The sequence below is a fragment of the Leuresthes tenuis genome, unplaced genomic scaffold, assembly GCF_036924035.1.
Source record: "Leuresthes tenuis unplaced genomic scaffold, fLeuTen1.0.hap1 SCAF_6, whole genome shotgun sequence".
NCBI classification, from domain to species: domain Eukaryota; kingdom Metazoa; phylum Chordata; class Actinopteri; order Atheriniformes; family Atherinopsidae; genus Leuresthes; species Leuresthes tenuis.
Genome location: NW_027325360.1, coordinates 24448244 through 24573517, shown reverse-complemented (window position 1 = coordinate 24573517; position 125274 = coordinate 24448244). Strand labels below are relative to the sequence as shown.

General features: G+C 42.6%; 2 protein-coding genes across 6 annotated transcripts; one reads left to right on the top strand and one right to left on the bottom strand.

Annotated features, from left to right (window-relative positions):
* The first annotated feature begins 31647 nt into the window (after nt 1–31647).
* On the top strand, nt 31648–39259 carry rflna (refilin A). The gene is made up of 4 exons (XM_072388373.1): nt 31648–31906; nt 32035–32406; nt 36449–36558; nt 36705–39259. Exons 2-4 carry the CDS (start codon nt 32188–32190, stop codon nt 37036–37038), a joined length of 663 nt encoding a protein of 220 aa, XP_072244474.1. The 5' UTR covers nt 31648–31906; nt 32035–32187; the 3' UTR covers nt 37039–39259.
* Nucleotides 39260–41248: 1989 nt separating this feature from the next.
* Nucleotides 41249–124436, bottom strand: ncor2 (nuclear receptor corepressor 2). 5 transcript variants are annotated; one of them, XM_072388378.1, is made up of 46 exons: nt 124190–124436; nt 104527–104722; nt 103645–103760; nt 99943–100120; nt 92928–93110; nt 89063–89176; nt 85605–85661; nt 85195–85247; nt 81804–81870; nt 80673–80845; nt 80394–80487; nt 79545–79723; nt 78958–79012; nt 78768–78866; nt 75277–75437; nt 72747–72907; nt 71480–71542; nt 66473–66615; nt 66183–66321; nt 64401–64830; nt 62155–62275; nt 61438–61690; nt 60267–60431; nt 59980–60116; nt 59745–59841; nt 59483–59593; nt 58919–59022; nt 55934–56084; nt 55610–55753; nt 55398–55490; nt 55112–55314; nt 54697–55039; nt 54282–54485; nt 53747–53995; nt 51420–51572; nt 51082–51309; nt 50797–50974; nt 50254–50636; nt 47672–47790; nt 47335–47507; nt 47068–47202; nt 45507–45649; nt 45365–45418; nt 45025–45216; nt 44414–44593; nt 41249–44305 (listed from the first exon to the last, which is right to left on the bottom strand). In XM_072388378.1, the coding sequence occupies exons 2-46, from the start codon at nt 104629–104631 to the stop codon at nt 44109–44111; spliced, it is 7080 nt and encodes a 2359-aa protein (XP_072244479.1). In that variant the 5' UTR covers nt 104632–104722; nt 124190–124436; the 3' UTR covers nt 41249–44108. The 5 variants fall into 5 exon arrangements, with proteins under 5 accessions (XP_072244479.1, XP_072244476.1, XP_072244481.1 ...); XM_072388375.1 differs by having other exon boundaries at nt 53747–53998; nt 124190–124435; XM_072388380.1 differs by having other exon boundaries at nt 53747–53998; nt 61552–61690; nt 124190–124435.
* Nucleotides 124437–125274: the final 838 nt, after the last annotated feature.

Sequence of the window (125274 nt, the reverse complement as noted above, 5' to 3'; positions counted from 1 at the left end):
ATATTGTTAGCTGTGATGGCAAAGGATCACTCAGGAGGATGTTCAAATTTGTGTGGGTCTATAGCTTTTACTCAGTACTCTCAAATCTCTGTGAATTTTGGCCTTCGAGTGGAAGAATTGGAATGCTTTTATCTTGCTGGTTAGGAACTGGAATGGAAGTATTAAAGCAATTCAAAACATGACCCTAATTTATTATAAGTCATCTGTTTCCTATAAGAGAGTGCTAATGAATGACTGTAGCTGGGGGGAAATGAGAGGCTGCTCAGATGGGAGGCAGAAAAAGAGGGATAGACAGAAACCTTAGTGTGGTTTTGGGAATTAGAAGACAGAGAGTAGTGATACGTTACCTACTGTCACGTGTTGCAAATGGGATTACCGCTCAAGTTAGACAAGACGGCTGCTTTCAAAAATCATTTGCCCTTTCACGTGTTTTGAGAAAGATTAATTTGCTGTACTTGTTTGGTGACTGGAAAAGTAGAGTAAACAGAAAAGAGGGTGAATTTCCTCTTTGTTTACTTTAACATGGAGCGAACAGCATATGTTTGTGAACCACTTATGACAGTAATTTTCTCAAACCCGGTGAGATGCATGGAAATGATTAAAGGAAAAATGTGCTCAGTGGTGGTCACAGTTGTTCTGGCAATCAGCAGGAGGAAAAAGCCTTGACTTTTTTTTCTGACATTTTTCTTGCACCTGGGCTTGTCCTGATGAATTTACAAACATCAGAGACACATCCCATGAAACAAAGTACAACATGCTTTCCCCTTCTCCTTATCTTTTCTAGATATCTAATTAATCAAATGAAACAGACTTGCACTGGAATTGTCGAAATCATGTGCTGCTTGGTCAAGCACACAAACCCTGGCGATATCCTTTTAGGACAATCATCAGTTTGCTTTTATCCAATGGCAGGACATAGTCTTTGTCTTCATGGTCAAACATATATATTAAACTAGCATCTAAAGTCTGGGGGAGCTCAGAATCAGCAGACTGCAGATCATCAGGTAGCAAAGAATAAGCCTCTATCCCTTGTCCACATCTCTCTAACCACTCAAGCTTGAGACTAAAATCCCTGTTTTCACAGCTGCTACTTTGTCAGTCTCTCACCACAGCGCAAACCATTTCCTTCTCTTCTACTACAAGGGAATAACATTACAGGAGCCCCCAGGTACTGTACCACAGCTGAGGACAAGTAACCGAGCTCCTGGATGACCACAGCCTGACCGACCCACCGAACATCCGCTCTCACGGTTGCACCAGTTGCAAGTTTGTGTTGACAAAGGAATACGAGGATGTCCTCACTGGAAGCATACTTTAGTTTTTTTTTGCAGTCAATCTAATATAGCTCAGATTCCCAGAAAAGCACTAACTCTTGGTTGACTACACGTGGCTGTCAGCAGCACTTGATTTCTTACTGCTCAAAAGATCAGGCAGTCCATCTTTACAGCACACTAACTGAACCTCTGCTGATAGACTACTGACCGTAGAAGGGTTTTTATGCGCCACCGTGCAGAGTGTTGGTTGCAACGTTCAATGTGAGATACATGAAGCGGTTTCCAGTTGGGTGGTGAAACTTTTCCTAAATGAGCAAACAGAGATCTCCTTGCACTACCTTATCTCTTTCATTACTGGCTGTGTGGTACCATGAGGATAAAAAAGATTTTATTCTGATCAGCACACAATTCTTCACCACTAAATACAACATAAATTACTGACAGTGAAATAAACACTCTGCCCTCAGTTACAAATAGTGTGTTTACAATGAGTAGAAAACTATTAAGCAGGGCCTGTAAATAGCATTAGGGCATTAATAAAATCCCATTCTGTGAGTAAATTTAATTTGATGGTAAGCGCTCATTACTGTTTGCTGTTTGTCCTGAGCTTCCCAAAGATACCCATTGACTCACTGTTATTGTGTGTCTATGTTTTGTCTCTTTGGTTGAGACTGCTAGTTTAAATCACTGTGCCATTTGCCAAATTCAGAGTTCACCAAATTATGATGCGACCCTGTAATGCACCAGAAAAGCAGTAAAAAAAAACAAACAAGAAAAACAGGTAATCAAGTACAAGTAGTGTTTTGGTAAAACATTATTTATTCTTGGGTAAAAAAAAAAAAAAAAAAGGTTTGAATGAATGAATGAATTCATAAATGTATGACATTTCCTCTTGTGTCACAGTGACAAAAAACCTTTAGATTTTGAGCGAAGTATCTTAAACCTCTTATCTTAAAAAAAATGTATAGATTAAAATGTTCTATGGTATTCATTGTCTCCAGAGGATGAATGTATGATCTCAGTAATTACGTTCCTATATAACTCTCAAGTGCATTGAAGCTAAGGTTAAAAATGTTGCTGAAAAGGAAAAAAATAACTTTTGTTTCATGGATTAAATCAACTAGGCTACATGCACAACCTCCTATACAGGGGGTAGTAAAAAACTTCAATGGCAGTCAGAGTTTATTTTGGAGTATTTTATTGGAAAATTGTTTGAAATACGAAAACCTTGGAAAAGTATTTATACTGGCTTGAGGGGGTTTTGGCATCTTTTAAATACGGGGTTGATGGTCACGAAGACCTTTTGCGAATAAGTTTAGACTTAGTAAACACTTAACTCGTGACTGATCACTTGACAGCTGTTTCCGTTTCAAGAGTAGAAACATCAACATTATTTGACATTAAAACATAATCATCACATGCCCAGTTGAAATAAAAATCTGTTTTTGTGGCCCCTTTTTTGTCTCAACTACAAGAGGCCACTGGTTGCGTTTGTCCTTCATCAAGCTTTTGACTCCAATTAGTAAACAATACAACTTTCAATCAGTTTATTCTGCTTAAGAGAAGCTTTCACAATCCGCTGATAGCACCACAGAGAATAATTAATTCCCCACAAACCAGATATTGGAAACGTCCTGAATTTGTATTTTCTTTTAAGGGATGTTTCAAAAGCTGGCTCCAAGACATTTCAAGGTAAAGTTGCTTAAAGGCAGTGGTTTAGAAGTAGATTTAATCTTCACCTTTCCACTTGTCAGTTGGGAGTGTGTTTCCATCCTCCAAGCCAATGTGAAAGTATATGAGTCTGTTACAAAATGCTGTAATACTATGTTACTCTGTGGGGTTATTTTAAGAGTGCTGAAGCTTAATAATGGAAAAAAAAGAAGAAAAAAAACGAAAAAGAAATGTGTTTGTGGACATGAATCGGTAGATATAATTTACTCATCTCTTCCATGTATTACCATATGAATGGACTGACAACCACACAGTAAAATTGTCAGTTAAACACCAAAAACATGCTAGAGATGGATGATAGTCGTCTGGAAAGATCAGAAATGAGTTGAACAAAGAGTTTGTTGGAACACTGCATCTCTCTCCTCTACCAAAGATAAGAAATGTTGACAGAAATGGTGCCAACTCTGCATTGAGGAGGTGTGTCTGTGTGTGTGTGTTGGATAAGTGCTCTTTTTAGCAGGGCTTTCACATACAGGTTCAAGGTCAGAGTGAGATTAGGTTTCCTCTCAGTTGACACTGTTGATAAGAAGTATGGGATATGCAAACATAGTTTCACTTTAACCCTCACATATTTTTTACACGTACACACCTTCAGAAAGGGAATCGTGTTGTTCCTCATGTTTTGATGGGTTGTTGAAATTTTATCAGGCTAGATTTAACTTCTGTGTAAGTGGTAGATTTCTATGTTTGCTCAGTACAAACAAGAAGTCCAGAGTGGATTTATGGAACTTGCTTTCATACAATAGCGGAAATCATTTCCTGCAATCCAAACACTCAGCCACACACAGCAGCCTGCTCTCTACTATACATGTAATATATTTTTGGAAACTGCCTCTGGTCCTACAGTAGTTGCAGTTTTAGGATATTTTTAGATGGATTCTCTTTCAGCATTTTGTTTCTGTCTCATGTGTGACTAGTATGTGCAAGTCCTATTTTCTGTACTTGCCTGAGCAGCAGTCAAATCTAGTCTCTCTGGTGACTGTTGCTTTGGTTTGGCTGCACGCACAGAAAGGCATATGGGTGTGGTAATAAAAGTCCTCAATTCACGGTAGGCTGGGAGTTAATTTTAGCTCACTTGAACTGGCAGCTACAAGAGAGGCCCAGCAACAAACATATAGAGGGAAATGAATGTGATACAGACAGCCAGAAAATGTCCCTTGTGTTAGAGACACCTTGTGTTTGGAGTGTTGTGCCATGGTACCATGTCTCTGTCTGTTTCTCTTTGCATTTTACAAATGACATGTGACGAACTGATGCTGTCCAGGTACAGCTCTCACGTAGATCCAATGATACCAGTGCAGAAAAAAAAAAATCAGTGTTTTTGTCCAGTCATATGTTTCACCTCGTATGTCACCAAGTAAAAAATCTACCCTGAAGCCTTTTGAAGATCAAGTGAACTCCCTCTGCTGTTGAAACAAATGAAGATGACGTTGTTGTAGTCCAGATGTATTCAAACCAGTCAGATATTGAATTTGTCATGTTAGGTGTATTCTTTGACATCCCAAAGCCGTGTAGCTGGTATTGCTGGTATTTTACGTTGGTATTGTGTAGTAGTTCAGCTAATCTGCTGTGCATGTAAAGGGTTTGGTTTGGACCCAATAGCAGCACAAAGACAGGCAGGTATAGTTGGTAACAAACTTCATTAGCACAGTCCAGGAAACAATGTCAGCAGGCAAAACAGTCTGTCTTCTGGCCGCTGGCCTTTAACAGTCTTTAGTGAGGATTGGAGGTTAGGCCCAGCCGACCCAGACCAGGACACTGGTGAGTAATGTCTGTGAAACCAAGGGAGCAGACAGACAGAATCCAGAAAGGGACAGACGAGGATCGTGGTATCGGGGAGGATCAGGGACGGAAGGCTGAGGTTATTTCCAGGATATCCCTGGGGCAGGGTAGTCGGAGGCAAGCAAGGTTGAAACCGGGAGATAATATTATAATAATATTCGTCCGAGATGTCCATCTCCATCCCCTCATCCCCGACAGTAGGGAATGCGTCGTCCGCGTCAGAGAGGGGGTTATCGCTGCACCCATCAGCCAAACCTTTTGACCTCGCTGATATTCTGGAGCCTGGGAGCGGTGGCAGTTGGAGGCATAGCGACCAGCAGCTTTGAGGAGGGCTGCTCGAGCTCGGGTCCAGGTCCTGCGGTAGCGGCAGATGAAGGCCTGGACGGATGGACAGGAAGTCTCTCTCTCTAGGGTCGGGAACAGAGCTGGCTGGTAGCCATAGACGCAATGGAAGGGAGAGAGGCCTGTGGCGGAACTGGTCAGGGTGTTGTGGGAATATTCCACCCACAGGAGCTGTTCGGACCAAGACGATGGGGATTGTGATATCATGCAGCAGAGTGCCGTCTCCATCTCCTGATTCTTGCGCTCCGTCTGACCGTTAGACTGGGGATGGTATCCCGATGAGAGACTGACAGTGGCCCCCAGGAGCTAGCAGAATTCTCTCCAGAAAACAGAGGCGGACTGGGGACCCCGATCAGAAACCATATCCACTTGGATACCATGGAGACAGACCACATGCTTCAGCAACAGTTTAGCAGTCCCCTTGGCTGAAGGGAGCTTGGGCAGGGGCACGAATCTTGCTAAACCGGTCCACCACCGTCAGAATGATGGTGTTGCCGCTTGACGGTGGTAGACCGGTAACAAAGTCCAGGGAGATGTGTGACCATGGACGATGAGGTACAGGTAGCGGGTGCAGCAGACCAGCAGGAGCTTGGAGTGTTGGTTTATGTTGGTTGCAGGTGGGGAAGGCGTTGACGAAGCTCCGAGTATCCTCAGCCAGAGTGGACCACCAGAAGCGACGCTGCACAACCTCCTTAGTCCGCTGACAGAATGGCCCCAACACCCACATCGGAGGCATCCACTTCAATCATGAACTGTCGTTCTGTGTCAGGCATTACGAGGATGGGGGCCGCCGTAAAATGTGTCTTCAGGGACTGGAAAGCCTCGTTGGCGGCCGAAGACCACTGGAAGGGCACCTTGGAGGAGGTGAGGGCAGTGAGGGGGGGTGGCACTGTGCTGTACCCTCTGATGAACCTCTGGTAAAAGTTGGCAAAGCCCAGAAAACGTTGAAGCTGCTTACGGGAGTCCGGCGTGGGCCAGGAGGTGACAGCGGAGACCTTAGCAGAGTTCACCTGGACAGTCCCCCTCCCTATGACGTACCCCAGGAAGGAGACGGACGGAACATGGAATTCACACTTTTCAGCCTTGACGAAGAGTGAATTCTCCAGGAGGCGTTGGAGAACTCTCTGGATCTGATGAATGTGTTCGTCCTTGGATTGGGAGAAGATCAGGATGTCGTAGAGGTAGACGAAAACAAACTTGTTAAGCATGTCCCCGAGTACATCATTAACAAAGGCCTGGAAGACGGCAGGAGCATTGGTGAGGTCAGAAGGCATCACCAGGTACTCATAGTGGCCTGTGGGGATGTTAAACGCCGTCTTCCATTCGTCTTCCTCTCGGATCCGGACCAGGTGGTAGGCGTTGTGTAGATCGAGTTTGGTGAAGACTGTGGCTCCCTCCAGGAGCTCGAATGAGGAGGTGATGAGGGGCAGGGGATAACGGTTCTTCATCATAATGTCATTCAGTCCTCGATAGTCGATACAAGGGCGGAGCGTCTTGTCTTTCTTTGCCACAAAGAAGAAGCCCGCCCCTGCCGGAGATGACGAGGGTCGTATGATGCCTGCGGCCAAAGAGTCGTTAGTGTAGGTGTACATGGACTCTCTCTCAAAGGAGGAAATGGAGTACAGGCGGCCTCTGGGTGGAGCAGAACCGGGCTAGAGATTGATGGCGCAGTCGCAGGATCTATGCGGGGGAAGAGAGGTTGCTTTGGCTTTGCTGAAGACCTCTTGGAAGTCTAGGTATTCCGGGACCCCCAACATATCTGGAGCAGAACTGGAACAGGCAGATGACTGGGAAATGGTGGTTTCCTTAAGACAGACCTGATGACAAGTTGGACTCCAGCCCAGGATTGCCCCCATGGTCCAGTCTATGTGTGGGTTATGACGTCAGAGCCAGGGGAATTGCAGGAGGAATGGGTGACGAGGAGAGGGCAGGATGTGAAACTGGATAGCCTCGTGGTGGTTGCCAGACAGGAGTATGTGGATGGGCACCGTCTGGTGGGTGACAGTCCCCAGGAGATGACCGTCCAGGGCATTGGCGGGAACAGGAACTGGCAGGCGAATCCGAGAATCTGGCAACTGAATGTGGAGCCGGGGCTTAAATACAGTCAGAGCAGAGCAGAGAACATAGGTGAGTGGAGTTGGCTTGATGAAAGGGGTGTATCTGATTGGCTGATTGAAGCAGGCAGATGCAAAGTGGTGAGGCAGAGATGAACTGTGACAGTGCAAAGCACCTATTATTCTACATGTGCTAGATGTAATATAAGTATACAGAGATATATAATCCTTTACACTAGTCATGTGTCCATGTCTCTTCAGTTAGTAACTGTTACTGTCTCTGTGTAAAAGAGGTGGTTACATCAAATGACAATAGAGAACAAGAAGCAGAAGTTGCCACACGTTGATCTGTTTATTAGTCAAATTATGAGCCTGATTCTATCTCAGTCCATTTCTAGGTTTCATAACCAAATGATGTGACATATTTGGAAGTATTATAATTTGTTTACTCAAATGAAGTGGCCAAAACCAGGTTTTGCAGGGAATCAAAAGTTGGCACAATATGAGCTTATTAAATTGGGCAATTTAGTATTTAGCAGCATGATTCATTTAGTACCGGTAAGGTCTATTTTCTTTGTCCTTATTTCTTTCTCCATCTCTTTACTTTGCCAATAGACTTGACCATTTTTAGCTCAACAAAACAAAAAGTAACAAGGCAACAATGCCAATTGGCAGAGGTTACGGGAAAGCATTCTTTACAAGATGGCGCTCCCACCCCCAGCATGCAAAATAGCATGACATACCCTTGCGTTCTCAATAGCAAATAGCCCCAGTGTCATAGTTAGATTATTCAAGTCCATTTGGAGGAGTACACTGAAAGCTTGTGTGAAAAATAAATGACCCATCCCTGCATGAATCCAAGCATAGGTATTAGTAGTAGAGTCTAACATTAGCAGTGTTTAGCTAGTTGAACTGGTTAGTTTTCAGATGAATGGCTTGTCTGCTCAGTGACAGTCAATCAACCACTCAGATTCAGACTTAAACAGGGAATGTATTTTCTTTTAATTATATGTGTGAATGTTTATGATGGCTACCCTGCATATCCTGCATTTGGTTTGAGTGCCAGTTGTGCACATTCTCAGTAATGACCACCACACCCATTTTTGATGCCACATGGAGGTGACTTGTAAACGTATTGTAGAGCCCAATGTGAATATTTTTAATTCCTTGATTTAGTGGCCAAATACACCATCCACAATGCCACAACTCTCACTTTTTCTGTTGTCATCTTAACTTAAATCAAATACTAACCTCCTTAATTGTGTCCAAGTTTTTTGTTTATATCCTGAAACTCCTGAAGTTCTATTCCTTCTCGGTTGAATCCCCTGGTTAGAGAAGTAGTACAAACTCAAGCATGGGAACAAATGCAGAAGATGGTGACAGCAAGGTCAAAAAGAAAGTATATTCTCTGCTTTGCCATGTCAATTTTCATGTCAGTGCTGTTTCATATAGGATTGCTGTTTCCAGAGGATTAATTGTTGTGATTTGAGTAGTCACCTGACTTTTTTTTCTTTTCCATTTTAAATATACTGTAAGTCTTGATAACATTTGGAGGAATTGCTTTGACAGTTTTGACAGTTATTATGATAGGCAGAGAATTTCCCGGTTTTTCCACTTATAACTATTTACCAGTGGCGTTTACTCCAAATTTACTACACTTTATAGGTCAAGCAATGTCCTGTGGTGCCTCGCTAAAATGTGATTGGTGATCCTCTGACATACTGTTTTATCTGACAATAGAAAATGTGAACGACAAGTATTTGAATTAAGTTGTTAGGGATCAGATAAATTATTCTCAAATACCTTAGGGCAGAATTACAAGTTTACGTTGAAGTTAATTTAAGCTGGCAGGAAATCTTAGTTACTAACTTATCTGTCTTCCATTAAAAGTGTCTGTTATCTGATCATTTTTGCCAAAAAATAAATAAATAAATAAACCACATACATAACTTACCGAGGCGCCAGTTGTACAGCCACGTGCAAATTGTTAAGACTTCATCCCTACATCAACCTAACCGAAGCTTGTGTGGTGAAAAATGTTTGCTCAGAGCCAATGTTTAATAACAAGTTATATACCAAGATGAAATCAATAAAATCTCAGAATATAGTGCTAAAAACCATCATGGTACCAAAGATGAAGCGTTCCCTCAGTGTTTGGGTTTGTGGGTTGTCAGTGGTGGTGAGGACTCAACCTCTTATATGAAACACATTCATGCCCATCACGCACAGCAGTGGTGGGGGTGTTTATGAAGCTGGTGTTTTGTCTTTCTTTACCTCTTCTCCTTTCAATCTCTCTCTGTCACTCTCTTTTTCTCCTTTTTACTCAGTCCTTTTTACTCACTCTCCGACCTGACAGCGGCAGTTGAGGTCTCTGATTCTCACTTTGTAGGTCGAGTATGAAACCCAACACTGGCACCAGGAGTCACCTTCCACATGGCTCAAATGCCCACCACCATCTTTGTGTCCTACAGTCACAGGACTGAGTTGGGACAAGAGGTCAGGACTGAAGGCGGAGTTGTTGCAATGAGGCCAGGAGATGGACCCCCACTTGTGATGCTTAGATAACTTCAGACACTGTAGGAGGGCTTTGGACAGGGAAGCACCTCAAGGCACAGGATCAAAGGCTGTCTGTTAAATCAGTGTAGGAGTTCAACTGTCAGGTGGACTCTACTGTGACCTTCCATAAACCTACATAACCTCCCCCTAAGCTCACTCTCTGACTCCTATTCCGAGGATTTGGTTTCAGAGGAGCCATGCTGTCGATTCCTGTTATACACACAGCGGCACATTAGAGAAGCAGTGAGTGAGAGAAGAGGAATGGTTGCAATGGGGGAGTGAGTGTGGAAAGAGGAGGTAAAAAAGAGGAATGAGGTGGCAGTGAGGACAGCACACAAGCAGACCGGTTGGTGCATGATGATACAGATGGGAGTGTATGTAGGTAAAGTGATGTCTGTGGTGTGTGTGACAGTAGACAGAGGAAGCTTGCTGACTTTGCAAGAGGACGTTGACAGTAAAGAACCTGATCCTTTGCAGACCACCCACACTGCTTTCACCTTGTCAAAATGGTGCCCCTTGAGCTGCTAAAGAACAATTTGTACCCTTATCGGTGCTAGATGCACCCTTAAGTGCAACTTTGGGTATATGAGTGCATACAGAGGAAATTGTTTACACAGCCACAACCAAGTCCAACCAGGTGAGGAACCCAAAAAGTCAGATGACAAGACAAGTTGAAAACTTATCTGCAGCCTAATTAGACTGTTTGCTTTCGAAGGAAACAATTGAATATGCTCCTGAAAACAGAATAAGGGAGGCTTTCTGTAAAGTTTACAACTGATAGTTGTGGTAATAATTTCACATCTTCTGCTTACTTTTGTGTTTTTTTGTGTTACACTGAACCATTTGGATAGTCACCATTAGAAACTGTTTGGAAAAGGGCAGAAGTTTTCACAAAATTTTAAACTGAACCATTAACACCAAGCAATTTAAGATTAATGTGTCCATTGTTTCAAGTATCATTCAAGAGGGAGAACAAAAAAAACGTTCTTTTGATCAAGAAAACCCTTCAATGGTGTTCTTAGCTGTTCTTTCAGTGAGTTTCATTCTTACTGATGCAATCTGTGCTAAAGGGAGCGTCCACTGCTGACTGTTACACTTAAACCCATCTTTTGCAGACTCCTTTCCTTACCTTGAATTGTCTATAAATAGCTGGTACGAGCTGTTGAAAAAAAAATATGCACATCTGACAGTTTAGCATTGTTTAGTTTTACCAACTAGCACCCAGTGGTAGCCGTTGTCTGTGAAAGTGTGATGTTTACAAGTGCTGACGCATGTTCTGTTGTCCCAACACTATAACTTTGCATCAGAGCATCAGAGGGCAAACATTTCAACGACTGAAGTCGAGAGTTGTGAAAATATTACGTACATTATGTTGGTCTTCTCCGTTAACCAGGTCGTGGCAATCATAAGTGCTGGATAAGAATTGGACTTCAGGGAATGCACACAAAAATATGTATTCTCATTCTGTAAGGTAGACATTAAATGTTTAGGGACCAGGGCGACATTAGCACAAGTTTTAGTGGCCAGCCCTTATTATGACAAACCCTGAAGTGTCACCTATTTTTAGCTTTCTCCTCAGCTACGCTGAGCCTTTAAACATCTTTCATTGTTGCTCATTGTTAGGTTTCGCAATCTTACAGCCCAAACTTCACCTAACTTGACTTAATTTTCACCACTCTCGTCTGACGTGTTTCCAGCAGCAGCAAGCAGTTATGTTCAGTGAGAACTATCTGACAGGTCTGATAGGTAAGTTTACTGTTTACAGCTTGCTGTGACACACAAGCCAGTACAGCACACTGTGAACCTGCAACTTTACACGGGCAACACTTCTGTCATACACAAAATTAATCTGGTAGCAGCAGACTACATAACTGCTTTTATGTATGCACCCTAAAAATGTGTCCAATAAAGGTGACACATGCTATCACAACATCACATCACACTCAGTCGTATTCTTGCAGCCAGCGGCCCTCGATGTAATCTTGCACACATAAGATTCTTTTTGTTAACCAAATGCCATGGGCAGCCATGCAGGAGCCAGCCTCCGTGAAGCCGCAGAGAGTTATAAAAAGAGCAGAGTCCAAGCAACAGGGAGCTCTCCCTCTGGTTCCTTGCCTTTGTCTCTTTCCTGGCCATAATTATTTCTATGACCCATCACACATGATATATCTTCCAGTCGTGTCATTCAGTTATGTGAGTTATAATGAATATAAACACACAACAAACTGTTTAACAAGCGCTAACATTCTGTTACTTAAGCTGCCTGATCCTTGTGCTGTCATGTCATGCATTTATGGAAAATCCCCTTCACTCTATGATCCATCCACAATATAACTGGCAGTACTGAGGAATTTTGACTGATGGCTGTGTCTTTGGGCTATGGGATTAACACTTCGCTATGGCAATCCTGAGTTAATTGTTATATTTTTTATCACTATTTTGAAGATGGAAAATGTTGACTGAATAGCAAAAATAAAGACTTTCTCAATTTTTGGAAAATATTTTTTCTTACGCTGCTTGAGGTGGTTGTGACAATTCTGAAACAAAAAGTTCTTTATTCTTCATTATTACTCTGATATCTGATGTTCTTAGATATATGAATCTAATGTTGTAATAAAGAAAAAAATTCAGATTTTCTTCTTCCCCCTTTTTCGTCTTTCGAAGCTGCTGTATTAATATGTACATTTATGACTCTGTTTTGGTTTCCACTCTTTAAGAGAAGTATCTTACGCTTAACCTCCTACACACTTCACCATTTACTTGCTTGCTTTCTACGCTATCTGTCTTTGTCTGTCTGCTGATTGGTGCTGGTTTTGTGAGGTTCTATAGCTGCAAACAGTTAGAAAGACAAAAAAACTCCCCCGATAAGAGCAGTGAAAAGGAACCACAATAAAATGGCGTGGACATAAACCAAAACAATCTGATGAAAAATATAAAAACACTGTGGAAGGCTGAAACAGAGGGAATGCATACCTAATATCAGTATCTTGCATGTTCTTTGTCATGAAAACTATTTTTTTGTTACACAAATTAAAAAAAAACACTTCATGCTCTTTTTGCCCCACACATGATTTGAACATTGCATGTTCGTGGTTAACTTGACTCACTCCTGCCGAGCCAAGGATAATTTCCCGGTGTTTAACCCAACAGGATAAAAGACAACTGCACTTCAAAATAATGGGTGAAATAATACAAAGAGGGAAAAGCATATTTGTATGTCTAGACAGTGAAAAAAAGAAATGCTGCTTTGCCTACAGTCCTGGAGTGCAGAGGTGTTGAAACAGCCCATTGAGCCAGAATGTCAGTAATATAGAGCAGATAGCACAGAGCACCAGTCTGTCCACAGCTTGGAGCTGCTGCACTGCTCTCCACTGCTTCCCACCCACCGACAGCTTAGGGCCAGTGGAAAACTTCCCACTGCACACACAGAATCCATGCACATGCAAAACTTCTGCACTGGGGAGGGAAGCAGGCAAGTGCCTATGTGCTGAAATGCAGCTAAGCAATATTACAGTATAAATGTACATTTTTAGCAAGTGTGGTTTTTCTTCAAAATTGCAACTCTGATACGGAATCCCACTTTGCCCACACTTTGACAGACAAAAATTGGGTTTTGACCAATTCAGTGAAATCAGTTTCTCTCAAATGCCACTTCCTGAACAAAAAAAAAAATGCACAGAAAGCCCTCACAAGGCCAACATTGTTCCCCATGCCTGTTAATATGCACATGGAGACATTGTTGGGGGAGGAAAGCACTATGGGTAACTTTGGAAGTGGGAGAACAAAAAGCCCTCTATATTCATAAGGTGTGATTTAGCAGCTTTTTTAAAAAAAAAACAAAAAAACATTATGATTGTTGTAGTTGTTTTTTCTTTCAGTTTTGTGAGAAAGAGCAAATTTTTCACGTGGATCATAATGAAAACTGTAAAATAATGTCTCGGACCAGAAGTATAAGCAGTAGGATTACTTAAGAAGACAAGAACACAAAGTGAGCTGCTTGCAACATATTACTCAACTCATGGGGTTGTGTAACTTGCACAACAACCTAGAGTTAAGAATCTAAAGTCAGCTATCAATGATCTGTTTAACATTAACTCCTCATAGATTGTAATGTTTTCTGGGGGAACAAAGATGATTGACTGCTCTTATGCCACTGCATCAATCTGTCATACCAGGCAGTGAAGGCACTTCACGTGAACGATAAAAGATTTAATATAATTTATCTTTTGACCATCCAGTCTCTTAAGTGGAGAGCAGCGCTGCAGGCTTAATGAGAGAGTAACAGCAATGTGCTGAACTCACCATGTTGATGACTGAGCTCCCACTAAACAGCCAGCTAATTAAAAGCCACAACAGCGTGACAGCTCAGAGCCAATGTAGCATTCAGATCCAGCTGCTTGATGAAGTCAAACATAGCTCTACTGTTCTTACTTAGAAGAAGAAAGCTATTTTCTCAGAAACACTTTGAGTGAAACCCATGGGAAAGGGGAGTTTATTTTGATGAAATTGTAAAAAGAGGATTTTCTTTCACATAACTCATCTAGAGTTTAGGCCGGCCATTTTACTTATTCTGTCTTTCAAGATATTGACATATAAGCTCATTTTTGACCAAACCATATCAGCCCATCACAGCAGGACAGAGAGTGAGCTGCCCCCTTGCAGAGTGGTAACATCGATCAGTCTCAATTTAAGAGTTGTTGCTATAGGTGTCAGAACCTCCATGTGAGATGGCCAGTCTGTAAACATGGAGAAATAGCAAGCTGTTCCCACTCTTACAGCCATGAGTGCAGCAGCACCAACAAAACTTTGCATGTACACCAGGGTGCTATGTTGATGCAGGCCTGAATGCTTTTTTGACACTTTCCCATTGCACTCAAAAGCCTTATGCAAGTGGGTATTAGCAGGCTTTTTGACCGATTTGAAAAAGGTGGAGAACACAGCAGCTAGCAAGAAACAACTTAGCAACCAGCTAAAGCAGAGTAAAACTGGCTGTGTATATTATTGTAAATTTAAATTATGCTACATGACTGTTGCTTAAAGATTGCCGTGTGGACATCATTGGTTGTTTTTCAACTTTGCAGGGCTGCATGCTATTTGTTTTACTTGACTTGATGATCTGAATTCATCTCTTACTGGTGATTAAAGGTGATCTAGGAGGACTAAAGCTGGCAACCTTTTTTTTTTAAATTATTGTTTTGCAGGTGCATCATTTAGTCAGTAGACATATGACTAAGTTGAAAGAGAATTTTATGTCCGGAGGTTCATTCGAGACAAGAGGGAGAGTCAGCAGTAGGGTATGACATGTGCTATTAAAACTATGGATGAGGGCCAGGTCCTCTGAGTAGGTACGTGTAACCAATGTTTCAGAAAGGCGATAACAGTTCCCTCCATGCTGCTGCACAGAAAGACCCCTTCCCCCAGGTAGGACGTGTGACACCCCCTTACCACAAGCATGTCAGCAGAGTTCACCTCTACTCACCTCCAAACACAGGAACCACATTAAAGCAGCTGAGCCAGGCCACTCTGCCCTTGTGTACTGGTTTGTTATTCTCCTACAATGGTTAATTACAGTGGAGGCCGACGGGATCCAAAGCGATAGCTGGCCATCTGCAAGGAATTTGAAAGCCGAAGTCTGAAATTCTTGTCAGGTCAAAAGAAAAAATAAACAGACCAATCAATCTGCACATTGCTCAATTGCACACCCCTGCGTTGCGGTTTGCAGCGGGTAATGGTAAGTTAATGTCTTACTTAGAAAATAGCTTATGACCATCAGGGAGAGACTTGACACCCCTATAATCCAACCAAACGCATGGCCCAAGTAACAAGATAATATGAGGCCATTTTACTGTATGTCCTAACAAGCAGCAGAAAAACATAATGCAGCTTACATCGCTGTCAAAAAATGACAAATTCCTCCATTTTGAGTTTGTAGCACTGATGGATGGAGAAAAGGTTTATTTGGGGGTGAAGCAGTGGGTGGAGAGAAAAACAGAATGAGAAAGAGGAGTGTTCCTTTTTGTAAGAAAGAAAAGAACTGAATGAAAAGGAGTAACAAAGACAATACAAAGAAAAGAGGGGTTATACAGGAATGCCTTTACATACCCAGACATGGTTTCTACCTTGAGCCGTGCCATAACTTTACAAGTGGCGACAGTGCATTTCAAGGCCTGCTGCCGTCTCTGGCAGCTCTCATTAGTGCTATGAATAGACAGCTATTTGTATTTGTGCAACTGAATCCTGGGCTTTTTATGACTGTTTACCATGGGGGAGACTCTTGCTAGGAGCTCTTTGCACTGTTGAATGTCACAAATAAATTATATCCACATCCAGGGCTGGGTCAAACAGTAGCGCCTGCAAGCATTTGTTTACCTCTCTTCCCCGTCTCCCTCAAGAAAGCACATTTTGAATAAAGAGTATAGTTCATCATATAAGAGAAACCCACATTGAAAAAATACACCTCTCTTAACTTAGTCACACTGATTGCATCTCTCTATATGACACACTCATAGTGTATAAACCCCCTCTGTGGTTTGGTTAAACAAACCGCATGAAATAGATGTGATGAATACTGCTCAAACTTGTAGGACTGGTTGCCACTCGTCAACTTTCCCAAACCTCCAGACCATTTCTGTTTATTCTAATAAGGCACAGAGGGCTGAAAGAGAGGCATTAACAAGGTATAGCACTGCAATACCCCTCAGTCTGTATTTATCATTCCAATATGGAGAACAGGCGTGTCTAATTGCTTGAACAGTGTGTGTTTGTGTGTGTGTGTGTCCCTGTCTTGGGCTTTGAGTACACAGGCTGAATTGAAAAGTGAGTCCCTTGCAGAGCGGCAAAACCAGCCTCACATGGTTTTAATGCTTCCTGCTTGTTGTTTTATGTGTCTGCATTAAACAGAGCCACATGCTATCAATAAACTAATACACATGTGGGGGAAAAATCCATCCCTGATTAAGCTGGGCCCATTTAGATCAACTCATGATGAGGGAAATCAATAAAAGAATCGATTGGAAACATAGGCATCAGACACGTTTGAAAATCTCTGAAAGCTCTTCCAGTGCCTTCAGGGGTTGACAGGCAGGACTCATTTCCAGTTTTGACGTCAGAAGCAGATATTTTGCGCAAGCAGGGTGTGCCTTGGTGACATGTGATGGCCTGGCCAGTGCAGGTGTCACGTTCATGGTGTGAGTCACAGTCTGCGTCCCTTTCCCCACAGCCACCCTAACCTAGCGTCTCAGGGGTGTGTGTGTGAGAGTGTGTGTGTGTATGTGTCAAACACCCATCAAAAACATTAGACCTGCTCAGTCGCCACACTCCCTCTGTGCCTGTGCTGACATGCACGCACTGACACACCATCAAATTTGTGCATAGCAGAGAGAAAAACATCCAACAGCACCAAGATTACTGTGACACAAGGCATCTTGACTCTTTCAATAACTGTGGTCAAGTTTTTTGGGGGAGAAAAAACAAATGCTAATCCACAGCATATAATTTCCCACTTCTAATTTTTACATCTTGGGCAAACTTAACTTTTTTTATTTCCATCTGTTCTGATTTTGAAATGATGAAAAAAAGAAGAAAAAACCTGAAGCAAACGTTTGAGCATGTTGGACATGGTTATCGGTAAGAAACACCCCCTTTGGCAAAGTATCACAGCTTGTAAACACTTTTTGTTGCCAGCTAAAGATCTTTTAAATCTAGTTTGAGGTATTTTTATCCATTTCTCTCTTCATAACATTTTTAGTTCTGAGAGATTTTGGAGTAGTCTTGCATCTACTGCATCTACTGCTTTGTTGGTGGAAGCAACTTTCATCTTGTCTCTTAACATGGACCACTGTGGACAGAGCAGAACAGTATTCTGTTGTAGAAGTCACCCTGCTACATTTTTTAACCCCTTTTTCACAAATGATGTGAATTCTTTCTTTCCTGACGGTATTTTGTTAAGTCTGAAGCTGCAGCACAAGTCCTAATTATGATCGATCCGTTCCTATGCTTAGCAGTTGGATAGGTGCCCTTTAAGTAAAGTTCTCTACCCTTTTTTCTCCAAACATATCATTGCTCATTGCAGACAGAAAAACTTATTTTTAACCTCATCAGTCTGCGTGACTAGTTTCCAAAATGCATTAGTCGTGTTTTGCAAACTTTTACAGCTGAATTTTGTGGTGAGCAGCAGGAAAGTTATTTTTACAGGTGGGGCTGTGCAGTAGGACAGTGAGTCATCCATCTAAAGTCTATTAAATCTTCTTGAAGATCTTTAGCAGACAAACTGGGGTTTTGATTAGCCTTCCAAACAACTCCCTCAGAAAGTTTTCTTGGTCTTTTAGACCTTAACTTGGGCCCCATTCTTGTTAACATCTCATTCTTAATAACATTAAAACTTGAGGAAAAACTCATAGCCTTCTGGATATTTAAAGTATCTTAAAGCTACTTAAAGGAGCCAACAGCCTCTGAAAGTTTTTAGGACTCAAATTATTTCTAATAGCAATTTTGTACAGTTCATTGCCCAAAGAAGTCAACAATGGTCCGAGGTCTTTACAAAAAAAATTCATCAACAAACTTTGTACCTGATGTTTTGATGTAGGTTAATATTCCAATGCATGCATATGCACTGTGTTGAAAAAGGTACGGAAGAAAACCTCTGAAAGACAGGATTTCTGCACTCTGTGGACTTAATGTCAGTCATCACACTGTTATCTCAGTTCAGATATATCACAGAACAACATTTAGCTATCACCTCATTCAGCTTGCACTCCAAGGAGGAGACTTCAGTGACTTGGCTATGGAAGAGTGATGGCTTTAAATATATCCATGAGCAGCATCAGCAGTAAATCTTCATCGTGTTTATGGCCTCCCAGTGCTGAGGGAAAAGAGGGGCAAGAATGTGTCTTTCAAAATCCCTCAACTCACCAGTTTCCCACTATGTCTCTTTCAGTCTCTTGAAGTCTTCCACAGACTATCCTATAACCACAAATATCAACAAATATACTGTAAAAGTAAAATGTGAGTAAGTTCATTGCTACACATCCTAACTGGATAAAAACATGGAAGTTCATTAACATGGATGCAGTTTCTGAGGCAATGTGTTTAGGTTTTCAAAACTTTACAACTCGTGAAGTCTGGAATTGAGGTGGGACCACCGCTGGAGATAAGTGCCACCACTTCCTTTACTCCTGTCCACAAAAATGTTCATAAGGACTTTAAATTACACAGAGGATGCAAATGAACCATCTTATGTTCAAACAACAGGCTTCAGTGGACCTGGCAACAAATGTTACACAGTAGCCTGTCAAGAAAAACATTAATTTTGCAAATCGTGCAGATAGGGTTTAAACATGTTCAAGAACAGATACACAAGGAAATAAAGAACAGCATCATATCTGTAAAAAATTCAGTTTAAATCTTGCCCTTTAACTTTCCTCATGTCTGGCTCTCTTTCCTCTTGATTTACTTCCCCATGAAGTGGAGTCCACTAAAACTGAATGCCTTATAGACCATTCTTTTTGAAAGCTAAAGAATATTTCTCTGGAAGAAAAATGCTGAGTAGTCACATTAGACATCAGTAAAGCAACATGATGACTACAGAAACCTCTGCCATGATAACTCTCAGTCTGTTACTCAGCAGCCTGCAGGGCTTCAGTTCTGCTCGTTTCAAGTTACAGTTGAAAGTAGTATTTCATTAACAGCACTATACATTCAGCAAAGTGGTAAATGCAGTTTGATGCAGTCGGGACGCAGATGAGGAGAAATCATAATAAGATGCCCGCATAACAAAACAACCCAGACTCATATTGCAGCCATAATTCACTTGTAATTTTTAATCAGCCATAGAGAAGAAATGAATATCCCATGCCAAAAAGGGCACATTAAATTCATTAGCTGAGTTCTTACAGTAGGGCAGCGCATACAGAGTGGTATTTAAAAAGCCATTTCTAATTCCACTGAACATAAAACTTTTGAGCTGTCATTTGAACTCCGCCCGTCCCATTTTCTTTGCGGTATTTGGGCTTTGTGAAGGATAAAAGCAGCCTGTGAAAGTGGATCAGGGAAAATGGACCAGTTGGCTCACAGCTCAGAGCAGCAAATAGTAACACTGAACTAAAAATCTCTCCTCTCCAACTCAAATAGGGCCTCCAGTCCAACGGCAGAACTGCACTTGCCATAACATGCAAAGCTCTTTATAGCTTACATATGGAAAAATCTTTGTTCCCTGTTTGGATGTTCTTAAGTTCATTTCTACAGTCAATGTGAAAATGCTGGCATTATTTAAGAGATATTATCCTCGATGATTTGACTGGAAAAGCCTCTCAATTCTGTCTGACCTGCTGTACCTGTCTGGCATTCTTGATGTGGCCGACATAGGCAGGAGCTGTTTGCTCTGCTGCTGTGGGCTGCGTATTAAAGCTGGCCACAGGTCAGTTAGGGTCAACATTGACTAGTGGGACAGTGGTTTGAATGTAACCTAAGTCCAGCCTCACGCAGCTGAACATACCTGCCGCAAAAACCAGGCTGAAGCTTAAGTTTGAACCTTCATATACTGTGTAAAAATGGGTCATTTACAAAATGAGTAGCATCTTTTACTCACTTAGTAACAGCTGGATGAATTTTAGGAAACAAATTTGCAGCAGTTTTTTTTCAAAGGGACACAAATGGGTGGAGTTCCAACTAGGTTAAATAATATTTCCAGAGTTTTGGCTCTTCTGGTATTGTTCTACCACTGGATTGTTTGCTACTGTGTGTATGAAGTCACACATTAACAGCAGTAAGCATACTTGTCAAACGCCCTGAAAGCTCTTGTAGTTTCTGATGCACACAGAAGATAAAAGATTAAAGATAACAAATGCTTGCTTCAACAGTATGTCAGAGTATGTTCTGTACGTAGATTAAATCATAAATTGAGACACACTGGACAGGTTGGTATGCTTTTGGGAAATAACATCCAGGAACACAAATTCTCTACTGAATGAGTTTCATTACACCACGGGTTGGCAACTTTTAACCAGCACCACTGACAGCTATAAATTAGTTCCTGGAACAATAGGATAGGATTTTAGAGTAGATACGGTGGTACAGAAACTGATACTGACTGGTGGCATTTTGTGGCATTTTGTGTCACCATTTATTGATCTTTAACATCTTAAAAACTTGAGCCATATCACATCAGTGTATATAACTAAAAGGGTTTGTCGCTTTGACACAAATCGTCAAAAGGATTTATTTCTTTGCAACCGACAGCATCCGCACCAACAGTGAGACAGGTTCATTAAATGAGACGGTGGGCAGTGAAATACTTTCTTACTTAACTTTAATTCCAACAGATTGTTGCTTTAGTTCCCTCTCTTTCGTTTTTGTGTTGACGTGTATCAATCTTACAATTTTTCGTAGTTCCACTTCAGCAAAGGCAAAATGAGACACTGACATTAGTAATAAGAGAGGAACATTATTTGTACACTGACTGTGACTTATCATGCATCCTCATCAAACTGAAATCAAGCAGAAAATCTCTCTGCAGCAGGTGAGTCAATGTCTTGCTTTGCTTTCTTAATCATACTTTGGTGATTAGATTTTATGCAATGCAGTTAATATACTTGTTTCTTCTCATACTGACACACACATCAACATGTCTGAGCTCTGAGCTGAAGAGGTGCCTGCATGCTATTACACTGAATGGGTCTGCAAGAGCTCAGTTTTATTCAACCTAACAAGTTGTGGCAAGAGGCTTTGGTGTGGCACCACAAATACACCCACTCCATGCATCTTGGTTTGTTTATCTGTGTGTGTGCGTGTGTGTGTGTACAGGTTGAGACATGGGCATCTAAACACAGCCTGTTTACCCACAGATGTGTTGAGCAACAGCTCAGAGATGTATCCTCCATGAGGCCTGAGGCCAGACAGCCGCTGCAGAAAACAAGAGCTTCTGTCAGTATGTGTCACTGCAGGTAAGTCTGGTTCATAAGTCTCCATCAGTAACAACATTCTTAAGGCTCTGTCATCACTCTTCGATATTCTGATAATTTTACAGTCTGTGTCTGACTTTTCAAAAGATACCCATCACAAGCATGAAGAGGTTTTGGGTGAGATTGTAAAGTGAGTTATCCCAACACTGAGAGCAAAAGGTCTCCAAATTCTTCCGATATCGGTTGACATTGGAAAGGTATGAGGTTTAAAGTGTGCAGGAGATCACAGTCAGACATATGGAAGTTGATTGAGTATTTCCTGATGAGACATGAGTGGACCAGGAGATCAGAGAGGGAAAGTGTCCAGCAGGGAGAGGGATCCACCTCTGAGTGTTCAAAGGTCAGCACTTTGTTGACATGGTACTGTCCGGCTCAGCAAGACAGGTGGGAGCAAGACAGAACAAAAGTGTGTGAGCAAATGAGTAAGTGATTGACTGAATGTGTGAAACTGAGACAAGTGACACATCCACTAAATAACAAACTCTTGTTTGAATATGGCTCAGAGACAGAGGTAAATTGATGTATGTATATTCCAGTGGTCTGAGTTTTATATTGGACTACATTTAACAGTGATCGAAGGGTTACAATATGTTGAAGGTGTTTTTCTCATTGCATTTAATTTCCTCCTGTTGACCACATTCTACACGTGTGATGTCCAAAAACTGTAAAACATCATTCAGAACCAAGAAGCTCGTAGTATTTGCAACAGTTTTGTTCATTTACAGGAATTACAGTACTGTTTCTACTGCCATAATTACTCTATTTTTATTTGTAATCAATCTGAGAACACATCTGCTACCATTTGCTGACATGTGGTGCATTCAGTTTATTTGTTCCCAATGGATATTTTCAACTGGAATGCCTTCCCAAGTTGTGTCTCCAATTGTAAAATCAGGGAAACCACTTCAGCGTGACCACAAAATTCAACATGGCTGCTCTGCATTTAAATGTAAGTTGTTGTAAGATGCTGTTTATTGGTACTTTTTCTATTCAGGCTGCATAAAGTCATCTGCAGACACACTACTGACCAACATTTGAACATATTGCTACTGTGTTTTTAAGGGGAAAATAACCGTGCGATGCATTATTGCTAACAATCAGCCAGGCGTCAGGATAAAAAGCACAAAACCAAGATAATTTTCTTTCTGAAGATAGAAGAAAAAAAATATATATACATTTTATTTTATTGTCACCCAGCACAACTTTCAGAATTAAAGAGGGCTTGTTTAGTCTTTGTACCACATTTGATATGGTGGGACTTTACATCCAAGAGGCTAGTAAAAGGAGATAGGTAAGAGAATCTATTTCAAACTAGGCCAAGATATTTTCCAAACACCAACCACCTAAACCTAACCAGGTAGTTTTGGTGACTAAACCTAACAAACCGTATGTGAAATTGTTAAAAAAAAGCTTTAAATAGAAAGAAATGTGGAACATTCCAGATAGTATGATAGCACAATTCTTTAGCTGGCCATGAGTCAAACTCATGCTTGTTTCAGGTCAAATATTACAGGTGTAAATAAAAAGCACTGTTAATCTGTGGGTGAAATTATTTTGACCAATGTTTTGGGGCTCCTGATGTAGTTGGAGAATATCTTAATGACTGCTATCCAGACCAAGGCTTCCTGTTCCATGCAGGAGTCTTTGTTTAGCTTGCAGATGAATTTTGAAAAGCTGATTGGCCGTCAAACGACAATAGTATTTTCAAGGTTGTCCTGCATTTGTCTTACCTTCCACACAAGGTTTACATGCAAATGAGTAAAGTCCACTTAAATGTGACTGGTTTGAACAAAAAACGTTGCTATGTGGTTTTTGGTACAAATGAGCTGAGTGAACAGTAACTCCACACTTCCCAAGAAATGAATGTTTGATTTATACAGTTGAGTAAATAATGAATAAATTATAAAATATTCCTTCAAAATACTCAACCCACATTGCATTTTTATACATCGACATCCCCCCCATTTATTAATCATTTAATAATATCCAAATGAAAAGCTGTCTAACCACCTCATCCAGCTAGCTTTGGGTGTTGGAAACACATGTAAGACACTATGAAGAAACACATATGGACAGAAGTTTGTACAACTGAAGTGGAGCTGATTTAAAATGTGGTTTGTCACTAGAGTGCAGCAAATTGTCCCCCTCTGCAGATCCTCTGACCTCTGGGGAATGGGCAGCTCATGAATAACTCTCCACCTGAATTTTACAGCCTGCTGCTCTACCAGGACCTCCTGTGCCTCATGCATATGTTTGTCTTCCTTTCAGGCTCAGAGAAAATGAGAGCAAAGGAGGCTGTGATAATGCTTATTGCTTTTGACAGAGGCACTGAGACTGATTACAGATCTTGGGTACAGCATGTAACATTGTACCCAATAAGTGAAAATATTTTGGCACAACCCTGTCTAAATGCACATATCATACGGTTTTAGTTATTCTGCTGCAAACTGGTGACTTACTTAAGATCCAAACAAGTAAGTGATTGTTACACTGAACAGTGCCAATTCACTGAACCAGGCTGTTTGAAAAGATTAAAAGTAAATCAAAAGAGCTAAAAAAGATTGTTTGCCTCTAACTTTCCCAGAACCACAAAAATGGCTGCATCTTTTAAATAAATGTTTATCTTGTGTGATGAAAAAGAAAATAATCGATTATCACTTATTATATTGTGAGACTTTTTGTCATCTGTTCAAAATGAGGGCTCATCACTCTGGCTTAAGTGCAAACATGCAAACATAAACTGGAGCTTGTGTTTTCACACACACTCTGAAGCTGGGGAGGGGGGATTTCTCCAACACCAGTTAGGCCTAAGCAGACATGGGTGGTCCATGCTTGTCATTATATCCCCACAGGCAAGAAAGCAAACACAGAGTGCTATGGGAAATGAATCCCTCCATGATGGCAAAGCACAAGAGGTGCTGTCAGTCTGGCAGGAGACAAGTTGTGAACTCTGAGTGAAGCACAAATCACTTGGAAGTGGGAGTTCAAACTGTCCCAAAGGCAGCGAAGGAGAGGAAGCGCTACAGTGAAAATATACTGTGAAGAATAAATCTCTGTGTCACTGAAGAAGAAGAGACAGTGTGTTTGATCTTTCTATAACCTTGGCTGAATCACTTTGTTCTAATCACAGGGTGATAAATATTATGTTTCTGCGGTGAGCTGCTGTCGTGTTGACGTCAGAAATTGTCACATCTGATTTGGTGCCTTTATGCTGCCTCAACACTCAAGTCCAAACTACAGGCCTCGGCAAACACACTGAGCAAACAGGCAGGGCTGTTGTCCGGACCCGAGAGTTGCGGCTTGTTTATATCACAGTACAATAGCACAGAGAGCAGGGCAAAAGGCAGAATGTGGAGATGAATGCATGCGAATGAAGATGAATGTGACAAGAAACATAAACAGCTGTTATCTCTGTGTCCTCTATCCCAGCTGTGACCTTTCCTGTCTTATGTGGTTTTGTCACTTGGTTGTGTTTGCTCCCCCTGTGCCTGGCTCTCCCTGTGACCACTGCACACCTTGATTGGTCAATAAATAACACAGAGAAACCAACACACCGACAAAGCATTGATTATATCTCTGCCCATATTTCTTTTTTCTAAGGATGGTTACTGCTGACACTCCTGCTCCCTGGTATTTGTCTGACGGAGCTGTGACTCATGTACAACAGGCATATCTGAACCAGAGACAGACTATTGACTGTCTGTGCACAAAGTTGATTTCTGTTGTCGTCTCATGTGTTCCAGTCATCATTGTAGGATATTTACTTTGGTAGAATATAGATCCACCTATGAATAGATAAAAAGCTTCACACTAGGACTAGTATCTTGGAGCATGTTGGTCACACAGTCGTATATCTCACTGTTACACATTAAACAAAAGCAATTCTCTTGTTTACCTATTGACTATTCATACAAAATTGCACGGAAGCGTAAATGTCAGAGGAAGCAGCATGCAGGTGAATCACTGATTACATCTGAGAGTGAACAATCTGCTAGCATGCAAAGCCAGCAGCTGTGGAGCCTCAGGGTTGTCCCAGTTAAGAAGTCACAGAGTGTGCAAACTGTATTTAGCAACACAAGTGATCAGCTCATTCCAAGGCCACATTTCTACAAAAACTCTCCTGTAAAACAAGAAAAAGAAAAAGTTTCCAATAAGCAGAACTCAATGGATTGTTTTCATTACTCATAGTTAGTGTCTTTGGAGGTGATTTTAGGATGAAAAGTAAAAACCATCTAATTCCCTAATGAGCAACAAAATCCTCCCATACATTAAAAAAATGTATACAATCTATGTTGATCCATGCTGAAAGGCATATTAGTTTCACATCAAAGGCTGAAATGTTATGAACGAGCTAAGTATTTTTGGTCATATTCTTGAGATGGAAATTCTCACCAAGGCAACCATAACAAAGAGAAATTGAGCTTTCATACATGAGTGAGCATTGAGACAGGGTTGCTGCTAGACTAGATGTGGTGATCGACCCAGCCCCTCCACCTGCTTAGCTGAATTTTCCATGGTTTTTGTGATCTAAAAATAAAAAGATAAATGGCAGTTACATGATACAAACAAACTGTCTCAGACCCACAGTAACAATCCCAACATGAAAAATTGGGGTGATATCTTTGGTCGTGACTCCCAACGGATGAACCTATAAATAAAGAGGTAGCACGTGAGAAGTAAATGCCTGCTCGCAGGGTTCTCAAAAAAAAGTACAATTACATTTCAACAGTGCCTTAAGTGAATCTCATAGATAGGTTAGGAACTTTTTCACAGCTACATAGATCTGGAGATATTATGATCAGTGAGCCCATTAGAGCTTCTATCGCTAGAGTGAAGGAGCAATTAGAGATGAAAGGAGGAAGGGAGGCTTGCTGCTGACAGAGAGAGTTGCAGTGTGAGGACTGTCTTCTCCATCCAGGCAGCATCTCACATTAAAACCAGATGTGACTAGGCTCCAAAGAAGTGAGGTACCTTATGACTTGAACTTTGAGGTCTGGATGGCATATAGAAATCTGCCAGGCTCATCCATCATCTGGCCAAAGGCTCTTCTTATCTTGACAGAGAGGGCGACGGAGCAGAGATGGCGGCTCACGTGAGCTACGCTGAACAAGCAGCTTGTGTTTATCTGTACAATGTGTGAAAAGCAAACTGGAGAATGGTCACCTATCTGCGAGATGGAGAAGATTCATGGCTGGGAGACTGAAGAGAAGCGTTGTGTGTGGAAACCGCAGTGACGCTCCAGCCAGCTCCAAACAACTACCCTGCCAGGACCGGCCTCTCTGTGGTTTGTTTACATTGAAAGATATTCCAGACAGCAGGTGTACACGCCAACGTGCACAGTGAACTGCTCGCCTCAAAAAAGCATGTGTAGCTCAACAGTTGAAAAATTGGAGGGCAGAATGAATAAACACACACAGACACACCTGCGTTACCTCCCCTTCTCTTTTCCTGACCCAATTCGTACAGCTGGCTTGGCGAGGTTATGTGAATGAGGGGAGAATGAGCCAGAGGTTACAGCAGATCGCAAATGTTCGGTGAGTTTCTGTGTCCATGCACACTAACATGTTTGTGCTCTCGTGCTTTTTTTGTCTGTGTGTGTATGCGTGGCAGGATGTGAGGAAGGATTGCTCTACGAGGGGAAGGATGATGGAGCACTAAAAAATGAATCATCAGTAGACAGCTTGGCTGCCCCCCCCCCTTTCTGTGTCTGTCTGCACGTCTCTCGGGATCTTCAAGTTCTCAGTCGCAGAACTCTGATTGCAGAACTCTTCAATCAACTCCCACAAATGATAAAAAGTGTCTGTTCAATAATGTCCTGGGTCTACAATCCATAATAAAAAGGTCAAAGGTTTGATATACAGTGTCTAAGTAACTTTACTGAATGAATGAGAAGTATAAAACAGATATACAGGCAGCCATCCCCCAAAATAATAATCACAGCCTTTGAAAGAATAATCCATCTCCCTGAGCCAGTGACGAATGAGAGCACATGGAGAAAGCATTGAGCAGGCTTGGTCAAAAAGAAAGTTTTTTTGTCTAATTTTCACCAGCTCAGAGCAAAAGAGACTCCATCCTGATAGAAAACTCACAAGTTCAGTATAAATTCTGTCAAAATCTGTTGAACAGGCTTTTCTTCTTTTTGTCTCTTAAAGAGACAGGACTTGAAACAAAGCGTTTCAAACAGAGAGGAGAGAAGCGTACATTGACAGAAAAATTATATCTTTTGAGTACTTGTGCATCTAAACCTGTTCTAGTGCATCCCCCAAATAGAATTAGGAGTCAGTAAATTAGCTTATAACACCTCTTTAATGTTTACTCCAACATGCCAGCATGAGGGCAGTGATTTAGCATGATAACATGCTAATATCAGAATCTAAATTAAATTAAAAGAAACAAAATGATCCTTGCATATGTTTGTGCAAAGCAGTGAAAGGAGACAAACCTACATTTAATATTTCATGTAAATAAAACTTTCAGAGCTCTGCAATGTTCACAGAGGCTGCAACAGAGCAACTCTCCCCTTTTGTGGACTCACAAACATGCTCATCATCCCAGTGTGTTATAGCTAATCTGTACCAGATCTCAACACTAATCCCTTGAATGCCTGAGGATCAACATGATGGGCTGTTTAAGACGGACATGATGACACAGAAACACACCTGATGCAGGGAATGGCAGTAAAACTTTGCTCCGCGGCTTCCTGCTGTGGCTTCCAAACAATAACACAGCGGTGGGGGGGGGGCATTCAAACATGAATACAGCTGCACACCTTAAAAAGGGATGTCATTAGGTATAGCTTCCAGACAACAAAAGCACATCCAGAGTTATCTTAGTTTGTATGAGAACTGAAAAAAACATCAGGCATGATCTTCTGACAGTCTGTGGTAATCACCGCGGAGAGCTGGTGGACCATCAAAGGTACAATCAGCCAGCTCTGTGTAGCTCTGCACTGGCCCTGATTTATGCTCTGATTTCCCTTTTGGCAGAGCGGCTGTTGGCGAGTGTAACAGTAAGAACAGCGAGTACAGGCATCATGTGGACGGAACCAGTAACAAGGAATTGATTCTTTCTCCTGTAGCTGTTGTGATGCCTGCTGTCTGCTCATTTCTTCACTCAGGTCTGCTTAGTCTGTTCTGCCTGTGTGTGATTATGTGTGAGCTGTGCTCACACAACCCACTTGGTCGATGGTGGATAGTGTTCCCACCCATCTCCACCCAGTCCTGAAATATACCAGGCAGGATAGTTACAGACGCACACATACAGAACTCGTGAAAAATAACCATAGCCATCCTTTAATCATCCTCTTACTAACTAAATCTAAATAAAAGCAATTTTCTTAACAAAAGCAGCCAATTCGTCAATCAATGACTTTTGGTCTGACAGAATTGGACTGCCTCTGAATGACATCAGATGGTAGCTTTTCATATTAGACGAGGTTCTTTATTTTGATTTGAGCAGCTTGGTGATAATGTTGTGATGATATCAGCTTCAGGTTTGGGTAAAAACAGGTCAACATCAATTTTTAAATATGAATGCACATGTTTGTAGTATTCAGTGTTATGCAGATGATATTGTGTTTTCATTGCACTGGAGCTTCTCTTAGATGCACTTAATAGACAAAGCGTCTATACAGCCGAATCTCAAAAGAAAACAGATGACAAATACATTTTTCCACATGTCCAAAACATGGCGTGTCACAAGCCCTGCTAAGAAAAATCACAGTATTATGCCAGTGTGTACATAGCCTGTTGTTTCGAGAGGGGCAGCTACATGATGGGAGCCATGAACCACAAATAATAAAATGTGTAACCATTGACAATGTGTACATTTCTAACCACGTCTAAATCTAAACATGTATTTTAAATCTAACCTGAACAATACATATATGTTATCCATTTGTGGGTGAGAGAGAAGTAAAAAAGTAAGAGCACAGTGGAAAATGGTTTCTTTGAACCAGTCTCAAGATTGTGTGCTTTTTGTAGCATCCCCATCCTACCTCTTTATAAACATCTGTGATCAAATCAACCGTGGTGAATGTCTCAATCACCCTGCAGGCAAAAATGGATGCGAGACATCTATGACATTACACAGCAACACTTAATGAGACAAGCCACACATCATCCAATAGCAAGAAGTTGAAAGTCACGTGTTTTCACAAAATTAGACGTTTGCTGCATCTCCATCTTTGTAAAGGTAAAATACTTAATCGAAAACGTAATCATTGTATAATTTCTTATCCCTTATTATGAAGCAGGGCTTGTCCCAGTGGAGCAACATAGCTATTATATGTTCTGGTTTAGCGATGGGTTGACCTTTAATGTTCCACAGTCTCAGCTCACCTACTTTGAGCTCTACATAACAGCTGAACAGAGACACACTGACGCCTCTTTATTACCTCGTGATTACAATGATTTGTTTTCTGCCCCAGTCTCTTCTCCACTGTCTAACATTGTGTCTGTTTTTCATCTGTTTTTCTATGCTGCAGTCAAATCCAGGCCTTGATATGTACCAATGAGAACAGCATGTCACTCAAACGTCTGAAAGGGGAGCAGTTTGTCGTGGAGGTGGTACCATGGAGACAGTCATAAGGTCACTAAAAATGAAAAACAAAATGTTGATCTACGTTTTACTTTAGCATTTATGTCCTGGAAAAACAAACTAGATTATGAGGGAGAATGGCAACAATATGGAAAAGAAAAATAAATCCTAAATAGCATCTATTAACATGCTGACAAAATTAGTTATGTGCAGGTTTTTTAAAAGTGGGTTTACTTACTAAAGCAGCGCAAGTGATTGTTTGCCCACCATCCAAAGAAGCTCCCAGGGACCCCATGCAGTCTGTTACAACAGGAAGTGATGCCATTTGACTCTAGTGGACCACAGCTTCTGATAAATATCACAACTGGGCAGCAGGAGTGACTCCTGGACAGCAGAACACAGAGAGAGCTGCCTGTTGCTAACCAGACTAATATAATGAATCTGCAGGTTACTGTCACTTTTGGAGCTTCTTTGTGAGAAGCATTTGGGTGGGTTGAGTCGGTTAGATTTAGGCATGTGGTTAAGGGAACTAATCTAACACTAATGCTTTCTCCTTCATGTCAAGCAACTGTAGATATGACTGTACCTTTGGGTCAACTATAAGTCAGAGCAGTCTTTCATATTGCTGTCTTTAAGACTAAGTGTTTATTGTTTGTCAGTAGAGACTGTACCAGCCTCCTCAGGCACCACCATCCCACTGAGTAAGCATGTGTGTGTAAAATTGGAGCTGATAGATAAAAAGCCCAATGTTAGTGAGTGTAAGTGTTGAGGCTTAATGTGACTACTGCTATTCTTATATAATAGTAATAATAACTAAATAACAAATTATCAATAGAAACACATAACATGTTCATTCAATAATGACACTCTAATAATAACACAACTAATAATTTATTACTGGGATGATATTACCTCCTAATTACTATTTAATCATGAGTGCAAAATATTGATTTTGATGATTAAGTTATTAGTAACTACCTGATAATTACCCCAGTATTATTAACTGAAAATGACCAAGTAGTGTCATTTGAAATCCTTCCAACTGAATGGTTGATATTAAACTCTCAAGTGGGATGTTTCCTTTCTAAGTTGATTCTAGGTGTATTGCCAGCTGGTCATTGCCTCCTCAATTTCGACGCCTTCTATCAAGCAGATTAAATTAAAGATGTTCTCACTGATAAATGTCCAGCTGCTAATTATGACTTGGAGAATTAACTGCGGCAGATAGGACCCTGTCTAATTAGCTCGAAGGCGCAACAATGGGGTCGCTTTACACACTCGGCAAAGCTGCAGTGCACAGCAGGAGTGAAGGGACGTGCTCGCCCCTGTCGGTTGTGCATGGAAGTGGTCCAGATCATGAGGGCTGGACGAGATCCAGGTGCGGAAAAAAGAGAGAAAAAAAAGCCTGGCAGGATCATCAAGAGAGAGCTCTCCAGTGGAGCGCACACACATAGTGCGCACACTCAAACACAGAGCAAAGCAGAGGAGAGGAGTCCTCATCCAGATCGGTGCCAGACCCACTGTAAACTTTCTGTTTTGTGAGGATTTTACTGCGTTTTTGTTTGTTTGTTTAATTTTGAAGACACACAGAGTCTTTTTCAGGTTTCTTTCCGATTTCTTCACACGTTTTGTATAAAGTTTCGGAATAAATACGATCCTTTCCGACGCGCAGGTACAGTATGGTTTGAAGATAAATAGCTGAATGTTGAGTCGGTGTCACTTTGTGCAGTTTTGCCCACATCGAGTCGCTAAATGGTTGAATATCATTTCTCGATCTTCTCTCCTCTTCTCCACTTGCAGAAATCCAAAGTTAGAAGTCCAAAAAAACTTCTCCCAGGATTGTTTCTCGAAAACACCGCAACGCGCAGCAGCTCAGAGCGCTTCGGGGAAAAAAGAAAAACTTGTCAGAGCGACTTTGTCTTGAGGTGTTTTTTCACCCGAGTCGTCCCAGAAATGGTGGGGCACCTACATTTACAAGCAATGGATGACAGCCTTAAAGGAAAGAACCGGGAAGGGCTACTCGACAGTCCGGATTCGGGGTTGCCCCCCAGTCCCAGCCCGCCCTTCTGCTCACTTTCCCCGGCTCTGATCGAGTCGCGCTCCGGCAGCTGCACGACGCCTGTCGAGAGCCAGCATGGATATTATAAAAAGGAATGCAGAGAGGGCAAACTGGTAAGAAACCTGCTGCTGTATTTAGTTCAATTTTTAATATGCAGGTCTGTTTTATTTTCAGAATAATTTGGCAGCCAGTACTTTACTGACTCAAATTAATCGGGTATAGGCAATGGGTAGATGGATGCTTTATAGACACTGCCGTGAATTATTTTCAATGATTAAAATAAATTTTAAAAAACCAATAAATGACAAATAGAGACGCTGCCCTGAGACAAATTGAAAGTCTGAGAGCATTTTTGTGTTTGGCCAGAAACTGATTTCAGTCTCTCTCACACAACATCTGGAAGCTCTCTTTCTCAGGACGGAATTCCTTAGTTGCAAACTTCTGATGTTGCACTCATGCAGAGGATGCCACTGGCCCTCATTAAGCGGCTGCAGAAATGTGTGTTCTTTCTCACTGCGGGGCATCAACCAGGTCCTGAATGCACAGATGTCGCAAAGCCTAGTGAGTTAGTACTGTAGGCCCAGTTGTGTCTCCAAACTGGGGTCCAGGGACTCCCAGAGGTCCAGTGGGTTTCAGCAGGATGATTATTGATGCTTCAGTACCATGTATGTGAGCAAAGGTGTGAGTAACAAAAAGATAACTGGTGCCACCAAATTTCAGTCCCTCTTCTTACAGCTTGCCCGATAAGAACAGTCAACATCTGTCATGTTGACAAAAAGGATAGAGAGTTTTGATTAGAATCAAATCTGTAAACTTTGTGATTTCAGTAGGCCAGACTTTCAGATGCTAAAACCTTTAACAAGGTTTAAATAAACAAATAATCAGGAGGCCTGCGTTGTCCCCCTTCTCCTGAAATCGGTTTAAATGGGAAAATTTGTTGTAAACCAGGCCTGTACTTGTCCAACCTGTTTGGATTGGAACCTTTCAAAGTGTAGCCTACTCTCTGTCATACACTGCCTTTTTCTATGACTTATGGGCCATTTAACCAAAGAATGACTATTTTCTACTCTCAGATTTTCAAGTTGAGCTACTAGAGGAAGGTCAAACAGTAGAATGTAGTTTTTCTACATTGTAGACCAATTCTGAAGACATTCAAACACATGGAGTTGAGTGGTTAACAAAAAGAACACAGCATGCTTTAAGCTTTAGATTAATTAGGAGACCGGTTTAATCTATATTACATGTACATCCTGTTGTATCCTGCTCAGTCTGTTAAGATTTATTTACTAAAAGCTGAGAATCTGGAAGTTGAGAAGTGAAAGGGTTTCACAGAATGGCACAGTGAATGAGGATCTGTTTGTACTGTACTTGAAATGTATATCAGAATCTGGAAACCAATGTGCAGGTTGTAAAGCCTGTGCTTGTGGATACGTAGGGTCAGTAATTATTGAAGACCCAGTGTGTTATTTGCTATTAACAGCTTCAAACAGTCCCTGCTTGGATATCCCTAAAAGCAGCAGCATGACTTATGTTTTTTGCTTAATAAAGAGCACTCTCCTCTCAGGGATTTAGTTCTTGCTCACAAATCTAAAAAATGTTCAGCAATGTGTGCAACATTTCCATGATAAATCATCTTTCCAGACCGTTGGTGCACCTTAAGGCAATAGTAGCACCTATTTATCTGAGGAGCCATCACAGAAAAATAAGATGATTTGAATATTTTCCAATGGAACAAAGTTTTGTGGCGCTTTGCCACAGTTTTTATTTTTCTTTCAAAGGGTAAATGCATTTCAATGCCACATCCTGCTGTGACCTGTGTGTCAAACAAGACGAGGCTGATTTAAGTGAAAATCATTTCCAGGTCACTCCCAGTTTCCAGACCCATCAGAACATGTCTGTGCAGGTCGTGTTTGCTTTGAAAGTGTTTGAGGGAGGACTCAGAAAAGCAGCACCATGTCCCGGGAGCTGTATTGTTCTGCTGAAGCCTCTCTCTCTCTCTCACACACACACACACACACACACACACATAAAACTATTAGTATGACTTCTCTGATTTTCAGTATCTCTTATTAAAGATCTGTCTGTTTAGGTGCTGCTCCTATTTGCTCTTGGCTGGCTTGTGAGCTCGGTTTTTCTTCTTTCCAACTCTATTTTTGTGTTGTTTTTGTGTGCCACCTTAGAACAATCCTCAAGCTCTATTTTGGGGTGCAGAGGCCTGTTTGAGCGGCAGCAGGCTGTTGCATAAGTGTTTGATGACCTCTCACTTCTAAATTAAACAGGGATAAATACTCAGACAGCCTGTCTGTTTTCAAACTTCAAATTCAAAACGTCAAATTCATGCTGATGCAGGATAATAATCTTTATACCTCAATCTCTTTTCTGTCTTTTTTTTTACATGTGAAGAAATTTACAAAAGGGATCAGATGCATGTAAATATATGTATGTGGTCATGTAAGGTTGTGTTCAGTTCACGGAGGTGGCTCAACTGTTGGTGGATTAGACAGAGACAGGCAGGAGGCAGGCCTCATGACCTTTTCTAAATCTGCCTTGCGGTGTGATACAGATGCACTCCCATCAACAACATCCATGCAAACACAGGATGTAAAGTCTGAGGCTTTGATTTAACAAACAGCCAGCAGCTGGAAATCTGTGTTTGGGTTGGCGTTTCTCTCAGTTGCTCTGCATTGTGCATTGTACATTGTGTGGGCTGCTCAGCTGCAGACTATTTCTTCTGGGCAGCAATGTGCTTCCAGGCAGGTTTAGGCTTTGTGTGTGCTTGTTGGGGGATCTGTTGACCCTCTGTTCGCATTTGCTCTGCATACATTGCCAGAACTCTCTGTGCCGAAGTACCTAGAATATCCTCCTTGCTGAAGCAGTGGAGGAAAGACATTCACATACCTGCACAGTGTGCCCGGGTCATGAACTAACAGCGGCTGATAACTGACAGCCTGCAGATTCAGTTCACTTTGTCCCGCGTTGCAAAACTAACAGAGTTGCAAGTTCAGCGCCACCGTTCTGATAGTGTGTGTGGATGATGGTGGGCAGGAGGTAAGACGAGCTTCACGAAGTGATCTGTTGCGCCCTTGGCCTGTTCTTGCTCGTCTCCTCTAGCGGCATGTGCAGTCAGACCACAGCATGTGACAGCCTCCCCTGTGTAATGTGAGAGGTGCCACAGTTGTGTTTGAGGTGTTGTTTAATTCAGACCGATAGTGTTTGGAAACACATCTGTGAGGAAAACAGTCAGTTGTAGTCTGTGGTATCTGAACTCTGGGGGCTGCTCTTTGTGTCCCCTTCAGGCTCCAGTGTCGATTAACTGCGCTGTTGACTGAAAATCTTAAGTTTTGTCACTTCATTCGGATAAAACAGGTCATTTAAAGATATGTGCTTGGGATACTCTGATGGACATTTTTGATGACTTGATTGTAAAAATAACAGTAAATTAATTTGTGGTTGAAATATTAGACGTACCCTGAGCACCTATTATAGGGGTCAAACTAAAGATACTTAAACATTAGTCTCCTAATGAGCCAGTAAGTGACACGGAGCAACACACTGCATCTGAACCAGTGAAGGAGTTGTTGTTTTGAACTTGACCACTGACCTCTCCTGCATATCCTGGCTTTGTCACCTGACTGTCACCTTGTTAACATTTTCAAACAGTGCTATCTTCACTCAGCCGGGCCACCAGCAGCTCCACAGACTTGCCTTTTTCCTTTTCTTCAACATCTGTTAGCTTATTTTCCTAACACATTCAGGCGGTGTCTGGCTCACACGTCTCTATCCAGCCTGAACTGCAGTGGAATGTTGTGAGAAAGAGATTTTCCACCAACAACTTACTTGGCTGGGCCCACGCTATGTAATTATTTCAATTAAAACAGAAGTGTTGCCCTGACTGCTGTGATTCTTGTCTGACTGCTGTCGCAGTAACAGTCTTGCCATCGATAAGGCAAGTTCTCATGTGGGAGGTTTAAGGCGTGTTTTCCTGGAGAGGGTGGGAAGTGCAATGTTTTTAATTTGGGTCGCTGGCTCTGTTGAAACTCCTCAACAATGCTGGTATTTTTCAATGGAGTTCCTTGAAAGGACGCATTCAAAGTTTACGGTTCAGCATGTCATGCATGTTGGTGTTAGATTGTAACTCGTGTTTCCTTTGTGCAGCTGCCCTACCTGTTGCTGAACTCGACAGGAACAGACCCAAAAACTCGAATGCACCCTGTGTTCTTTGGAGAGAGCATCGAAGTCAACCCCAAACCAGAGCAGGAAATCAAGTAAGAGATCCCCGATATTATTGGAAGTAGCAGTGTCTGCAGTGTGGTGGTTTGTTTCTTATTTCAAACAATGCTGTCATGTTAACACTGACACCTAGTGATTAGGTTCAGATGAGTTTCTGAACAGCTGGCTTCTCATTTTCCAGGTGCAGCTCAGAGGTCAAGTACGACTCCGACAAGCATTACAGAGACCGGGTGTTGTGCGCCCCAGTTCCCACGCCCACCTCCTTCAGCGAGACAGTGGTGGCAGTGCGGAACTGCACATGGAGGAGCTACAAGACCCAGGTGTACCTGGAGCCTCGGCAGAGGCCTATCAGCTACCAGAGCACCACCATCATCTACCCAAAGCACGCCAAGAACACTTATCGTACCACACTCAACTACAGCGCCACAGGCTCTCGCCGCTGGTTCGTCTCCACAGTGCAGCTGGAGTCCAGTGAGGATACGAGCCCCTGTATCATCTACACAGAGGACCTGTAGAGCCCAGATTGTTAGAGGGCTACACAGTGTTCTTCTCTCTTTTTCTCTCTTTCTTTGTGTTTCATTTGGGAGGACTTGGAACTTGGAAAGGCCCACACTGAAAGGGAAATACCTGGATCCCCTGAAAAACCCCACTCTGAAACTCTGGGAACCAGTTTGTGACATCACACCTGAGTGTATTAAGATTTCCTTCTGTTGCAGTCTTTAAAAGGGCCGCTGACAGTTTAAAGCTGCACTACAATGGTTTAATGTCTTATTTAATACAAAAGCTGATAAACTGGGAGCCTCTGCTCTATTTCAGGTTGGATTGTAACCTTAGTGAAGGTAACAATCAGATCACAGATATCTGCGTGTACAGGGAAAAGCAAAGATGACACGTGTTGCGGATTTTAGCCAAGCCTGCGCAAACCCGGTCACACGAATGCAAAGCTTACTAAATATAGCTTTATTGCACTTGTTTTCTATATGTCACAGTTCTCTCAGAGGACTTTGGCAGTGCAGTGGGGAATTTCTGTGCCGCATCTGAAAACTTGGACCAAAGACAGTTTGAACAGTTTATTTCCTTCTAGTAACTCCACACACTTAGACAGAAAGCTTGCAGAATGCCACTTAGCTGCAGCTTGCTTCGTTTGATCGAGAGGTGAGACTGAAGAGGGATCCCAACATGGTGATTAAAGCTGTCTGAATAGGCCTCTGGGAACTCTCCAACATTATATTCAGCAATGTCAGATAACAACAGTTGTTAGCTTGCTGTTAATACTGCAGTGAAGGTGTTTTTTTTATATATATATAAACAGCTTCTTGTCTGGTCTTTAAGAGTTGCTGAAGATCTGCAGAGCAAAAACCAAAGATAATGTTTGGGTGGTTCAAAAACAAACCGTAGTTGTTATTTATTAAAACTAAAAAAAACATAATTCATCAGAGCTGTGTGGGTGTCGGACCACAGGACCTGTAGTTAGAAGATGGTGGAGAGCAGGGCCTTTCAGAAAGGTGGAAGTCCTTGTATGATAAGCCTGTTTTCAATCGACTCACTTCTAACCTGCCTTGGTGCCAAATGTTGGAGTTTGCCACAAAAAAACAAACTATAGATAATCAGAGGGAAACAATTAACCCTCTCTGACACAAATCTCAGTACAGAGAAAACTGTACTCAGCTGCCACGAAGCAAGTCAAAAGTAGGAACCATTTCCAGCTGCGGTTTGTTTAGTGGTTAGGTTAGTCTGTTTCAGCTGCGCCTCAAAAATATGACAAAAACGGTTTTGGACTGGGAGAAACCAGCCATTTGGAAAGTCTAAGCCGGTTAAAATGTCACTAATGTAATATTAGAACAGATGTCAACTTGTACCATGACAGGAATGCAGTTAACTTGGCCATTGGAGCTAACGCTGTTAGCAAATCTAACTTGTGTTTGATCACATGAGCTGTATATCTGGAGTAATTCATGCCCATTTCAGATTTAAGCAGCATCTCATCAAAAGTATATCAAACATGTTGAAGAGTGAAACCATGACACTACATCAGATTTCCCTGTTGAAGATGTATTTTTTTCTGTGCTGTATGTGTATGTCTCATATATCTATTGAAATTTAAATATATATATATATAGATTGCTGAACATGGCAAATATTGATACTTCTGACTTTACCTCAAATTTTCTTGGGTATCAGATTTATTTCTTTGCAAAAATGTATTCCTGATTCTCAGTCGAGGTCTTGCGCTCGTTTCATTTCATGGTTTGAAGGGTAGGAGAGCGCGGAGCTGAGGCAGTGCATCTGCACTGTAAGAGGGGTGTTAAAGAGAAAAGAACAGTAAGTAGTCAGAGAAAGAGTGAGACAGGAGGACCCGCTCCTTCAAAAAAAAAAAGAAAAGGAAAATTACAGACGAGATGGCTCAGGAGAAGGCTTTTTATATAAAACAGTGAAGATCCTGGGAGGAGTTTAGCGATGTGTTGAAGGTCTGTGAAATGTCAGAGAAAGATGAGAGAACGTTGATGGGTGTCAGCTTAAGTACCTTGGTGATTTCATGTGTGATTCTTTTGTTTTCCAACACTTGATTTTGTTACTGTAAAATATTTTCCTATTGTATATGTTGCATCAAGGCACTTCATAATTCTCTTTATATTTTTGTACGTCAATCATTGTTTTCTGTCCTGATCAAAGAAAAAATTATTTAAAAAGATGTATATCCTGAATGAATAAATGGAAAGACGACTCCCAAATGCTTACACGGCTTTATGAGGATTTGTTGCTTTGTTTCCATCGGAGGTCATCTGCTGTTCCTGCTTATCACATTTTCAGTTTTTCAGAATGTGAATACAGGCCTATAAGCGTCATCAGTCTGGTATTATTTAAAGAATGACAGAAAACACATTTTCCTCTACCATCTTCCCTTCTATGTGCAGAAGAACACAGACTGTAAATTAAGGTGCCAACTGTTCTGTATGTACAGGCGTTAAATATCAGACTGCAACTAAAATAACAGCAGCTCCTGCAGCCGGTGTTGGCGCAGAGTTTAGGATCGGTGCCTCAGGGTCTCTCCACAGCAGCTCACATTATTCAGAGCCTCGCCGGTCTCTGAGCTGTGGATAAGACCAAGGTGCCCCCTGATGGTGAGACTGCTAACAGGCCTGAACACAGTTTTGTATTTAATAAGGTCTCGCTCGTCTAAGGTGGTTCATTTTCAATGAAATAACTAGAACTGTTCAAATGTTTGAACTGACATCAGGTGTAAAAATCAGCTGACTGCACCACTTTCTTATTATGCATTTAAAACGTAACGGGTGCAAAAGCTTCAGCTCGATCGGTACACAGACACGCTGCAGGAGTGAAGCAGAACAGCTTTTTAGCACTAAATCAAAGACTGCAAACCGGCGATTTAAGGTACTGATGGGTTTAATGAAAACTGTGTCCCTCCACTCCAGATATATGAATAAAATTTCCTTTTTGGTCCTTAGAAATGTTTTACTTTCAAACATTTACCTTATCAGTCATTTAAAGATACTACGTGGAGCTTTAGCTATTAGTAATGCTTTTGAGGGATGTTTTTTAACTGCTTGCTTGGAGAAACTACAGGAGTCACATGGGGGTTTACCACCAAACCATATCATCTTGAAGCAGTTACACAGGAATGATAAATATCAAACAAACTGAATGTTTGCATGTTAAGTCTGACCTTTAGAAGTTAGATATTTAGATTTATGATCATCTCAATCTGATTGTCCACATGGAACAATGGATTATAGTCCAGTCCGGAGTAAGAACATCTCTACTTTTGGGTTTGTTCGCTTTACTTTTATCAGGCATTATATATAATATATTGTGAACGAGACATGAACATGAACGAGAATTCAATTTCAACTCTAAAAACTTATAAAGGGAACTTTTTTTTTTCTTTCCTCTAGTTCCCTTTAGATGGATATTTCACATCGTAGCAAATCATGTCGCACTGTTCACAGCATGAAATATGACCCAAGCTGCAAATCTCAGTCATTTCCCCAAACAAGGCAGTGCAAACACATAAAGCTGTCATCACCCCAGAAATCATGTTCACCCAAGGTATCAATGCTCCCACATTTAAGATAAAGCCTTTTCAAGCATACCTCGACGCGCGGACTCTGGATGCTGTATCCTTCATGACAGTGAGCATCAACCCATTAATTACAGATTACTTGCCTTCACTGAACAAATCGCAGGCTAAAAATTCCAGAGTAGCTATCAACATGCTGTGAATATTCAAGAATTCATCAACTCTGTAAGTGGAGTTAAGACATACTCCTTTAAAGCCACTCAATTAACACCAACATACAAGTATCCCTGAACACAGAATAAACTTAAAAATGGCACTTTTTTCTTTGGTGTGCATGTTATGAGTTGAGGAAGGATAATTAATGAAAAATCACAACATGTTACTTCACTGTTTGAAAAGCAGAACTCATGAAAGTCGCATAAACAACGATATCGCGCCGTTTGACCTCAACGAGCTGCTGATCTCCAGCAGATCAAAAACAGCAACTTTATGAGACGTCGGTCACCACAGGAAGATGACAGCTGGCAACATACTCAGATGGATCTCCTTCAGACTTCAGTCTGAAGTTTAACCTGCAACTGAAAAATGTGTGTGTACTGCCCCCTGCTGGACCCGAATTTACTGCATTACCTGCTTTAACGATAATTCAATACAGATGCCAACAAATGGGACTCTGACACAATGAGTGGCAATAAGCTTTTTATTTAAACATTAAGGCAGTGTCTCTTTTTTTGTTTGTTTTTCATTTTTACACTGCTATCCACAAAGCTTGCTGGTGGGCATGTAGAATTTAACCATGTGAATATTTCTTTTTCTTTTTGTAATACCAACCTTGAAGCAAGCCACATAAATATTTACATCTCTTCAGTTGTATATACAATCCTTGCTATTATACAGTGGGTTATAATAAAAAAAAAAAAAAAAAAATGCACAAAATGGTTGAACAATGTCTGTTTTTGCCGATCCCCCACCCACCATCCAGGGAACATGTGATCAACTTTGTCCTTTTTCGGTCTGAATGATTCATACGATTTATGATGACAAAGGTGTGCATTTAACAAACTTATAAGAGCAAAAAGAAAACTGGATGCATGTTAAAAACTAATTTCAGTGTACTTTTAAAAACAACATGTTAGTCATCGGTTAAGGGACAGCTGGATATGGCTTAGTCTGTTTAGCGTCACATTCTTACATTTCAGCAGAGGAACAATGATACACATATAGAGTGACCAACGTACAGCCTGGCTGTTATTTTTGAGTTTTTTGCCTTGAACGATGAAATTACGAACCTTCCATTGGTTTTGATTGATTGAGAACAAAGGACTAAAACACAGCTGAGATGAGCTGTCTGCAGGTGAGGCATGCTGGACACTTCACCATCGGACGCGAAGGATGAAGGAGGAGAGGAGGTAGTCCTATAACAGTCATGTCTGTATTGTTACAATTCACCGTGACAAAATGAGTGAGAGATGGAGGAGAGTCTTCACCAGCTTACTTGTATTTCTTCAGAGTGTTCAGCCAGAGGTGGGGGGGTGCCGACTATTCCCTGCTTGTATGATGTCACAAGCCAGAAATTTCTCACATCAATTTGCACAAAGAGCAGCCTCTAAATACTGCGCGAAAGTGGGAGAACGTGTCAACTAATGTTAAAAAATGCCATCAGAACGCCTCGTCCTCGACTTCCTCCAACCCACACACACACACACGCGCAGACACACACACACAGACACACACAGGAGGTGCGATGAAGTACACTTAAAGTGTCAAAGGTCAAATAGTGTCTGAGGCGAGCCCCGGTAAGCATGGCAGGGATGTTGTTTCGGGTTTCAAGGATGATGAGTGAAGCAGTTAAAAGCTAAGGCGGTGACCGATTTGGGGGGGGGGGGGGGGGGCGGGGGGCTGGGCGCACACACACACACAAAAGAAAAAAAAAAAAAGAAAAATTTTAATCAAGAAGTTTCATTTCATTTTTGTTTTAGATTTCCCTGTGTGGAAAGTAGAAACCCTGGCATGCGGGGCCAAAATAAAACTTGTGCGTCACTTGGTAACTTCAGTACTGTATATGTAAAATAAATGGCACTTAACACTAAGAATATCTCATAACTGTACAAAATCTGCCGGTATGAGGAGTCTCTGTGCCTCCTCGGGGCAGTAAAAGGTCAGAGGTCAGACTGTCACAACAGCTCCAAGAAAGGGTTTTAGCAGTACAGCTAGAGCTGACATTGCTAAAGACCAAGGGTCATAGAAAGATGGCTTTTTTTGTCACCACTGAAATGCAAAGAAACTCAGAGTGATGCTGCGGAATTTAGCCTTTGAGCAGCTTTAAAGGTTGGTCTGCAACCTGCTCGTAGCGGCTTAGTCATCATTTATTTCAATGTGATTGTCCCTTCGAGTGTGGGAGCGATAGAGAATACAGGCAGCAAGACCAAAAATCAAAGACTGGTGTTCAAGGATACCTCCACAACTGGATTTCTGAGCTGTTCTCGAGTCCACTTTCGGCAGCCCCTAGAAAAACAGATTCTTAAAAATGCCTTTGTGAACAGACTGACAACTAAGTGCTTAATATCCAAAAACTTTTTCAACAAACACAGACATGGTTAATATAAAAACAGTGAGAAAGTGTCACTTGTCTCAGTGCCATCCATCTGGCAAATCAACCCCTTCCCACACCGATTCCTAAAGGCTTTGCCTTTCTCCAGGGCCCTCCCTCTAACATATGACATCAGCAATGAACTACAAGTTTACCCTGTAAACCAATGATATGACCCCTCCCCCACATAACCTCTGCCCCTCAATCCCAACCCAAAAAAAGATACATAATTGCAGATAAGAGACAACAAATGACACCATCAAAAGTTCACCATCAAAATGTACTAAAGGTCTCAGCTCACAAAACACAGGACTGGACTGACATAATTCAAAAAGAGAAAAATAAAGAACCAAAACAAGAAAAACAAGATGTTGATTCCCCTCCTGTTTCGTTGCATGTATTCTTGTAGTGGTAGCAGGTACCTGCACCTGGAGTTCACTGTGAAGAAACAAATGGGTCCTCGCTGCGTGGGCCGCTGCTCTCAGGTCAAATCTGCGGTCCAATTATCTGTCACTAGAGCAGCAGTCATCGCGCGAGTGCAAGTAGATTTGACCAGTACGCCCAAAAGATACGGTCAGTTTGTCTGTATTTATAAGGCCAGTGAGGAATAGTAGTAAAGTTTAGGAAAAAAAACAACAAAAAAAAAAAAGAAAGCAAGTGATTTGTCCTTTCGAGTAGTCCTGGAGTGAATGCATAACATGTAAGTGCAAACATATACACACACAAACACACACACCCAGGGAGCACCAGAGTTCCACTTCATCACTTTTGGTCATCTCATGTGCGAGAGGACGAAGGACACGAGTCTTCATTGATGACTGATGGAGCAGATGTAGAAGGAAGGTCTGCAGACGTCTCGACAGTACTGTGCGTGTGTGTGTGTGTGCGTGTGTGTAGCTGCAGCAGCAGAGGAGGCTGACTTGTTAGCGGGTCCTGTTGTGCGGTGGCGTTTCTGGTCACTCGCTATCGGACAGGGTCTCGTACTGAGACATGAGCAGAGGTTTGGGCTCCTCCTCCCAGGAGCGACCCTGTCCAGGTCCTAACCCAGGGCCCTGCCCCCCCTGTTGGCCAGAGGAGGGGGAATGAGCTGAAACTGTCCCGCTGGGGAAACGCATTATCAGCGGGTTACATGGAAAGGGGGTTGGTGTTGAACCTGCAAAAGGGAGTAACATACTAAGTGGGAAGTCTCAAAAGCATTCTTCTCTTCCTGAAAATATCATCACATCAGTCAACAGAGAATCAGAAAGTGGAGAAAAAGTACCTGCAGACAAAGGCCGGTCCTCCCAGACACGGTTGGTGAGCGGAGTCCGTCTGTTGCAGTCTCCCTCTGAGTGGACCGAGGACACAGACGAAGGTCTCTCACTCCCGGACAGACCGGGTCCTGGGGACTTGGCCTTGCGCCCATTCGAGCGCCCATTGCCCTTTGAGGACTTTGACCCACCTGCAAACAGAGCTCCAGTGTAAAGCAGGGAGAAGCTAAGCTGCCTCTAGCCCCATACAGGGTGACCGCCACATGCAGCAGAGCGGCCTTTATGTAGACACTTTAAGGGAAAACTGACGACAAAATAATCAAATCCTTTTATGCCTTTCTTTAAACATAAATCATTGTTTGACACGGGTGTTTCACGATAGACTCGGCCAAAGAATTACATTCTAAAGGGAAAAGCTACAGAGTTTAGGCTTGTGTAGCCAAGAGATAGCTGCTTGCTACTCTGAGATAAGTTGTTTTGAGCTAAAGTTCGATGCAAAGCTTGGTGCAAACCCTTAGCGCTCTGAAAACGTCATTAAAAAAAACTCAGAGTGAGGCAGAGTGATGGAGAAAAGTGGTGTCAACAACCTTCATGTGAATAAGGGTCATTAAAGAGGTGTCACCTTGTAGGAATGAGTCCTCAGCCCGTCCGTCATTAGATGCACTGGCACCCGTTACGTTAGCTGTGTTGGATGGGGAGCGCTCCTCAGATGGATCGTCATATTTGCCCATGAGGGCCTTTCTGATAATGGCCTCCAGACCAATCGAGTTGCCAGGTGCCTCTGGAGGAGGGTGGCTGCGCACACTCACAGGCCCTATGAGTGGAAAAAAGTGCTTAAAACTTGCTCCTTTCCTAACGATCCTGTTGCAAAGCCAATCCAATTGCTTAGGGGCCACATGTGTCTCAGCCTCAACATCCACAACATTCACTAGTCTCCCAATTTGAAATATTTAACTGGTTACCTGCAGTTGTGGAGGCTGGCATATTGAAAATCTCTGTTCCCGGCTGACCAGCATCTGAAAGTGTAATCAGAGAAATCCAACATAAGATCATCTCCCATTACTTTTAATTCTCGGGACATCCCTGTGCTGAGGTCAGACTTACTGAATTCACTTTCATTGCCGACCACAGTCATCTTCTTGATCATCTCCTGCTTCTTTGACTTCACAATAGCTGAGGTGTTTTCAGTCAGTTTGCTGAAGAAAGCTGGAGGCTGGGAGGTATTGGGTGGAGAACGGGAGTCCAATCTGCATGTGGGAAAGTGGTGTCAGGTCAACACACGTACAAACAAATCAATGATATTTCCCTACTTTACAGTGTGGTTTGGTTTGAATGTTTAAATGCAAAATGTTGTGGTATAAATAGATGTAGGAGACGATGTTCGTGATGTGAAACATTCACTCATCTGCTGGGATGCTCTTTCCTGGTACAAACTGTTGTGGTGAAGAATCATTGGACTTTTTTTTTTTTAATTTACCAGCAGCATCACTATAAGGTTTACAAAGACTATGCAAAATGATGAATGGAGTATTGTTTGATCAGTCCCATGCTTTGTCCCACTGTTTGTACCAGTATACATGAGGGGGGATTTGAAAGTATTTCCAACTTTGCCCCTTTCTTTGAGAACCTACACCCTTTCACCTTCTGAATATTGGGTTTTTCCCCTGCTGACCCTTTCACTTCAGAGACCAAAATAATTGACAATAATTAAGAGGCCATGTCGAGCTGTGAACTGCACAGAGAGGTGTGTACCTTTTTGCATGAAATTCTCTGTTCTTACAGGTTTTTTCTTGTCCTGTGTACCAGCTTTTTCAGTGACCTCCAGGTCAAAGCCTGGGCTGCGATCTGCGGAGTATGAGCAGAGCGCCTTGTGTGGGGAACGACCCTGTGTGAGCACCATCCGAATGATCTGTGTGTTCTCCAATTTTGAAATTGGACTAAAAGTTGGACTAAAATTTTCTGCCCAGTTCTGGACAGACTAATATAGTATAAAAGTTTTCCTGAAGTCATTTGAATTACAGGATAACCAAAAATGTGACTTCTGGATAAAATGAAGAAGAACTTTGATCTGAAATGCAAACCACGGGGAGTAAAACACAGACTGTGTTCGTCCGTGAGCACACTTGGTAAGAGGCAGAATATATTTAGTACAACAAGAGGTCAGCCACACAAGCATCACCGCTCTAGAAGAGAAGATGATTCTCAGCTTGGCAAGCCGCAACCGCTCAGCTGAGCCTGCACACAGACACACCTTGTGTGTTTTCTGCGTGTGTCTGGTACAGAAAAAGCATGCTTCTCTGTTGTCATGCCCATGATGTTTTGACTCAGAGCCCGATGGCTGTAAAATGTACATGCCTACAGTAATAAAATAGCCAACAGGAATTAAGCGAGCGGTCGGCTATTTAAAACTACACTTTCTAAGTTGTAACACCCCCCCGACAGCTGCTGTGCGCCGTCACCAGAATCAAAACTTAACATCCAAAGAGCAGCACAGAAGCTCTCAGGTCACCCCTCCTGCCAAAGATACTATCAGCTATTCATATAGTGGGAATGTAGCTTCATAAGACACCACAAAGTCAAAGTTTGGAAGCTCTTATTTTGAATGGGCACGTGTGGCAGGTTTGACTCCAACTTTGATGCTCCGAGCACGGCAATGAGCACTTACCCTTGCTCTCCCTGCTCGTTGGTGTAGGACGCCCCTCCCTGGATCTCAGATTCAGAGTTGGTTCCAGGGGGAGACACTGGTTCAATGCAGTCATTTGAAACACTGACAGGTGAAGACTTGGCCTGAAGGGGAGACCTGGAGAATATACAGAGAAACATATTTACTCCACGTGAACTGAAAGTCAAACTATCAACATCAGTGTTTTTTTCTACTACTTCTTTTATTGAGCTGTCTTGTAAAATAAAGCGTGAGGGTCATGATTCTTACCGATCTCTGATGCATTCTCCACCCTCTGTGTAGCGGGATCCTTGGGCAGACTCCTGTGAAATGGGTGGAGGCTGGGAGGCACTGGGTGGACGGGTCAAGTCCAGCACAGGAGAGCCGTGGTAGCTTTGCTGCTGCTGTTGGCTCTGTCTGGTGTAGTCTTTAGTTATCACCTCCTGTTTGCATAAAAGAATAAAAAATGTTAGGACATTGCACAACAATTTACCTTTACCTGCTTTATCATGCATTTCTATTCCCATTTCATCATTTCTTTTTATGTAATCTGTTATCATGTTAGTTTGTGAGGGTAACTGTTCATTTTATGCTACAGCGGACTTACACTGATGTGCTGCGCCAGGGTCACCACCCTTTGGCTGCCTTTGACACAGGGGGACGGGGGCTGTTGGCCTGGAGACAGTCTCTCCTCAGAGGGGGGGCGGTAGAGACCATGTGGCGGAGCTGGGAATCAGATTCAAAGAACAAACAGATCCGCGCACGCATGCACACACACGAACACATCCACACGAGTAAACGTTAACTCGGCTTCAAGTGACGAATCAACAACTTTTAAACCTGCGTTGTTCAGAAATGTGTTTTCATCCATCAAGGCTTTGACAAATGTTTAATTTCCACATTTAATGATGCACCTGCACAGGAAAACTCAAGGTGCAAGGCCTTCTACAAAGTAACCACAGTCAACATGTAAGTGTGTGTGGGTGATGAGCCACAGCACTCATCTCCTAATTATTTTTAGTGGATACTTTGCATATTCTGTAGACCTAGTGAACGGAGCTTTGACGAGAAATGAAGCTAAAATTCACTGGATCTGCATCACTGACTCATAAATGAAGTCAAAAACAGCGGCTGTAGCTCAGGAGGAAGAGCAGTCGCCCACCAATCGGAAGGTCGGTGGTTCGACTCTGGCTTCCCCAGGATACATGTCGAAGCGTCCTTGGGCAAGACACTGAACCCCACGTTGCTCCCCCAGTGTATCATTGGGGGTATGAATGTGTGTGAATGATTAGAAAAGCACGTAGTTATATCTTAAGACGTGCTGTATGAATGTGTGTGAGTGGGGTGAATGCGGCATGTAGTGAAGCGCTTTGAGTGGTCAGCTAGACTAGAAAAGCGCTATACAAGTACAAGTCCATTTACCATTTACCAATTTTGTAACAGATCAATCTGAAAAGGGGGTGGGGGGTTCTGCTACTGTAACACGGAGAATCCAAAGTATTTACTGTGCGCTATAAAAACAAAAAGGTACAATTACGACAGAACTCAACTGAAGAGTCATGGTGAGTCAGTTACTTCTGAAATCAGTGAACCAACAGATTCTGCCTGCATGCTGTAGTGAGCAATATGAGCTCATTTCAAAAGCTGTGGTTATGTCCCACTATGTGATTTATTACACAACTCTCGCGCTATGTTTTTCACCTTAGAGAAGGATGATGTAAGATTAGTGTGGGAGGGGGGAGGCAAGGTTGACTCTACAGACTCCCATGAGAGCACAAGTCCCCCCACAAGGGACAAGATGTTCTGGCTTTTGTTGTTAGCTAGAAACAACATAAGAGGTTAATTTTTAAGAGCACCAAACATCATCCAGTATTTTCCTCTGTGGTCCTACTAGTTTGTTGAAAGCATGCCAAAAGTTAATCATATATTTTACTGAATAGAAAGCATGCTTTCCTCTGAGTGATGTAGATAAATACTTATATTAGCTCAAAACACTCATTTGAAGCATGCAGCTGTCACTCGCCCTAAAGTGATGTATGAATACAGATGTGACGCACTGCTCTGCAAGTGGAAAACCAACAAAAAATCAAAGTTCAAGTGACAGAAACTCCCAGAAGTCTGATTGAGAAATATAAGTTGAGACCTGGCAGTGTGTGTTTAACAAAAATGAGCAAAGAAATTCAGCATCAAAAACAGTGAGCCATAAACGGCAACATGCAGAGAAGGCTGGACGCTGTAGTACCCCCCCTCCACTGAATGGCTGGAGCCCCCCCTTCTCTCCTACCGTGTCCCTCTTCCTCTGCAACACCAGTGCTCTTTGGGACCCCAGGGAGTGAGTATGGTGGTTACATGTTCCCATTCTCCAAAGTTGTTTTATTCAAAGCTGCTGTTTAAGTTTCTGCTGGACACAGTGTCTCACAAGACGGACATCAGGGAAGCAGCATCACTGCATTCAAGAAGCCAAATTACAGCGGCACTGTATGCAACAGCATCTTGTGGTGTATTGCTTTTTGAGTCTAAAATATTCTCGTCATGCCCAACTGCATGAGGGGAAATATTCTATCTAAATGAGGCAGCCAAATGGGAGGGAGGAGGGGTGCCACGTGATAAATTCAAGTTGCATCCTCTACCAAATGAAAATGAAATAAAAGCAGCAAATGATGTTCCATCTTAATGTCCCACCAGCTTTAGCTTCCTTAAAGGACACCGAGAACCCTCTTAATAAAAAAATTCTGTTCATGGCCATTCAGACTTAATTAATGCACTAATAAGCGTGTAAACCACCACTAACAGCTCAATTTCAGCCCGTCAGGTCCAATTATGATGGGCCAGAGGCATGATTTTCAAGCGGGCTCCATTGGTGGTCTTTTAAGTCTGAAGAACAGCTCATGTTAGAATTGGGGGGGGGGGGGGGGGGGGGGATAAGCAACAAATTGTAGCGCTGAAATAAAAGAAAAATGTAAATGAGTAGAGCTGATTCTATAATGCCAATCACCACAGCGTGCAATAGGCCAAAGATTGACGAGTGAGGGTCTGGGTGATGAGGGGGGACCCCTGGGATCCAGAGCATCTTACCATCAGTGGTGCTGCTGGCAACAAGCGAACCCGTCTCTGGCATCCCCGTTTCACAAGAAATTTGACGCATAATAATTGCGTTTATGAAGTTGGCCGCAGTCATGGTGGTCTTACCGAGTGATCGGAGCTCTTGTTCCTGTACGGACATCGGTTTGCTTTGAGTCTTTTCTCTACTGGGTGTACTGCTTTCCCCACGACCAGAAGAGGTATCCGATTGGAGAGGCAGCAGGTGTTGGGAACGGCCTGAAGCCGGGTTATAAGAACCGGGGTAAATTCCTCCTGGGCTGGGGCTGGACAGCTTGGGGTCAGATTTACCCGATGTCCCATGCAGGTCCTGCATGTGTTTGGGCAGACCTCCCCTCATTTTCCCTCCATCGCGACTCTGCTCTTTGGCTATACTTGAGTCCGTGGCAGGTGGGTAGGCATCAGGGGGCACACCTGTTCTTTGGAGGTGGCCAGGGTAAGCCTGGTAGCGGGATGACCCTGAGGGCATGGACCTGGGAAGACAACCACAGATTTAAAAGTAAATAAACAAATTTAAAAAAAAAAATAAATAAAATCGATCGATGCTATCTTTCAGGAAATTTTGGAATAAATGGGTTTTAGTTAAGGTGACAGTACTGCTCTGGTAAAAGCAGGACTAAATATAAACTTTACCGTAACACAGATGAGCTGGAATGCTCACTGACAGGAAAACTTTTGCCCCCAGTGTTGTGCAGGACACTCGGCCTCTGCTGCACGTTGTCCTGGGTACGAGGTGAGACTGGTGAGTGCTGGTGGCTGTATGGTTGGGATGAAGGTCTCCCGCTGCTGCTTGCCAAACTGTGCTCTGTACCTAAGAAACACATACACACAAATGATGTAGTCTACTCTAACTGCAGGTGTGCTGCTAACATGGCACTTCGCATTCAACTCTAAATGGGATTTAAATAGAATCCACACCTGGTCGCCAGATGGGGGCATGCTCCACATTTCCCAAAGATCCGCCCTTCTCTCTGTCACGCTCTCGGTCTCTCTCTTTGTCCCGATCCCTTTCTCTATCTCTCTCTCGTCTTTCCCGGTCCCGTTCGAGCTCCCTCTCTCGGTCCTGCTCCCTGTCACGTTCGCGATATCTCTCACGCTCTGAAGATGAGGGCGTGCTTTGTATTTTGCTAATGTGTGAGGAGCCAACTGAACAGAAAAAAAACATTCACAAAAGGGGAAAACAACTCATTATAAAAACTGTGAGACTGCAACACATTCTGTCTTGTGGTGACACGCTTCTATGAAACTAATCATACCAGGTGAGATGGGTGAGGTGGTGTAAGGCCTGCCAGGGAAGGTGGTGCTTGTCCCAGGGATGTAGGTGATGCGATCCATTGGGGAGCTGGCTGCCCCTGCAGAGGGAGGGACCAGGACAGGTAAGTGTGGCACCTGAGAAAGATCGATGATCCCTAGGGGGCAGAAGGAAGAGAATGTTCAAGGATAACCCAATAGCTAGTCTAGATGTTCTCCATCTAGAAGACAGCTAAACAAAGGCCTCTGCAGTCTCACGTTGATTTATTATTCAAACTATATTTTAGTCTTTGGTGATTTTCAGGTGGCGTGGAGCTGCATGTGATAAATGATTATTATCAAAAGAGGTAAGACCTTATAGGATTAGATTTAGCCTAATGTTGCTTTAAATGCTCTCACTTTGTGTTTGCGGACATCCACTCCTTCATTCCATCTCTAAACAAACACATTCGGTTCCTGGCTACATCAAAGACGTTGGTGTGACTACAGTACTGCCAGAGGCTAAAGACAGTACTAGCTGTAGACAAATTAAATGGCCTATCAATCATTCTAATTCCAGTCAAATCAGTATTATTTTATGGCATTGGGCGCCAATAAGTGATGAGGCTGGTGAACATGAATGAATGCAGACATGACACTATATCTGCATTGCTCTCAATAAAATGCATTGCCATTGAAAAATTCATACCACATCCACTGCTAGTAAGTGCAGTGGCATTATATAATAATTTGCATAAAGTTAAATGAACTTCAGTCAACTGGTTTCGCTGTGAGGATCAAGTTTACAAGTTGAGAATTCAATATAAGAAAAGCTGCTCTGACTGTAACGTATAACGACCACGTAAACTAAACTTTATTAAGTCTGGACCTTTTGTTAAAGGGGAACTCCGGTATTTTTAAACCTAGACCTTATGTCTGGCATGAAATACGTTTATCTACTCACCGAGAACAGTTTGGCGAAAGTCGGCGTCCTTCAAAAGCTATTTAGAAAACTCGCGATCAGCTTATATACATATAACGGAGTTAATGGAGCAGGGATGATGCAACCTCTAAATAAGGCATTATCTGTCTTTATTTCACCAATACTTTAAGACGAATGAATGAATGAATGAATGAACGTGTATTATAGCTCTGTTAGTTAATAGGTGCTGTTATGTGGTTACTTGCGGCTATCGGAGGGATTTCTACACAGGCACTCTACTGGGACCACTTCATCCACATGCCCCCGTGGAGCACAGTTTATTTACTCCTTTCTCTGTGACAGTCGGCTAACTTCACACAGAGTTTGCTACTGCTATTTTTGTGCAACATGGCGGGATATTTATCAAATTTTGACCATATGAACGACGACTTTGAGTAAGATGGACATTCTTACCGGAGTGAATGAGCTGTGCTGCAGCCATGTGTGTGAATGAAGTGGTCCCAGTAGAGGTGTGTGTAGAATTCCCTCTGTTAGCTCTCCTATAGCTGCAAGTAGCCACATAACAGTAGATATGTGCTAACAGAGCTATAGTACACTTTGTTCATTAATTTTTCTTAAAGTATTGGTGTATGAGGATGAAATAAAGACAGATAATGCCTTATTTAGAGGCTGCATCGTCCCTGCTCCATTAACTCCATTATATGTATATAAGCTGATCGCGAGTTTTCTAAATAGCTTTCGAAGGACGCCGACTTTCACCAAACTGTTCTTGGTGAGTAGATAAACGTATTTCATGCCAGAAATAAGGTCTAGGTTTAAAAATACCGGAGTTCCCCTTTAAATGCACGCAAAGCAGGATATTCATATTCCTAAAAAGCAAACTCATACACTCCTACTAAAGTAATCCCTCTCACATCTTATGAGCCATTAAAGAGTGTGCATTTCCTTGCAGAGTCTGTCTCCTGCTTCTAATTCCTTCTTTCATCTTACTGTGTGGTTTTGGCAGAGGATGCAAGGCTACCAGCTAATTACGGCACCCAGGTTTAAGGACTATGAAAACAGCTCAGAATGCGCTCTCATCACTTTTCTTTGTTTGGGTGTAAGCCATTTTTTTTTTTCACCGATTAGCTGCTTTAATATACAACTGGCCCCATTTTTTTTTCTCTACTGAACATTGCTACTCTGGCTTGTTAAACAGAAATCAATTTTGAATTATGGGATGGAAGTAAAAAGTCAGATTCAATGACAATGGAGTTGTTTGCATCCTTGATTATCAATTTTTTTGCAAAAAACTAATCTTTAAGAGCAGAACATCTGATCCAGGTTTCAGTTTGCCAAACATCTGAAAAAAACAAGTGGAAAGCAAAAGACTTCCGACGGTGTTAATGACACTTAGTTCACTTGTCTTACCACGTGGGGGGGCAGAGTAGGGCAGAGACAGGGGCTGGTCTCGAGGAGTCAGGCCCCTAAGCAGGTCTGAACGTTGGGCAGCCATTGCAGCAGCTGCAGGCCATTGGTGCATCTGCTGAGAGGTGATGTAGTCATTGAGCAGTGTCTGGCGGTTCTCGAGGGCTGCCGTGTCAGGAAAGCCACGTATGAGGTAGGGGTAGGGATGAGGGTATGCCGGGTTGGGAGCAAGGTGGCGAGGCAAATAGTAGGCTGCTGTGGATGAAGAGCGGGAAACAGTAGGTTTACAAATCATTCATGTGGGACAAGGAAATAAATCAAAGCCCACACAGGTGTCGTTTTCTTTCATTCTTTTCTACAAGGTTATTATGAAGGATTAACAAAGAGAGTTGAAACCAATCTTAGCAGAAGATAATTTGCATTCATGTAGAAACAGAAACAACTGAGAGCATATAGGAATTTCATGAAATGAACAGTTTTAGGAGACAAAGATATCATATTTAAATTTTCTTAAAAAGAATTTTGGCTGTGGATGTACCTGGGTCAATGGGGATACCACGGGGCAGCGCCGCAGGATCGAAAGCTAAGGGGATCTGACGGTACATGTCTGTAGCTCCAAGACCCTGTAGCAGACGCTCATAGGCCTGTTGATCCGCAACACCAGAGAGTGGCGATTTGGTGGCCCTCATCTCCCTGGGGGTCGGTGTGGCTTTACGCTCCTGAGAAGGATTCTTACTGGAACCTGGAAAAATTAAAGGAATTTCATGTACGACTTTCACAGAAAGAAAGATAGAGAATCTAGTTAAGATATTTCTATCAAACTAGTTCACCTGTTTCATCCAAAATCTGCAATGAATCTAAACATTTTACATTTAGTTTTTTTCAACTCTGCCATTTATCTTTTTATTCTATGCAATTATAAGATCTGTCTTGTCTTCATGAGATATACCCACCCTCATGCTGCCTTTGGCTTGCCTCCCTGGGCAGTGGAGAGCCACGATGTGAGGGTCCAGGGTAAGGGGCCCTTAAGGCTCCCTTCTCCTCATAGCCCACTGGGCTATGATGGGCTTTGCCTCCCTGATCTGACCCAAGAGTATGAGATGAGCGGGCAATGGGGCTTGCTGTACTGACCACAGCACTCGGCCGCCCCTTAGGTGCCTCCTCATATCGACCCCTCTCAGAACGCATTTCGAGGTGGGAGGGTGCATTGTGGTACGAACGTGGTGAACTGGCTATGATGGAGCGAACATCGTGACGTTTTCCTGAACCACCTCCCTCCTGCTTCACAGGTGTTCCCTAAAGACAAGCACTCATCAGTAAAGAAACACTGAGGATGAACTTCTCCAAGTGTAATTATCATGGGTATACCTCCTTAGCAGATTGCCTGAGCTCCTCCCTTGGAATGAGGTGGATGGAGCGCCCAGCCTCCTTCACCGTGGGCACAATGGCCTCTCTGCTCTTCATCTGGTCAGACAGCGCACTGGCCAAACAGGGTGGGGAGCACTCTCTCTTCATCTGCTTAGCTTCCCTTCTCAGGTAGCCATCCTGAGGGTCCAGATGGCGAGGTATACCTGAAATTAGAAGAATATGTCAATTCTATTTTACAGAAGAAGCAAAAAGTCAGATGTTCATGATATATATAGAGGCTTTGCACCTTGTGAGATGGAGCCACGGATGTGATGAGCATCTTTGTATGGTGTGTGGTGCGGACTGTCTCTGTCATGAGGCATAGCTCGGCCAATCAGACCTAAAACATAGGCAGAAGGAGCGATTTTGAGATATCCAAGATTGCAGACAGAACACAATCAACAATAAGAACTGAACGTTATCGTTTTAACGGGATGCTTACGTGGGGTCATCTCTTACCTTCACAGTTGGCGGCAGACAGAGAGTCCCTCAGAGGCAGCCCTCTGCCTCCCTCCATGACATCATAAGGGCGCTTCAGGCCTAGAATTTCTCCAGACTGTCCTGAAGCTCTACCCTCATCTTTAGGGCCCTGCGATGCTGGGCCTACAAATGAAAAAGGCAATACTTACAGTACACAGATAAATCATATATGCTTTTTTACAATTTGGCTTATATATTAGATCAGCACTTACAGTATATGAAGAATTCAACATTCAGTGTAGTGGTTGCAAGGTCAGATGGAAACCATACTTTAAAGCATCTGGCTTTGGCCGGTGTACTTACGATCATATGAGCGGATGTGCGCACTGATGCCCTCGTAGACTACATGTCCTTTGGATAGTGCCTCATCCCGCTCCCTCTCAGCTCGGCTGGCACTGTCCTCTGTGATCAAACGTGTTATGGTTCCCTTATACAGCACGTCAGCCGGTGTCCCCTGATGTGAAGAAAGAGTCGAGACAAACTTTATTCTCATCCCACTGATCAACAGCAGCAGCCACACATAGGAAAGAGTCATGACTATGATGTGACGAGACGGAGCACATATGTATAAGAGACACATTAATTATGAGTAGCCCCAATTAGCAAGCTCTGTTATTGTCAAACTGGATGATTATTGGGAGCACCTTGCCATGGCAAAGCCACATAAAGTCAATTTCAGCATTGGTTTCTAGCACAAAATAATGTTCATCTGTCAAACTAGGACTCTTGGCTGGATTAAATTACATGATTGTCATGTTCACAATAAAATTTAGCACATATTCAGAACTACTGCTATCAACCAGAAACTGAAAAATGATTAAACTTAATGATGATCAAAATTAAACCTTTGAGCATTTGTTTAGGAAAAGCATAAAATGTAATTGATGAGTCACAGTCTAGGTGTATCACTCAGATTAAAGAAAGAACACAACAACAAGAACAAAAAAGAAATGACGGTAGTTTGTTGTGTTAATTGGGAATGACTTTTCTTCCCAGGATTGTAGTATTGTGTAATGGTAGGAGCAGCTCTAAGTTAGATTGTAGATCGTGTTGCATACAGCATACAAAATCTTTAAAAGAAAGTATTGAGGCGTTTTCACACATGAACACTGGAGATGTTGAGCAGAAAGTGTGGACGATTTGGTCCAGATTTGTTCCGCAGTTTTTGTTCACAGAAGAACATCACAGTGTGAGGCTTTCTGCTGGAGATGCGCTCTCCTGGCTGGAAATGCTAGAGGGCGGAAGTGAGGGGAACGGGCTGTCTAGAGCGCATGGGAGGCGGCACATGATGCAGAAATTACTCTGTGGAAATCCCCGTTTTCTTTACAACACATTGAGAGTAGCAGATGAGGTTCCTTATTGTGCTGATATGAGCACTGCATCCATCCGAATGTATCCACAATAGCGGGACATGAGCTGAAAGCCGCATACAGGTCGCCGGTAAGGACAAACACTCACCAGCACACACACACGCGGTCCACTGCATGGCGGCAGCAAATGCTCTGGAATATTTGCGGACACATTCATTCACTGTCTCGTCCGCTGATGTTTCAGAGATTTTACAAGGGGACTGCCGGGAAAATGTCCACAAGAAGTCCGGAGCGAATGTTGTTGACATTTGCATTCTCACATGCCACCGCTGCGGAACATCTCTATAACATTTCAGGGCTCTAGTGCGTGTGTAAAAGCGGCTTTATTAAGAAGAAGCAGTGGTGTAACCAATTGGAAGCAGGAGTGAACACCAGACAGCTTTGTTTAATTCAGCTATAAATCACATTACTTGTACTTGGAGTATTAGTCATATTTCTACACTGACTGGTGGAGAAATGTTATTAGTAGACTGCTGAACAGGAGACAGAAGTGGCTGAGAGCAGATTTCTAATCTGTTGGTCTGAGCTTTTCCAAGAAGTGTTTATCTAAGGAGGTGAGGGGGATGGTGGGGGTTTGTTTACATGATCAAATGGCACAGACTAAAGCAGCCCTCACCTGCTCTTTGAGAATATGTTTCACTTCTGTAACTGAGTGCTTACACACACACACACACACACACACACACACACACACATATCAATCCATCTAGCTGTAAGCTAAAAAAAATACCTTTTTTTCTTTTAACCGATACATTATGGTAGATACCGACCTCCTCTACACTCGTTTTCTCTTGTTTACCAGTTGGCCAGACAAAGTGGACATATCAATGACTGGGTTTAGCCAGCATCTAAAGTACGCAGATTAATTAAAAAAAAAAAAAAAAAAGGAACAGATGCGGTACAGTGTGTACCCGTTGCTAAGGCAACAGGGCCATTCAGAGCTATGGTTATGTCACAGCACCATGGAAATCGAGCAGCCATAGCACTTGGTTTGCCTCATGTCCCCTTCACCATCTCTGTTGCTTTGTCTTTCATCACAAGAACAAAGATGCACAAACGCTACTAAATTTGAGTGCAGTGGCTTTTTTATTTGTGTGTTCAGGGGCCAATGATTGCATCAATATTTGCAAAACTAGTGTTAACCACCAGAAGAAGTGGGGGTGTAGCACGTCTGTCTATCAGACATATGGCAGCTGATTTCATAAACCTACAATGTTTCACTTCACCCTGTGGTTAATCAGTTTCTGGCAAATCACATTCAATTCAGCAATTCGCTCTTGTACTGTTACAGGAGGAGAAACGGGGATAATTCTAATCTAAAACACAACTTTCTCTACCTAATGGGCCATTTCTTTAGGCAGCTTATTTAAATGACTTGCAGAGTTTTTCAGAGGTTCTCAGAATAAAAGGGGAATAGGACCGTTTTCAAGTGGTCTGTGGTAATTCACTCCAGCAAACTTGTTCAATGTCAGCAGAAAACTCAACACTCAAACACTTCAGGATTGCCTCATCCAACACAGCAGTAACATATTGCACGTATGATATGGACTGTTACAGTGAGGCCGAAAACACTGGCAAGGTTGTCTGTAGGCTGTGTCAAACTAAGACCCTGAGAGCATATTCAAAGGGAGAGAGCAAAAGACTTCATCATGGGGCAAAAACATTTTAAAAACAGATGTCTTGGCTCACAGGCATTTCATAATAAAATTTGAATTAACTTGACATAGGATCAAGTGCAGATAAGTGTGTATAAAATCCACAGGAAATCTTCACTAAGAGTAGTCTCCTCAACAGGAAGAGACAGAAAAAAAACTGATAAACCCATTCCTAGCTACTGAACAGCAGCTTTAGAAAAAAAAAAAGAAAGAAAAAGAAAGACATTTTTAAAAATAAGCCTAGTTTGCTAGTCTGAGCTCACCTGAGTAATGGAGCCTCCTAGGTAGGAAATTGCGGAATCTGGATGCATTCTGGTCCCTGGGATGCCCTTGGTAATACTACCTCCCTGGACAGCTGGAATAGAAGCTGGACAGAGTGGGGGGGAAGAAAACAAATCACAGCCAAGCCAAAAAGTAGTGTTGAGGCAACGGCATATGTAAGAGCAGTTTTAAATACTCCTGTGTGAGCGTTTACCGGCATCACACATGGAAATCTGGGCGATTTCTCCCATTCTTAACATCCTCTCAAGTTCTGTCAGATAAGATGGGCTTCAGAGAACTAAACTCCCATCTGTTTTTAAGACTATCCTGAGTCATCGAGTACATTCAGAGACACTTCTCTGAGTCACTTTTCTCCACAAAAGATTTATTTTTTGCTAACAGAACATGTTAGCATCTTGATCGATGGCAAAAAAAAAAAGAAGAAAAAAAATGATATTTCTGAAGATGGTTTAATTATCTAGCCCCTACACGCAAGGAAAGAAAAAAGAACACCAACTAGCTCTATATCGTAATGACGGTATGATAGCAATGAATGAAAAACCCACCACGTCCAGAAGAACAATCATGAGATCCCCCCTGAGAAGACAGGTTATCAGCTTGAGAGGATGAACTGTGAGGGGACAACTGTTCCTGCTTTATCACCGGGAAAGTACCTGCTGCACAGCACATAAAAAGTATGGAAAAAGCATGAGAGGGAAACCTTTACACGGAGATGATTAGATCACAGCATCCGAAAGTAAAAGTTGATGTCAACTTTTAGGAAAGAAAAACCGAAGTGGACAAATATCCCCAGCCGATTTCACTTACCAACTTTCTTCTCCATCCAAGGCAACCCCATTGGTACGGGGGCCATCTTTGCATGGTCCAACCCATGAGCAGGACTGTGCAACTGGACAGGGGTACCCTGAGGAAATATGAATTGGCACATTCAATTTCTTTATTCAGGGTTTGATGTTTTATGTAGCAAGTACTGTATTTAAGTGTGTATATTTATCTCAGAGTACATAAAAGTCCCTATTTTCTTGTGTGTTGTGGCATATACCTGTGTGATGGAGCCCCCTGGCTTGGTGGAGGAAATGAGAGGTGGAGGTTCTGGTATTGTGAGGGGTCTCACTGCTGCTAGCCTGACACTGTCCTGTGGCAGACCAGACAGTGAGGGGTGGCCTACTTGCTGGAACGCTGGAAGACAAAGGACATTGTGCAATTGACATTTGACAATCTATTTATTGGGAAAAGCCTTCGAGGAACACACAAAGTAGTTTAGTTTCTATAATAAATTGTACAATGAATATTGAAATGAACTGCTGCAGACGTGATAAGACAACTCACTGTTGAAGTGGAGCAGGTGCTGGTCGTGATTGATCTTGGCCATGTCTCGTGGGGACATTGGGTACGGGGAGAGAACTGGGCGACCCAAGTTTGATGTCCTCAGGTCATCAGGGCCCAGTGCCTGCTTCTTGGCTTCACCGTGTGGAGAGAAGGCGCGGGACTTTTCTGCAACAACAAGCGCACAGCGGTGAACCTTCAGCTTTTTTGTTCATTTGAATCTGTTATCTGACATCTGCGTGAATTGCTGCTACAATGCTAACACTTCCCATCTTGAACTGATAAACAACATACAAAGAAGACATTGGTGGTATTTATTTTTCATTGCATTAGTAAAATCCTGCATAGAAGGTAATAGTACTGCATCATAGAGAAGGAGGCTGTGAGAAGCAATGTGTGAACATACTCAATCACTGCATGAAGAACAGTATTCCTCTTTACTTTTAAGTTCCAGAGAACACAAACGCACAATCGTATTGTCTAAACGCATCTTGCCCATACATAAGCACTCATTTTTCTTCATTAATGCCATCATCATACCGCATTTAAATAGTAATACAGAATAGCTTCAATACGTCTAAATCCGCCCCGGCGTCAGTTATTAAGAGCTTTGTAGGTATTATTAATTTCTTAACATGAATTAAGTTCACAGCTGCTGTGCCCAGTTGGATAAAAAAGACCTCGCTTTATCTTATCTGTTGAAGTCCTGCACTGTGCTCTCAGATACTCACATTTCACACGCTTACAGTAAAGCCACTGAACTAGACTATATTCCCTTCTGGGTCAATAGCAATACCAGATCATTTATCAGTTCCCTCACCACCAGTGTCCCAGAAAAACTTTAATACCCTAAATGCTAGAGACTCAAGGTTAGAGCTTGTAGCAAGGACCAACTAAGTAAAACTAGATCAAATGCTCCAAGAACTGCATGTTGTGCAGGATTGTCAAGAACTTCTATTTTCTAATTATTTCAATATTCTTCTCATCTTGTATCCATAAATCAATCTATTAACAACTCATGGTTGGGCTCTGCACCATGCAGACATTTTACAGAATAGTAATACCACAGATTTTATAGCTGCAGGAGATCGGGAGAGGAGTTCCTAGATTTGAGACTGAAGCAGCTAAATGAGTCTATAAGGAAATCGTTTTGTGCCACGATGGAGATGCATACCATCCTTTTCGCTGGTGGTGGGGCTACGGGGGCGAATGCGAGGACTGTGGCTTTGAAGAGCCTCCCGGTCTCTGTCTGGCTGAGAGTTATAAGGATGCTGTTTGCCTGGCTGACCTGAAAGCTGCTGCTGTTTAACCTCCTGAGAGGACTCCCCGTGGGCCATGGTGATCTGTTGCTGGTAGAGTGCCAGGGCGTGGGGGTGCAGAGGTGCCTTCCCACTCCGCTGACTGCCCTGCACAGAGGCCTCTGGCATCTGCACACAGGACAACAGAGAAATAAGAGGGTTACATACATGCTAAACACATAATACCAGCCAACTCCTACCTGTCTTTGACATATGGTTAGCCACATACTGTATCTGATCAACATGATAGTAAAAACACATCTCTTATTTCATGGTTGGGCTACAGTTTCACTAATGCCTGGCATCTCATTTCTTCTCCACAAAGACATTTATTCCATCATCCTCCATCTGGTTGCCTTATCTTAAACAAATATGACCTCCCAATTTCATCTGTTATACTGAAGGGATAAAACTGATACTACTTGCAATGGAAAAGTTTAGTGTTTGAGTGAGCTGTTGCTAGTTATAAAACCCTACCTGTGTCAAAGACATTTTCCAAGTTTGAGGGGCAGAGATGTTCTTAATCTAACAGAGTTACTGTTTTAATACAAGCAGAAAAGGCGAGAGACAAAGTCAATTCCAAAACAACTCACAATGGGAGGTATAGAAGCAGCCCTCTGTTTGAGCTGCTTCAGATCCATGGGCTTCTGCAGTGGGGAAGATATAACCCCATCATGAGTGTAGTTCAGTAGGCTTGGCCGGGGAGAAGTCATTCTACAAAGCCAAAAACATACAGACAGAAATATGTTACATGGACATGCAAAAGAGGCTGGCAGAGGGTCCAGTATTTCCTGTTTTTGGACACTGATGACAAAATTTTAAATGTCAACAAACTGCTAACTGCTGTTTGCTTTGATATTTGAATCCAAATTTAGTATTTCATCTGAAAACTTTAAATGGTGAAACTCCCATGTGAAAAACTCCTGTCTGTGTTAATACTCCACATGACTAACTGCCTACTCATTGCCATTGAAAGATTTGCTACACTGAGGAGGCAGAACTCTTGCTGGATGGCGAAGGCGGACCATCTAACGTCAGGCAACGCCCATTACCCCGTAACCCTACCCCCCCGCCCCAACCCTAACCCACTGAACTGGATGTGGATGAAACTGGATGATGCAACAGTGAGTCAAAGCCTGAAATAGTTGTAAGCAAAGGGTCTCTCAATCTAAACAATGATAAAAGTTTAAAGATGTTCGACGCCATTTCCAAGCAAACTATCCGATATGACTCAGCAGAAATAATGCCAGTTAGGTCACGTCAACAACCGACGCAGTAACCACAACTGACATTACAAGGCAAACTGAATCGTGGGTTACAACGCCCATATTAAAAGCAAATTGATTCGTGGATGCAACGAGAGACTTTTTACACATTGTCCAGGAGGAACTTGACTGTGTTACAAAATGTCATGCAGTGTTGGTAATAATGGCGTTAGAATATAACGGCGTTACTAACTGCATTACTTTTTTCAGTAACGAGTAATCTAACTAATTACTTTTCCCATCGTTGCAACGCCGCTACTGAGAATGTGAATGCGATGATGATTGGCTGGGTGGGCGGAGCATGCCCTGCTCACGCCGTCTCACTGACAAACACAACAAGACAGCGACAATGGCGACGAGCGAGGAAACTGGAAGTACCGGCAATACTTCTCGCTCATTTTTAATTAAAGGCAAGAATGTTGTAGATGCAACATGCACGCTATGCCCAGGAAAAAAGACTTTATCCACCTCTGCCTCAAGCTTGGAGTCGCTCTGTTAAAACAAGCAACGCTCGATTTTTCGGCACAGCCACAGGTTAGTAGCGTATAGAACATGAAAAATAACGGCACAGTTACTTTGCTGAGTAACTAATTACTCTTACAACGAAGTAACCGAGTTACTAACGCAATTAGTAATTTGTAACTGATTACTTTTTAAAGTAAGATGACCAACACTGACGTCATGAAATTAACTCTCTACATTAAAGTATCATTCTGAGGGTATGACGCCAGTGATGGGCAACCAAAACTAAAATATAGTTACACTGAACATCGTTGGAAACAGTGAAATACAGAATTCTGGTCAATCAGTCTGAGATAGTTCAATGTGGGAAATATCATATCGTTTTAAATGATGGGTGTGTCTATGTGGTTAGGATGTCACAGTTAGTTAGCAGAAAACCATATCTATGTAATGCAGATCTGCCGAAATCACACAACATACTCAGAATACCAAACACACACAGCGGTGTACGAAACAGAGGAGTATTTAGACACACACTCTCTCTCCCTCCTTCCTTTGTTTGCTTTGGCAGAGAGGGCAACATTTCCCTCAGCTCTGCCAGTACATGCAGTCTGCTGTCATGGAAAAAAAAAAAAAAATCTAACAAATACTGTGGTAACAGAACTAATCACCCCTCCCACGCACTCTGACACCCATTCCTTCTGGCCTCATTCACGGATACACGCAACATAAATAAAAAGGTAAATATACATTTTCATTCATACAGCGAACAAATAAAATCCATAGTTGATAGAAACGAGCAACCTGTGGCATACACACAAGTGGCTTGCCAAACATGGCTTGACTGCTGTACAGTAGCTAGGCAACTAATACCACTTCAAAACCCTCACTGCTTTGTTTTCTAACGTCTGCTCTGGTAGACCAGAAAAGTAGGACAGCAAGTAAGAAACTCAAAACCCAGCAGAACCCCTTTGACAAATAATCAATTAGGCCTAATGGTTGAAAGATGTAGTAAAAGAGATTTAAAGGCGTTTAATATCATTTAGAAAATTCATAATCGTATAAAAAAGGTAAAACTAATTTCAACTAAAGCCATTTTGAGGAATTCTCACCTGTTCTTATCTGTATTATCCGTCTCCTCCACCTCATCTGCGCTGCAAGTGGCACTAGAGTCACTGTCCCCATGCGAGCCTGTTTTGCCTCCATGCTCTTTCTTGGAGCTTTTAGTGGAGTTTTTCACTTCTTCTGCCTCTGCTGTCGGAGGCTTTTTATCTGTGGCATCATTGGGTGGCACTGGCTGCAGCTGCTCTTTGTTGGGCTCCCCTGTCTCAGTCTTTATCTCCTGCTTGATGCCTGAGTCTGCGTATTCCTTGACTGGAGGCTTCTCATCTCCGGCCTGGCCCATGTCTGACCGGGCCTCCTCCTTTTCCCCAGGGTTGGAGCTGCCCTTCGACTTGCTTGAGCCTTCTTCTTTAGCCTTGCTGTCCTCGGATGAGTGTGGCGAGGGCAAGCTCTCTGTGTCCGAGCTGTTGTTAGTTCCACCTGGCAGGGACAGAGACAAAAAGAAACACAGATTAGGGCTTATACTGTAGTGTAAATCATGTTATGTCCCATTGACTTTTTTCCCCATCTTTCACCCCCCCATCTCCATCTGCTAGACCAGATTCTTCACAGTGCCAGTCTACTGACTAATCAGGTTTCACCCTACAATAAGGGGGAACATAAAACCAATTGGGATGATGGATGAAATCCCCTGGGGATTCTGCTGTCCCCTGTGGAAATGCAGTATACAATGTATGCGTCTATAAACTAACTGTCGCCTGATTTCCATGACACTTTTCCATTTGAGATTGCAGAGCACGACAGCCAAAAGGGAGCATCTTAAAGAGTTTTGCTGTCCAAATCCAAGCAGTTAAAGTCATCAAAGCAACCATTTCAGCTCTGTCCATAGTTTTGGTAAGGTTGTTAGGGTGATAATCAGTGGGAGCAGACTGGACGAAACTCAGCTGTCGCCTTACACAAAGTTAGTTCTGGACTCCAACCTGACAATAAGTTGGCTTGAGCCTCTCTGTGGACAGTTTGCATATTCTCCCAAAAAGGAGTTTCCACAAATGATCCTGATTTTCTTTCACAGTCCAAAGATATGCATAGTGGCAATTCTAAATGGGCAGTAGCTGTGAGTGTGAGTGCTTGTGCGTCACTTTATTAGTCATGTGATGAGCTGTCGACCTTCCACAGTGCAACGTGCCTCTGGCCCTCTGCGAGCTGGGAAAGACTCTAGTCCCCCACAAACCTTTAAATGATATACTTGTAGTTGATTGAGGCAAGGGTTAGGACTACATAATGCAAGGCACAATATTTTTTCAGCAATTGTGGAAAACAGATTTTTCTCTTCATTTGTCATTAATTGCATCATACTTCCAGTTGGTCAGAGGTCTCCATGCTCTAAGCTTACAGTGCCTACAAAGTGTCTGGGAAATTCCAGAAAAGAAATGTCAAAAGCTACTGACAGCCTAAATGAAATAATTTGGGTCACATTATGGGAGAATCTATAGAAATCAGCCAAGACCACAGGAAATAAATTGTGGACCTCAAAAAATCTGGTTCATCTTTGGGAGCAATTACTCAACGCCTCTCTGTCTGCTAGGTTGTAGTTTGGAGTGGTGTTAAAGTAAGCAAAATTGTTTTGGGGGGTGTTTGTTGGGCCCATTTTTAGCCATGACAGAAGAGTCAAAGTGCACCCCTTTTAAACTTTTTTTTTTTTTTTTTTTAATTAAATTTTTTTTAAAAATTCACAAAAACTTCCATCATTGCCAAAAAAAGATGAAATCCTTAAGAGATAAATGCGGGTTGAAAACAAACAAAATAAAGCTTTAAAACATAGACTGGTTTACCTTCTCCATCCTCAGGGGCTTCCTCTTCATTGCAGCTAGCTCCTGAGCACTCCATCTCCTCCTCCTCTGCAGCATAAGTGGCACTGGCCTCTTCATTCTGCGAGGGTTTGCCCCTTCGACGGGCCTTTCGCTCCTTCTCCTTGGTCAAAACAAGCACACACTAAATTTTCTTACAAAAGCACCAGCGATCTTCAGATTCCAAAGAAAACTATAACCAGCTTTAAAGCGTGATGGTGCTCAAAAAGTGGTGAGCAAAGCCAGTATGGCCTAGCAACCCCTCTGTTACTTACTGATTTCATTTTATGCTGCTGCAGAATCTCATCAAGTTTCTGCCTCTTCTTGTAGTTGAAGTAGAAGTTTTTGCACTGTGACACGGTTTTTGATCCCACCATCTTGGCGATGGCGGACCAATTCCTACCATACTGGAGAAGGCCTGGAATTAAACAGGTGGAGATAAATTAGCAAAGAACCGAGGGGAAAATAAAAAGAAAACAGACAGACTGACTGACAGGGTTACAGCCTTGTTAACATGGTATTCTCTATGCAGCTATAAAAATCTCAATGTAAGAATACAAAGTGCACTTTTCATGAAAATTGCAAATTTTGGATAGTCCAAAACATCTCTATGCGGTTGTGAAATAGGTTGTACGCCTGATAGGTTTGTGCAACAGACACAGTCTTGACTCAATGCCATACATTTCCTAAACAGAGACAACTACAGAAACAAAGGATGACAAGAGTAAAAAAAATAATAAAAGAGGGCAGTGATAATGTGGTAGGTGAACCATCACTCATACCAATGACATCACCCACTCCCCCCACTAGGGTCACTCTGTGTCATATTCTAACTGACTTTGATGTGACCCAATTCCAAGAAACCCTAGTCCTTTAGCCAGTCAAGCACATGATTGTGTCTTACACAAGAGTCTACAGGCACCCGCTGGGTCAGAGCTGTGATATATCAACCTGTCATGAAACACAGAGGCGCACGCACACACAATAACAAAGTGTATGCGTGATAAAAACATGAAAAAATAAAAAAGTCGACGCACAAGTATGAGCGAGCAAGACAGATAGTGTAGAGTTTGCTCCAGCGCACCCCCTCCTAGAGTCTGCTGTTAGCTAAAGGCAGCTCATTAACAGTGTGTGTTGTAAGAGGCTTAGCTTACACCACCCACTTGTTTCCTGTGCCAGCCTGACAGGTCCTGGCAACATGACAGCCTCTTGAAAGGTTGTTGGGGGTTGGTGGGTGGGAGGAGTGCTATTAACAGGCACTGAGCCAACACATCTTGAGATAACCTTGGACATGGGTTCAGAGGTCTCTGCAGCTCATCGCTTAATGGAGATAGTGGGACAAGAAGAACCCTGAGACACACGAGAGGAAAGGACAGCTGTTTACAGCCCCGTCGTTTTAACTCTCATATTAATCACAAAGGCTGAAGCTGACGGAATAAGTCTGTTAGAGGGACCATTACTTACAGCTGCAGTAAAAGCTGCTGCAATGGTTGTTCACAAGTTTCATTTCTGGGACATAATTCAAAATATCTTCTTTTCTATGTGTACAACGATAGTCATAATAAAAATATCAAGACACATAAAAATGTCAGCCAAATTATGATAAACGATCCACAGAAACATCTCAAGGGCAATCCATCTGTTGCTCTATTATATTAATGTCTGAAGTGACATAAGTAAAACAACATCTCTCACACATTCCCTCTGACATAAGAGGAAACACTGTGCATCATCTAGCAAATGGGGGAAGTCTGATACTATATGCCGTAATGAAGTTTATTCATGCTAGCATAAAAAATTTTTAAAAAAAAAAGAACTTGCCATAATAATTACAGGCTATCCTAAATTCAGAGCTTCCGATCTAAAAGCTGCCGCACACTTGCACACACTTTCATGTGTTAAAGTGGAAAAGGGTTATTCAGCTAAAATTGTTGCTTGTACAAGTTTTGCCATAAAAGCCTCGGCAGGAAAGAAATGAGGAGAAGACCGGTTGGTTTGTCTCACTTCAAGAGGACTCCAACACGTCACCACCACCTATTAACCTTTTACAGCCATTTCAGAAAGGGGGGAGGAAGGGGTTTATACTGCCTTACAAGTCAGACTATGCAACCTATCAGAGCACACATAAGCTCACATGAACCATAACGGAAAGTGACATCAAATAAGTAGATTTAAATAAGACGGACTATTTGCAGCATGCGGTGAGGCTGAAATAATAACAGACCAGTTCATTTACTGAAAGTCAGAGGTCACTCTGTCATGACGCTTAGCTGCATACAGTTTATTCCATCGCATGCAAACACACAACGCGCGATCCCAAGCGGCTCTGGTCGACTCATGGCCTTAGTTGCTGGAGCAACACACATGGAACAAACATCCAATCAGCAGAAGCAATACTGAAACAGGTGGTGGCCTCACACCCAATCAGCACACGGTATTCCTTTTAGCTCCTCCCAGTGAAAGTCCAATCAACACCTGGTGTGGCAACAAAGTTGTTGTTCCTGTCACATGCCTGTCACTCCAGCCGTCGCTCCATGGCCCTGCTTTGTAGAACACTATCAGACGGTCTGATCTCTAGAGGGCCAGCCGGGAAGCTCTTCAGGGCTGGGCCTTCCGATCCAGAGCAGAGGAGATGAAAACAGCTCACTCTCGGTGCTCTTCCTGCCAGCTGGCTTGATACTTGAGCTGGTGTCAGGTTGACATGCTCCAAAGCAGCACATGCTCTTGGCCTCTCCCCTCCTCTTCCTCACACTGTCCTCCCTGCGCTTCGGTGAGTGCTGGTCCGTTCTTCTCTGCCGTGTCTCTCCCCAATGGCGGTCGTCTGGGAAGACTTCCACAGGAAAGTGGGACTGTGGGGCGGTGCTATGTGCTCAGCCTTTCTCTCCCCTCATCTGATCTCTCCTCTATCTCTCTCTTTTTTTCTCTCCCTCCCTCTTTCCGTCAGTCTGTCCCTCCCCCTACCTCACTCTGCCAGCAGGCACAGCGGCACGCACGCACACACAAATGCATGAATGAGTACAGACTCACTCAAACCCTCTCTCTCCGTCTCTCTTGTTAATACTCTAGCACACAGACACAAACACACATTCAGGCAGTCCAAGAGTAAACAGAGAGCAGCTAGAGAGAGGAAAGAGATCAAGAGGGAGCAGAGCCAGAGAGACAATGGAGAAAGGGAAAAGATACAGAAGTGGGGAGTAAGCACAGACAGAAGAGAGGGGGGGAGAAAGGGAGCTGATGTTGATACCATGAGAAAGCATAAAGGCTTTCACATTTTCCCTGACTGACCTGCTTTTCATCTTGAATGTGACCTCTCCAGTTTATAACAACACAGAGTTGAGGGGGAGAAAGAAAGTGACTGGGGAAAAGAGGCGTTTGCCAAATCTTCCACCACGCTTGCCAAACTGGGCTGTTGCCATCTTCCAAACGAGAGCGCAAGACACAGAGCAACAGCAGAGGAGAAAGACAGAAAAGATAATATGGCGCTCTCTACCTGCTGCTACTTTAAATGGGTTCCTCCTGCAAGCGGTGTAGGGACCATTATCCAGCTGCCTGCCCCCACCCAAGCAAAGTCTGGCCGATTAGTGCACTTACATAAACCCGAGCCAAGACTGTTGCACATGCAATCAAACACAGCATGGACCAAGTGCGCGCACACACACACACACACACAACCTTGGCTACACATTCCAGCCATAGACACGCACACAGGGAGGCAGAGCTAGTGGGTTCAACACAGAAGCGTTACAAAGCCCAGTCATCTGCTGTCTGAGGTCCCAGTCTTTATGAGCAGTGTGGCCTAAAGGCAAAACTTGCTGGCAGGAAGATGCTGGAGTTCCGATGTACTGCCAAGCACTATAAATGCCATTATTCAGATCTGGTTAGCTCAAGGGGATAAACATATTAGCATCAGGACATCTAAGCCTCTTTAAAACATACACATGTCAATCACCTTCCAAGGAAAGCACCTTGACAAGCTCAATCAATACAATGAGCAAATGGGTGGGAGGAAGGTTGTGATCTTGGAGAGTTTCTTGGAAGGGGAATCCTTTGTAGCAGGTGAGAGAGTTATTTTGCTAGAACTGATGAATGTTAAGAGCAGCTCCTCCTCTTCAGCCCCACTGTACTGTGGCTGGAATTCTGTGTTTGTGGTTACATAAGCCCTTCATAGAAGAACTGCTTCTGCTGAGCTGCCAGGCTAATCCTCTGGGATGGAGTGCCCTGCTAATCCCACGGCAGGAGAATGGAACTGAAGACATTAACCAGGATTACTACACAGGACCGTGTTCAAGCAAGGCCAGCGCCAGTTATCGCAAAATAAACCTCCAATCACACAAAACTGCCTGCTTACACAAACCCTATTTTGCAGCAGACGGTGTAAATGTGGTCACTTTTGTGCTGCAGGCATTTCACTTGTTGCTAATTGCAAAGATGGATAAGTTAAACTAGTTATGAGCACAACTGAAACGTCACAAAAGGGGAAAATGACATACAAATGGCCATAATGCAGGTGCCTTGCAGCAAATTTGTGCTGAGTGAAGCCCAAGATTGTAGAGAGAAAAAAAAAAGGCGCATTAAATCTACAGCTCGGGCTGGGAATTTAGTGATGTCAAGAGTCAAAAGTAAGAATATTTACAAATATCAACATTACTCACTGAAGCATCCATCTTTTCTTTAAATACTCACTCTGTTGAGAACCAAATCTGGCCATCAATCTGGTGCAACGGATGACTGAAGAATCCCAGTAACATGAGTAGTGTGTAGCCGAAATCACTCAGTGTCAGGAGCTCCTTCAATCAGTAACTGAGGCTCACACACTACATGCACTAAACACTTGGAAACACACAGATAGCTGGTGCTAGGAAAATGGGCAGAATGTCACTGACCTCTGCAAATCAGCCATAGGCTTCTGGGTAATCTTCAGTCAGTGACAATAAACAACCCGAGTTAATGACTGCTGCATTTGCAGAGGCTGGCTGATAAGGGACAGACTTTACAGCCTCCTTGATAAAAGACAGACGGCCTTGACCCAAAGAGACAGGAAAAATCGCTCCGAAGTGCAACAAACCCATCCAGGCAGACTGACACACAAACTCAAAGACACAATCTTGCAGCACGTGGCAGCTGCTGCCTCACTAACAGGAAGTCACAACCGCATCACTCGTCTATGCTTTCGAACAGTGCTAGAACGGCTAATGTTGATTAATTCAACAACTGTATCATAGTGCACATTAATTGCAATAAGCTACTCGTAACAGGAAGAGGAAAAGTTGACTCTGATTTACCCTTTTTGGCAGTTTCCATCTCTTCTTCAGTCCAGCGAGAGCTCTCACTCATCTCCAGATTGGCTGTCAAAAACAAAAAAACAAAAAAAAAAAAAAAAAAAAAAATGGAGAACCACCAAGTTAGAGAAGGCGGGGGGAGTGGGCAGTTCACACAAAGTCAGTTAGGGAGTGACTGACAGAAGGAAAGTAAGGAGAGACAGAAAGAAGAAAAAGAATAAGAGGGAAGGGGCAGGGTAGCTTGTGCATGGGTCGCTAGGGACCATTTGTTTTAGATGGAGGAAGCAGGAAATCCAAGGAGAGAAGTCAGTTAATGATTATAGACATAACAACTGGCTTCTTTCCCTGTGCAGGCCATAAGCCAGGCTGTCCCTGTGTGCCAGACAGCGTAGCTGAAGCCTGTGCTTATGTGTCCTCTATGTGGACCTGTGAAGGGCACAGTGGGCCGTTAGCGCCGCTGCCAGCAGGAGAACAGGCGGTGGCAGGGGTGGGGCTGCTGACTGAGAGCCCCTTCAGCCCGAGTCACCTGGGGATTCCCTGTGACTAAACCTGTGACTAAACCTGCGCTGCAGGAACGACTGCGGCATGTACACACAACTGCTGAAACATCAAAAACCCATACAAGCCTGCAGCAATAGTGTTCGTGTATACAAGGCTGAATTACCATCTGAGGGAAAAAAGAAAGCTTAGCAGGGGAACTCTGCTGATGCATAGCATTTTGTCCCTCAATAATACTTCTGTTTTTTTGCCAATACAATTCTGACTACTTACAATGCCTAGTGAAGGTATGATTTACCACAGTCATTTCTTGAGACATGTATGCCTGTCCCTTTGACAATAGTGACAATAGTGAATACAACACCAGAGTTCAAGAAAAGAATGAGGACAGAGGAACAACAGTGCACTCTTGTGGTGTTGGACAAGAGGCCAAAACTAGATCAAAGGTGACAAAAGTCAGTTCTGCATGATTCTGGGGAAGTATTTTAGCAATTAAAAGATGTTAGCCCTCCACATCTTTTAACTGCTCCTGGCAGATGCAAAATAAAAAACTTCCACATTATTTTTTTGTCATCATCTTTTGCATTCGGTTAGAAACAAAGAATTTAGAAGTTTTCATTGGGATTAATAAATAAAGCTTTCCGTCACGTCTGCAGCCTCAGTAAGGATACAACAATGATTATCAACAAATTATGCCATCTCATCTGCCCACATAATCTTCTCAAATTTCTGTAAACGATACCAAATTCGGAGCAGCGCAACAAGGACTGACCGAGCTCACTGTTGAGCGGTGGTGCGGACGCCTCCTCCACTTCACTGGTCATAGAGCGGGTAATGCGCCCTTTGCGGCGGCCCTGGCTATTGGCTGTGCGACGTCCCTTGAAAGTTACAGCTGGCTCTTTGTCCTCTGCATCTTCTCCAGAGGTGTCGTCCCTGTAGAAGAGAAACGTCAACACAGTAAGGGAAAAGAACAAGACAGATCTTTGACCATTTTGCAAGGGGATGTTCCACTGTCAGGACTCAAAGCTGCAAAGACAGCTGCTGTGCAGGCGAGGCGCCGCACTAACGAGACCCGTGCCAAGTTTCCACTAAAACTACAGATGACTGACTTCATTCTGTCACTTACAGTGAAAAAAGTATTTAATTATTGATATGACGACTGTGGGACTATTTCCGTTTCTGCAATGAAAAGTGCATAGATGTAATATTCACATGACATGACCCAGCCTCAACTTAAGAGTCAACGCGTTCAAAACCCCACATCTAAAAGAACAGCCTCTGTAACAAATTACAATGAGGGACTTGACTAAGTACCTTTAAAGACAAGTCAAACTGCAGCATGTATCCAAGCCCATGCACACTGATAAAATATACACTATGCATTTGAAGGAGTTCTGCAAAGAAACATGACGAGCAACTGACTAGAGGAGTAGATAATGAGTCAAATATAGACACTGCAATCAAGAAGCAGCACAGTCTAAAACGTGGATGCTTAATGCAAAAAATGTATACGATCACTGCAACATTCAGGTATGAAAACACAAGATTAGACCATTTAGTATTTGACCAAACGTGACTGATGGTCATGGTCTCCCCTTCTGGTTTGATCGTGACATTAAATGATGACCAGAAAAACGTTTAAGAATTCATACAGTGACTGACAACGAAGATTTGTAAGAACACAGGGACGCCAATCTTTGATAACCAAAATCCACTGAGTTCATCCTTGAGTCTAGATGAGCGTTTGTGCCAAATCTGAAGAGATTTTCTCCAGGTGTTTCTGAGATCATGCTTACAAGAATGGAACAGACGAGTGGACGGACACACACAGCACAAATGTTTCCAGCCACAGAGATAGAAAAACGTCTTAAGTGCAAAAACATCTGCAGGCTGTACATCGTGGGACATCATTCCCAAATCCTATCACTGTATATTAATGTCAAGTAAAGACAACGTGACAAGCGTGGAGAGATCTCACCAGTGAAATATATCAGTAATACAGTTTGAGATGAAAAATATGAGCTACTATATGTTACTACTCCATCGATCCCAAAAACCAAACTCAAACTTAAACCAGTAACCATCACGCTCCTAATGCTGTTTGTCTGCTACACTGCATTGGCTCGAGTCCCCCACACTGGGGCCAGACTGGTTCGTCTGCACTGGACATGCAGAATCCTGCAGAATAAGAAAAAATGTGAACATGTGCCCTATGCAGACGCTGCTTTTTCTTTCTTTTTATTTCTGGGATAATTTATCGAGTGTCAGCACAATGGCAAGCCAGGAGATAGCCAGTGAGCTTGAACCCTGCGCTCCTCCATTCATCTTCCTCCAACTCCATTAATCTTGCTGAGGGGGGGCTAGTGGCATTCTAAATATAGATGAGCCAGCTGTGCCAGGGGTGACAGGCAGGCAGCAGCATGTGCTAGGAGTCACAGAGTCCCCAGGCCTTGCCTCAGAGCATGGAGGTAGCAGACAACGGTTCATCATCATCATCAATTCCAAGCCAAATACTTATAAATATCCCCTTACATTGCTTGAAATAACTGTAGCTTACAGTCTCGGCTGACAATGTAGTATAGTTCAGAAATGCGGACACAGGCTATTCATTCATTTTCAAGCAGCTGAAAGCAGTCCTATTCCATCTGTTGTTCTGCACCCTTTGCTGACGCTGTGCCAACAAAGCCCCCCCCCCCCCCCCCCCCCCCCCCCCCCCCTTCCCTGATCACTGCACCCATCTCGATTCACAGACCCATCCTTTTTTTTTTTTTTGCACACCAGCGATTCCACTAGACAGCTTTTCCTTTTAATTACTCTGCTAATTTGCTACAGCAAAACAACAAACTAAAAACCCATAAGCACTGAATTTAAAGATGAGACTTGGCATCCCTTTGGGAAGGGGAGACGCACAAACAGGAAAGCCTCTGCCGTAATGGGTAAAACAAAAGGATACCCGATTGTGATACCGCGGGAGAAAGGTCTGGCTGGAGGTAAGGGGGAAATGATTGGATTTCAGGATCCACGCTCTCTGGCTGAAGCTTATTCCTTCCCCATTTGAATAATGACCAAATTGTGGGTTGCAGAAATGGAATGAGTTGGGAAAAAATACTTGTTCTCAGCTCAGCCTCAAACAATGTTTAAAGTGTTAGAAAAGTTTTCACTCTCTAGCCTTTCCTCTCATTCGGTTTGTTTGGCTTTATAATGAAGCATCTTTGCAGCACACTATGCTCCGACTTGCTAAATAAAAACAAGCCAAAGATCTGGGCTGTGGAGGGTTTAGTCAGAATCAATCAGCAACTCACTTCATCCCATCATCCTTGTCTTCAGCTTCATTTTTCTCCTCCTCCCCTTCTCCTTCCTTCTCTTTCTCCTCCTTCTCCTTTTCGTCCTGACTGCTTCGGTTCACTTGTTGTTGCTGCTGCTGCTGCTGTTGCTGCTGCTGCTGCTGCTGCTGCTGGCCATGCTGAGAGAAAACAGGGGAACAACAAGGCATGGCGTTACATAGATAACCCCAAGTAAGTCCGTCACAGAGCTAAAAAAGGAATATCTGAATGTTTTTGTGACTTGTACACCTTTTGATACACACACACACACACACAAGTTAAGAGCAGTAAATAACTAAATAATAGTGGATTCAGGCCATCAGCTCAATATGAAAATGAGGTGTGAATAGACTCTTGGATCATGTCAGTGGCCAACAGTTAGTTTTCTCTAATTAAAGGCCAAAATTGGCACTTTCATTGGCTGATCTGATGTTTAAGACGTTACTGCAGGCGCCACAGAGGCTGGTTAGTGTTTTGATGAGACAACAATTACCTCATGGTGTTTTCAAAAACAAAGAAACGTAAAAAAAATAAAAAAATTACATGGAATAACTTCTCTCTTAGTCACCTCTAAAACCCTAATTTCACCCATTTCAAGTACAAAACACAAAACTAACGTGAAAAATAATCCTACTCATTTTCAGCAGAAACAAAACAGGATATGAGAGTTCCGAAATTACAGCAACACATTTCTGCTGTATAGCATTTGCTCTTTAAGCACCCAGAACCACTTCCTCACCAGCTTCCTGCCTGTCTGGGCTATCAGGGTTAGAGTTCAGAGTAGAACTGACACGCAGCCAGACCAAAAACCCGAAACACTGCCTAATAATGATCAAGCAGATCTTCATCTAACAGCCACACTTCCTGCTCTTTCTGAGGTCTTTGTATTTGCTGCTTTATCCCAAGATAAATGCTTCTACTGCAATACATATCTGCTCTAAAAGACATTCAAATAAAAAAATGACTTTTTAAAAAGGCTGCGTGGTGCATAGAAAGCAGCACCAGAGAAATAAAAATCAAAAAGCACTCTTTCTTTTCCTTGGTTTGTATAGTAACACGACTGTTAACAGTTTCCCTGCCTCAGGTGCTTCATTTACACTTCTTCCTTTCCTCAGACATAAAAACCTGCCACATCTGCAAAGTAAACATCTGTACCGTGTCTAAAAGCACCCTGAACTCATCAAGTTACCAATCTGAATAAAGAGTAGTTAAAAGCCCAATTTGATCTTCATTACCATGTGCAGCCATCACGATGTATAACGTCGACTTTGTTTTCCACCGTTCTAACTTTGTCACTGTGAGCTAAAACTGGTGCTAGCTTCTACTAAAAACATGTGGAGCAAACTAAGATAAAGAGCAGATGGGTCATCATCATACCCAGAGGAAAAGGTTGCCAGGAAATGCTTTTTCAACAATGCTTACCACCATTAGGTTTAAGAGCTCGTGCCTGATGGGAGGATTCTTAATAACGCTCGGCAGCAGAAATTAAAACAATTGTGAAAACGGTGTCTATCTTTGAAGTTATGAAAAATTATGGCACGTTACAAGCGGACCCGAGTGGCTTTTGGCATGCTTTAGTGTTCTTAGAGGGTCTTACAGTTCTGAAAAGGCATCAATATAGCATAATATAGCTCACTGTAGCCATTCCTTGCCAAAATCACACAGAACAGAATTTCAGAAAGAAGACACCTCATTTTTGGTAGTTTTCAAAGAGGTGAGAGCATTTGCAATCTGTCCTTAAGAACCAGATATCCCAGGGCTAATAATTATTACACGGCATGTTAAGCACCCTGTTCACTCAAAGTTAATACATGGGAATGAGTAGAGTTGCACGATATCCACGGTACCACATCGTTACGGTTCCTGCTATACTAGAGATTCTACACGACGGTGCTACCGTGGATCACTATACTAACGGTGCCAGTTTCCGCTACACAGCGGCCGCCTCGACTCTCCGGCTTCTCACCGCTTGCTACTCCCTTGTAAACAAACTCACACATAACCACTGCACCCGAACTACACAGCTGCTGAATGATTGGCTGTTTGCCTGTTACTGGTGGCCTCTGGGATATGATAGGCTGTTCTGTTAGCTGATTGGCTGTTCGTGTGTTTCTGACGGCTAGAATGAACTCCATGTGGACAGCTCCGCTTCGACAGAAATTTGTTTCAAAACTAAAGTTCTGTCTCGCCCAGACGCGCGCACAGCGGTCACAAACACGAGCCAACACACACACACACACACACACCCTGGCAGAAGCACTGGGCCCGAGCGGTGAGTCTGCCGCGGCGTGCTAGTGGCACCACTAAAAACAAACCCCAAAAGCCACATTTGGAACTATTGTGGGTTTAAACAAGGCACAGACGGTAAAGCAGTAGATGATGGCCGTTACTGTGCAGGCGCTGCCACCGAGCTATAGGAGCCAAAGGAGGGAACACATCCAACCTCATAAAACACCTGCAGTGTCGTCACCCAGATTTATGTCGAACACCAGGTCAGTATTTCCTGTTTATTTTCTAATTGGCTAATATTAGGCTATATGCAGGCTGAAGAATGAAGTGTTAAAAGATGTTAAAGCACCTAGAAAATACATAAAAATATAGTTTTCACAGGGAATCAGTTCCTATTGTATTTTGTCCTCTATGGTTTATGTTGTAGTAGAAGCATTACTGTCAAAGATTTTTTAAACAGTGGATTTGTTATCCTAAGTCGATTATTTCTATTAGTATTATGTTTATCATGCACATAACAACATCCGTAATTATTATATCAATATTCAGTATTTATAACTTGTAGAAATACATTGCAATTCATAAAATAATAATAAAAAAAGGCTGCAATATCGCGATAACATCTGGAACCGTGATACTTTGTCTGGTATAGTATCGTTGTTACTTATTTTGGTATCGGGACAACTCTAGCAATCAGTATGGTTATGTGCACAGGTGAGTTGAGATAGTTCAAGCTTCTATGAGTGCAGAGTGACAGTCTGGAAATGTTTTAAGTGACCACAGGTTGACAAAGCCAGATTTCCAACGTGCTTAGCCACCAGACAGAAGAAACAAGCTAATTCAGTTTCGTGTGATTTTGATTGAATAAACATGCTTGCATGCATGGACTAACAGCAGTTGGGTTTGTTTGTCAAGTCAACTTGTTTATCATCAGAACAACACATCATGCTGTCCAATGGGATATGGTGGGCTAACCCACATGTGACCCATGGTTTAGGTTTCTTTGGGTTATGAGAAAAATAAGATCAAAGTTAGCTGTTTTGATTTCTGCCAAACTCGTTTAAGAGCCAAGAGTTGTCACAGAGCTCAGAGGTATTAGTCATTTTAAATGAATTATAGATTAATTAGGCCAAGCTGCTGACAGCAGCTGATTCTGTGGTTGTTTCAGTTCTAGTGTTGATCATAATGCAAGCCATCCGTTTGAGTGTAGCGCCTCAAAAAAAAAAAAAAAAAATGAATACCTGGCTTCTTCCTCTGCGTCTGTAGTTCCTTCGCACTATGTTCTTGTAATTTTCATTCTTTTTGGTCAGGTAGTAAAAGAGCACACACTCTGCCACCGTCTGGAACATGAAAGAAATGTTACTTTTCACTTCCTGTAAAGACAAGATCAGCCCAAAAGAAAGAACAAAAAAAGACGACACAATTTCATACCTTTCTCTCCAGGAAAGACGCAATCAGACCAAAGTTTTTGGGATGCTGGATGAACCTTCGGGAGCAGAACAAAGCCAATTACAGTTCTCAAAAATCACTGATATTTGCAGAGGCCCAAATCAAGATCACAAAAGTCACCAGGAAACACTTTAAAAACATCTCTAAAAAGGCATCTCTCACTGTATTACATTTGCCCGATCTTTTTAAAGCGCATGTATTTTGTATTTCTATTCATTTGTTCTGGAGGACTGCAATCTAAAGATATCTTTGAACGCAGGTAAACCTTTGAAGTCTCCAGTATAGCTGCGCGCTCTTGATAGGATTTGCAGCTCTAAGCGTCCTCTCTCAGTTCGCATAAAAGAGGAAGATTCACTTCCTCACCATAAACTGTGTGACCCTTCCCCTATTACACAAATTTCAAAGTGAGTAAAACGCACACTTCATTTTGTTACTCAAAAAGAAGCTGACGGATGATTTGTCAAGGAAACCTAGAAATGGAGTTGAAAGCTAATAAGGCATTTGATTAAAATGACTAATACTGATCTAAGGAAAATAAATGCCGCTTTCAGTGGGGTTATTTTTCTTACTTCTCTCTGAAAGTGTCCTTCTCCTGCTCGCTCCACATATTCATGACTTGCCGATCCTTGTACACCTTCATGGGGTCATCCATCAATCCATTCATGTTGATGAACTTGATGCGTTGCTGCTCGGCGTCAAACAGCATCGGAGGGATGACGGCCAGCTGTCGCATTTGCTTTTCTGTGTTCTGGTTAATACACATGAGACAGAGAAAGCAACACCCTGAAGTGAATGGACCGGGCCCCAGAGAAACTGTTTGTATTCCACACACAAGCTCTGTTTGACAATGCAGTAATAAGTTATCTACACTTATCGAAGTGGAGAGGAGTTCAGAAAACAAAGAGTTTTGTGCGCTTTGTTGTTTGTCACAAAGATCTTTCACTCTTCTTGTTCCCCCTCGACGCTATCAAAATTTTATGGTTGATACAAAAATTGTCAATGCTGAAGTTTCCCATTCTGTGCTCTAACATTTATTATCCATCATGGATCAAGTACAAATTACACGAACAATTATTGTTGCACCAACAGTAAAAGATGTGTTGCCTGTGCACATGAGAAATGGAGGAAAAGAGAAAGACTGAAAAAGGGAAAGAAGGCAACAAGCTTCTGACGGTTTTGGAGGCACTCCAACTCAAAGCAGCTGTGCTTCCAGGGATAATATTTTGCTTTGTTTACTCCAATCTGTGCTACAGGTTATGGGTTCCGCATTCTTATGAAACAAGGAAAATCCAGCTTACGCAGAAGAGTTTACTTTGTATTTTGATATTTCATTAAAGATTTCGGAGAGCTCTAAGGCAAAGAGAGTGTTGCAAAGGAGCAGGTGGAGAAGCAAACCATCTTCAGCCGAAAGAGCTTACCTCATGCTCCGATATTCCATCAATGATTTCTGACACTTCATGTTCACTGCGGGCTGCAGATGAGGTCAGTCCACCTCCTCGCTGGCCAACCCGGCTGCAAAGGGAAAAATACACCCCATAAACCCGTCACTCTCAACAACACACACATTGCAGCGGCTGAGCGACCTACGTCGCACAATGAATAGAACGGTCAGTAACCGTTTACAGCAGCATCAACAAGGCAACAAGCAGAATGTCTGCTGAGCGCCTGCTGTGAAGGAGAAAGCAAAGTCGTCGCACCTCTGCATTCGCTCCTGCATCTCTCTTTGCTTGCGGATCTCCGGGAACTGTTTCTCGTAGTACTCCCGCACCTTGCTCTCCTTGGCCCTGCGCCGCGGGTTGTTTTCAATGCGCTCCACCTTCTTCTCCCAGGCCTCCATCAGCTGGTCATAGCGCTGGCAAAATTTCTGTTCCTGAAGGGGCACAGAGAGAGAAAGATCCACTTCAATATCAGCACTGTGCCATTTGGTCTCAACTGAAGATGCATTACTAACGGGACAGCGGGCAGTTATTGAAGATTCGAACGTTTCTGCTCGAACGAGTCAGCCAGACAACAGCTAAACAGAAATCCTGTCAACTTTTGGTCCTTAAGGCGCGCACGGGCACGTCCCTGAACGATCAGCAGGCACAAAGTACCGTGCTGCATGTTCTCTGGACAAACCACCGCGCTGGCAGTCGGTTGAGCACCATTTTCCTGCCTTCCTCACAGGCAGGCTGTAAAGCAGCCCATTAACACTGGTGGAGACATGACCCTCATTGGGCTCATAAACCAAAAAGGTGATGTCTTTCCATATGGAGCCATTTAAACTCATTACAAAAAAAGTACAAAATGAAGAGCTATAGCACAGTTGACCCCCTTCAACACCATCCAAGAGCTTGGAGACAGTTTAAAAATACACATGTACATATTCTCATAACATTTCTTCCTTGTGGATACATGCAATTTTCAAAATATATCAAAAAAAGAATCGATTTGCAGAGATTGCTTTCTTTCAAGCCACTTGGGTTCAACATCAGAGCTCCCCTCTCTGATCTTATAGTCATGTTCTTTGGCTCAGTCAGAGGCAGCCAAAGACACTAAATAATGCTGCAAATGGCTCATTGTAGTGCTTGGCTTACAGTGACTTCAATAAGCATCAAATTATTTGCTCAGATCTCAAGTACAAGAAATGTTTTGTTTGTTTTATAACCGCTATCGCTTCCCTTGAGCACAGTGCAAGCACAGACTACAGACCATGCCCAGAGCTCTTTTCCTTTTTAGTATGCTTAAAATGGCCCCTCACTTCAAGAAGCAGCTGGCCCAGTTTCACTCCAGTCATCTGTCACAGGCTGAGTCCCAGCAGACACTCACAAATGTAGTTTTCTACTTACCCACTGCTTTCGAGCATGGTTTCTCCTTTTGAAATACAAGATGAGCTTCTTCCTCATCGCCTGGTTTCTAAGAAGGTAAAAGTAAAATGGAGGGGTGGAGACAAAGGAGTGGAGGAATAAGAAAAGCATGAGGTAACAATGCTTCAGACTTTCATGACGTTGTAACATATCATATCAGAGTACGGGCTGTTTTACAGACCTACAGGTACACATTCCCTACCCGGCACTTCTTCACCTGCTATATAAACAAACCCAGACACACACCACCACGTGCTCACACAAACACAATGCCTGTCCTTGAGTGTCGAAGCTCGATAAACTCAATCTTGGTCCTGGGTGAAAAGGACAGAGAGGGGAGCCAAACTTGTAAAACTCGTCTGTGCTGGGAACAAGCAGACGCAGAGCTTCAAATAAAGGTCAGGGCCAGTAATCTCAACAGGCAGCCGCTCGGTTTGTCTCTTTCTTTTATTCCTGACACTTAATCTGTCAGTTGTAAGGTCATGTTCCCTGCTGTTTAACGTAATCTTACTCTACATTAGACACCTCAGCTGAGCTGCGTTTTCCCTCTGGACACAGGCGGGGAATGAACACCACGAAGCTGGCGACAAGTGGTGGATTAGTCTTGTGAAAAAGATTTGAAAGTGATCGTATTTAGGGTCCACGAAGATGCACAATGCTATAACCTGTTCTGACGGTAACACAACCAAGTTCAGTCTATATAGCTAAAACTCTTACCTGTATAAACAGTCTTATACGTATGCATGTGGAGCCATGCAACTGAAGCAGGAAAGACAAACGGTACCAAATCCTGCTACACTGTGACTGTCCACATTGTGAGTTCTTAAGGGTGAGAGCTAACTTAGTACAGCAAAAACAGGGCAGAGAGAGTAAGCTCTTTAAAGACAGAGATGGTATTGTCCTCTGCACACCAGATGGCAAAAGAACAGATTAGCAGCTTGAAAGCTTACAAAAGGTTTCCTTTGTCCTGCTCTAAGCCTGGGCCATTTTTGAGAGATCGGAGAAAACACTGTAATTTGGCGTAATACTTCTAAAACATGATGGCTGAAAGATTCCCCATCAGCATACGTTTGACAGACGTTCACGTGTGGTACAACTGCACAAAGCCTGATTCTGCCTCATAGTACCGGCATAAGCCAGAGATATTGGCACATTTATCGTCAGCTGACTGCGTTTGCAGAAGACGAGCCGGGACGGGGGCTGAGGGATCCACAGAGATACTGGTAGTCCTCTATCCCAGCAGGGATAAACGCCAAAGTTATCAAACCCATTAACCAAACAAAGAAGTCAATTGTGCCTGGTCATACTGACACACTGGTATTTAATGACAGACACACACGCAAACAGAGGGAGTGAGAGCAGTTTTCAGTTAATTGCTTTGAGGCAATAATACTGATCAGACGGTGAGGGGATCAAAAGAAGTGAAGACAGCAGTGTGCAGCTAATAGGTCAGGCACATATTGTGGTATGCAACTGTGCCCCGACTATGGTGCCAATGGTGGAGGCAAACTATTACAACCCCTCTGCAGCCGTTTGATGTGTCTCTGTGAATTAAAGTCCCTGAAAATGACAGATTCATAAGAACCTTACTGATAGACATGGCAGTCAACTTTCCGCTCTCCTTACTGCAGATATCCACTCACACATGAAATGAACGTGATTAATTTATCATTCCCCCGAGGAAACTTTCATCTTGCTAAAACAAAAAAGGTACCCTGCTGTTAATATCTTATACTATCCGAGGTCAAATTTGAGTCCATTTTAACTGAAGAGAGGAAGCATTTTCCCTTGCTGTTGGTGTTTCTGAAAACACCTCCGAGCATAAATGAGCTGCAGCTCTGTATGTCAGCAAAGCATGTACCAGTCCTCGCATCCATCTGACATCCTGTCGCAGAGTTTAAACAAAATGCTGTGATCACTGAGGGACGATGCCATGACTGGCTACTGCTGAACGGCTTATATGTAGTAACATGAAAACATCAGTAAAAAGTAAAGAGCGTTTGCAGCTGTCGGCTTTGGATTCATTGCTTCTTCCAGTCTCTGTTGGAGCATTCCTTTGACTGCGTTACTTGTGCCAAAGGACAAGTTATGCCATGTTTGCAAAAAGGAGAAGTCATGCCAAATCTTATCAGATCTCACTGTGCATCTTAGAAGTCATTGCAAACAACAAGCTGCTAGCATTCATTTATTTCAAAATACCACAACTGAATATTTAGCGAGTTGAGCAGTTTTTCTTTTTTCTACTTTTGGGGCATTTGAATTCGATGGCCTTCCCTTTTAATTTCTACTGTTCCCAGGGCAGCCGCCTCTGCGCTCAGCCACACATCAGACAACAGCTGCATGGGGACCGTTCTCTTGCTTTGACTCTCCTCTTAAAGGATTCTGACATGACCGTTTTCTTTCAGCAGGACTTCAGTAGAGATACCTTGCATGATGTTGTCACACACGATCTGAGGCTGTCAGCTGTAAACACATACACTTTTAACTTGGTTGCACTTGACTGCTGTGTGTTTTGTACCACTGCAGCAGTTCAGAGGCTGCTGGTCATGACATTTTTCCTTGATATGGGTCCAAGTGCAAAAATATTTGTTTGTATAAAGTCACTGCAGGCTTGAGCCACATTTTAAAAAGGCAATCAAGGCAACAGCTAGCCTTTATATGCTTTGGAGGTTCCTGCCAAAACTGTAATCTTCATACACAAAGCTTGAAAAACAGGTGTAGCCTTCCTCGGTACATACTTTATAGGGATAAATAATCAAGAGTCAAGTATAGCATCCTTGAACTTTTGTTGGTTTTACTAAGCAGTTTACGATGTGTTTCTCTCCAGCTATTCTGAGTCTGCAGTATGTCAATGAGAGCAAACTGAGGTTCAGGTCCAGCCTGAGGCCAATCCCTATGTTTTATTATTCTACAGTCCCGCAGAAAAAGAAAAAACGCAGAAAAACTAAGGGATGCAAAGTGGCTTTGAAAAGTTGATTTGCCCTGAGCCTTCGAGCTCTTTGCAAACACTCCTCAAAGTCTCAGTCCTTTAACAAGATAATTGGGATTTGGCCAGTGTCTTGCCCAAAGACGCATCGACATGTGTAATTACAAAGTTGTTCACAGGATGGCAGCTTCACATCCCGCCTCCCAAATACCAGTCTTTGCTCTTTGACTGGCATTTCGGAGTTTCAGTTTTCAGGTCTGAGTTGAACTGAATTCATTCTAATCGGGTATCTGATTTCTTGAAGCACGACTATCGCTTCATATGCAGCCTTTACAAGCAATGACTTAATATATTTCAAATTAAAACAATTAGATCCCACTTACAATTTTGTAATGTATAGATAGGAAAAATCTTCAGAAATGAGGACATGTGTAGGGTCAGACTCACATTTTGATGTTCTCATGGTACTGTTTGGTATCAGAAGGCTGGTTGTACAGAGGCTGGAACAGCAGAAGAAGAAGAAAAAACAGATGAAACAGACCAGAAATGTCTGATAAATGAGTCCCCTAAAATACCACTTCTGTCTTGCCTTATAAATGTATTGTCACCAAATAACAGGAGCGTTACAAAGCTTTGATTATTAGGAGTCAGACAACCGGATCCAAAGTAATCTATTCAAAAAGGCCTGCTGAGGAAGAGCAAAACCTGTTCTCTGTAGGATTCTGCATAGGCTGAGCATATATGTTTAACAGATGCAAGTGTTTACATTTGCTGTGCAATATTTGAAAATGTACAGGAAGTGGAAAAAAAGATCAGTCAGAACCAGAACACAACAGAAAATCCAAGTATCTACTCACCAGTTCTACTCTGGGTCCCAGTCCTTCCAGTATCCTATGAGCCTCTTCAGCCTTTTTCTGGGGAGAGATGACACACAGAAGTAGAAAATTAGCTGGCTGCCTGCACCTCTTCCATCACCACGGCAACGCTGTGAACATGCTCACTTGATCACCAAGGCTACACTGCTGCTTGCTGGATGGATGGAAGGCTGGATACATGGATGGATGGAGAGATGGAAGCACTGACTATTATTAGACCTTTTAAGTCAAGCTGGGCCAAAGCTCTTTGCCTCAGTTCCCACTACTCTCTCACAGAAAAAAGAAAAAAAAATAGAATTTACTCACCTCCCCTGAGTAGAGTTAGGTTAGAGAGAAAGAGCAGGCACACAGGAAAGCAAGTGGGAGTGGAGTGAAAAGTGAGTGGGAGCGAAAGAATGAAGAAAAGAGGAGAGGGAGCCCCACGTCTTCTCTTTTCTTCATTATTTTGCTGTAGAGCTCAGGTGCTTATCAAATAAGAGACATCTGATAAAAGACCCCCCAACTACCCAGAACCATCAGGCTCTTAAAAACAAAAACTTCTAGCAGGACAAATAAAGCAAGAAAAGAGAGAGATTGTCGTTTACAAAACACCTGCTGGTGTCTTCAGATGACTTCTGCAACTTTGGACCTCCATACGTTTATATTTAGGCAAACGTGCAAGAAGTTTCCCTTTCACTCCTCTCAATGTGCTTCTCTCCTTATTCCGCTCTCCCTCTGCTTCATCGATCAAGCAGACCCTCCTTGGTGACATACAACAAGCTCTGTTGCTTTCCATCTTAGTCCATTTCCATCAGTAGCCAGTGAAACTGACCCAGACTGCCACACTCAGCATGCAGCAGGAGCCGCATGGAGAGTTAATGTTGTAGAAATTTGATTGTGTGTGTGTGTGTGTGTGTGTGTGTGTGTGTGTGTGTCCCAGCCTTTATTCTTCACCATGCATTATGCGATGCTGCTTCCTTATGTGTACTATGCCTTTGCCTTAGAGAAAACAGAGGAGTGTTTGGGATCTACTCCTTAAATGTATACATTACTCAAGGTATTTGAATACATGACCTCATGCATACAACTGGGTCACATGTGAGGAAAGCTAAATGGGAACTTTCAAAAGCAGCCCTGTGTCATCATAAGACAAAGGAAGGACTGATGTTGTACATTGGCAGATGCCACACATATAATTTAAACACAAACAGCTCCATGCTGCTTCCTCACCGGTGACTGGCGTAACAGGCTGCAGAGTATTGCCTCAGAGAGTTCGCTCACTACAGTAACAGTTAATGAGCAGCAATTACTAAAAGCAGACTTTCATCCTCTGAGAGCACGGAGCCGCAGGGATTTCTCTTCATTTCCTCACTGTGACACTTACAGCAAATTTAAAAGCATGACTGCACGATACTGACCTCCAAAAATCTTGCAAAATGACTTGAAGTGAAAAACTCCAAATTGTGCATTAAGCAATGAATGAAGGGTCATGCAAGAGGAAACTGCACAGGGAATATGTTTCTCCTACAAAGTGCCTATATAAATAAGAGAGCATTAATATTTCAGTAACTGCCCTCCATCTCTACAAGACCGAAGCAGAGAGGCTGGCTCCATTATTCCCACCATGCCCCCCTGTGGCTGCACATTGATTTGCTACAGTGGGATTATGAGCTATGCACTAAGCAACTGTACTGTTGTTCACACCGTTGGTAGCTAACAAGATATTTTCTCCAGCAGGTCACGTGCATCTTTAAAACTTTTAACATGGGAATACTCAAACCAACTCTAATTCCCATTATTGGAATTCTGGCCAAAGCAAAAGACATGAAGATGAAGCATATCTCAGAATTATGATAATGAAACCTCAGCGAGGCGGTGTTGCCCTGCGCTCATGCCCATGATGGCAAAGACTGAACGTTGGTTGAGACATCCCTGGGGTTTAACAGCGAGCTGTCAGCTGAGATGTAGACTCCGTCGGAAAAAGCTGGCGACACCGAGCCCAGAAGGGACAGGTGATGCTGTTCAGTTAACAGAAGGAGGCCCAATGAATTGCAGCCAGGTATGTACGCACACTGGTAACAATATATCCATGTACTACACAATACACATTTTTCAATAAAGACAGTGGAATTCTGAGTGAAATACTGTGCATCAGAAGAATGGATGTCTACGATAAATGGAAAAAAAAGTTATGGTCTCTTAATGTGAAACAGTGTGAAAATCAGTGACTGAGTAAATGAGGGTGTGAAACCAGAAAAGAAGCAGATTAAGTCAGCAGAGAGGCACAGTGAGGGTGGAGAGGCCGGCACTGGGCCAGAGTTCATCCCGTAAGTCAGAGGGAAGTACAATACAGACTTGAGTCACTCTTTAACCTGAGCCAACTCCAACGTCCTGCTGTTTCACAGAAGTTCTGTGATTAAGCTGTGCAAGGAGACGGTGAAAGTCAGGTGTTTTAACAAGGGTTCTGTAGGAGCTTTGGTGTAATATGCACAGGAACTGTTGGATAACCACCAAAGTAAGATGTCCCAATTGCCTGAAATGTAAGTTCAATGACAAATCTCAGTGATTGCTTGGATTTTACACTAGCTTCTACATTTTAACCACTTTTTCTACTTGCTTGAATTTGTCAAATTAATCTGTAGAGCATTCAAAAGCATTTTTCCCCCTGTGCAATTGGAAGTTTTTAAACATACTTCTTGAAACCCGATCAAGCTGGAATAAGGGCCGTGATATAATTCCAATATGAAGAGGACATGTGCTTCTAACCACTAGGGGGGCTGAGAGCACCGAGAATCACTCCCAACATACTCCATAATGAACTTTATCTTCTGCACATATCTCTGCTGTGTGCAGGATCGGCTACAAGTGAGCAGCTTCACACTTCCTTGTGTCTTTAAGTGACCTCAGAGATGCTGCGTTATCTTTTCCTAAAGGGACGATCAATCTGCAATTCTTTGAGAAAAGGCAGATTTGCCAAGGTGAAAGTGACTCACCTTCTCCTGTGCGCATGTTTTTGAGAGCCTACACGTGGGATTTCATCATGCCTGCTATGTTGATCTTTGTTTGCCGATTCTCTGAGGCAAGACTTCTGCTTTGCCTGACAGTGAGGTGCAGGAGTTTCAGGTATGACATGAATATGTTTTGACGACCTTTCTTCTTTATTTACATGCATTAAAGCAAACAGGGAAATTGAAAATGACAGACCCACCGCAGACCGACACCTGTCTCTTCAGAGTCACCGCATATCATTCTGTACTCTGCAAACTTATACCTATACAGTACTGGCCTCGATTTATAGCACAATCCCAGACTGCTGTGCACCTGTTGGGCGCCACGTTTGGTACAGACACATCTAACATGTACGTGGCAGTGACTGTGGTTGTGAAACCAAATAAAAATGTCAGGGCATCGATTGGTGAAAAGGGCAGGCCACAGTCTGAGTGTGTGAGTCTTCCACTGACCCTGTTTTCGTCGTAGATGATCTGCACCAGGCTACGGTGCTTGGCCTCACTGGGTGGCGGTGAGATGGGCCTCTCTGGCTCATGGGGCTTCGCCGCTTCCTCCTCCAGCTGTTGCTGTAATACACACAAAAACAACGGTTAGCCCTCATCATTGCGCCCCCTGATCTTCCAGAATAGACTGGTATGTTTCTGCTGCATGGTCAGACAGTGACCCTTTTCAGAGGTCACGGGTAAACGCTCCCTTTGTGGGCTGCTGTTGCTTGACTTTGCTTATTCACGCTGCGCAAACAGAGGCAGCGTACCACTATGTGCCTTCAAATAGCATGCCACCAGTGCGGGATTAGAAACTGTACAAACGTGTGTCTCTCACACACACACGGCAATCGATTTGGCAGAGCGACTTGTTGGTTCAGAGGCACAGCAACTTTAATCTGCCAGCCTGTCTCTATACATTAAAAACAGAATGACAAGGCATAATGAAGGTGCAACGACAAAGCCCATTAGAGGGCAGGGGATGCAGGAAATAGAAGAAGCTAAATAGCTTATGGGGAGTAAATCTGTGCTCGTCTTTGATAGGCCTTTTAAAAAGGAAAAAAACGAGTGGAAGTGCAACCAAAAGAATTGGAAAGGGAGCGTTATCAAGCTGCACATTACACCCAGATACAGAAAAGCCTGTATCTGTAAGAACAGTCAGCGCTCCTCCTGGTGTCAGTGTGTGGATGCAAACCATTTTCTCCTGTTAAACTCCGACAAAACTGAAATCATCGCCTGTGACCCACAGAAACAAAGAGAAAGTGTTATCAGTCACCTTGAGACTCTCTCTCTAAAACCTAACAATCAGGTTACAAATCTAGGGGTAATATTTGGACTCAGACCTGAACTTTAACAGCCACATTAAATCAATAACATCAGCAGCTTTTTATCATCTAAAAAACATCGCCAGAATCAAAGGAGCAGTGTCTAAACCAGACTTAGAAAGACTGATCCATGCGTTTGTCTCCAGCAGGTTAGACTATTGTAACAATTCATTCATTAATCATTATTTTTTTGGAATGATTTTATCTGCCTTCTTATGATTTTATGTAGCTGTAAAGCACTTTGAATTGCCTTGTGTACTACCTGCTCTACAAATAAACTCGCCTTGCCACTATTAATAAGAAGCATTTGAAAGAAGCTACTTACTCCAGCCATTGGTGGTAGTCAGCAATAATGAGTCAAAATCCATTTAAATGTTTGAATTATTTACAACTGAACTCGCATAGTCTGTCGCAGGAAACACGATTAAACACATTCTAAACATAACATTAGGTTCTAGAAATGTTCGCTTACACTCTTTTTCAGTCCATTAAATTGTTTTGTCATACAAAAGTGGAACCTTGGTAGTTGCAAATTAATACATTTTTCATTCTACTTGAAAACCTTATTAGAGATAAAGTTAGTTTTAGTTTAGTGCTTTATTAGAGCAAAACCCACACAGACTTCCAGCTAAACTTGAGAACAATATAACTGAGCCTTCGGTGTCTTTTGAAGAGCAAAACGAGGCTACATCCAAACACAAATCACTGTTTTCATTTGGACCCTAATAATGCACGGCCTTGATCTGAGTCTAGACTCTTGACAGCTATGGAAAAGACAAAGAAAAAGTTGGCACAAATAATCGTTCAAGCGAACAAAGACACCTCGATACCTTCCAAGTAATAACTGACATCATACTTTGGCTGATAATGTTTGGATGCAATCTGTTGCGTAAGCTGTAAACTGGAGACAGAAGCAGAGTGTATTCAGCTGTCTGGAAGCTGAGGCCAAGTGTCGCCAAGTGGCGTGCAAACAGCTGATCAACATTTAAGTCAGTCCTCCACTCCTCCTGCTCCTCCTGCTCCTCTCATGACAGGGTTCTGGGGGGGGGGGGGGGGGGGGGGGGGGGGGGGTGTTGTTTTGTAAGCAGCCTCAGGAGGATTTACATGAAGGCAGAGCAGGATGGATCATCTTGTGCCACAATAGCTCCGATAAGCATCTGTTCAGGCTAACACAGACATTCCCAAGCACCCACCCACCCACCACAATCCATCTCTAAACCTACCTCAGAGTGAAATAAAATAAACCAGCCATCCTGAGTTTGGCTGACATGACGCACACAGGCTGAAACCTAAGCCCTAACCCCGCTCATTCAATTCCTCTGCCAGAACTCTTGAAATAATGTTTTATCATGCCACTTAATTAATCCAGATGTTTTAATGCTTGAAGAGAGCTGGACTGTTAAAATATCCATAAAACAACTGTGTATATTAAGGAAGGTTGCGAGGAGGGAGGGGTAGGGGGGGTTGCTTGATTTATGCCTCAGAGCAGCAGAGCTCCAGCTCTCGATCACTCAACAGATTTGGGATCAGCAAGGCTTAAATTCAACAGCTGATGTTGAACTAAATCTTTTCTATTAAACAGGCTTCTTGACTTCAGATGATTTACTGATGAAACCAGGAGGGTTTGAGTTAAAGCCCCCCCCCCTTCCCTCCTTTTAGCTGGCCTCACTGGGTATTTTTCCTGCCAGCCCCATAACTTGGAGGCCTTTCTTGACCAAGTTGCTGGGTGACAAACTGAATCATTAGCTATGAAAAAGCCTCCACAACTGTAAGACTTGTCAGATTCTGAGTGTTTTCTTAAGCTGTTACAGCGAAGAGGTGTCAGCAGCGCGATCATGTGGTCAGGGTTATGTCACCAGTTTTACCAGCTGTGGGCTGCGACAGCACCTGTGATGCATAAAGCAACCAAAAGCTGCTTTTGTGCAATTCTTTTTCGGATTAGAATAAAACGGCTTGTCGGTGTAACCGTGTGTATGACAAACGAGGAGGCTCGATCAGAGCGGTATTGTCCGGAAAGTTTCTTCACTAAACGTCGTAAGCAGCCAGCTGGGAGACAGTGTGGCAGCACTGGCAGGGATACAAGTGGTTTAGCAGTCACAAAACACAAACCATAATTTCATGCTCCCCCCAGGGACGCGGTTATCTATAGCCTCATATATTTTTAACCGACTGTTCTCCTAAATAAAAAGAGGAGAGGAAAGAAAAGGGGATGCAGATGCTAGAAGGCGAGTGAACATCATCGCAGCACACCGAGCAGCAAACAGCCTCAAGCTTCAATGCAGTGATAATAACACAGCAGCAGTCTATTTAAGACTTTTCTATTTCAATGCCAACTTGCAGCCTGGCAGGTAAAGTCACACTGGAACGACTGTACATTTCAAATAAACAAAACCTTACGCAACATCACTCATGAGAATTCAACAAGGGCGACAACACTGACAAATCCTTCAACCAGCATGATGAAGAAAAACTTCTGCAGCTCACTTCAGCTTCATCACATTGTGCGAGATGCACATTAGTGGCATTTCCTACCTTTTTTTTTTCTCCCAATTCTAACCAAGACTGAACAAAATAACAACACATAAAAAAAAAACTAAGCTGCACGTCAGATCGAGTTTATCAATTACAAATACATTAACTGCATATAAAATGACAACTATGGACAGGACAATATTTGTTCCAACTGTCACTGTCTGACCACAAAGAGCATGAAAGTGTGAACAGGACACGGCTCATCTTCTGATCTCCTTTTAGTACTTCAATGTATCTATATTTTGTGACACAGTTTACCAAGTCATCTCCTCTGTTAATGTTCCGACTGACAGAGGTGTGCTGTTACAACGATGACTAATCTAAAGCTCTGAAAAGCATCAACAGCAACACCGGCACAATGTCCCTCCAAAGAGCGAATGGAGGAGCTCAGCAGGTGGGAACGATCACTCTGCAGTCTTCAAACAAACCAGTTCGACGTCATGTCAGAGTACCACCAGATCCCTTCATGTACAGACCTGTTTTTTGCGAAGCTTGCAGATCTGCTGCTCCACCATGGCGATTTCCCTGTCGACACGGTCCATGTTCTGGATCAGCTCTTCCTTAGAGAAGCGAGCCGGAACCAGATCCAAGTCAGGGTCCATGTGGACCGGGCTGACAGGGGAGATGGGCTCCAGCTTTCCGATGGCACTTCCACGGTCCTGCCGGAGACGCAGAGAAGACACGGTTAGATACAATATCTTAGCCATCCCTAGTTTTCTTTCATTTTTAAATACAACAGGTTAATTAATTACTGTGCAAGATCACTTTCAACACCATTTATGTCCTATTTCAGAGGGTAAAAAGCCAGTAATAAAGTCCTCTGGGTATGGGCTGCCGGTGCGATGTCTTAGAGGTCACAGCCTCCTTTCCTTCGCCTGGACTGCACACAGCAGTGCTGGTAGCTGGCTCTGCTCAACAAACCGCTCCTGCTTTTGCTTCTGTTTTTTAGGATGTAGGGGGAAATCTGACATGAATTACACATCTAAAATCAAATTTAGGAGAAAATTATTAAGCATGTCTTCCGGAAGCAAAACGGAAGGGTGCGTCGGCCAGTGGAGGCATCGACACACAGAGCGGCTCATTAACTGAGCTGCCGCGCTGACGGGGAGGACACACCAGCCCTCCACGTACAGCACGGTGACACCAAGAAGTGGTGCGTACTAACCAGCTACAGCTCAATTTACCTATTACACAAGGGACCTTTGGGAAAATCCTGCTTGCTGAAATCGTTTAACTTCTCTACATTTAGTCACAGGCCATAAAGGGTGAGGAAACTCCTTGATTTTAAGATATGGGTTGAAGACTAAAAGTGCTGAGACCAAAACAACCTATTGATCCCCCAAACAGCCTGTGTATCACACACAGGACACCAAAAAGGAACAAAAGGCACCAAAAAGATGATAAAATAGTAAATTTGAGAGCCATGGAATCCCGAACAGTTGTTCATAGGGCTGTAAAGTCCCAGTCGACTGGTCCATACGTTCTTAGTCCACCAAAATTCTGATTGGTCGATTTTTTTTGCCGTGTTAATTTCTAGTCTATGGTTAATTTCATCAGGAAGAAAGTACCAAGTGCTAATGGGGGCATTTATTTTCAGAGCACCCCTGTTGCACAGGTAGCAGCCTGTCTTCAGAGAACACCCCCCTTGTTTTCACCCTTTTGGATTAGCCCAACCCACTAGAGACGGGCAGAATGAAGAACGTCCACGTTATTCAACGTCAGAATATGTATTTTTATTTTGAGCGTTTCATTTACAGTGAGTCCTCCTCTAGCATCCATGTCAAAGACATAGGCAGTGTGGCAGAATTTTACCAAAATAGATGGCGGGAAAAAAGTCGAATGCAAAATTTGCAAACAACAGTTTGCATATCAGAGCTCGCCTACAAACACGGCGTAGCATCTAAAAACGGTCATATTTCAATATTATAGGCTATTAATATCATATTAAACATATCTCAATATTTTAGTGTAATAATGGTTTATTTGTTTTATAACTTTCCCTCCACCTGCCGATTAGTCCAAATTTCAGGTTTTTCAGTCGACCAAGAATTTCTCTGATTACAGCACTAGTGTATCATAACCAAATTTAGTTGAGAGGTCGGCAAAGATTTCATTTCATGCATTTGTGTACTTTCCCCTGTAAAAGCTGGTCTGCTCTCCCCGCCTGTAGCAGAATAATGACCGTCACTGTCAGAGATCATTTATATACCAAATATCACCAGCCAAGCACAGATTTTAACATCACAACCATTACAGACTGAACTCACAGAGTAAAAGCATCTTTTCAAATTATTCCTCTGGCATAATGTGAATATGGCTGCCAACAGTGTGCCTCTTTGGAATGATATACAACTTCTCTTCTTCAGTTATGTAATCTAATGAAGAAAGAAGTAGAAGCAAATCATTCAACTTGGTAAATAGCACCACTTGTCCGTTACAGCTCGTATCAAAAATATATTATCATTGCAATGTGTGAAATATCAACATTTGCAACATCAATATCACAAAAGACTTCAAATAAATGTTAGGCTGGAGGCCTTTTTCACAGCAGACATTTTGACTTGAAGTGGTAGAATCAGCGCAGGTGCATCGGTCAGGGCTGTGTTTCACTTGGAGGAAACTCTCTGTCTGTCTATTGGTGTCAGAGCCTGTTTCTAGATTTAGAGCAATGCCCCAGTAAGATGAGAAAACCCGTGAAATGACCAGATAAAACAAGATGTCGTGTAGCTTCTCAGTCATCCAGGTCACGGTGATCCTAAAAGCTTGAATAAAGGCGACTGGACTTCTTGAATCCTCTCATCCAAAAGGCTTCTTCAGTTCTAAATTGGTTGGCAGGGGAATATTGGCTTGTAAGTAGAGAGGGGCCACTGACACTTGCCAAGTCATCACAGTCACATGTGTCACAGAACCACCGGATCAATGTGCCGGTCGTTTAGGTCATTCTCACCTACAAGTTGAAAGGATATGCTTTGGTCACAGGATCCAAGGTGTGAAAGGTTGTGAGACCGCCAGGGAAGGAGAGACAATTGTAAGTGCATAGTAAATAAAACAAGGCACACATTGGTCAGGTGGTTCAGTGACACGTGACTGTAAAGACCTGCCAAGTGTGAACAGATTTATAAACCGATACTCCCCAACAACTAGTTTAGACCTGAAGAGGCCTTTCCGAGCAGAAGGGAAACTCTTTAGGATCCAAAAAGTAAGTTCAGCTGCCCTTACTCAAGCTCTTAGGACATGAAACGGGCACCGTTTAACTCAACATAATGCTGACACTCTACATTCTTATATCTGATTTGATGGTTTTCATTTTTCAGAAATTGCAACATAATGAAATGTAGCACACCACAAGCAAAGTCTAAACATCCAAAATGTCTCCATCGAGTAGAAAAACAACGTAATATTCAAAAAGGAACGTTAATATCATGCAGATTGAAGTAATACTGCTCTGTGATTACACAGCAGATAGACTGATAAGGAGACTGTGAAGCGTTCTACCACAAACGGATTGCAAATACACTCGAACATTTACTTCTTTATATAAAGAGGGTCAAGTTTCATATGATGAAAGAATATCTTTAATCTAGACGAGAATTTTAGAAAAACAATTCACAACTGAAATTGAAAAAAAAAAGAAAAGTTAATTAATGAATTCAACTAACTGACTCGAGGCAGAATTCCTCTCCTCCTGATCCTGCACAGTTGTAGGTTTTCCTATTTTCTGAATGTATGTGACCGTTCCAGAGCTAATCCTCCATAAATAACGCTCTGTGTGTGTGTGTGTGTGTGTGTGTGTGTGTGTGTGTGTGTGTGTGTGCGCACGTGTCAATGAGAGAGATGGATCCAGCTTGGGTTTTGTTCTGCGTTATTTTTAAACGTCTAAAATGAGGGTTATATAAGTGGGCTAATCTGCACTAGGTAGGCAGCACTGCAGCGCTGCAGACCTGCTGTTATTGAAAATGTCAGTGCTTGAGGATGGAGAGAAGCTGTCTTTGAACACATCCCAGGCTGCCAAAGCCAGCGAGTCACAAAAAAGATGCCAACACTAAAATATCAAACCCAATAAACTCTTTGAAAAGGTGGGCTTAAGACAACATGTTTAGAGCTCAGAAAGCCAGAGATAAGGAACAAAAAAAGGTTTTATTCTTGTGTGTATGCTCTACCAGAGTCAAGTGTTAAGGCGTTTAGAACAGTTTTAACAAGGAGGGCATTAATATCATGACAAAATAATCAAGTACTGTCCCCCATGTTCTCCAGAAATCAGGTTTTCATCCTGATCCTGTTTTCTACACATCCTCTTCTCTTGTCAACAGTATGGCAGCACATCAAAATGACTTCACCTGTGAAACTGTGTGAGCAGGTCACAGGCGAACAGCCAACCTCTGATCCTGTGTAGCTAACGGCTTATTTGCCCTGACAACTCTGATTCCCTGTAACTCTTGCTGTCTCACAGCATTCCACAAAGCGATTATAAAAATAGAAAAAAATAAAAAAGACTCTTAAGCCAAGTACACAAAAAAGCAGAGGTGACTGCAGAACGATATTCAAATACGAATTTCTAAAGGGGCTAAGAATCTTTTAAAGCAAGAAAAATGCACTGTCGCTGCAGGAGAGGCCTTTCAGTGAACCTGAAACATCACTTTCCTGCCAACGCATCCGTTTTGAGCTGAAGAACGGTCTTGGAAAGCTTTATGATCCTGCCAGTCTCTGATAAAAAATAAAGCTGTTGGCACTGTTGGCATTACAGCTTGTGTCTCATGCACATTTTTAGTTTTCTAGACTGTCATTCATGGCTTACACATTTAACTTCAGACACTGTGTATTAAGATCTGAGCATTGCTTCAAATCTGTGACTGAAAGGCCCCCAAGATGGAAAGATGGAGCACTCCCTTGTGCTGCTATGCTAACCGTGCTCCTCACCCAACGCTCTGTGGAGACGAGGTTTGAAGGGATATTTCTGTTCATCTTAAGTGGGCCTGAGATAAGGACTTATGAGAGATCAGTGCCTTACGTGCAGTCAGAGTGCTGTTGGAGAGATGAGGAGGAAAGCAAAGTTAAGAGTTCTTCAGAATGGGGGTCGCGGTGAATTTTCACCATATCAAACAACGCAGTTCAACTTAATGAGTTTTCACACCACATCACTTCTGCATCAGTCATTTACTTTGTCACCATTACTGAAGGCAAAGAACATCCAGGCTGCTAGTCCAAAGTCCACTGGTCTAATCCCAAAATAGCAAATAAAAACCACATCAAAAGTAATGGCCCACAGTAAGCTTTCCAACACATCAACATCACCTGTCAGTACAGGGTGGGGAGTCGTTTTGTCCTAACAAGAAACAAACCCCCATCCATCCATCTTTTTACTACAACCACTCAAGGAAGGAATTTCATCAGACAGCCACAGGTTAAAAAGAAACTCTTAACAGGAATTATCTGTGGGAATATCTGAGCTATCATATCTGGGAAGGCATGGGTAATGCGTGTTTGTGGCTTACTGACTCAGACCAGAAACAGCAGGTGAGTCACTTCATTTCAATCTTTGCCACCTCAGAGGCAATTTGCAAAAGTGTTTCTATAACCCCAAGTTTTCTGAATCAAGCAAAAACCACTTCAAGCAAAGCGCGTCAAATGTCAAATGTAAGGGTGGTTTTTGGGTTTTTTCCCTTTTTCCATTGAGTTGTTGAAAAACAGCAATGTTACCGACAGCTAACCTGTTAAGTTAGTTAACCAACTCTCTACGGCTCAGCAGAGATGCTTTGAATTCTCTTCCTTTTGTAAAAATTGCTTGGTGAAAATATTTGGACCAAGATGACGAGATAATGGTAACGAATGGCAGCACAGCGGAGTAATTACGTCGCCTTTCAGCCATTTAAAAGTTAAACTGTGAGTCAAATGTTATTACAAGATCAACCTTTACTTTGGAGTTTAAAGATTTAGTGAAAAATAATAAAACTTGAGTTTAAGTTTAATGATAATGATGTTGGTTTGAAACCTTTGCTTCGCATAGATTAAACATAATTATTCACCTGCTCTTGAAATGTATCCATTTCTAATATGCAACCCAACTTTTCCAGAAAAAAACCTACAATAAATCAAATGACTGCACAGGGGTGTACAAAAACAAATTACCATAAATTCCAGACTGTAGACGCACCTGAACATAAGCCACACCCTCTAATTCCAAAAAGAAAATCCATTTTGTACTTGCATAGGCCGCACCGGATCATAAGCTGCGGGTGTCCACATTGTAATACGAGATATTTACACAGAAACACGTGAGGATTTTTAAACTATTAATTAAATGCGTAATAACAGAAACAAATACATACTGCAAATGCTTTTTGTCCCGAACACTTGGCGTAAATAAAAAATTTAAATTAAAATTTAAAAAAGACAGTAGCCTCCCAGGAAAAGTCATTGATCGCTTTTTTCCATCTTCCTCCTGCGCACTAAAAACCAATAAGTTCATTTTATTGGTCTAATGTTACGAGGCAAAATGTTTTTGGCGGCATGAAAAGCAACATGAGCCGCACCGTATTATAAGCTGCGGTGCTCAAAACCTGGGAAAAAAGAAGCGGCTTAGAGTCCAGATTTTACGGTAAGTCTTTGGGCCGTCTCTGTTACCCTGTGCAAGTGAGCCAAAACACAAGCATTAGCTTTGTCAGATACTACTGACTTACTCCACATTTTCCTGTCACTCCTTGGTCTCCAAGTCCTCCATTTCCCTTTTCCCACTCATCTTTGCCTCTCTCCACCTGCCCTTTGCCTCATTTCCAGTTCCGATCCCACCATCATGAGGTGTTCTTGTTCCACAGAGATTGCATGGGACTTCACTTATGTAATGGGTCTGCAGCTCCTGCTGCTTTCAGGGGAAGCACTGGCATTCCTGAATATTTTCCCGGATAGATTAAGTGTGGGTTTTTTTTTTTTCCCGTCTCTGCACCCTCTGTTATTGGTGTATCTATTTACCATTCTTTGGCCGTCTGCCTCCCCTGGCAGTTTGAGCAACTCCAATGTCAAAAACACCACCCAATCAGAAGCTCGGCACTTCAAGCAAGTCTTTTTGATGTGCAGTTCACGGTTTCACCCTCCCTCTTTTGAAATCTAGGTCAGCTCTATTATTTATTAATTGTGGTTTCACAACTCCTTTAGTCTTCCCTCTGCTGCTCACTGAGACTCAGCTTAGCTTCATTGCAGAAGCTCTTGCTCTGCTGTGTCTAATAACATCCTTTGGGTGTCTTAGACAGACTGGAAGGAAAAACCAAATAACAAAAATCTTGTAGAGATAAATGCAACACATTTCAGGGGAATAAGATGTCCCAGGATCCCCTGTTTGTACTTTGTATTGTACACTGCTTTTGTTTTGCTATTTGACTTCCTGGCAAGCTCAGCATGACTTTATCCGTTTGGTTGTTAATCATCCTACAGTAACACCTGGCCAGCTGTAAAAAAAACTACAGATATGATGTAAGGTACTTCACAGAGACGACTGACCTTTGTCATATCCTCAGCTCCTCCCATAGGCAGTGGCTGCCGGTGGGATGAGGGCCTCACCAGAGACTCTGGGCCCAGGTCTAAACGAGGGCGTTTGATCTCTGCATAGTCCACATCTGACTGGCCGGAGGGCTCTTGTAGGTAGATGTGCTCAAAGCGGATGTGCTGCTCTTGTCCCCTGAAAAGGAAAGACATACAGTTGTAGCAGATGTAAAGAAATCTACTGAAAAACTTAGATGTAGCATTAAAAGAGAGTCGTTTCTTACAAATTGTTGGTAATAAGCTTTTTTTTTCCCGGGATTGACAGTTTCTGATTAACAATGCTGCATTTTTCTCGTTATATGCTGGCTATCTGAAATGTTCTAATGAAATGCACCATAGCCTGAGCTGTATTTCAACAGAAATTCTAACAAAGCAAAACGCGGCAGTATTAGCGGGCTCAATATCAGGTCTGGCATGTTAATGTATTAAAGTCAGCAGAAATACACATATTGAAGGAGCCAATAAAATTGATTCGGTCGTTACAATGGCATATGTCAAAGCCCAGGATAGACACTGGACACACATTTCTCGTAGTCAGCTTGTTAGATGTGGAAAAAAAATGACTTGCATAAAGAGCTGAATGACTTGGCAAGGACCACACTGCTACGACCAGAAAAGACTAAATAAGACTGGTCGGATGCTGACAGCCAGTAGGGGGGTGTGCCAACTGACACTGACTCCAAGTCGAAACTTACAGGATCTACAAATTCCTCCAAGTTGGCCCAGCACAGAGTCAGCTTTCTTTAGTTTCCTCACTTTCTTTGAGCCACTGGCTCAGAGGCTGCTGCCCCACCAGCAGGCTGCAAATCAAACCATCCTCTCCACCACAGACTTGTGGAAGATATGCATCTTACTGCAAACGTTAAAGTCAGCTCTGTTCCTTCCTGCAGACAGCCTCAGTGTTTCGTTTTCAGGTCAGTCTGTTGTCCAGGAGAAGAACACACAAGAATCTGTAGCCCCATGCCCCAAACCCCCCACTTATTCTTCCAGTTTGGAAGCTACATGGTGTTTGGCTTATTCTTACCCTCCCTAAAATCCAAAGTTACCCCCGTTGTCTTTTCACATTCAAAATGAGGTGACGGCTCCCACATCACGCAGCAGGGGGGGGGGCTTTCATCGCCGCTGGTTATTCATTTTGAGTTGTTTTGTCAACCAGTGGAGGTTGTATTCTCCATTATCTTGCCATAATCTTCTGTGTGTGGGGCACTAGTTTGGAAATGGCGCTTCTTACATTCATTAAACTTTATGGCGTGACAGTGAAAAATAGCCAGCAACAAGCTACTGCAAGCAGTAAAAAAAAAAGGGGGGGGGTTCTGGGTGTGGACTGTGAAGCCGCTTAGTAATGTTTAATGAATCTAGTAAATGTTATTAACCCACATGTTAATGGTTCTTTCTGAGTTGGGAGGGAGTCTGGAGTCTTATGTGTGAAGGCAGAGCAAAGGGGGCAACTCATCACAACTTCCCTCAACAGCTCCATTACTTCCCGACCGGCCCGGGCCCCATTATGACAAGAACAGAGATCATGTGTGCCGATAGCAGCCAGTTCTTGTGAAAGCACCACAGCGTTTGTGTGGGTGCCATTCTCTTCTAGCTCCCCCAAGGAGCAGTTATGCAGCTCTGCATAGTTCACCACAGCTGGGATGAATGAAACCAAGGAAGTGCCCAGAAAAGAAGGCACAGCCCGCTCGAAAAAACCCTAATGCAGAACGTGCAAAAGCCCTCATGTCCGTCTTTATGTTGCTGAATAAAAGCAATATCATCAAGTGGCCAAAACACTAGAAAACAGCGATGTGTACAAACTTTAGCCTAGTATGAAAATACATCCTGGATACTGGTATGAATTAAATCTGGTTTTTTTGGTGTTTTTTACAGATTTTCCAACTAATTTTTGTATCTGGTTCACAGATAAGCAAATTGAATCATCTCAGTCACTGTACAAACTTGTTTTTTAGTTCTTGCACCAGACTTGTTTGCACTCTTTCTTCCAGCAACAAAAGAACTTCTGTTAATTGGTTTCTCCAAGTTTTTATGCAGGCTATAAAATATACTCTCCCCTTCTAAAGAAGTGCAGATGATCTCAGAAAGATGGGAAGAGGCGGAGCGACTGAGATATTGCTTTAAGCAAAGATAAGAATGAAACGAGAAGCACGGTAGTGATTATACTGCTGTGGTTGTCTGACCCATAATTACAGCAAATGTTGCTTGCCTTCAGTGCAGACACAGTGGTTGAGGAGACCTGCCTTGTTCACAAACCCATAATCCCATCATAGAAGAAAAGCACAGTTTCAAAGGCCATATTAGCTCCCACAACCCTGAGACTGCTGCAAATGGAGACAAAGTGTGCAGAAATATTGAGATTTGTGAAAAGACAAGCACACATCTAAGAGGAGAATGGATTGGAGAATTACAAAGACCCGAATTACACTATTCAGACTCTAAATGTGAACACAGAATGGGAGCTTTGGTTTGGATACTAAGCCCTCTAAAAGAAAATGTGAAGGCCTGAAATAATCAACTGAAAGGTTCCCCACCCCCAGACGCCTGCCTGCAAGACCAGGGTTTAATTTCACAGTCTCCACAAAGAAATGTGAGATAGCTGTCTGCAGTCTCCACTGTTGATATGATGCTTATCTTTTATCTGTCGAGAAGAAAATTCACTGCTCTGGTGGAGAAGTTACAGGAGGCATCTGTCTCGCAGTAGCATAGAGTGAGTCATCTTTGAGAGACTGCCAAAGCACCAGTGACTGAATGAAGTGTGTGAGTAAATCAGGAGCTGGTGGGTAGCATTTAAAATATGGTGGGTTTATTTCTGTATCAAGCTATGACCCACTGCTCTCATGCGGTGGGCTAGGCTAATAATCTGTCTTGCATCTCCACTGCATTCCACAGACACTAGATATTCAAGTTTTGAAAGGCAGCCACCACTTTACACCTGGAACACTCTGCATGTAATATTTGGGAGCCTATTTCTAGGCAGATCTGCTTCAGTTTGATTTTCCTTGAACGTTTAAACATACACAAAGCGATGTGCAATGAGAATCGGCTGTGGACAAAAACATGGTTTTAGTTACATATTCCAGGCATCATGTAAAATTCATACCATGCACATGAATCATATATAAGTAATAATCAAGTCTCATCTTCAAAAATGCATCTAAAATATATATATTTAAAAACGTATATATAAATAATACAGAACATTGGTAGGTACAAGACCTGAGTCCCCAGAGACAAAGTACTATTCACATTACGCTTCGCCTGACTTGCGGTTGGTTTATTGAAGATGGAAAAACTCTGCAGGCCTCATTGCCCCGCAGAACCGTTTAACACAACATTATAGAGGAACGGCTTGCGGCTGCCAATTACATAAGGATTACTCTGGGGGAGGGTTAACAGTCAGAGGCTTTAGTAGAATAATACGGCATTAAATGCCACCTGCATGAGTCTTTCATTGAGCATGATCTGTCAAACCTAAACACAAAGTAATATACTGAAGAGGCAACGCAAGCATCCCACATATCCACAGATCACTTCCCAACTGGGTACTTAGACACTTTTATAGATATAGTAATGCAAATACCAGAGAATCTAAGCACAGTGGCAATGAGCTTACCCGGCTCATGAAAGAAATGCCCTTCTATATGAGCATGGTGCTCCTACCTTTCATTCCCAGGCTGGAACTCTGAAAGTAAGGAAGGCCGACGGCGATGGGGTTGAGCCAGGTGGGAGCTGTAGTCCCTGGCATGGTGAGAGTGGTAGTCCACCAGTCCCACTTCCTGGAACAAAAGCAACACCAAGCTGTCAGTAACCGTGTATCATTTAGGAGCTCCTTCCTTCTGGGAAGGATACAAATACCATATGATAACACACAAAAACAGAAAAAGTGTTTTCTCAAGTTCCTGCCTCGTTTCTTCTGTAATGTCCAGTTGCACTCTCTCCAGCCCTCATCTCTCCCTCCTTTTCCACATGCCTCTCAGATACGGGGGGGTAAGCTACATGCAACTACTGTAAATCTGCACCTCTGACAATCAGGAACTTCAGGACACAGCCCATCACCCCTGATCTTCTCCTTAATGTGATGACAAGTGGGAGTGGTGGGATTAACAACAGGTGCAGCTGTGTGCATCCTGGGGGGCTAAGCCTTGAATTCTCCCATCATCCAATAACAAAGTAAGTCTTACAAAAACTGGAGGTCACTGAATGAACTTTTAGAGGCCTACTCTTTGGGGCACAAAGAGCTTTGTTCTTGTTGTGTAAAACAACGTAATCTTGATAATTAGGAGATGTTGGTGGAAATAACGAGGAAGGCTTTAATGACTCCATAACAACAACATGAACTTTCAACTCAAATGTCTAATGAGGCAACGATTTTTGGGGCACCACATTGTAACCTGGGAATGTTTCTGTTGGATAAACACCAGTGACGGGAGGCCTCTCCAGGCTGAGAAACAGTTACAGCAAAATCTCTCCAGTGGCTTCGCCAACGAACATTGCGACACTACAGGCGATGCCTCTAAATGCACGGCGTACAAAGCCCCTTACCGGGTGTGCCCGCTGCAGCTGCAGGGGTAGAGTGGCAGGGTTTGGCAGGTGCCGTGTGTCCACAGTTCTCCGGCCCGGCGGCAAAGGCTGGGGATGAGAGGACATGCTGGCACAGCCGCTTCCTCTACAGGCAGTAAGAGGGTGTGGCTGTAAGGAAGACGCCGCGCATTATCGGCAGTTTCTTTTAGCCTGCAACCTGCAGGTGGGAAAGAGAAGAAGGAAAGACAAAATTAGGCACGATACTTTGATACTTACTGCATAAAACCTGACAATGCAAAAGTGCTCCGAAGCTGGCAAATAAAATAAAAATATTTAGCCAAGGACCTCTGAAAGGTTCGAGTATGTGTGTCTGTCTCCTCCGCTTAGCAGAATATCATCACCTCCGTACCAAGGCTGCTCCCCCCTCTATTGCTCCTAGTATAGGAGTGAGAGTCCCTGCACCTGCTAGACTCAACCCCTCCTTTGCTGCTTACTGAATGGCCCTCTGTCCTCACACTGAGGACTCTAAGACAGACCAGCCAAGTCAGGCAGTTACCCGGTAAAAATATTCAGTTAACTAAGGTTTTAAAGGTAACATGAACGACTCGTCGCCCGATAAGGGTGCAGCCTGAAGAGACAGGCCACTGGATTTTTTTTACTTCAGGCTGTATTACCTAAACTAGACCGTCCTACTCTACTAGCAGTGTTCCATATATTGAACAGCTCTCACGGTCTCTCGTCTTTAACAAGAGGCAAACAAAGGTAGCCATGATCCTTTTAAAGCAACCATGCATATGACTGCAGCCCGCAGAGTCAAAGTAATGAGGAGGATTATGATGGAGATTTGGGATGCAGTGCTATAAGATTTTACTGTATATAGTATCATACCATTAGAATCAGATATAATGACCCTCAAACTGAAACTTTAAACTCATTTTCAGGAAGTGAGTTTCACAGGTAGTCGGAGAAGAAAGTGGATAAACTCGCACGCAGGTGAGATTCTCCATCTGTTTACATTTTTCCCCTCAGTATCATCGCTGATCAAACATTCACACTAAACCATTTGATTTTCACACTTTGCTGTATATGACTTCAGCCCGGATGAACATGTAAAACTAAGTTTCCACTGGATAGATTTATTGAATTTTGACTTCACAATGTCCATCTGTGTCCAGCCTGTTTACTGTGCCACTCTCAGGCACGCTTACGAGCTTGTGATAGTAGTAGTAGGCGGACCAGTACTCGTGACATGTGTCCCTGCGACTCTAGCCAAGAGAGAAATTAGGACTCCTGCCATATCTTTGGGCCTCCGAGTAATGATGCCTCTCTGTCAGCGCTCAAGTTTCAGCGCTGTGTGCGGCACACAAGAGGCTTGGTGGCAGAAATATGGACTCAAAGTGTCATTGCTGAAATGTTGACAAGACAGCAAAGTGCTGTAGGAGCAAGACAATTTTGTCAACTGAATGGGAGAACCACCTTCACAACCTTCACTTTAATGTTGATGACAACTAATGTTTTTTCACCACTGAAATGATAAAACACGACCAGTTATGAACCACTGGACAAATGTGAATGCCTAATCACAGTGGCCCGGGTTCAAATCTGACCCGTGCTCACCTCCAATTTCATCCTACCATCCAGTAACTATCCAGCAAAGATTAAAAAATAAATAAATAAAAAAAATAAAAGACTTCTCGATGCGTGTAAAAAAAAAAAAAAAAAAAGGCAACCTCTCGACATCCGCAGACCTTTGTTAGAGCTTACCAGCTCTTCAACAACAGCAAGTAACTGTTGCTGGGCTTCATTTTAGCCCCATAATACTTAAACCTCGTCGTAAAATGATGTTATCCAATATAATCACAGTCAAGAGAGTGTAGACACATTGTCAACATTGAAAAATACTTGAAAAACCATCGTCAGTGGATGCATAGAAAAAGGTTTATTCAACAGCACATGAAAAGCTGTAAACACAAAAACTGTAAAAAGTCACAGTAGCTACACCAAAACATAGCACATCAATACTGTAGCCTGTGTTGATCTATAAACGGTCTGATCTAAAGATATTTGGAACTAATATCAGGTACTGCTGTTGGTGATCATGGTTTCCACCACGACTCCTTCAAACTGGGACAGGTTGAGTAATAACCTCTAAAGGTAAAGTGGCAGTCTTCAATGTCTGACTCTACTTTTGACCCTTATTTGAAACAAAGAAGGGTGCTATCTACCCTTCCTTCCTGCTCGACTGTCACAAACAACATAGTGTCACTTGACTGCAGTTACGCAAAGGGCTCTATTACGAAAGGGTGAACATGGCTATGGCTTTAAGAGACAGAAGAGCTGTGTAAACACTGGCCACTGCTCAAAGTCTTTCACTACCAAGAGACTCAGTCTTTGTGTCTCAAAGTCTAAACCATGGCTTTAAATAATTCCCTGAAACGAGTGCACGCTCATTTCAAGTCACACACACCTGAGGATCAAACTGAGCTCACTGCTGATGAGATTCTTTATAGAAAAACTCCCTATATAGATGTGAATTCATCTGAGAGTTGTCAACAAAGGGCACAAAGCTACTAAAGTAAGCAGGGGTGAAATAATCCATCCTTCTCGGAAGCCGCTCTTTGATGACTGTCCAGTCTAGAGCGATTCCCTTAAGAAGGGGAAACACAAGTCCAACCACAGTCACAAGATCCACAGAGGACTGAAGGGAAAAAAGGAAAAAACTGAATCAAGATGAGAGGCGCAACACAATGAGAGAGCTTTGACATCAACTCTGAGGCAAATGGGACCTTCCAGACGAGAGGCTAAACACATGCAATGGCACTGCTATAGACACCCACAGGCAAGTCGATGGCCCGCTGCCAACACTGCAAATGAACTCAATCACCTCACTCCCCTGCTCTGCTGTGCTCTCCTCTACTCCCTTTTGCTCTCGTCTTTTCCAGAGTAGAGGGCCTCAGCCCTCAGCGGCGCAAGCCAATATTTCATCCTCTTACCCCCCACCCTCCCTCTCCATTTTAGGAATGATCTTGGAAATACTAGCACAGAGCAAACAGACAGCTTCCAGCTGGCCAAGGAGAGCAGAAGGAAGACTTCAAACAACAGTTTAATTCAAACGACATGAACCGTAGATCAAATCTCCGTCTAGCACGAGCTAGTAGCTTCACAGTCACACTCTAAAAAGTAGAATAGATTCTACATCTCAGCCTAACTATTCACTGACCAAATTAAGAACAAGTGAACACTCCTTCGCATCAGGTATGAGATCTGTCCATATCCATGACAACACCGGCTCCCTTCATCCAACAACAGGAACTAAAAACAGTTATTCTGACACTCCTCTCCAATGAAGTCACCTCACAAACAAACAATTACAGCCATGAAACCAAACCTTCACTTTTTAAGGAAAGGTTTTCTTTTAAACCATTGTTTTGGTGTTTTCTCGTCACGATGTTACCCAAAGAGCAGTGCTCAGGCCTCTTCTGCTCCACTATAACATCCACTTAATCACGCACTGGAAGTTTTGTTGGCGTCACATTTCGGTGATGCATTTGACAGTCAACTATATGACAGCATCGCAGGTTGACTCTTGTTCCTCACAGGCACTGATGCACAGAACAAATTACCAACTAAAAATGCCAAAATTGTCCCAAAGGACAATGGTTGAAGCAGAGCTCAGCTTTAGACTATTAGACTACAAATCATTTTATGCATAGTGAGGCATTTATGAGCCCAAATGTTCAACATCGCCACCCTTACGATTCTCAAATCATCTTAAGCAGCCGAAGTGTGACCCAGGAAATACAATTTTCCAATTCTAAACTATAAAGACGCCTTTCAAAAAGGAGTTAGATAACACTGATGGATTCATCGATACATTAAAGCGATGGCCTCATCCATCCAGACACTGGTCACGTTTGTGTTGCCGTTCCTCATTCATACGTATTCTAAAAAAGTGATGGAAATCCTTATCAAACCGAACACTATTCGGTTACATTCCTGAGCCGTTAAGCAGCGATAAGTGGGATTTTTTTCTTGCTGTTCGTCAAACGAGGCGTAACATAACACACAACCCTCGAGAGTTACAGTTATGTCATAAAACGCTGTGCCATAAAAATGTATATTAAGAAATCACACACACATCGTGTGTTTAAACATGAGCAGAAGTTTAAGCTCAAAGGCTGATTATCAGAGGTTAAACCATGGAGGAGAAAAGTTTTATTTCATCTGTGGATCAGAAGCCAAATGAACCCACTGTTGCTTTGCATGTCATTCCGTTAATATGACGACAGCAGTTTAGACATTCAGCATGCTGAAAGCGGCACGTTTGTGTTGCCATGTCCGGTCGAGTCGGATCGTGGACTAAAAATATTCCTAAAAAGCACAAGGGTGGGGGCGGAGTTATTCGCACGACTCAACACATTCAGCTGCTGTCCAATAAATACAAACCAATGCATGGCTGAAAGGAGCTAAACTGAAAGATATTTTCAGGATTTTTCTTTGAAAGAGAATTCAGCAGCAAGTTCATAAAATTTAAATCGTGTAGGAAGCACAGAAGGACACAGGACTAGTTTAACAATTTATCAGCTAAGACTAATATTATCATGCAAATCCTCCATGTAGAAACTGAGGGAAGTTATTTTAAGTTACAGCTCAGTTAAACAGCTATGTGGATATTTCACCAGTCTCAAAATCTTAATTTGCTTGTAATTTTACTCGAGTTTCATCTATGACTTGTGTCATCACAATAGCTCAAAGAGACAATGGTTCCACTGAGAGGGGGGAACCGTTTAAGAATGAACTGTAACGGGCAATAAAGTCTGGGAACAACAGCACAAGTTTATAAAGCAGTGCCCTGGAGAGCAGAGCTCATGTGAGGGAGGGGGCCACGAGGAATGTGGCACCCTGTCAGGTCTCATAAGGATTCATCTCCATGGAGCCTCATTACAGAAAGGCCCTGGAAAAGGAGGCTTGTGCTTGCTTACCCCTTTTCTCTACCCACCATGAAGCTCAATAGTGAGCGGTTGAAAAACACCCGTTGACCAAACTGCTTTCATCTCTTTACTGACAGAATCTTTACTTACGAGCACGTTTTAAAACGCACTGAAAAAGTTAGCAGTGAACTGCAGGACTCCAGTGATCTTATCGTGATCATATATTCGTTTCATATTTTAAAGCTTGTGCTCGTAGTCGTTTCCCACTAATGTTCACGCAGCATGAAAAAAGAAATGCTCCTGCAATTATTCTAAGCGTCGCTGTCACATTGGAAGCCATTTAGGCCTTATAATCAGTCATTTTTTTGTTGACTTTCATTTATTCTAAATCTATTTTTCATATTATGACTGACAAACATTTGTGTAACTATTTCTGTAAAGGGTAAAGAAAAAGAAAAAAAGAACTTTATACTCATGCTGACACTAACTCCGAGACAACGATTGTTTTAATCATTGGTGTTTGGCTGGATGGATGACGGGACTAACTCAGAGCATTTATTACTGCTTTATACTGACTAAACAATCCATTAGTACAAGCCTAGCTGTTGAAAGCAGCACGGTAACAGCTAAATCACTCGGAGGAGGAAAGAAGGTTGTCAGAGCACGACAGCAAGTAAAAAGGGGAAGTTGACAGCTTTAAATCAGCAGCAGTACAAGAACCACGTATGACTGTCGCACATCCACCCAACCCCAGCGAGGGGCCATTTCCACCGATATGTTGTGATTTCTAAGACTTAATGGCAACCATGATGTTTCTTTGGCTTTTTTATTTATTTACTTTTTTAATAAACAGCTCAGTTGCGCAGAAGCCGCAATGAAAGATATCGTGAAGTGGGTACATGCTTAAAGCCAAACAAGACACAGAAAAACAGCCGACAACGGGAGGAGTCTCATCTCATTTAGTTGTTTTTTTATTGAAAACAAAATCAGAAGAATGTCAGTGGTCATTCAATTCAAAACAACAGAAGCTCACAACCAATGGAGTAAAGGTAAATGTGTTCAAGCCTGCCAGACGACAGAATTATTGCCTGTCTCAGCTTGATTTGTAGCTGCAAGCACAAGCTGGAGAGTGCATTGCTATTCTTACCAAATATCTCCACACCACACGCTTGGTTTACCCCTGGTAAACTTTCACAAAGGAAATCTGAGGTCACAACACAACGTCTGCATCTTAAGAAACTATGCAAAGGGTAAAGTGGAAACATCAACGTAAACTTTGACCAGAATTTGTTTTGAGGGAAACGATGCAATCACCCCCCTTGACCACAACCTGGCCCGTCTCTGGTTTTGAATCAAACCAAATACTGCTTTCCAGTACACAAACAACATGACTGGCACTGAAGAAACACCTGCAGTTAGGCGGACAAAAACTATTGCGAAACTGGTAGCAAAACTCGAAAAGGGAAAAAAATAATTGTTTGGAAAAGCTAAATAAATCTCTGTTCCATCTTACCAAAGTTTAACGAGGGGAACAAAATGGGGCCAAGTCAAAACGCGATGTGGTTAACAGTTATGTTAGCTGCCAATATCAATCACATGATTTCCATTGCACTAAATAAGTTTCACGTACATGAGTGAAAGTAGGTTACCCCGTTTGTTGCAATAACTAGCATTGAAAGTAGGGCTTGAGCAACGACTCAAATCATTTAAACATGGAGTTTAGCATGATTGTTTTAAAGAAAAACAGTTTTTTTCCCTGTTGTAGAACATCATGGCAGACAGCTTGAAAAAGTCCATAAGTTTGTCTCACTAATATCTTATAAGAAAAATAATAAACCTGAAACAGACGAGCGCCTCTGACCCCCAACCTCAAAGCTTCCACCAGAGGATGGTAAAGACCTGCTGTGCTGGACCGGGTTAAAGCCTAAAAAGCTACAGGCCACGGCAGCTCGCTGTCATACTTTGTTGTCAAAATACCTGTGTTTGTGTGTGCAGTGCCTGACATTCAAGGTCTCCATTGTAACGCTGTGTGAATAGAACAGTATCGGTACCTAGTTACCAAAAGTAAGCTGAAGACTTCTGATGACGGATCGTGTTTCAAAGGGTATACAGCTCAGGTAAAACACCACATAAGTAACATTGTGGATATAAACCGATTTGTTGAAACAGGCACATTTTTTTCAATTTTTTATTATTATTATTATTTTTTTTTTTTAAAAAGGGGGGGGGGGGGATAAAACACTTTTTAAACGTTGGTGCTGGCTGACAAACATCAAGTTTGCAGTCAAAAGTCAGACTAAATTTCTTTAGATATATGGTACTGTGGCACAGGTAATGAACAAAGGCATTAAGCGTGTGTGATAGACTTTACCTGAGGCTACGCATGTAAGCTAGAACAGGAATTTAGCACACGCCAGCAGCTTTGCAGTGAACTGTGAGCAAGTGACCTGGGGCTTTGACCATTTCTTTGAGGATGGTAAAAACATCAGCAGTAAAAAGTGGAAAAATGCTTCTGTGACTTTTTTTTATGTAACAAATACAGTATGAACCAAGCGACAACTGGAGAATTTTCAAGGTGAATCCATTTATAACCACACATACACTCCACCAAATGATCGCATATAAAAAAAAAAAATAAATGGTGGGAAGGTTAATGAAATTATTTTTTTTAAAAGTATGACATTTTTCTATCCAAAACAGACAGCAAAGGTACACTTGATAGCAAAAACATGAGATAGGGGAGAGCTGACCAGGACACCATCTAGATGTACCAGGCCTACAGATGCTGTCCAAGCTGTATCTAAAGCCCATTTCACATATCTGTGGATAAAAAGTAACTCTAATTCATATAACAGGGGCGGATAAGCTCTGCACCATTGTGTCCCTGCACAAATGAGGTCTGCACTGCAGGAGTTTGCCTCCTTTACCAGATCAGAGGTGTATCAGTGGCGGATCAATTGTAACCCGCTTCGCATCTGCTTTCACACATGACATGATGTGCAATGGTGGCGCATCAGTGCGGGCTTGAAAATGCATATGGCAAAGAGGCTTAGGGTTACAGCAGAGCCCCGACTGGATTTCCTGCTTGCTCCTCCGTTGCAGCCGGCCTAAATGACACTGTGTGAAATCACATAAAGCATAAAGCACGCCCCTCCCCCTCCCTGCTGGCCGGTGTAGAAGTGAGGCCTTCAACAACAGTCAGCCAACTAAGCCTCTCCGTTACCATGGAGGCAAAGGCACTGTACCAGAACCCGCCAGAGGACCTGTAAGCTACTCCCTCTGTTCACAGACGCACACTGAGAGCAGTGAAACGCGTTTTACATCATTACTACGATCAATTTTCTGTAACAAATAACTCAATAATCACACTTGTTGCAGACTAGGGGTGCAACGGTACAGGTAACCCATGGTACCGTCCCTACCTCGGTGTTTGGGCCACAGTTTCAGTACGTGTTTTGTGCAAAAAGAGAACAACTTTTTTTCTCCCAAAATGATCCGTTTATTTTGCTTGTCAGCAAAAAACTGTAAACAAATTCCAGTATCATTGGTGTACTGAATAATAAAACACTTTTCTTTCAAGCTAACAGTTACTAAACACAACTTTCAAATGGTAAAATTAAGATTCTGACTCGGAGCTCAGAAATCCGACAATGCTAACACTCTGTTAGCCCAGCCCCCAACTAGGCGGCCCACCGACCTTTTGCAATCGCAGAGCGGGCCAGTTCACCGGCCAGGCCACCGGGAAATGTCCTGGTGCTCCCGATGGCTAGTCCACCACTGCTCTCAACTCCTCTGCTAGTGCTGGCAATGCCCCTTTGTTTTCTTTTTCCACTTCTGTGTGCAAGCTACACTTTGAACCCGCCTCCAGTTACAACAGTGTGACTGACAGGGGGTGCGTGGGTGGAGGCACAACAGTGATTGGACATTAACTCGCGTCTAGCATGGAGGGCTTTTCACCTGCCTGGACAGGCCTGAAAAGCATCAGCACAAAATTAATTGCAACTCCGAAAACCCGCGGTCCATAAGGATGTATTGTTCTGCGCAGGGGGGACCGAATGGTTCAATATTTTAGCGAGTACCGTTGCACCCCTATGATAATTGATATGTGATCATTTGTGACCAATGAATGAGTTTTCTGACATGTACACCCACATAGAAAATGCATCAAACCAAAAGGAGGCAGCTGAACGGTAAGAAGTTTGCATCGTTTACACAGTGCAGTTTTCCTGGATTTGTATTGGAGGTTTTGCTGCACTTGGATTCAGATTTTTGCCCCTCTTTTCCTCAATCTCTGACTAACACACTGACAGCAGATGCACTTAGGTTTCTCTTCTCGCTGTGCACACATTGTAACAATTAACAGTTAATTGCTGGAGGATTGTTGTTGGCTTTCCCCTTCGGAGACACTGTTGCCAAGTTGGTGACTTTGCCGCTTGTTTTAGCTACTTCCATCCTACAATAACCCCCAGAGACAAATCTAACTACTATATGGACCAAATCTAGGCAAATTTCTGTGGACAACAGCCTCTGGCAGCTTTCTTCCCCACTGCAGGAATAGAGAAGAATGATGTTTTTTCCCCATGCATAGGTTTACAGGAAGTGCACATTTCTAATGCAGGGGTGATCACAGATGCAGTGGGGGACTTAACCACAGTCTGTTCCATGAGTGACAGCAAGTACGTTAACTGTAACAGATGTAAATGTGGGAGATAAAGATCATTCTGTTGCTTCCAACTTCCTCTGAGTGAGCCTCTCATACATACAAAAACACAACTAGGGCTGCACAATTAATCGTTATAAGATCGCAATCTCAAATCACACATACACATGATCTCATTTCTACACACAGCGATTCTGAAGCATGTTATATCACGAGCTGCATCACAAACAAATGCCCCTATTTTCCTCCCGGATTTTTTCAAGCGTCCCCAAACACAGCACTGCCTCCTCCCTCAGCCTATGGTAAAGCGTCTTTACAGGTTAGAGCAGAGAAAAGTCTGCGGTGAGGAGGGTTAAATGGATGGCAACGAAAACCCAAGTGGTAGTGGCGAGAGTCACCCACCCAAGCGAACTGCACTCGTGCCCAAAAGAGGTTCGCATTCGGCGGTGTGGAAGTATTTTGAAATTAAGCCGGAGGATAACAAACAGTGTGAGGTACATTGTAAAGTGGGTTTTTCCTTGGTTGAAACACCACAAATCCCTTCAATCACCTTAAACGTCAGCACAAAGTACAGCACGATGAAACCATACAAAGCAAGAAACAAAGACAGACGTCAATAACCGGAACCTTGTACAATGCAACGTCTTACCCACCAAACTCCAGGAGACACAAGGAGATCACAGCAGCTGTCACACATCACCTGGCCAAAGATATGGCCCCAGTGAACACTGCACAACAGGAGGGAATTCAGATGATAAACACTCTCGATGCCCTGCAACGACTACTTTTCAAACGTTGCTCCCCGACATGCACAATAAGCAGGGGAGGGGGGTCGAGGCAGAATTGCACCAAATCAAACATTTTTCCGCTACGTCTGATTTGTGTTCCAGTCGCACCATGGAGCCATATTTGAGCATGACGGTTCATTCTATAGCGCCTGATTTCACGATCAAATGCTAGTGCTTACACATGGCTTTTTTCCCTTGAAGACCATACAGGAGAGAACCTAGCACAGGGATTAAAGGATGCCCTCTCATCTGGGAGTCTGACAGAGGACAAACTGACCTGCATCACAACAGACAACCGTCAAAACATAGTAACGGCCATCTCCCTCAGTGACTGGACCAGGCTGCAATGTTTTGGCCAAAGTCACAACAAAAATATAACTATTGTATTTGTATCACCACAACAATACTTTTGAAAAGTCTAATAATAGCTGTTGACGTCTTTTTTTTTTGTTCTATAACTCCATATACACCAGTGAGTTTGATTTTTGGTTTTAAATCTCTTGCAATGAAACCTCAGGATTATCCAAGATAAACTGCACACAAGCTGGAGTCACCATTATGACTGCCACACACTCACTCAAAACATATTCACCACTTACACAGAGTCTGCCAATCTGCCAAGTCTGGAAGTGTGGCCAATAAGTTCCCAAAAAACAATTACACTCCATATCCTCAATAAGAATCCCATTTATAATGCAGACCAAGTTCCAACTGAAATAAACAAGTGAATGTGTTCACCTATCAGACTCTCCCGTTTCAAATAATTACAGGTAAAGAAAACACGAGATGTATATGCAACACATACAATCACAGAAGAGACCCCCTTTTTCAGCATTTTAAGACAGATTAGTGTATTGGTTTGTTTCATACTATATCAGAGTAAATAAAAAAATAAAAAAGCCCCACGCAGCCCATCAGATAAGAGCTTTCCAAACCTTAACTAGCATCTCAGCTCCTGCTGTGCTCATTAGGACTATAGCTTGTACACATTCATCAAGAAGTGCCAGGTAATGCCGATTTCAAAGCTTAAATACTCAAAATCATTTCCCACCATTAGTAGTCATGGGATGTTCGAAACATTTTTGAAGCTCAAAGCTAAAGAAGCCAATATGAAGGGAATCTGTTATGTAACCGTTTCTACAGTTTGGGATGTAATAAAGAGAGAGCATTATTAAACATGGTGGAGATAAAGTTACGCTCTACCTAACCAAGAAAACTCATCATTGAACATACCATATTTAGATTACCACAAGAAATGGATAATGGTAAAGCAGCTCAGTTTCAGTCTGAGGCTAATCGCAAGAGTTCAAAGACTCAAACTGGGGAGCTTTAGTCGGAACACATTCACACTTAGACAGGAAAAACGTAAACTGTTTCCAAAACTGAAAACCACATTTCTACCCCACAAGCAAATATATAAATAGCAGAATATTTTGGCTCAGCCTGAATGAAGTCTGGTGGCTGTGAGAGTGGCTGCATACCATGCTTATTTAAAAAAAAGCTGACAGTAAATACAGTGGTGAAAAATTTTAAGTGTAGCAACACTTACAGATTTCTTTGTGAAATGTTTCATTTTTGGGCTGTACTTTTGCATATTCTGCCAATGCATCAGGGTCTTAGACTAACGTTTTACTTACATCCCCATAGCAGTGTTCTATTGGTTAGAAACTTAAGCCCAAGCACAAAATGTGGTACAAAAACACTTTCATATCTTTTTCCCATCTTAAAAGCATTTAACTCATTACACCAATCATAATTGGCTGGGTCTCACTGGGAGGCATGACGCGTATGGCTCTTGTGTAGCAACGATGATATTCTCTAGCAAAACACGATCACATTCTCCTTGAGTGAATGAATTATGAGAATAACTCATTCCAGAGAATGGCTTTACTGAAAACTGGAGCCCGTGCCCTCAGGCTGAAGTTGTGAGCGCAGGGCAGCCCACTTTCCTTAGAGACAGCGAGCCGACGGCCTCGATTTTGTGCTCTTAAGGCCTTAATACGTCTGTTGGGGCTCCATCTAGTGGCATAGCAAGGTCGTGGCGCTTTATTGAAACTGCGCAAACAGCTAGTGTTTGCGCCATGGCAGATTAGACAGCATTTCACAACCCGCAAGGAACTGTGACCTCCTGCTCCTGGGGCTATGATGCCAGCATTCCATTCACTAATTTCTTGTTCATTGTTGCCCCTAGTTCTGGGTGAGTCAGTGAAACGTGCTTTTTTTAAAAACACACCCGTGTGCGCCTATGCGGGACAGAGCTGTCCTAGCAGCAAAGTCTTTTCTGAGAACAACATGGTGCCAAACACACAGGCTGTTCAGGTTAAGCTATCTGGCCGTTTCCTGCAACACCATCATCCACAGATTTACCTGTGGCCTGGAACGCACAGCGCTGCACGCAGAGGCAAACGTCCATGATCACAGTAATCTCTTAACCCACAGGTGTTCAGGTTTAGTCGTCATGTCCTCGCACAACTCCGCTTGGTACGCCAAGAGCATGGAGGTGACAGTCAAAGCTTCGGCTTTTCTAAGGTCTTTCAGTTACAGCAGACTGGAAGCAGTCAGTTTCTGATGGCAGTGCGGGGCTCCTGGAAGCCGCTGCTGACAAGCGTGGGTACATGTGGGCTTCAATGGGGCATGCAGAAGTTGCAAAGTTTCTCCATGTTGTCCAAGTCCAGGGAGGAAGTCCCCAGTATGAATAACTGAAGGGATGGTCCTTCCATGAAACTCCATCTCCTCTCCACTGGCGTGAGAGAGGATGGTGTCAATTTTTCTTTGCTAGCTGGATTGTTAAACACGGGTAACACAGCAGACCAGGAGCAGAGGTAGCTAGCGTCCAGCGACAGAATGTTAGCTTGGGAATATCCAGTCTATGGGCTGTTAAGCTAGCTATAGAATGAACTGAGATATGCTCTAAAGCAAGAATAGGTGTCTGAATGATGCTGCTGCATTGCACGTGCTACTTAAAAGGTGGAGGAATACACGGGAGGGTCATATCCCATAGTGACACATCGACACGAGTGCTGCGAGTGTTTTCACTAATGTGCATAACATCAAACATCTTTGTTTAAGCACATGAAATGCTAAATTACCTGGTTTCAAATCTGCTGTGGTGGCAAACTGTGGCAAAATGATTAATAATGCATCACAGCAGTTCAAATAATACTAGAATTAACTGTATGAGGTCACAACCAATTCATCTTTTGATCCGTTGCCTCCGTTAGTAAAGCCTACCTGACATTCAGCCCTCCACTCTGAACTGCACAAAATTTAACTGAGGAGTGCACTTGTGTGGAGGAGTGACCTACTTCCGCCACACTGCTACTTAATTATTCAAGTGCTTTGAAATGTTCTTCTGTATGGCAGCATGCAACCCGAGTGCCTCAGTTTGCTGCTCATGATAGCAGCCTCAAAGATTTTCCATTTATGCATGAAAGGATGCCACAGTACGTGTAAACTGACAGCGTGCACGTGAGCTCTGCCAAACAATGCCCATAGATGCCAATGTTAGCTCACAGAATTAAATTTGATGCGATGAATTCTGTCTGAACAACAGACAGAAAAAGATTTTACAAAGGAATAAGTAGAGAGAAAACACCCATCGCAATGCCAAGAGCTTGATGTTCAGACAGCCTGATGTTCTGATTCATTCAGAGGGCTAAACTGAACTGTCACGGATCCTCTGTACATGTCAAGACAGGCGTTTGATCCTCCAACACAGCCTGTAATTAAACCGTCATACCTTTCACTGTCAGCCATTTTTTCTCTCCATCAACTACACTGAGGTGTATACTGTTGGCTGTTATTGCTTGCATGCCCTAATATTGGGGGGGGGGGGGGGGGGGGGGGTAAAAAAACAAAACTGTGCTATAAACATGCATTATGAGTAAAAAAGTTAGGCTAATCAGAGAGATAAATGCCACCCACAGCTGTAGCCTGCACACAAACAAGAGTAATGTCCTATAACACGTCATCTGCGTTACGTAACAGAGCCGAGTGAATCACTTACCACAGACATTTTTAATCTCTGTTAAGCCGCTGGATGGCTCTCCTTTATTTGATTTAAATATGGGTGAGTGGTTTTAACAGCAACTCCACCTCATAGATAGTGAAATGGAGGGGGGACAAAAGCCATATTAATAAATTACCAGCTTCAATCAAATACTACTAACACCACACGCAAATGAAGGAGTATGAGGTTTTATGGAACACGGGAAGGATCGAAAACTATGCTGCCCACAATCTTTGAATTTTGATTTGAATAATAATGTAGCCTTCCAATTTAATCTGGATATAAAGAACAAAGTAAACATGATAATTGTCAATTTCATCTTCAAAGATGGAACCGCATCGTGACAAACTCTGTTTTTCAATAGTTTGGTCAAATATAAGAAGAACAAATGAGTGACTGATTAGCCTACCAAAAACAATAAAAATAAAAGTTCTTTGAAAGCCAAGAATGACAAATCTATGGGGTCTTGCAAATATGCGAGTTCAGATTCCTGAAGGGAACGATAAATCCGGCGCTCCTTTTTAGAGCTACACTGTGACAGATGTAGAATCCGTCTGACCTTCAGACCCCATTAACCCTTTGGCCAGCAGGCCCAATATACCCAACCCCCTCCCTTTGATGACTGCATCACCAACTCTAAAAACAGGAGGATGTTTAAGTAGATGGTCAAATCCTTAGCCTGTAGGATACATGCAGGGTCTGGATGAGTTAATGTCACAGCACCCTTCTAACAACCAGGTCAGAGGAGGCAGTTCAACGGACAGAGACTGTGAAAACTCTGAGGTGGAGCAACAGACCAGCAGCGTTTGATCAGAATATTCTGCCACACTGAGTCACACATAACATTCCCCATAAACAAAAACTACCAGGTGCAGTCCAACAGTGAGCGAGAAATGCAGGACAGCTGCTGTTACTCATTCAGTGAGAGGGAAACTGAGCGGGAGGAGGGAGCACACCGAGGAGGCAGTTTCACCGCGCCTGCCTCAAATTTCCCTCAAAGGTTCCTTCATGTTAAATTACGGACTCTTAGTCGACGTCTGCTACTTAGATTTTAAAAAAAATTTCTTCGTAGGAACTAAAAGTTGAGCGACTGATCACTTTGGTCGATAATCATCAAAACCAGTCCATTTTACAAATCTGTGCAGTCTTAGCATCATCTCCAGTCACACAAGGACACGCTTTACAATTTTTCATAAACTTCCTCACACGGGAAGTATTTTTTCCCCAAGTTTGATGATAAAACCCGACAGCCCCAGACTAGCGTGCTTTGCAGCCAGTCATAGAGGACTTCAACCCCTACGTGGCTGACTTTTGTAAGCAAAACCAAGCATGTGGCTAATTAGCATAGCCGCATGTGTGTTTTACCAGTGCTACATCTCTGCAGACATTTCTCTTCTTATGGTTATAATGCAACAAAATGACTGAACAGTTGGTCCGATAAACCAAAAGTCTGGGGTAGAAACCTGCGTTTAATTACGGACACGACGCAACATGGCGCTGGGCAACATTCCTCCCGTTTGCGTGATTCAGTGCACAGTTGTTGCAGTTAACAAGTTAATGACTAATCACATGACGATAAGCTCATCATACATTCTCACCATCTCCTTTTTCCGTGGATGCCAAACGGCAGGCTTGATCGAGATGATTAATAGAAAGTGTACCGAGACAGAAATGCTTGATTCTAACAATTATTTGACTTTTACATCTATGTGTATCACAGCTTCTTATGATGAGTCTCTCTTTCACAGGAAACCTAAAAGTAACACTTTATTTACCATCACTGGACACAGGAAGTCGAGTGGCAGCCAGTTCGGTGCAATCTGTTGGTTTCCTTAGCTAGGAAATTGCTGTTTTATGCAGCTTTGTTTGTAAGAATTGGGCTTATTTTCTTTTAATTTAAATAAACTGGATTTGATTATGATTACAATGAAATGGACTTGGCTTGAATAGGGCTGCACTGAAGTGCCTTGAGATGACATTTGTTGTGCTTCGGCGACATTTAAATAAACTGAATAATAACAACAAATACGGAGAAAACGCCAGCCTGTCCCACCGGGTGTGAGATGGGAAAAACAAATGTTAAAAAACTAAAAAAATAATTTTTTTTTTAAAAAACTATCAGAAACAACTACAAATTATTAAATGGACTGGTGTAGCAAATCAATTCCCCTTTAAAAGACAATAAAATGAACAAAAGCTTTCTCCATTCCAGTTTCATATATGTCTTTTTTATTCTTTTCCTCCTCTAAAAGGAGGAAAAACTGAAAGAGCAGTGAAACGGTCTCCCCAAGGAGCCATGAAGAGCACAGATTATCTCTGCCCCCATTACCCTCTTAGATAAGGCTGGGATATCTCCTCACTCACATTTATCTCTTTATAATCCATATTGCTAAAATGACACTTTACTACGCTTGAGTACGCTCTGTGGACCCAAGTCAGTAATGTCAGTGTTTATTATCAGACTTTGTGCTCCCCAGACTATTAACAACGAACAAAAACTGCTCTCAGAACCCATAACAGCTTGTTATACCTCAGCAGTTTATATAAGCATCAAGTAAACCCTTTTCATTGTGTAAGTTATGCAACCAGCACGAAATCAAAATAGACATGAACTCTATAATCAGATTCTTAGTAATCTATTCAAGGAGGACATCTCTTTATTTGTGGAAATGTAGAGCTTCAGAGCCACCCACGATCACGGATTATCTGTTTTTTTCTGATCTACAAATCAATTTTACAGCAGACAACATCGATTTTAAAAATGCAAAACTATGTGGTTTAATATCGACTCTCCTCTGTCTTCCTGTCTCTGCTGCCAACATGAAACGACACACTGCTCTACAGGCACTGTCCATCAGTCTCACTTGTTAAATATAACTTGCCATTGTAGCCAATTGGTAACAATTTCCCTTTTGCAGCAGTAAGGGCTACCCAGCAGAAATTGAGCTGCATGTGGCACAGCAATCCAGGACTTCTTTCTCACAAACACGTCACAATGCAGAGACACTAATCAAATCAACACATAACCATGCACAGCATCACGCTTTAACTGGTGACTCTTCAGACTAATTTAAAGCCCCGTGCAATAATAAATAAATATTTTGTAGCAGCCTCCTCCTTCTTGGTGCCCAATTCTATAGCTTGAAGCTGTGTAAAAATAGTAAATGTCATGGAGTAGATCAACTGAGGCGAAAGCGGTTAATTTCCATTCCTTCAATCATGTAAAAGGTTAACAGTTTATACAGGTGTTGTAGTTAATACAGCTTTAAGTCATTTCAAACAACTCTGAGGAGCTTTAAGTAATCTGTCAATATTATTATGACAATCCTATTCACTAAATATATATATATATATATATATTTAAAATCTTCGCACAAATGCCCAAAAGTGACTCAGTTTTGTCGAACAAATGCCAACATTGCAACTGAAAATAGTTGCCAATTGAAGTAAAATAAACATGTGACCTCCAAAAAAAAGGTTGTGAAACTGACACCATGATAGAAATGCCCATAGTTTCATTTTGAGGTCCCATGTTCCCCGTTATGAAAGATTTTAAAATCTCAGATAAGAAAAACAAAAACAATTGCATCAGGTGGTTTTTGCCTATTAGAAACAGAGCCAATGCACACAGGTGAAAATATTAAATCCCTTTGCAAACATGCTCTGAAGAAGCCTCAACCTCAAACAAAGGCTTCATTCAATCCGTAGGGCAAAGATGACTCCTTTTGTTTGGGATATATTCCTCAATGGAATCAATAATAATAATAATAATAATAATAATAATAATGTAGATATACCCCCCCCCCCATAAAAACAAACAAATTAGAAGGATACACACCAAATACTATCACTTTCTCAATAAGCAGAGCTATAGTTGACCACAAAAAGTTTTAATTGTGAAGCAGCAGCAGGAAGTGCCATGGTGGAACGTTCTTTCGAAATATTTCCTTTTTTGGTGAAAGCATTACCTGAAAAAAGGCTCTGTTAACAAACAATTACACTTTTTTCCCTTCACTGTTCTCGGGAGGCAACAGTTGTTTCTGAGACTATAACGTCTCAAAACATGTCCATGTAAAACAGACTACAGAGTAGGATCCCACCAGTTGTGAGGAAACATTTCCCATAATCACACTTCGTTTGGACATTTAAAAACAGTGAGCATCCACATTGTCTGAATTAATATTATGCAAATATGGGTTTAATGTGCAATTCATTGTCTAATTTGTCCAAATATCACATTTTATAAGCACAAAATATTCACACAATGTTTACATGGAAATTGTGAGTTTCATTGAAACTTAATAAAAAGGATGTGACGACAATAAGGCAGAACAGATGGAAATGCCTTGAGGGTAAAACTGATATCCTCTTTCTTAGTCAACAATAAAAAAAGAAAAGATGTGATATGATGGAATGACACAAACATAATAAATGAGTTAGATTAAAGGTTAAATACTGTAGTAAAGCAGCCTATCGAGAAATAAAGTTCAAATGTTACTAATAACCAGAGACTTAAAGCCACAGTTTAGCTCTAACGTGTTCAACATTACCAACCTGAGACAGCCAATCATAAGGCTAAAATCACTGACGTCTCTGTTTACCTCTACCTTGTGATTTGATTTATGTTTACTGCCGTCATACACCATAACTTATCAAACAACTGATAACAAACTATTTCATTACCGAAAAACGTAAACACGTGATACAAGCAATAAAGAAAACTTTATGTAAAGTCAATCTTATCAAACGCTAACAGGAGCCTTCTGAGCACAGCCAAGTTAGCAAGCTAAATGACTTAATCTGCCAACAAAATAAAATGCGACTAGTTACCACAGTAGAAATCTGACATTACCAATTGACGGTAGATACTAGTGTTGTTATGTGGAGTTTGGCGTTTTAAAGGGAAAACACCGATGTCAGATTAAGTCCCAGGCGTTGGCTACTAGCTATGACAGCTATCTTAGCTAGCCCCGTTAGCTATTTGCTAGCTTAGCCTAGCCATGTAGCACGTGTTTCTGATTTATAAAATAAATAACTAGCTGAGGATAGCTAGCCTACTACGAGTAATGTGGCGGGATGTACAACCACTTAGTTGAACATCTCACTGGCGTTTTATTTAAAATGTAGTTTCATGAACCTTGTGACTATGTCGTAACGTATACTCGAAAAGGTCAATACTGCTATGTATGTTTCTCCTCCAAAGAATAGCCGAACCCCGTCATCCAACAACAGAGCAGACCCCCCCTCCACCCCCACCCCCAAGCCAACGCACAGCCAGCAATGGAAGCTAACTAACCTTAGCGGAGGGGCAGCAGAAACCATTCGGTGATAATAACGTACAACAGTCAATTTCCTTGTCTTCGTCAGTCGATCCAATTTCGCTTAAAGATCTTCTCGCTTCGACTGTATGCCTCGCCCCAGAATTAATCCACATGAAAGCGTAGTTTTCGTTTTCATTTGTTCCGCTGGCGGTTTTCAGTGATGTGTCGTGCCAGTTCCTGCACAACACAGTGGTCTGATTCTACTCCCTAAACCACTGCTGCTAAGACCATCGCGGGGCTGAACCGCCTCTCTGACTCTTAATAGGTCCACACGCTCCCTCGCCCCTCCTCTTTACTCAAGGACTACACATGTCCCATTCCCACAACAAATTCACTGTTAAACTGATGCGTTGTGAAAAGCACTGGATTACACGAAGAACTTATTAAAAATAACGGTTCTTAGACTCTTTTTTGGTCTCTGCACTTATCATGTCCCTTCTATTTTGGGAAAGAACTTGTTTCCTACATATTTATCTCAATATATGTTTTTTTTTCTGTAATTTTCTGTATATGAGTGTGTATGTTTGCTGTAATGTAAAACTATTCATCTGCGCGTATTATTTTCATCCCAGTGTATGCATACGTCCAAAAATGGCAACAATAACACATGAATAGATACTTTAGAGCGACTTTTAGAAGTTTGATAATACTTTACACTGGCATGAGGACAATGGAGGGGTCCCATCTCTGCTTCCAGATGAAGATGCAGGGTGCTGTAGTTTATTTTGGTCGCGAAGAGCGAGGTAAGTCATAAGGCAAAGCTCTCACCTATTACTATGAGCCTTGGGTTATGACAAAAGTAACAAAACCATGAATACAAGTACCAGAAGTTAGCTTGACTGGCTTGACTTGGGTGGCTGAACTTACCCTCCAAGACTCAATCTCAGAAATTGTCCCTCCCACAATACAAGAACATCCCTCCACCACTGCTCCAATCTGAACTCAGGGTCAACTCAAGCTCTGACTCTCCATCTGTGCTGCTTGATTCCCATGGAGAAGTACAAGCTGTGAATACAGTGACCTAACATTGAAGGATAGTATTTGGGAGATCACAACATTT

Bases quoted from the DNA above. Each gene is read 5' to 3' on its own strand.
- rflna (XM_072388373.1), top strand. From the start codon at position 32,188: ATGGTGGGGCACCTACATTTACAAGCAATGGATGACAGCCTTAAAGGA. The intron at 32,407-36,448 runs GTAAGAAACCTG...TCCTTTGTGCAG, and splicing joins AATGCAGAGAGGGCAAACTG to CTGCCCTACCTGTTGCTGAA. The intron at 36,559-36,704 runs GTAAGAGATCCC...CTCATTTTCCAG, and splicing joins AAACCAGAGCAGGAAATCAA to GTGCAGCTCAGAGGTCAAGT.
- ncor2 (XM_072388375.1), bottom strand. From the start codon at position 104,631: ATGTCCTCTCATCCCCAGCCTTTGCCGCCGGGCCGGAGAACTGTGGAC. The intron at 72,908-75,276 runs GTGAGTTGCTGA...TCTCTTCTACAG, and splicing joins GACAAGGATGATGGGATGAA to GGACGACACCTCTGGAGAAG. The intron at 59,842-59,979 runs GTATATGCCACA...ATATTTCCTCAG, and splicing joins CAGGGGGCTCCATCACACAG to GGTACCCCTGTCCAGTTGCA.